Here is a 122,070-nt window from a genome sequence, read left to right on the forward strand (position 1 = left end):
CTAAATGGATATTTTTGGCAAAAAAAAAAACTTTATATTAGGCCGCACAGCGCCAAGCACAGATAGACAGCGTCACAGCAGAGCGCCGTCTTGTTAACATCTTCGCAAACAAATTTACTAAAGCGCTCGTAAATTTAATACACCCTCTGTCTCTAAATACTTTTTCTGTTTCTATTTTTTATGTTTGCCAACACACATTTTTGATCGTAAATATCTTCAATTTTGTAACAGAATTAAATATAAAAATTTCACCATATTAAAGTACTCATGAATATGAATTTAACAATATCTATATTTCGTCTTATAAATTAAATGTAGAATAGTAATTTGTCTCATGTCATGAACAGCTATGATGCGTTGAGGTTCTAATCAAACTAAAATCAAAAGGAATAGATTATTTATATAAATATGTGCTTTGTTGCCGATCCGAATGAGTATATTTTTGACTAAAACCTGGGCACTATATAGTAACCAAGTAATTCGGTCTGTAATGTCATTTTCATTGGTCATGTTATGTCTCTTGTGTAATATAAAGTATAAATATAATAGGACATCAATTCGTTTCTGCCTTCAATTTTATGTCTTTAAGTCAATATATTTCCGGTCGAGACTTTTAGAATTCGGTTCAGAAAATAATTGTAGAAATATTTTATAGTCAAATTTGTTAACTTTTTGTCCTCTTTCATGCAGTTCTGTGATGAAATCAAAGCCAAATGCAGATTTCTTTTTTTAAACAGAAACTCAACTAACGATTCCTCATAATTATAATTTTCGACTTTTAAAATAAAAAATACATGACTCTGTACAACTTACAAGCCGCTCGTGTTAGAATTCTTGTTATAATACTCTTAAATATATGAATCTACCTCTTCCCAGTAATCTGTGTTTCTCTCGGAAACCTGGCCAGTTAACTCCTAACTTTACCAGTCATTGCAAGCTGAGTAATTTTACAGTATCTATGAATGAATGTACATTGTGCCCTTCTATTCATGTAGCTTGCAATGAATATTTTTCGTCTATAAAGGAAGGACTAAAAAAGCAATGCAGAGTAGGATTTGTACAAAGGAAACGTCGGTACAATAGCCACAACCTTGTATGCCAATGCATCCTTCTCGGACAGTAACAAGCTCTTCTATTCAATGTGCAGAAAGATATCTAACCAATACTCTTTCTTAACTAAACTACACAAAAATCATAAGCTAACAGTGTCATTCCACTTATTTAGAAATCTCATCAACCTCTGAGTTGAAGACAAAACTGGGAAAAGTCATAGTGATTTCCCTGCATTTTTACCAGATATATGAGCTTAGGGAGATGCTTACGATGTAAGAAAAAAGACACGCATACAACATGATTAAGATACCTTAGATAAGGAAGTGTCATTATGTCAAGTAATGAAGGATTCTTTGTTACATAACTGAGCCATTCTTCTCTGTCGATTATCCCATCCCGTTTCACATCAACTTCTAAAAATGTCTGCTCAAAATATTAGGAAAAATGAGTGTTAGGGAACAAGAATTACGAGGACATTCTGCAAAATTACTAGTACAATAAAAATTAGCCTATGGATTTCTTAGTTGTAGCGGTTTTGAATACTCGAGGAAAACTTACAGGCCAGCCGTCTCTCTACAGAATTCATACTTAGATCAATATTTTTAATCACATTAGTTCTTTTAGTCTTACAGCATATCGAACTTAAAATCAAGCTAGTCATTTGTATGGGCAGTACTCACATATATATATTTGCACAATCAACTGCATGAAAGCAAATGTCGTTCTTGATATTTATTGCTGTAGAGTTTATTCAGTTCAGATATCAATGTGGCACGTAACTAATTTAGAGCAAAGTATTCACCTGATCCAGTATTCTCTCAATGACCTCATCAGCCAAATTTGTTTCAGACTCTAATAAAATAGCAATTACCATTTGCTTAACCTGCAAATATTACAGACTATAAGATGACTGCAAGGAGGAAAAACTTGATACATAATGAAACATGAATGTATAAATAGTGATCACTGCATTTGTACAAGAAGGGGTTCGCTGCAAGGCTTTCACCAAAGATAGTCCTGTACTAAGCTAACAAAAAATATCAGGCGATAAGTGGTTATCGGAGATTACTTTGTAGTATGCTTTTACTAAAACCCCCGAAATGAGATAGGAAGAAACATTTCATGCTGAATCACCAAATTCACGAAAAGATGATGAAACTTGTTTAAAGGAAATAAAAAAATTGTGAAGCATCTCTATTTCTTTCCACCAATCAGCGGCCAGCAAGGCTCAGAATTAACATAGGCATACCTCGACTTCACACTGGCCACACTACTCATTTTCATATCAACCAATAAGGATAACTACATAATTGACCAAAAATTGACAATTTCATGAGCACCCTGCCATTTTAACCATTTAATTTAACATGCCAGGGTGAGCCCTTTTGTAGTTAGTGGAGAAATAAAGATAAAATCATGTGTATATATATCAAATTTTCCTGTTTCAGATAACAGGTTAAGTCCATTGTTGACAGTGGAGGCGGAAGGTGGACCCTATATAGTGGATATGTGTGTCCAGGGCCATAGGATTGATATTGTAGCCATTTAATGACTTTCACATGACAATAGGAATCCTAACATTTCACTAAGCCAGGTGCACCTTCGTTAAAGTTGGAATAAGGAGTTCATAGTAGAATTCCAAAAAATAAAAACATTTCAAAATTCAATACAATTATTTACCTCCTGCCGCTCAATATATCCTGTGCCATCCATATCATAGAGGCTAAATGTAACTGCATTTCGATACCAAATCAAGAACTGATTAAAATGTTTAAAAATCAAAATTTAGGTTTCATCTCAAATTGTACAACATAAAGTAGTCAAGTATAACATACGAACTTACAATTAATCTTGTCTTCCCTTGAGGCATTTGGATGGAAGACATTAAGTGATCTAACAAAGTCGCCAAAATCAATTACCCCCTTCCTTTTAACATCAAAAAGGTCAAAAATCTGAAAGTAACATAATCATCAGGTGAAATGCAGAATAAGTGGCAATGTCTCACATATCTGAAACAGAAACACAAGTCGATCACCAACACCATTTACAGATAAAAAAAAAACCCAATATCACATGAACACAACTCTATAAACCCCAACAGGATTCCAAAGGACATGCTTCTTCATACTGTACCTTTTAAAATTATAAAATCATTTAAAAACAAATTTTAACAAGTTTTAGGGCGCAAAATATGACCCAATACCCGAAATTATCACCACTCCGGATTGCAAGTACTGTTAGAAAAATGGTTCTCATCAGGATAAAAAAAACTTAGTATATTGCTAGAGATATGCATACGCATCCCCAGCTCGTTAATGTATTTACCAGATGACCATCGTTGTTTACGGAAAGGTCCACCATCAGCTTAGTCTCACTATATGCATGTGCAAATTCATGTCTTTAGGAAGAAAAACAAAATATGCCAAGTTGCCAACTAATTAAATTGCATTCAGCATTAAGTATAGATAGGAAAACTATAAACTGCATTAAGAGTGGGGATAGTGAAAGCATCATGATAAAAAAAAACCTGGTAACCAGAACAAACTCTTGGCTCACAGAACAGAGAATATATTCACCAAACATAGATTAGTTCATATATATACCACAGCAGCTTAATTACAAAGGCGATTTGGCAATATACTGAAACTAAAGTCAGAAGCTTAACAAAATAAACATCGGAAATAAAAAATTCAAAAATAACATACCCTATTAGCAAAAAGATTGTCTCTTTTCTTGTTCTCAAATATAGCCAACTGAAACTCCTCCTGCATATACAACATGAATATCAAATATGTTGTCATAGACTCATATTAGTTGACTTGAATCAAGTGTTCTAAAAAAATATATAATTCCTCCTGCATATTCAACATGAATATCCAATATGTTGGCATACGACTCGTGTCAAGTGTTATTAACAAAAGAAGTACCTTTTTACATGTTATCAGCAACAACTATGAGAAAATCAACAATTATTCGCTACAATTTTCTTATGAATGTAGGACCGATCAATTTAGAATTTCCAAATGACATAATTCAAAAACAAAAGTACCTTGTTTATTAGGCCGTCATCAATTACAGAACTACTGATGCTCTTATAGAGCTCAAATAATGCTTCAACTTCACTTACAGTGACTGCAAAACGAATTTAGAACATCAAGCATCTGGTCACTATATAAGTGAGTTGAACACAATAGACAAGCTTAAAACATAAAAGGGTAACTCAGTAAGTGGAGTTGTTGAATTCTCCATACTATCTTTCATATTAAGAAAAATAATGAACTTACAAGCTGTTTGGGAAGCAAGCACTACCGGGTTCTCGTACCCGTTGCGCCCATGAGAAGGCTTTTTAGGTACCGACATAAAACAGCCCATTTACTTGAGGGTAAAGAAGAAGCCCACCGCTAGTCTAGCGCCTGTGCTTCACTACAATACATCACCAAAACCATCTTAAATTCTTAACCTTGCAAATACAATCAAAATTTTGGGAAAAAAGAACATGCAAACGAATCAGTTCAATGGAACTCACTACAACAAAATAACTATAAACAAAAACTACTTAACAAAACAGTTGTGCTGAAGAAACAAAATACAAAACCAATCATTTTCAAAAAACTCTTACAAAAACAAAAAGGAGGACAAGATAGCTACCTATAATCAGTACTTCAATTGCAGTTTCAAGTCCAAAAATAACAAAAACTAGGCAAGACAGCTGAAAACAACAGCAGTTGGGTTTAATTTAGAAAGGACAGAGAGGTGCTTTCTCATGACATGAAACACAGTTACTGTATCTTCCATTAGCATTCAGACAAAACCCATTATCACCCCTCCCCCTCAATAGTCAATACATCAATCGAAACATAGAACTTTCCCCACCACAAAAAAAAAACACCAACAGGGAGGGACACACACAGAGAGAGGGAGGGAGGGAGGGAGGGAGGGGGGGGGGGGGGGGGGGGGGGGGGGGGAGAGACTCTGAAATAACAGAACAAATAAATTCAAGCAATATCGAAACAACAAAAAGCCAATTAGCAATGCAGAAACACATAAATTATATCAAGAAAACACCAACCCAAGAATGCAATCAACACAACAATCAAAACCCATAATTCCAATCACCGGTTTATATCATACCAACAAAAAAAATCATCAAATCAAACTCACCCGCAACCTCTTTCAAAGATCCCCTCTCAGAGATAAAACCAAGAAAATCCAAGAGTTCTTGAGGTTTTAGCCATGGCTACACATACAAACACCTATATATATGTTAGGACAGGACCAATGTAATATGGGTTCAGACCGAGGAGAGAGAATCAAGGTTTGCAATGCCCATGACAAAAAGCCCTAGTGTCAATTATATTGAATAATATCGAAAATGAGTATTATAATATATTCCTGAAGATTTGCAACTGGGCTATTTTTCCTGAGGGGGGTGATGAAATACATATATCAATCACCCTCAAAGGATATTCCCTGTTGCCCCCAAACGACTCTTCTCCTCTGCCAGATTTTTTGTAATTAGGGTTTATATTTGTCGTTGATTATGTGAGATCTTGATCTATGTTATTTTTAGTAAAGATTATGATTACGAATTTTCTTTTATAATTGTAAATCTACGGATCAGTATATTATCTGAAAGTAATATTTTGTACGTAAATTATAAATCATCAATCAATATACTTATATAAAGGAGAAGCGAGGGGCGTGTAGGTGGCGCCTCTCACATCGCTCCGTTCTATTTTTCAAATTTTCTGGAATTTTTGGATGAAAAATATCAAAAATTAGAATTACCTTTTTTAGTTTCTGATATATTAGAAGCAAGTTTCAGAATCTGATTTTGTTTCAAATTATTTATGGGATATAATAGCTTGAAAGTTTTAATCTGATTTTGTTTCAGATTATTTAATTATGGGAAAGACAGATTGTTTATAGAATATAATAGTTTGAAAGTTTTAATCTGATTTTGTTTCAGATTATTTAATTATGGGAAAGACAGATTATTTATGGAATATAGTAGCTTGAAAGTTATAATCTGATTTTGTTTCTGATTATTTAATTATGGGAAAGAGTAGGACACAAGTCTCTCTGCACCTATAAATACTCCTATAGATTGTAGGATTTTGGATCATCCAAACACAATCTCATCTCTCTCAATACCACAAACCTACCTCTCTCTGGTGATAGTTCTTTTACTCGATTTCTAACTCAGAGGTGCCGTTCTTCTACAACGATAAGTGAAGGCTGTTTTTACAGTATCAAAAAAATGAAGGTTGTTGCAAGCAAAGGTAGTTATAGACCGTTATATTGGAGTCGACAAATCCAAACACGGGAAAAGAATATAGGCTTGACATGATAGTGATGGTTGATACCAACAAATTAACTATTAGTGATGTATGTTTGTTGGTTATTCTTTTATAATATTTGTTTTGTTCATCAGACATGTTTGTTGTTAATTTTTATATGATTTACTTTGTATACAAGGAAAAAATTATTCATGTAATATATGTTTGCTCCGTTCAAGCAACTTTTAAGAGGGTAGTTATAAACCGCTATGTCACAGATTTAAGTTAGATGTTTTTGTGCACAATCAATCTAAAAAAATTGGGAAAGTGACAATGTAAGAACATGATTACTTTTAAAAAAAACAAACAAAATTAAGATTCGTCATACTTTAAATTGTTAATTACGTGTATAAATTTATTTTCATTTTTTCACCATGAATTATAGTCCAGTTTTGCAATTTTATATTTGGTATTACATCAAGATTTTTATAATATTTTATCCTATGAATATTAATTTTGAAACATTAATATATTCTTTTATAGACAGCCACAAATTAAATTATTTTATTCTATAAATATTAATATTAAATCATTAATATAATTTTTATAGGCTGCCGCAACGCGCGGCTTCTTAACTAGTATACTTATATAAAGGAGAAGCGAGGGGCGTGTAGGTGGCGCCTCTCATATAATTCCGTTCTATTTTTCTAATTTTATGAAATTTTTGTATGAAAAATATCAAAAAAAAATTGTCTGAGATTAATTGATATGGTATATATCTTGGCATAAATTAATTTGATTCTGTTTCAAATTATTTATGGAAATAATAAATTGCAAGTATTAATCTGATTCTGTTTCAGATTATTTATGGAATATAGTAGCTTGCAAGTTTTTTAATCTGATTCTATTTCAGATTATTTAATTATAGAAAGAAGTAGCAAACAAGTCTTTCTACACCTATAAATACCCCGTTAGGTTGTAGAATTTTGGATCATCTAAACACAACCTACACTCTCTCTCAATATCACAGTTAGGGGGTGTGCATTCGGTTTGGTTAACCGAAAATCGAACCGAATAACCGAAATAATTTCGGTTCGGTTAATCAAAATTTATATTTCGGTTTGGTTTTCGGTAGCCTCAATTTTCATTTTTCGGTTATTCGGTTTTTTAACGCGGTTAACCGAAAACCGAACAGTTAAACGAAGTTTTATTTACTTTATAAAAAATATATCAGGTGCAGGTGATATTATCATATGAGGACCGGCTAATGGCTTCTGCCTTAAAACTTTTTTATTAACTTGGATTGTGAACTTAAATATTTTTAACGACTGTCTTAAAGTGACTCATTGGAGACTTGCAGTTGTAATTTTTAAGTAACAAATTATCTTAATGCTTGATGTAATGATGTTTATTTCAAATTATTTTCATAGCTTTCACTTTTCATTGGTTTTCTGAAAATTTCAGTTAATAATTTCGGTTTTTGGTATTAACCGAAATTTAAATTTCGGTTCGATTACAAAACCGAAATTAATTCGGTTCGGTATTCGGTAGAGTTTTTCATAGAATTTCAGTTTTGGTTAATCAAAATAAATTTTGGTTAACCGAATGCACACCCCTGATCACAGTGATATATGTTTGTTGGTAATTTTTAATAATATTTGTTTTGGTCGTCAAACGTATTTGTTGTTTGTAAGCTTACTGTCTGTTTTATTGGGCGATCGATGTATATGACTAGATGTCATCAATCAGTTATGTTAAAAAACCGTATGCTTTTTATATGCAGGAATTGGTGTATATGTCTAACAAGCAGTGTTTGGAAAAGTTAATGACAATGTTAGTCAAGAACATGATTACTTTTATAAAAAAAACACAATAAGAAAAGTTAATGATAATGTTAATGATAATGTTAGTCAAGAACATGATTACTTTTCAAAAAATAATAATTAAAATTAAGATTCGTCGTGCTTTAAATCGTTAATTATATGTAGAAATTTATTATCATTTTTTCACTCATGAATTATAGTCCAATTTTGCAATTTTAAATATTAATATTGGTATTGCAGCGAGATGTTTATAATATAAAATTTATTTTATTTTATAAATATTAATTTTGAATCATTAATATAATTTTTATAAATCGCCGCAAATTGATTTTATTCTACAAATATTAATTTTGAATCATCAAGATAATTTTTATAGTCCGCCGCAACGCGCGGTTCTCAACTAGTTTTTAAACTAATACTCCCTCCGTCCCGGTAGATTATATACGTTTGGTTTGGACACGGAGACCAAAAAAAAGTGTAAAAAGTGAGTAAATTGAGATGAAAAATGGGTAAAGTGGTGGGACCCATATATATTTAATGATAGATTTGAGATAGTGGGGGAAAATAGTGGGTGTAATAGTGTTTATATTATTATAGAATGGAGATAGTGAAAGAATGTAGTGGGTGTAGTAGTGTTTTATATTATAAAAAGTTACTATATTTGGAATGTATAGAAATGATGGGACGTCCCAAAAAGGAAACTGTATAGAAATGAGTGGGACGGAGGGAGTATATGTGTTTGAATGTTTTAGTTTACGTAATAAAAGAATTTCTTTTTTTATTTTTGAAGGTTTTTTAATTATTTGTTTTATTATTTAATACACGTCACCCCTTGTCATTAAGTAGACAGCTGGACAACTGATGTGATGTTTGCATTACTCACATGACACATCTAACAAACAGTGTAATGTTTCTTAGATTATACTAACACTGTACTCTATTAAACAAGACTTAGAACGAGATAATGTATGACTCTTTGGATTATACTACTGTTTTAGGGTCTAATTAAGATTCATTAGACAGTACATTAGTGGTGATTAGAATAAAAAATTCAAAGAGATCCTCAACTCTTTCCCTGATGTTTAGCCCTGCGTGACTAGTCTAAGAAAATGTATTTTTAACTTAAGAATATATAAAATATTTAGGTCAAATATAACACTACCCCCGAAAGATAAGTCAAATGGTTCGTAAACTATTTTTCATTATCTTCCACAATATTATATGTAGTGATAAAATAGGACTTCGTGATAGCCCATAAGCTAACCTCTAATAAAAGAAACATATCAAAATTCGTTCTAAACTTGCATATTTACGATGGGATGTTATATAATATTTCAATTTGTCATACATTGATATGAATATGTTACTTCATATGTCACTCTCATTTTTTACCTTATTTTTTAGCACGTTTCTTCACACTCATTTAAAGTATCATTTCATAATATTTTTTTTTAATTTTTTTTCTCTGAATAAAAATTTGATGTTTAAACTTTTATTTAAAAGAAAAATCTTTAAAAAATTATGAAATTATACTTTAGAGAAGCCTCAAAATGCGTGCAAACAGTGAACGTAAACAACCACGGGGGATGAAGGGAGTATAATATGAGTTATATTTTAAAAATTCCGGATCAATTTTAAGAAAATTTCATCAATTTATTGATAACATTCCGATTTGATTAAAAATATTTAATTTGTTAAAAAAGTTCCATAAATTTCCTATAATACTTGAATAAAAAAATCAATCGATTAGTTCCGATTCTCGATTTGTAACCGACAAACAATATAACACATAGTTCAAGTCTCATTTATTTCTTTTTAAAGAATAATGTCAACCACGTCTAATCAAATAAAAATGAGGACTTTTTAGAACAAAACCATATCTTTCCTAAAATATACAAGGATAATGTTTCCATTACAATGATCGAGTGCAAACAGAGAGTTGAACAAACTACTCAGCAGAAATTCTACGTGGATCATTATATTGTTGCGGTTTCGAGTGGTGAGAAGTGCACCCATGTAATCGTTATCCATTTCATCACTCAATATATGCTACCATTATCACTTTGATTTGGACCTTGACAGACATATATGTGTTGATAGAGGAATTTGGTAATCAACAAAGATGAGGTTCACGGCCGGAATCAAGATCCGTGACGGTGGTTTTGGTCGCCGGAGAGTGGTGGTTGTTTGTTTTAGGGGGTGGCTGAGATTAGGGTTTTGAGTTGGTCTCACGTGCTCTCAACTCATGATCCCCTAATGTGCCTACGTACCCCTATATTTATAGGGGATCAAGCCATACGTAGTTCTATTGAACCAGGAGTCCTAGTTTGATCAGGACTAGGCCTCTTGGCAATAAGGTCGGAGATAGGCCGAAGGCCCATCTTGAAGAATCCTACTCCTGTTAGAATTAGTCTTGAGTATGACTATCTCAGACTCCTAATCCAAATAGATCACGGATTCAACGATATCTCCACTACGAGAGATAGCATCTACCACGACTCTTATGGAGAATTTATCTGGGGGAGCCATGACTAACCCCTCGAGGTGCAGGGACACGTCCTCACCTCTCGGTGAGGTCTTCATCTTCAAACAAGGTAGACAAGGAGCCAAATTACACGATCGTCTCAATCCCCCGATGAGGGCTAACTCACCAGAATACAGGATCCAGACATATGATCGGCCTTCGTGTTACCCCGGAGGGCCTTCAAGAGCCATGATCACCTCAAGCCCCCACACGAGGGTTAACTCGGCAGATAGCAGGATTGAGGATTGTAGATCATGCCCGGATGAGCCCGGGAACTATCAGATGAGCCTGATAACTACCAAATGAGCTTGGTAACTAGTCTTCATATCCCTCGGAAGGGTCGTCACGGAGACTCACTCATCGTCTTTCTTTCATCATGTATTTCATAACTATGCCTCTTCTGAGTCAAAGGACGCGCCCTGATAGGGAGGACGTGTCCTTCCCAATTCCCGTCTTCATCCCTGTTTACTGGACAAGAGACCGCACCTCCCGGGCCATGTCTGGGGAGGGCGCGTCCTTCCCTTATCTTGTCTTCAATCCTCCTTACTGGACAAGAGACCGCACCTCCCGGGCCATGTCTGGGGAGGGCGCGTCCTCCCCTCCACATGATATACAAAAATGGCTACAACACCTCGGAAGAGTCGTCGTATCCCCCGGAGGGGTCGTCATATCCCCCGGAGGGGTAGGTCTTCCTATCCCCGGAGGGACGGTCTTCGTCTCCCTCGGAAAGGTTGTCTCAGCGAATGTACACTCTCCCATAAGAAGAGCCTTCTTACAACACATCAGACAGGTCCTTCTTTAACATGAGGTCGCGCCCCCGGGGAGGCGAGGACACCCCGTTAAAGGCACGCCCTTGGTCTTCATCTCATTGTCAACTTCTTACAAGGGACGCGCCCCTCGGTCACCTCCGAAGAGGGCATGCCCTCCTCCACATATTACAGGACGTGGGTGGACGGAGGTCGGTCGCGTCTCTCCATCAACACTCTCAAGAAAGGCGTCCCTCCTTGTGACTCGGAGGACGTGTCCTTTTCAAGCAACACCAAGGGTCGGTCGCGTCCTCCCTTTATAAGCAGGAGGACGCCTCCTCTTCACGCAACACCAAGGGTCGATCGCATCCTCCCCTTATAAGCAGGAGGACGCGTCCTCTTCATGGGACACGTGTGACCTGGAGGACACATCCCTCCTTCCGACGCGGAGGACGCGTCCTCTTCATTAAGATACGCAACATCGGCAGATCAGTCGCGTCACGGAGGGCTGCGCCCTTCCGTTCAGACTAGTCTCTTCAAGGGTCGGTCGCGTCCTCACTTTATAAGCAGGAGGACGCATCCTTCCTTTATATAGGACTCTTAGCCCAATTCATGTCTTACTTAGTTAAACTAAGTACATACTTGGCCAACAAGGACCTAGCCAAATTTGGCTATAACAATATGTTTAATTAATAAATGAATCCTGCCCCAGATGGGAAATATTATTGTTATAATTAATAATGCTACTTGTATAATATTTTAGCTGTTGTTAAACATGATAGCATGATAAGTTTCTTGTCCCTCTGCAACTAACTCTTCACTGGACATGGTAAGCTGAGAAGATTTTGGCCATCACCAAATGAAAACACACACATACAAGCACATCTGGTATAAACATTTGTTTTGCTTAATGTTGATAGAACAGGGAAGATAAATTGAAATGAATCAACAATTTAAAAAAAAAAAAAAAAAAATAATCCCATTCCCTTCCCACCTTCAAAAGCCTAGTCTTACCCCTGTAGGAAAAATAGTAGCAGCGAAGGCAGCAGAAAACACAAAAACATCAGAAATGTAGCAGGAATAACACATGAAACATTATACGAAAAATCCCACAAATAAAAACTACTTAGACTTTAACTCTATTAGTACTGGTGACAAAGCAAGCACGAATCTGACAACATAGGTCAAGCACAGACCGAAAATACTTAATTCTGGCAGTAAGCAAATGTGATGCTTGAACAAACACAGGAATCTTTTAAAAGAGAGCATAAAATAGATTAGAATGATAGCAGATTTAATGCTCTTGAGCACCTCAGGAGTTGTTTCGATGCTCAGGTTTCCCCCCTGGGGCCTGTGCATCGCGACGTCCACCAGCAGTGATGGAAGGGCCACTAAGCTGCGATGTGAATGGCGGGTTAGGAGCATCAACCCTATTAAAGCCTTGAGGATTGCTGTTGCCAAGTACAGTATCTGCTGCAACATTTGGAGTCGGTCCCAAAATTGTTGGTTCAAGCTTTGGCTGCTTACCTCCATCTTGATCCCTCTGCAGAGAGCTTGAGCTAAGAGATAGAGCGGACTTTGCTGGCACTTGAACAGTAGACTCTATAGTTGGTTTTCCAGCACTTATTGCAGCCTCTGATTCGTTTTCTTCTCCTTTCCTCGGGCAAGGAGTAAGAATGTCCCCATGGTTCTTAAGAACATGATCTTCGAATTCATCTTTCTTAAGATAAGACATGAGACATTGTGGAGCAGAACATATCCAGATCCCTTCAAGCAACTTAATAGGGTGGATCTTCTCAATGCGTTCCTTACAACTGCCAAAAAAACACGAAATATTAATAACAGATCATATGACAAGTCAGTATCTTCACGAAAATGATTTAACAGAAGAGAGAAGTAGTTTGCTGTGAAAAGTTGGCATGGTACCTAGTTGTTTATCAATAGATAATTAGTCATTTCTATATAACCGGAAATAAAGTGTCTTGCAATATTCCTGCCTAAGGTCCAATACAACTGAGTAGACTTCAATGCTTTTACCCCAGTCGAACAACACTAAAGAAATAAGAAAACATGCAATTTGCAAGCACATCACAGGAAATGAATCCTTACATATAGCAAGTCGGATCAGTCTTTGCACAATCCAGACAGAAAGCATGCTGGCAAGGGCTCTGCAATATCACAATACTATAAGTGCAAAAATATATGGCACTTCCTTATGTCCAATAGTCATTTGATATATAATATGCGAACTCAGAGCAAAATGTCGAAGTAGTGAGATATATAATTGCTTTTCCTAGTTCATCTTTTTCACATTTTACAGTTTAATTTATCCCATAGAGATTCCAGCTTCCCTTCATAGATGAACGGAGAATGTATTTGATACTGACTAGCGAACATAGCGAAGTGGGATTTTGAATATTGACCAAGACATGTATCATCAGATCCCAAACATGATTGGTCCTTGTTTCTGGCTTATTCATGTAAAAGAACTCTCAAGTCTGAAATAATTTTGTGTCACTTTAATGTGAGCTGGGCCTCAAGGAGGTTTACCTTTAATAGGACGGACTTAAAATAGAAAAGGATTATAAATTATAGCTAATTAATATTTGCGCGGAAAGGAAACCTTCGGCAGCCCTAGATCTGGTTAATGGTTATGGTGGGTGGCACCTGTCGGAGAATGCAATTTTCTCTTACATTTAGTTAGATATGTTTCCTAAGGAACATAAGCCACAAAAATTGCTAGGGAATGAGGAAACAGTTTAATAATTAATGATTGGTGGTGAATGGTGATCGCAACATAGTCACTTAAAAAGTCATTCAGCTGCAAAAGGTTGCCTGACTTTATATTGGCAATAACACTGATCATATTGCATAGTAAAACCAAAAATTTGTTAGGCTTCCACATGCAATATATCAAAGTTATGAATGTTATAATTTACATTACCAAATGTACCATACCATCGTATTACTAGGTTTTTGTTTTATGATGAAACAGAAAAACAGTTACAGCCTATGTTGTGTTTGGTTGGGGAGAATGGAATGGAATGGAATGAAATGAGTAGAAAATACTTGAAACTAATAGAGTTAGGAAGAAAGTTTTGAAAAAATTTGAAGGAGTGCAAAATTGCTATGATGAGATTTGAGAAGAAATTGAGGATGGAACAGAATGGAGCATTCCATCTCAAATGGAAGGGGTGATATCTAACATATGATGTAGGGAATGGAATGGAGGAAGGAATGAAATTTCTTAAAAATCATCCACAAGATAGTTCATTTTTCATTCCATTCCTTCCGGAATCATTCACCCCAACCAAACACAACATATATGTATCAAATAGAACTTACCTAATGAGTAAAAAAGAGGGCACATGAATGTTGGAAGTTAAGATTTCAGAAGAATGCAAACATAAAGATGTATCAGTATATACTACAGGTAAAATACTCCTAGTTTATACATGAACACGTTTCAGGCTTATTAAAAAAGAGAACATAAAACCCAAACATCTGATTCCTACGAAAAGGGTTTTGATAAACATGACAATTAATCAGTTGAAGTAAGAAGTCATCTTTTCTCATACCAGACGTCCATATATTGCTATTGGGAAATCACAGCGGGTGCATATGTGGACCCGTTCACCCTTTTCCCGACACATTTTACGACCTACAATTTTGACAGCGCATTTCTTCGCTGGGCCTAGGCTTTTGGCCACCGTGAGATCAGCTATCTTAAGGTGATCTGGGCATGATATCGTGCTTGGCCCAATGGCTTTAGGTGCCTTCGCCCCTGTATTGTCTGTGGACGGACCACCCTTGCTGTTCAATTTGTTCGGAAACATTACGTCTTCTGCCTCACCCTAAATACCAAGATTGTTCAATGTTGATATATCTTTCAGCTTCCGCTAGCATTTAAAGAAACTTAAATAAATGAGTGCTCGCTATGAATGAAGAAATAAAAAATAAAAATATGTGAGAAACTTCACAAAAGTTGTGCACATTTGAGGTAATGAGGCTTTTTTATGATTCAGATGTGGTTGCTCTTACATCATGAGAAACTATGCTATCGATCAACAAAGCATGGAATTGAAAGTTAAAATGCAAAAACAAATCTCAGAAGATAAAGTAACTTAATTATCTGAGGTAACCTACAGACTACAGTCAAGCCAACCATCTCTGTTGGATAAAAGAAGCGACACATACATGGAGAAGGGAGCATGGCTGTCATTTTATGCACTTATTTGCTGAGGATTAATTCCACTCAGTGTAGAACACGCAAATAACTAAAAGGGAAGACAACAAACAAAACAATATAATTAATAAGTTAATAATTTTGTTGCTTAATTCCTTTAGCGAATATCCAGCGACCCTTATTTCCTGTTTTCATTTATTGTTCCATCCATCACCCTTTTTAAGGTGGTCACTCTGTGTAGAGCTTGCTATTGCAGCCAAGCTCCCAAAATCACATAAGTAACAGTTCTCGAGACTTTTCATAATTCATCTCATTCTTAATAAAAAAATTCCAAGGAACTAGCTCCCGAAAGTTCATTTACAAGAAGAACAACATACAAATCAAACAAGCATCACTAAAATGCAGCACATATCAAACACATCAACAATTAAACATGAAACAATAATAATATGAGCCACTCAAAAATCAATGATCACTCAATTAAATATTTTCCTTTAAACTGGCTCCCAAAAGTTGATTTACAATAAAAACAACATACAAATCAACAGGCATCAGTAAAATGCAACAGAGATCAACAATTAAACATGAAACAACAAATAAAATGAGCCACTTGAATACAATTTAGTGCTCACTCTGAATAATTTTTTTTCTTGGAATTGGCTCCCGAAAGTTGCAACACACATCAACAATTAAACATGGGACAATAGATAAAATTCGATAATCGCTCGAATTAGTGAAACATATGTAATTTTTTTTTCATGTATAGATGAGCAGATTAAATAACACAGACAAGTGCATAAATTTAAGATGGAACATAGAAAGGGAATTACCTCAGAGTACAACAGCAGCAGAATGAACAGTAGAACAGATAGTTGATGTTGTTATTGCATGTTTCTACAGAAATCTAGGCACTGGGCCCATGGGTCTATGACAGTTTCTAAAAAGAAGTATATTGGGCCCAAAGAAATTACAAACCATAATGTTGTGGCCCGGGGTGCACAGGCAATTACACCCAAATCCCAATGTTCCATAAAAGCAATAAGGTATCGTGATTAATTGATAAATATTTTAGAAAATGGGGTTAAAGAATAGTGGAAGAAATTATTTTGCAGCGATCAAGTAATTTGTAGAAATTAATAAAATTTACTAATCAAAATATTAATCAAAATAATTTAATTTAATAAATATTCTCCCTCCGTCCTTTTGATTTCTATACACTTTCCTTTTCGGGATGTCCCATTCAATTCTATACATTTCAAAACTTTTCTAAAATAGTAAACTTTTATAATATAAAAATCCCACTCACCCACTAACAGAAATAATATATTATTTAATAATTATTTATATATTAACTTTTTAAAAATTTTAACTTTAACTTTAGATATACTTTAAACTGAATGGATGTTTGATCAATTTTCAACCCTTGACTTTTTTAATTTCTGCTTAACTAAAATGAATTATGTGTACCAATTACTTAGATGATCACCCACTTTGAAATATAAATTATATCCAATCTCATATTTCACTTCAAATTTAATTTGATTATTTCTAAACTAAAAAATTGAAGATTTTTCTAAATTAAATTGAATGCATTTTACATATATAATTATATATGATTTATTATTCAAATAATTAAAATCATTAAGTACTAATTTATAATGTCATTAATTTACAATATTTTTTGGGGCAATTGTCTTATTAAAAATTTTAATAAAATATAATATTATCATATGAACAATATTATTGAATTAATACTTTTAGAATGTTTTGTTTAATCTTATTGTCCACAATCCTTCATAGCATTTTTAGGGGAATCACTAAAATTTGTTAGAATATTATTATGATATAAATGATGATATATAATTGTGTTAAGAGTTATATCAAATATATTCACCTGCAACATATTGAGTTTGGTACATACCCCCTCACTTCCGGCTTTACGTTTGCATGCGTATTCAGAAAAAATTTAAAAATTATTATGAAATTATATTTTATAAAAATTTCAAAATATTGTCAAAAAATAATCCGAAGAAAAAAAGGATATAATTTTAATTATGAATCTTCTCAGTTAAAAATGTTTCTAATATTTAATAAATTTGGAAGTAGTATTCAAATATCGAATGATCAAAATAATATCATTTAAATTTAAAATCAACACTTGCACAATAAAATATGAATCAATTTTATATTTTACAATATAATAAATTAAAATATACATAATAAAGAGGAATAATATTATTTTATTTAACTCTTTATCGGTGACCGACCCATTTCTGTTGGCTTTGCATCCTAAGCCCCACAAGGGCACAAGGGAGTAGGGACCTCTTTCTAAATAACGAGAATGATAAAATAAGATTCAATGTGAAAAGGACCCAGTGTATTTCACCACCCTTAACATACAATCTTTAAAATAAACAAACGATAAGAAAATGACATGATAGTACATTTATTATTCCAATATAGATTCGTGGCAGGTGGCATGCGTAAAATAATGCACATATATTTCGTTATAAATTATGTTTTTTTAATTATTGTTAATGATTTCAAAATATATGTTACCCTCCCTATTTCTGTACATGACATTTTAACTGGTGAAATATATTTTTAAGTGTTTTGAAGGATATATTAATAATATTTTTAAAATTTTAAATAAAAATGTATAATTAATTAAAAAAATAAATTAAATACCATACTCTTTGATAACCCAACTGTGAGCTGTCTTACACAACATTTGGAGTATCCGTTTAGCTTGCATAACATCAAAGGCACCTACAGTATTTATAAATCCTGGCGTGCCTTGTAATTCAAATGAACCAATCACATTCACTCTGATATATACATTGCACACTTGTTTTGAAATATCGAAAGTTCATTTTCAAACTCACTTCAGTTAACATTTGTTTGGTGAAGTGGTCTTGTCTTGAAACAGTCTCATATCTTTCTTTATTTCTCTCTATTTTCTACACCATTATATCATCATATCATTCTTCGCTTTGTGGGTCTGTGTGTAAGAAGTTGCAATGGAGGAAAAATATGAGACATTAAAAGAACTTGGTTCTGGGAATTTCGGAGTTGCAAGATTGGTCAGAGACAAAAAGACAAAGGAGCTTTTTGCTGTTAAGTATATTGAAAGAGGAAAAAAGGTGAGAACTTTGCAAATTAAATTTAAAAGGTTCTTGTTTTTACATGTGTTAGCTACTTTCTGTATCTTTTATCTGATTGGTTGTGTTTGATTTTGTATTGGGTATGTTCTTTTTCTCTTTTTTTAATCTAAGATGAGTTTCTTGATTTTGTTTTAGTTAAGAGGAGAAGCTTGTCACTTGTGTTGTTTCAATGTTGTTATTGTTCCATGTCTAGTTTTGCTCCTGGAGTATTTCATAATTGTGTTAGTCCATAATCTATAGTGTAAAATTGGTTGGCTTTTGGAGTCAATTACAAGTTAAAGTTTGAACCTTTCTGCAATCTATGGTCTAGTGGACTTGATGTATCTAATGGTTTCATTAGAAAGATGCAGGGATGATCAAAAAAATGTATTGGTGTCCTCCGGGTGAATGGTAGTGATAATATACAAATTTTCTAGGGGTGTAACAGAGAGGCTTCATTGGATTAAGCCCCCTACCACAACCATAGGATTAGAGGGGTCCCTATTAGATCATGTCTTGTCGACAATTTGAAATTGCCCTTCAATCAATAGCACAAATTTTGGGACAATATCTATCCTCTTTGTCCAAGTTTTATTTCTAAGAGTATTCAGTACCACTATTGACTAGATCAAATATCTTTGGCGTGCATATATCAAGCGGTAGGATGTGGTTTATATGAAAAGGAAGAAGAAATATATGCAGACTGCGGAACAGTGGTTTTTATCAGCTAATGGTTAACTAACATAATATAAGTTTCTAGTATCTGTTTGTGGAAGTAATAAGTAGTGTTAAAATAATATGCCTGCATCCAGGAATCTGTTGGTGTCGTCATCAACAATTTGATGCATGTCTGATGTCTGTAGGCCTCACAAGTGTTTATGAAGCTTCAGTACTTACAAACTTTGAGATAATGTTAGCAATAGTTTTATCTGGATTGTGTTTTTAAATTCCATTATTTCTTCAGCCGCATTCTTTAATAACATTCCATATTTGGTTTGGTTTACTTGTTTCAGATTGATGAGAATGTTCAGAGGGAAATTATCAATCACAGATCATTGACACATCCAAACATTGTGAGGTTCAAGGAAGTAAGTATCTAAATACTTAAATTTGATTATTAGTTGATAATTTTGTAATCTAGAGATCATTTTTATAAGAAAGTTCTGTGTTACAAGATTCCTCCTTCGCCACACACCTACACTCACTGAAAGCACATATCTGTCGGAGTTGAGTGGAGCCGGATTTTTGCTCAAAATATATGCAATGTGCTTACCCCGGCACAGATTTATGTCCAAGCAACTTTCTTTTCCTAGTTATATAAAAGAACCTGATTAAAAATTTTATACATCGAGTCATAAAGCTTAATAAAGTATACATGTGCTTGTAGGTCATGTTGACTCCATCACAATTAGCTATAGTGATGGAATATGCAGCTGGAGGTGAGCTCTTTGCTAGGATATGCAGTGCTGGTAGATTTAGTGAAGATGAGGTAGTTGATGAGTTGATGTTTTTGTTGCGTCGGCTATGGTTGAAATTTTGTACTAACATATTTAATATGATCTATTCTACAACAGGCACGTTTTTTCTTTCAGCAGCTTATATCTGGAGTCAGCTTCTGCCACTCCATGGTATGTACACTCTAAGGCACTTGCGTAAAATACATGTTGTGGCTTCTCACAGTTTCTATTTGCTTAATTGCAGGAAATTTGTCACAGAGACTTAAAACTTGAAAACACTCTCTTAGATGGAAGTCCAACTCCACGCCTTAAGATATGCGATTTTGGTTATTCAAAGGTAAGAATTGTTTGGATGGTATATTGTTCCCAGAATATGTATTGTGCCAATCACTCGTGACCTTGGTAAATTTATAGATTTTCGTATGCTTTGCTTCTAACTTCACTGTAAGTAGTGCAGTCAGCTTTGTTGCACTCTCAACCCAAATCAACTGTGGGAACTCCAGCTTATATTGCTCCTGAGGTTCTTTCACGGAAGGAATATGATGGAAAGGTACCAGCTGACAGTAACTTTTTCTTTCCGCCAAGCTAGTTGACAGTCTTTCGTTGAATCATTTTGTTTTTTCTATTCATCGTTAAGAGACAATGTGTTATAATTAACTACTCAGTGGTTGGGTAAACTTTTACAAAGCACCATTGGCTTGGAAAAAATTAATATATATTTATTCATCAAAAGAAGACAATGTGTTATAAATTATAATTAACTAGTCAGTGCTTGCGTCAACTTTTACAAAGCACCATTGGCTTGGTCATTTCTAATTCTGGCCAAGAAAATCTTCTGCCTGTACTAGTTGTATCTGTTACACTAGTTTACTGTCAATATTAATTTCTTGTTCTGGAGTTCTGGTTATCTTCAAAGTGAACATGGTCATCGAATAATCCTCTTCTTCATTTCTTAGCTTAATATATCTCTACTTTTAGATTGCTGATGTGTGGTCCTGTGGTGTGACACTGTACGTGATGCTAGTGGGAGCCTACCCTTTTGAGGATCCTGAAGATCCTAGAAATTTCCGCAAAACCATTGGGGTAGGTTTTCATACAATTACCCTTTGCAGTTAGAAATATTAATCTCCTTTTTTAATCAATACTTTATGTCATTATACTGAATTTAATGATTTTTACTGTTAACAGAGAATAATGAGTGTGCAGTACACCATACCCGATTATGTGCGAGTATCTGCTGATTGCAGACATCTTCTCTCCCAGATCTTTGTTGCAAACCCCTCTAAGGTATTTCGTTATGATCTATGATGCATTTAGTTGTTTATCATTTATATCCTTTTGTAGTTCTATAAACAGAAAATATTAGTCCTGTAAAATTAAATTTGTCTTCCCATTTTCGCTGTCAATTAGTTCATGCAATACAAGTGATAAAGTGTATTAAAGTTTCACTGAAGACTGGAGTAACCTAAAAACTGAAATAAATTTAGCACAAAATTATAATCGAAGTTACCTTATAGAAAGTGTACTGCGAACAAAACCTTATTCTGTTCATGGTTAGGCTATAAAACATGTTAGCTACTTATAATGTAGAATGTCTGAATATTGCTTGCTAAATGCATTCCAATGCTTGTAACAGAGAATCACCATTCCTGAGATCAAGAAGCACCCTTGGTTTCTAAAAAACATGCAGAGAGAACTGGTGGAAGGAGAGAAAACAAACTATGGAGAAGCTGATCGTAATAAACAACTTCAAAGTGTTGAAGAAATAATGCAGATCATACAAGAGGCCAAGATCCCAGGGGAAGATGGGACCAAGGCAGAAGGGCAACTTGGTATTGGTAATTCACTTGATGCTGATGAAGATCTTGATTTGGAATCGGAAATTGATTACAGTGGTGATTATTCATCTCAAGTTTAAGCATGAACTCGAGCACCAAAAAAGTTCTACATGTTCTTTTTCTACAACATTTGTTTTGATTTATGAAAAAATCTGGATGCACCGAAGGAGCAATGCCCCAGCTATGCACACTCTCTCCTCTCCGGCTGAGGCAGATGTGCAGGGTCCAAATCCCTGGTTGGAACTTGGAAGGCGGGGGAGGTTTGAATCCCGGGTTAGAGTCTGTTCGAGTCAATATAGTGAAAATAACATGATGATCATAGTTTGAACCAAGTTCTGGAATCTTATTATCTGAATTCTGAAATACATGTGTGTTGGCGATGATTTGTCTCGGAAAGTATTGTAAGAGATTATGCTTCCTTTGAAAATGGCTGTTCTGCTGGATTTTAAAACTCAAAGTATTCCTTATTTGCCACTACATTTTTTAAGGAGGCTGGTGAATCGTATATGATATAGAGTGTTTTAGAAACTGATTTGCATCTTAGATTGTTTAAGTGATTAAGATTTATAATAGGCTAACTCATTTATGAGATGAAACTGTTGAACTGCAAAAAGAAAGAACTACAGATAAGTAACTAATCCACTGATCCCATAGGCCATAGACATGTCCGACATAGATTTGAAAACAAGTTTCCCGTGTACTGTGTAGTCTGTATCGCAACCTGCACTGCACCACGTGGGTAATTCGACTTCCTCTTAACTCACCTACAGCACTGCAGATGCACGATTTGAATAAATAGATAACACAAATCGACAATGCAAGATTCCGAGTAACTAAATTATTGAATGCTGTAATGAACATTTTCATAGAAAATAAAATTTGAGGTACAGCTCTGGGACCTTATGGGCACTACTAGAGTGATCATAAGTCAAAACGTCAACGTCATTAATTATTTTCTAGTTCATTCACCAAATTCGTTAGGTACTGGAGTACTATATACTCCCTCCGTCTCATCCATTTGTTGACACTTTCTTCTTTACCCACTTTTTTTCCTCTTTTCCACTATTTTATACATATTTTTTAACCTCCGTGCCCAATCCATTCGATGATAAAAAATAGGTGGGACGGAGGGAGTATGCAATATGCTAGTGGCCATGGTACGTTTTATCATTTCTGCAGACGATGTTAACATTGTGTTTGTACATATTTGATATAACTCTTAACACAATTATATATCCCCATTTATATCATAATAATATTCTAACAATATTTGATCAAAATTATCCAAATCTGATTCTGGATTTTGATCTTCATTTGTTAATCTTAAATGGGTCTCGGTGGATGGGTCGCTGTGGTTGTTTTATTGACGGGTCTTGTTTCTTGTTCTTCGGTATACATGTTTATGTTTTGGTATCATATTTTGTTATTTGTATATTTAATATAATTACAATAATTCTAATTAAAGTTGTCTAATATCGTATGTATGTGGATATAATTATTTGTAAGATAATTTCATTCAATCAGGCCAGTTGTGTATATAATTTTGATATGCCCTAGCTTACGAATTTATTCCAGCAATTTTATTCATCTAAATTTATTTTGGGTTAATATTATTATTGATTATGATTCACAAATTTTATACTTTTATAACTCATATATCTGTTATTTTAAAAAATCTCGATTTATTAAAAATCCCTAAGCAATCCCCAATAATTTTATCAAAATTTTCACCAATTTATCGATTACACTTCGATTTATTCAAAAAGATTCTATATAAACTATAAATCGATTCATCAATCGATTAGTTCTCATAAACGATTTTTATAAAGTTCATAAACATAATATTACACTAACATAAAGTTGATAATTTTCTTACAAATAAGTTTACTATATTTTTTTAAAAGAAATTATCCTGACAGCCTACAATATGTCTTAATGTCTTATCAGATCTTTCACTAAAAAATGACAAAGCACATAACTGAACGTGCAGGTCACCTAACATCGAATTCGCACGTAAAGGTCCCCTAGCTTGTTGCACCACTGCTGTCTGCTAGTGCGCTGCAAAGTCCCAAACTAGCTACTTCTCTTACTTGACTTGGGCTAACACCACTTGTCACTTGATGATGTACAATGTCCATCATCTCATCATGCCAACTTGGGTGCAAAACTGTGTACTAGCTGGATTTTCGATTAGGTCGACTTAAGTATGAACATAAGATTAGGTGATTATCAGGAATCATGACTAGTCGGTATCAGCTGGAAAAATTTGCATAATGTTTGTTAAACAATGTTCGAGAATGAAAAATCATCTCCCAATTAGTCCTTGTTTACAACAGTACTGCTCTCAGTGGAAGACTCGGAGCTTGTATTATTATCCTGTACAGAGTGATACAAGTCAAATTTGAACAACGATTGCTTTTTTACATTCCCAAAATTCAATGTAGGATCCTAGTGCAGTACACGAGCAATCATTCTTGGCCATAAGTTGATGTCCCAGTACTATATATATTCGGGGCCATAACTAAGTTTACATATTTGTAATATGGACTGCAATTCAGCATTTAGGTTTTGGGGTTTGGTGGTGCTGATGAGCTTAGTGCTTTCGGGGGGATTGGAAGTGAAAAGAGTGAGTGCAAAAATGAGTGCAGCGCAGTGCAAGGAGGAGAGAAGGATCGGGATTAATGCGTGCAAGCCTGTTATTTACGGCAAGAATCCTTCGGCTGATTGTTGCCTTCGAGTCAGGGTGAGCCATGTGGAGTGTGTTTGCCCTGTTGTCACACCAAAGTTAGCTGCACTGGTTGATCTCAATCGCGCTATACGCCTCATTCAGGGCTGTGGAAGGAGAGTTCCTCGCCACTTCAAGTGCGGAAGTAAGTATTTCGGTAAATTACGGAGAGTTAGAATTCGAGATCTCTCTTGAATATGACTCTGATATCAATGTTGGAAATATGTTTGTCTAAAATTTTAAGATATTAAAGTACCCGATTTTATGCTATATTTCAACCGCACATTTTTTTTATTGCATCCACAAAAATATGAAAATAAACTGCACATCGGCAATTGGTAATATAATACGAAAGCATATTAGTGTTGAGTCCAAAGCCAGAAATCCTTCAACTTAGAGGTCGCTAACACTGAATTTGTATTTTTCTTTGCAGGTCTCACCACTCCATGAAGTATGAATTCGCGTTTCCCTTGGCTATAAAGTTCCTAGCGTCTCTCCTCTACACTAGTGCATTGGAGTGTTCTGTATTTCACTATGATAAATGAATTGGAAATCACCTTACCTAAATTATTAAAACATGCAATATTGCAGGGATACAGGTTATTACTAAACTAACCGAATTTGGGTGTAGTTTGATACATCTTTTTTTTTTACCCCTTTAATTCTCGTTTCGTTGCAAGTTTTAATTCTCATTGACCGTAAATAGAGAGATACAATATTTTTATAGATGGTTAAGGTCGGATTCCCATCAATAATATATTAAATCTGAATTTTTAAATAATTAAGAAGTACAAGAAAAATGAAAACTAAAAGATACAAAATAGATAAACTATTTGAAATTAATTGTGAGTGTAAGTAAGCTGATAGAAGAAAGCTATATTGTTCTGGTGTTCTAAACATCTTGATTTATTGAAAAATCTCCCATAAATTTCTGGTTAATTCTTAAAAAATATTCTTTAAATTTATTAATTAAATCTTTATTTGACTAAAATTTCTCATTTATGAAAAAAAAATTAATAGATCGAAATCAAGAGTTCAACTGTTCCGAGATTTCGAGTTCCATGTCTATCGACATAATAAGAAGGGTCCACGTCCTGCAGTCGATTGCCAGAGACGCTGTTAACCAACATATGGTTTATGGGCTGTTGGATAAATATCTAGCGGCTCAGATTATAACAAAATTTTATTACATCTAGCGGTTAAAAAACGCTAGACAAACGCTGTTTAGCGATTAAAAAGCACTAGACATATAAGAAAAATTTGTTATAATTAGGGCGGCTAAATGTATCCAACACCCCATAAATCAAATGTTAGTTAAGCTGGCTCTGGCAGTCCAGGACCAGCATCCTCATAAGAATTACTCCCTCCGTCCCATTTAATTCTATACGTTTCTTTTTCACTGCTCGACACGCAATTCAATACTCTTATAAAATATAGTTTTATAACTTATTTTTGAAATTTTCTTTTTCTGAATAAAAATATAACATTAAAATTTTTATTTAGAAAAAAAAATTTAAAAATAAGTTATAGAACTATACTTTACAGAAGAGCATTAAAGTCCGTGTCGCGTCCCCATCCCCCAATGTATATAACTCAGGGGGACGGGGGAGTATATAACACGTGGAACGTCTGTTTGTAATTGACAGCTTTGGGATCTATCCTGATTGAGTTTCATTTTTGAATGAATTATTTGTTTTCCGTAAAAGAAAAAAAGAGATAATGGGCAAGCAAAGTCACTCGAACAAGATTCACATCTATTAGATGAGCCTAACAACTTGAATGACAAAGCAAGCAGCTCTAGCTCAGCTTCCGTATAAACGAATCTCTTCTTTCTTTCGTAATATAATATAAATATTATATTTTCAAGTATAAGAAATAAAGAATAAAAAATTTCAGTATCGAGGGTATTCAACTAAAATATTTTATGTATGATCTGCTTACCGATATTTGCGGACAAATACAAGAGATATTCCTATCAAAAATTATATCCTGAAAATCCAACATTAAAATATTGAACAAATCTTTTGCGCATTTATCATATCTTATTATCTTGTGTATGTATTTCTTCGCATGAAACAAATTAAAATGATGAAAAAGATAGGAAACTCTATTTGCAATAACTTTTGCGAGAAGAATAATAATACAACTGTCTATCTCTGATACTAAAAATGGTAGTATCTGGTAGTTGTTCCATGGCAACTCCAACTTGTTGTTTAAAAATTAGAAGCAAAGCCGTCTTAATTCTCTATAACCATTTAATAATATTAATATTCATTTTCATTAGTCTTGTTTTTGTATTTTTCTCAAAAATTTCACATTTTAGTTTGGTGCTCCGGTCAACCAAACAGAGTCTTCAATCCATATTATCCGAATCTGTATCTGGGTTTTGATCTTCGTTTGTTGATCTCAAATGGGTCGGAGACCAAACGACTCCGAGCCCAGTAGATGGGTCACAATGGTGCTTTTGCTCATGGGTCTTGTTTCTTGTTCTTTGGTTTACATGTTTATGTCTGTGGCTTTTAGACCCACCAGTGTTGATCAAAGATTGGATCTTGAGAGTGTGGTTAAGGAAGAGGGTGAATTGGGTGAAGAGAGTGCGGGTGGGTGTTGTAGAGGGATTGAAAATTTGGAGCTTTGGGGGTCTGCTGTGAAATGGGGGACTGATTTTAAGTTTAATACTTCAGAGGAGTGTTGTCAGGCTTGTAAGAAGCTGTGTACTGGGAATGATGGGCCTTGCTTGTGTGATTCTTGGGTGTTTTGTGGGAATCAGGAGGCTTGCGGGCCTAAATTTGGCGAGGTGAGTGTAAATTTGTTATTGTTATGCCTAATAAATTGGATCATTTGTTTGTTTATACTTGTAGGTTACAATCTAGTTACTGTTATGCTTATTGTTATTTACGTGACATGTGAGTACAAACTGGTTTTGTCGAGCGTTTTATCAATGTTACATCTTTTAGATGGATTGTGCAGTTGTTTGATAAGAACAGCTGTTTTGTTCGAAGTTTATTGTTTGCAGTGGGAACAATCAATTACAGACGTAGGCTGTTTATATAAATAGCTGGAGTAAATCCAATAAAGATTGTCGGAATTAACCTGGATACAGCAATTTAATCATACGACGTTTGTAGACAATTTTGAGTTAAAACCTTTACACATTTAATTCTAATGGAACTTACTGATCTGGCGCAGTGTTTCACTTCTCATTTTTATGTTATAAAATGTTATCCTTACAAGTCAGATTGAAAAAGTGGTGTGATCAAGAAAATAGTATGGTGTCTTTTAACATGGAGGCACTTCAAAAGATACCCCTTGTTTGATATCTCATGTCAGCAATTCTTTTAACCAATTATTTTGTATTGATGTTTGGGGGTTCAGTGCTGGTTGAAGAAACAAAAGGATACTTTGGCCCCCGAGCGACAGGAAGTAGGAGAGTCAGTCAGCTGGACGTCTGGCCTTGTTTTCGGCAAAGGAGAGGTATATAAGTAGATGCTTTTGAGCTATATCTGCAACACTTAATTCAAAACAAATGCTATATGTACCTTCCTTTCATTTCGTAAGTGATGAATAGTCGAACACCCATTAGATTCATTATTTATTATAATGATCCTTGCGTTCATATGTTTACTACCTTGCTCACTTGTTCCTTTTGCAGAGATTAGTGTCGGTTACCTTTTACATTGTTTTTTGGCTTGACCTGGTTCTATAAAAAATCTCAAAATTTTAGACCATAGTTATTAATGCATCCATATTGCAATTTTATGTCATATACTGTTAAATCATATATCCACAAAGTTTCCTTAATGTAGAAAAGACATCATATATTTATTATTTCATGGCAAGAACCTAGTAATAAATGGTTAGGTCCTTAATCTAAGAGGATCTTGGATGCTAGCTGGCAGTGCAATTCTCTAAATTTTCTGATATGCTTGGGCAGAAATTAAACTGATCATGCTGCATCTTTTCTTTAAAATGTTGTACTTTATGACAGAACTATATATATCGCCATTCTACCACAATATGCAGTACATATTGCTTCAGTGTTCAGTAATAATTTATTGCTGTGTATACTAGGGACTAGGGTTAGTCTTTATGTTTATACAGAGATATTTATGATTTTTTCTAATACTTATACATCTATATTGTAACCTTATTCTTTCCTTTAAATTTTAAGAGTTTTATTCACTAACTCATTCATTATTACCTCCCGGCAGGGAATTGTTGCGTTGGAAACGGAGCTTGGAACACTTCATATCAAAGTAGGTGGTATTGTCTTTGTGTGGTACACTATACATGCTCCATCAATTTAGTTATAACATCTATTTTCGAACTCGTACTCGGCTCGTATTACTGTTACGAGCTGTGCAGTTCGTGAACCGGCCCGCATTAGTCTGAGCTAGGCGATTAAATTTGCGAGCCGGGCTCGGTTGGTTGGTTCAAACCCGCACAACTGGCCAGCTCTACTTCAGGGCCGGTTTAATCATTTTGGGGGCCTAAAGCAGAATTTATATGGAGGCCTTTTTTTTATCATTCAACCCTTAAATATGTATACTTTTTAGACATTCTTCTAGCATCTTTTTATTCTGTATTATCACTTGATTTATAAAAAAAATAGATTTTTTTCATCAATTTATACTAAAATCATTATCATCAATAACTTTTTCAAGATACTTTAATAAAAGAAGTTACTAAATATCGGGGCCTTCTAAATTTTGGGAGCCTCAAGCGATCCGTAATTGGCTTAATGGACGGCCGCGCTCTACTTGCAGAGATATACATGGCATGCTTTTCAGTAAAGTACTTGCCAAATTGCAATAATTTGTGTAGTCACTTCTTTCTCTACATTACCCTTTCCTTTTTCTTTTTATATCGGGATGATAAACTGGCTTTGCTCAGCTTCTGCCCGACTGTGCGCCACATTCAGTAAATTACATTCTCCAGCTATTGGAGTTGCGCCACTGTGCTGGATGTCGTTTTTACCGTGCAGAAAGTCGAGGGGAGTCTTGGGATTCAGAAGGGAACCACATAAAAGACGTAAGATTTCACTATTTTAACAGCATATGTTTTACTACTTGATTGATTGATTCAAATCTGCTGTATTGTATCCATTTAGACTTCTATTCTGCATTGTACTTTAGAGTCCTAACCTCGCTGTTATTTTACAGGCATCTTTAGGTCCCCCATTTGCACTTGTCCAAGGAGTTATCGAACCTCAAGGAGTCATATTTAACAAAATTCCCAGGGAAGACTGTCCAACAATTAAAAGAGGTTCAGTTGCATGGGTTGGTTCAGGTCCAGAATTCTTTATAAGCCTAGCCAACCACGAAGAATGGAGAAAGACATACACTGTTTTTGGCACCGTACTTCCTGAAGACATGGCAATTGCAGAGAAAATCTCAGAGCTTCCAACAGAAGCAGATGTGTGGAACAACATCAACGTGTCAGTCTTGGAAAAACCTTTACCCCTAATGTTAAAAAGAATTAAAACAAATAGCGGAGATCTAAATTTAAATCAGAAAGCAAGAAGCAAGTGAATTGGTTTGTGCTCCTGCTTTACACTGAGGGTTGTAGTTGGATTCAAAGTAAATGTAGAAAGTCTTCCTAATTAAAGTTACACAGTTTACTGTCCCAGTTTTTCAACGGTGCGAGTTTTTCTTTCTATTTCAGTGTTTTCACCATCACAAGTATCCAGATCCAAACATGCCAGTGGTAGATGTGTTGAAGTGAGAAAGTGTTCAATTGTTCATGGTAGTTGAAAGTGTTCATAGTAGCTTAGTGCCACAAGATAATTTATTTGTATGGCGTGTCAGACATGATAACTTTAGCTGAAATAAGAATATAATTAGGAAAGTGTTTCATATTTATTATTTTCTAAAAATAAATAATTATTTATTAAATAAAGATTATTTATAAGTCTTTATTTAAAATAAATTTTATTCTAAAGATAATATTTCCATATATTTATAATCAGGACAAGATTATTATGTTTTTGTAAAATAAATATATAATTAGTACAAAAGATAATTTATAATATATTATTATAATAGTACTTATTATCATATATAACAAATTACTATCCATAAATTTATCAAAAAAGTAAATTAAAATTGATTTTCATGTATAATAATATTTATTTATAAAAATCAAATAACTTATTTTATTATAAAATAAACTTTCTTTATAAATATTTTTCGATTTATAAACCAAATACATGACCGCACAAATATTAGCATGGAGATGAGAGGAATATAATGTAGCAAGTAGCAATAGAGGAAAAGAGGGGTTGGTGGCAGCGATAAAGCAGTAGTGAATGGGAAACACAAATGACATGAATCTATCCATCCATCCACCCAGAGCCCAACCCCAACTCCCACTCCAACCCCAACCCCAACCCCACCACAACCACAACATAAAGGCCCATCCGAAACTCACCACTATTAACCTACAAGCCAGGCAGCCCTATTCTACTCCATTGGGTTTGGTTTGGTTGATTGTACCAAAACCATTAATAACAAGACAAAAAATAAACGAGATGAAAGAATGGGTGGTGGGGATGCGTTTATGGTGGTGTACTGGTGGACTTGGTTGTGGGGTGGGGTGCACCTCTCCACCACACTCTCTCCTATCCCCCTCCCACACGTCTCCTCTCTCTTCTTTTCTACTCTCTCCTCTATATGTCATCCCCCACTTGCCCCTACCCACCCCCACAATCAATGCCAATGCCTATGCCATCACATACTCTTCCCATTTCAACCATCTCATTGACAACTACCACAACCCTTTTCTCATTTTAACCTATCCCCCTATCTTTTCCCCTCATAGCCATCTATCTTATCTCTTTTTCTTTCTCTCAGGCATTTTGTCAAACACCTTGTGTGCAACGCTTTTTCAGATCTGGAAACTCTACCGAGATCTCGTCTTTTTGGATCTTGATTTCTGGGTTTCGTTTGTGATACAGATCTATGACGACCATTGAAGCCGCTCCGGCCAAGATCCCCCGGAAGTTTCCGCCGCCGTGTTGGACCCAAGAAGAAGCTTTGGCTTTGATTGAGGCTTATCGTGAGAGATGGTACGCTCTCCGCCGTGGGTACCTCCGCACCGCCGATTGGGACTCGGTGGCTGACGCCGTCGGTCAACGCTGCCCTGGTGCGTCTCCGGCGAAGACGTCGGCGCAGTGCCGCCACAAGATGGAGAAGCTTAGGCAACGTTATCGGGCGGAGAAACAGCGGTCTCATTCGTATCCAGGTCGGTTCTTTTCGTCATGGTTTTATTTCGATAGTATGGATGCTATGGAGAATGGAACATCACCCGGTGATGGATCCAATCAGGTTACTGTTGTTGAACATAATTCCGTGCCGCTAGGTTTTAATTTGAAGAATACTAGTAAGAAAATTGCGAATGATTTTCCGAGTCCTAATGTTGATCATGAGGGTGTTTTGTTTCGAGGGGGGTTTCGTGTTAAAGGTGTGAATGATCGGAATACGGTGCCTTTAGGATTCAGGTTAAAGAATTCAGATAAGATTGATGCGAAATTGAATCCTAATGTTGGGTATAGAGTTCCAAGTGGTTATCCGTTTTATTTGAATGGTGGTTCAGATGAAGAAAATGAGAATAATGGCAGTCAATTTGAAGGCGGGTCTTCCGATTATAGGGCAGAGAAGTTTGGTAATGGTGGGATTAGGATTAAAACTCCCAGTGATCAGATGATGCCGCCTTCTTTTAGGGCTCGAAAGGTGGGCAAGTTTGAGGGGAAGGTCGATCGTGAATATGAATGTGATGATGGTGGTGGTTATGATGGCGTTGGTGAAGATGGTGATGGCGAGTATTGGGTGAAAGTACCCCATGATAGAAATTCAGCTCCGGTGGGAACAAGGCAAAAGTTCAGTAACAAGAATGACAGGAACTCGAGTCCTAGTGTTGATCCTAGGTTCATGAATGGGTTTCCTTCCCAAGCAAGATCTGATTATGACAGAAAGAGTGGCAGTAATGGAGTTAAGAGAGGGAGAAATCCAATTGAAGATATGGTTTCGTCTATTAAATCCCTTGGGGAAGGATTCGTGAAGATGGAAAAGATGAAGATGGAGATGGCGAAAGAAATTGAGAAGACGAGAATGGATATGGAGATGAAGCGGAATGAGTTGTGGATTGAGTCACAACAACAGATTGTGGATGCTTTAGTGAAGGGTTTATTTGAAAAGAAGGTGAAATCCCCTGATTCATAGATAGACTAAACATTAACGGCTTTAAGTTTCTTCCTATAATTGTATTGTTATATATGAGATCAACTTATATATATATGATCTGTATCTGGTAATTTAGTAGTATTAATGTAACATTTTCAATTTGTATCTATCCTGCCGTGGCCTTAAATATGATAAGTTTTCCACAACCCTGCATATTTTACTTAACACTACTAAGTATGTTAGAGGAATCAAGATTTTGTGATGAAGGTTTATTGTTGTAACTGTAATCAAACATATGGAAATGTGTTTGTCATGTTCGTTAGCTTGTGTTCTTGAATCTTTGCAAGTTTATGGGTTTTACCCCTTCTTGGAAATGTGTGCAGGCCTGTGATTGTGATTGGTGGTCATCTTTGCATTTCATTGTTGAAAACAACGTATTTAAAGTTATCAATAGCCGATTTTTGGAACATTGATTGGGATCCTTGCAGCTTGCATAGTTGCGTGTCATTGTTGAAAACAATTTAGTCGGCTTTAAATTTTTTTCCCACAAACGAGTTCCTTGCACTTTATTGTTGAAACAAATTGCTTTCTTTTAAAGTTGATATTTTAATTGTAAATCAGTTTATATTTCAAATTTGTTTTGTTTTGTGTAAATTAGTCTTTTTAACTTGTTACTGAAAACAAGTAATTTGCCCTAACTATCGCCTAAATCTGATCTTCACCTAACCCTTGATTTTGACATGGCTTAATTTGCCACATACATTGATATTTTAGCCTACTAAAGTTACAAACTGTAATATAGATAATTTCTCTCTACTCGGAATTGTCCAACTTTAAATATGGATTGGATGGATCGAAAGTCATCAAATCACATCCAATAGTAATAGACAAGTATGGAACGGACATCGCAAGCAATCCAGAACTGTGTCTACAACCATGCAAGGAATACACAACACACAACAAAAGGATTCTAAACAGCACAAACAGCATTCTTCTAAATCAATCGAATCGTCTCTGGTGAAGTTGTTTGGAAATTCGCCTGCTCCTCGAGTACTAGTGTTGGCTCCTTTAGTACTAGTCTTCGCTTCTTCCCCAGCTGCTGCTGTTGGAGTCTCATCATTCTCATTGCCTCTGCTCATAGGCTTGACTACTTGATTACTCAATTTTGTTTCTGGTGGCACCGGATTACTATCCTCCTTATCTTGCTTCAAACTCTCCGGTTCGATATGTACATCATTCCAGATGATCTTTGGTTGAGATAATGCTTGATCGTCTGCAGCTTTGTTTGAAGAAACCTCCTTAGAAGACATTATCTGTATTTTATCAAGACAATTATAATTTATATAATATGAATACGATCTGCGAATAATACAATCAAATATGTGAATAACAGATCGTGTATAAAATTAAAAAACAAACATAGAATGATGCTAAAGAAGATACAAATTCTCGAGTTCAGTCAAAACTGCTTTCCGCCTCTCACCGTATGTGTTGAGTCGGAGGACAGAGTAAAGGAGTGACGGATAGGTAGTTTTGAGAAAATCCTAACAATCTATAGGTATATATATAGGGTTGGGGTTGTGGAGTAAGATTCAGAATAGGATTTGGTTGGAAATATTGGACTCCTATTAGAGTTTGATATTTTAAAGTTAAACTCATATTTTGGTTAGGCCAATTTCTTCTTATAAATACTCCCATGTAATTATAAAATCACAACAATTTGAGAGATCAATAAAATTAGTGTGGTTTGTGGAGTAGAATTTTTCGAACCACGTAAAATCTTTGTCTTGTGTGATTGTCGTTTATTTTCTTGTTCTTGTTTATTCGCTGTACTCAACAACTTGTGCGCTACTCTTTTTCATAATTAAATATCATCAATCATGGAATCGGCGTAAAACTTGCAAGTTAGTCTGCTCCATTAATAATCTGAAACATAATCAGATTAATTTATATCAAGATATACACCATATTAATTAATTTGAAACAAAATCAAATTAATTTATGTCATAATACAATCCCAGTGAAAAATAATAATTTTCATTATTTAAATAATATTTTTGAATTATCATATCTTACACATTTCTTGATCATAATTCTCAAAATATGATTTATCAAAATGAGACTTACACCAATATTTTCCAACAATTCAAACCCTAATATTTTTAGTTTTTGAAAAAATCACACGTGACTTCAAATTCAAAGCTCGATATCCAAATTTAAAGATGGTATATTCAATTGGGATTTTAATGTATTGTTTTTAATCTATGAATTTTAATGGAGTATACCTGATTTTGATTTTATGTGGATTCTTGATAAAATGTCGCAGAGTTCACATGATTCTTAATGATTTAAGGAGAATAATTTAAAATCTCATTGATTTTGATTGGATTTCAAAAAACTAAAAATACACTGAGAAATTCCACAAAATCTATCATTTTATGAAACCCAAAAAAAATCTATTAGCATTTGAATATTTTTAGATTTTAAATAATCCCAATTGAATATCATCTACGTAAATAGTTGACACTGCTAATTTGATTGTTACATCTCAAAACTTCTTCATCTTTTTTGCTGAATATTATGAAACTTCAAGAAAATGCACTCAAAAATAAGCAAAAACTGTTTAGAAGAAGTGTTTTTTTTAAATGTAGAAACCTGCAGCCGCCACCCTTCGCTGCGCAGTGGATAAAGCTATTAATACTATTTTTAAATTCATCAATTTAATCTCATTTCTCTTAGAATTCAGATGGGCGGTGTGTCTTCGTCCCATAGTAACACAAATTTTCACAAATTTTCTCCGTGTCATATTATTATTATTTTCACATTTTATAAGTATTTTAAGATTATAGAAAAGATAATGAGATTTACTCATTTTTTTGTTTAAGATAAAAATTATTATTTATTCACGAAAACTAAAAAATAAGTAGAGTCGTCAAATTTTTTATACCTTAAAACACATACGAAAAGTTAAAATAACTTCTAATTTGGAATTTATATTTTTTTAGAGATCGTTTGATTGGTAAGGTGTTATGGGGTTGGAATCACGAATCGGGTTAAGATGATATGAGATTGAGGTATCACTTTTGATATCACGTGTTTGGTTGAGCGCTGAAATGAATATGATTGTATTAAAATATTTATGAGTTGTTAATTATAATTAATATAAAATATTATAAAATTAATACTTATATATATTTTTGAGTCATTAATTTCATTTTGTGTTAATAAATTTGAATGAAATGATATAAATAGTAATGAAAACAAAAGGAAAAAAAATTGATTCTCAAACTCAAGTTTTATACTTATCTTCACTCTTGGGTATAAAAAACTCATATTTTGTGGGTTTGAGGAATGACTTTCATAAAAGAAAATTTTCAACCAAACACCAAGTATGAATTTAGAATGAACCAAATGACCCCTTAATTATTCCTTGGGAGATCACTTTTTTCCTATGTCTTGTATAAAAGGATATATTCTAATTGTTTCACCAAAGAAGGTACACCATTGAAATTTGAAACAACTGCTTTCATGAATAAGTTGTTTTTCAACAAGTTCTTAGCTAATGAACTTGGATCTCCACTTTGGTTTGGTTAGATGAGTTTAGAGTTACTCCATCAACACTAGCCTCCTCCAGATCCTCTCCTTGGTATGTTGAATGAACTCCATACAACACATAGAACAATGTTATCAGGCAAGCCCATATGCCAAACCTCTGGTATGACAGTTTTGGTAGTGTAGTCATGAGGAACACATTGAGGAAGATTGATATAGCTGCTGGCCATGGCATAAAGGGAACTGACCATTCCGATGACCTTGGTACACAGGGGACAATGTACTGGAAAATGGCGGTGACTATGATCATGGAAACGCCACACAGTACCATACTCCACCACTGTTGATTGAGTTTCCAGAGTAACGAGAGGCCAAGTGAGATGCATGAGAGTATGAAGAGGTAGAGGAGAGTGTGCAGTGGTAGATTGTTGTTACTAATCACATAACGACGATAGATAAGTGCATTTGCCACTAAGTAGAACACCAAGAGTGTGCCAATGGAGATCATTTCAATTACAATGTTTAGTTCAGTAAAAAGTGCAATTGTTGCTTGACAAACTCCTGCATATCAAATTGTGAACAACACTGTCAATTTTAGCAACATCGTGTAGTATAAAGATATGGTTTCTTAGTAGACTTACCTAAGGTGATGGTTGCATTCAGTGGGGTGCCTGTTGAAGGATGAACCTTGGCAAACCAGGATGGAACAAGTCTCGCCCTTCCAATAACGCAAAGATACCTAGCTTGGCCAAGCATGGCAACCAGAAGAGAAGCAATAATCCCGAGGCTTGCACCAGCTCCAACAACATTGCCAGCCCATTTCCAACCTTTCGTTTGGAAGGCGATTGAAAAAGATGCACTATCTGATATCTATGAATCATTTGAAGAATGCCTATTTATAAGGAAATTTCACAAACTGGACTTGATACAAGATCTTTTTTATATTTCTTCTTTTATTTCCAGAAACATTGTTAACAACATGAGTTCACTGACCTTGTCATAAGGAACCATCATACACAATGCCAATGCCATTAGACAATAAAGAACAGAAACAATGAGGACTGAACCCACAATGCCCACTGGAAGACTCTTTGAAGGGTTCTTAATCTCTTCTGCCAAGGTTGAAACAGAGTCATAGCCGATATAGCTAAAATAAACGATTGCAGCACCATCAAGAACACCTTTTACACCATAAGGAGCCAAACCTCCAGGCTTCACCAAGTTCTCAGAAGATCCATTGCAGAAACCAGCAATTATAATAAACCCGAAGAAGATCACATGGAAGACTGTCATTACAAGGTTTATCATGGAGCTCTCCTTGGTACTGCAGTTCAAATTAAAAAACATCAATGAGATCACCATTCAGCAGTTTCACAGGCCACTATAACAAACACCATATTCTGTTAAGCACAAAAAGTAATACAATAGTTATTTTAAGGGTAATAACTAATAACTCATAATAACTAAACCAATACCAGATATACCATGTGAGTCATATTTATAACTCTGAAACAACTGATACATGACTGATACTACCAAAAGTTATAAATTTGTTCATCCACTGCAGTCTGCAAATATATTATGCAAGTATCAAAACAAGCCAACCTGTGGCATAGACAAAGAGTGAGAAGTATGACTAGAGCAACAGCTGGGAAGTCCAACATGTTGTAGCCTTTCACCAGTCCGTTCACCTCAACTCGCCATGAGTTGGGATCATTTTCTCCAAATACACAGCACAAATACTCCGTAAAACTTCTTGCCACAGCAGCATTTGAGAGAACATACTCCATCAATATATTTGCCCCAGCAAAATAACCTACGAACTCTCCTGCACCAATTCAGAAGATAAAATTGATGTTAAAACACACATATCACATGTCCAGTAAGTAAAAAGCAATAACATAGTTCTATATGAGTTCAGCGTTGAGCTTCATACCAAAGGTCACCCTTAGATAACTAAAGGCACCACCAGCAACTGGAATCTGTACTGAGAACTCGGTATAGCACAAAGAAGACAGCAGAGCTGATACACCGGCAATAATATAGGATAAGAAAACAGAAGGACCAGAATTACTTCGGGCCACACGACCAGTTGTGACAAAAACTCCAGCACCAAGCATACCTCCAACTCCGAGAGCTACCAAATCATACCACATGAGTTTTCTCTTCATATTTGCACCAGACCTTAGCCTCAGCTGATTAAGTTCTTGGTCTGGTGTCCATGTAGCTAACATTCTCTTCCTAAGCCTATGAGGCGTTCTGGCGAGTGAATGAAGATAACTGAAGAAAGAAATTTCGTCAGGTCTTGTTGGTTGATTGATGTCCTCCATTTACTACAATTTCAGTACATATGACTTTGGAGTTCATCATGCTCTTTTTATATGCAGAGGGACTGGAAAGAACAATATAACTAGGTTCCTTAATTGATGTCCCTTGATGTTCTGAAATGACCAGGTTGTCCTTCAGGGCTACAAGTCCATTATGTCTTGTCACTCTCTCCCTCTTTACAAAACAAATCTTTTATTAGCACAAACCTCCAATGGGGTTCTATACGAAAGGCATGCCCTGAAAGTTTTTGGTTAGCAAAAGAAAAGATTGTTCTGAAAGGTTCCTGTCAGAGGAATCACAGGGATTATATGACTTTAATCCTTCGACGTTTCCTAGCCAAAACTTTAAGAAGATGTGACAAGCATCCTATAAGCACCATTCAAAGCTCTCAAAGATTTCTTTCAAAGGTCTTGCGAATATTTGAATTAACTGAAAAAATAAAGGTGTCATGTGGTTTATTATGCCCACGTCCCTAACTATCGCCCTGTAAACGTTCTCAGGATGTGTTAATAAGGTTGGTGAATAACTAGATATTGGTTTAGTAGTCTGTCAAAGATGATGCAGTACTTCCATGCTTCTACTGTTGTCATAGTTTTCATTAGATTCACAGATGCTTACATACATATCAAGAATATCAACAGAACTTTGATTACTATTTTGCTTCTAATTTCTGCTTGCACTATTAAATTTTGTGCATAAGTTGTGCATAAAGTTTTATTCACATCAGCATCTGCAAATTTTGCATCAGACACAATCTTTTCTTTACGGATTACTTCTCTATAAACACTGATATCTAGCTTAAGAACAAATGTTCTTCCATTACATGAGTCATTATGTCTGGAGACTCTAGGGAAGGCTTCATAATTGTTGTGAAATCATATCTTATATAGTAATTGATATATACTCTTTTTTTTATTTCCCAGAAAATATATTCCATTTTTAATGTACACAGAAGCTGCATAAGCATGATCCTATATTCTGACATAATAATTTCCCAAAGATAAGATAGTTTTATCTAGATTCCAAGTAAGCAAAGTTATTTCTCCACCATAGACAGGAGGAAAGCATGAATATGATAAAGAGTTAATTAAGTTTCTTTACCAGAGCTTGTCCAAAGAGGGTACACCAGAACTTTATCTAACAAAGCTGATCACTAATACACTGTATTTGAACAGATGGTACTAATTTAATAAGAAATGAACAATTCAAGTCATCAATCAAGATCTTATCAAGTAGCTACTCTCTACTTTAAGCAGGCTTGATCTACCAAAATGGACCTCTGTCTTGGTCTAGCAAAGCATAGTTTGGTAATTATAAGACATATACCTATTGCTCAATCTTTATAGTGCCTACAAATAATGCGTCAACTCCCGTGAAGATTTGGCTATTGTTGGTTCTTTGCTTTTAGTAGATTAGTCTTCCAAATAATTAAATCTTCATGAGGAAAAGATTTGAAGGGTAATAGAAATTAACAAAAAGATAAGAAAAAAATTGTCTGGAAAGAAAGTGGGAGAGATAGTGGCAGAACATCAGCACCAACCAAAGGCTTTGTCTACGCCACATTCAATATTTTCTTAGCTTTTGATACAAGTATAAAGTCAGAAAACCCTCTCTGGGAAGAATAAAATCCAAACACTGTGATAGCCTCTGGGAGAGAAAGAGCAAAGAGTCTTCGTTGGTTGTTAAGCTTGCTAATATTCCATGTCAGTTTCATAATCATCCATTGAGAATCATGACTTAGATATAGTTTCTTATAGATTCTTATTCTCTTCAGTGAATTGTATAAGCATCAACCAATTGCAACAGAATATATGGTTGAGACTGAGTGGTCCTTAGCCCCTTGTTCCTTTAAGTCTCTACGTGTCGAGATGGGACACTTTTATACCTTTTTATTTGAAGTGTCAATCTTTTGTCATTATAGAAATGATGCATATTTGATTAGCTTCTGCATAAAATTTCAAGGCTATATCTCCAGTACTTGAACGCCCAGAGTCAATATATTTCTCAAGCTAATCATGGTTTTAAAGTAATCATAGGGCTCTGAACAGATGTGAAATCACTAAACACAGTACTTATTTGTCTTTATATATACTTTTGAAACTATAACACACTCCCTTGGCAAACACTATCAAGTATCGTTTGCCTTTCATCACCTTTGTGTGAAATTTTCTACCTAATCAAAACATCCCCAGCCAGTTGGTTTCAGATTTTATGCCACAAGAAACTGAAATTAATTTCTATCAGAAAGCTTAAAACGTCAAAGACTTAGCAAAGGGCATCAGTGAAGCACTTAGTAGGGCTACAATGTATAAGATTATTACTCTTATATAAGGAGATTCTCTAGAAGAAATACCGGGCTGTGCTTCTGGCGGCTACATTCTATTTGGCAGTGATCGGCTCAAACCCATCTAAAAACAAGATAAGCATTATTATGCAACAACAACAACAACAACAAAAAAACAAACATACGAGCATTAGTAGGCTGTAGTTTCTGCAACTTGCCAATAAGTAATTTGTTAATACTATCAGCAAGACAACTAAATTCATATGTACGTTTACCAGTAGTTGGTTCTACAGTAAAGGTGATGGTCTTAAATTGTATAATGTATTATGATTAAGACGCGGCATACTTAGAGCCACTGAAATTGGATTAAAAAGGTATAAACACGGGCTAAGCATAATCTTTAATGAGTTTAATATAAAAAGATTAAGGGGAGAGATGTTAATTTGATCTTTCTATGTGATTAGTTGCTGAGTTGCACTCAATAGGAAAGTGAAACGCAGTTTTAGTTTTTTCACTGGATTTTCTCAACTGAGCACCCAATTTCTTTAGACCTTGTAAAAGAAATCAGTGTATACTTAGGGTGTTTGGATTTCTTCGAAATGGGAATCAGGTATGACAATGAAGGGTGTGAGAAAGGGAATGATATGAAATACCCAAGTGTAGTTAGGGAATGATCTTCCCATCTAATGAGAATGATGTTCCTCTTTATAGCTAACTAAATTGCTGTCCAAACACCCATAATGGGATAAAGACTCTGATTCTCGTTAACCGGGCTTATTAACGGTTAATCATAAACCAGACACTTCTTTAGAAAGTTAAGAGAAATTATTTAATATCTTGATAAGTATGAAGATTCTGAAATTTTTCAAGGGCAAAAATTACATTCATCAATGGCATCCAACAAAAAAACAAGGTCAGTTGATAATGGTCATTACACCAATTGAGATTTAACATCTCCAGGACCTTCCATTTGATGTAAAACAAGCCTCAATTCATGGACCCATATTTCACCCAAGCAAAACTCATAGTGGTATCCAGCCTAGGTGTGGTTTAGTTTAATAAGACACCCACATGAGTGACACTGATGGCTTCTAAACACTATATTGGTTGAAACTTGCAAAGAGGGATATTCATTTATTCTTTCAAGCAGCATATGCCATTTTGTATGGATGAGAATAACTAAAAGAATAGCTAAAAGATTAATATTAAAGACCTCACACATCAATTTGCAGTTCCTGCACCTTCAGGTTCAGAGAACTGGAAAAACCAGTCCATTTTATATGAAAGTTATTATGTAATAAGACTTATGTTTTAGTTCTGAATTTTTAAGGGACGGAAGCAAATCAAAGCAGCTATACACTCATTTTATCTTACGTCTGAAGAGAAAGTTTTAGAATGATATCGAATGTAATTTTAATTTTATTCTTTCTGTTTTCCTCCTAATTTAAAACTCCGAAGTAGAGATTCCACCTTATGAAAAAATCTGGAAGAGGGCCTTATGAAGCCAGATCAATATATCAGTGTCTGCATGACATGTAAAGAATCAAAATCTGTGATAGAAGTAGGGTTATAATTTTGATTCATGTAATTGAATCATCCTGCACTCATCTATAAGTAAGGTTGCTACATTTCTAGTATTTTGTATTTAGATCTTTAAAGAGGCACACTGGCCTAATTTGGATTCAATATTAAAAAAGTCGCAACCTTTGAGAAGTCTAAAGCAAAAACATCCAAGATAATGCAATAATTAGGCCTAAGCTTTCTAGTCATTGTTGCACATAGCCACTAACAAGCTAGGTTCAAGTTCTTGTTCCTCTGATATATACTATACCTGAATGTGCCACTGCCAATATCATCTACTTTTTTAAAACAAAATTAACATATATTAATAATTTATTAAGATAGGAACAATCAAAAGATTACACATGAGATCAAGGAAGTATGGTGTGTTCTAAATATGGAAAAAGACAAAAACAGAACTTAATGGTTAGATCAGATTTCAGGTTCTGTCTTTTTATGATTGCTTTTGATTCATCATACTACAAGAAAGATCAGAGAAAATCTAGTCACTTAAGATGGTCTGCCATAGTTGTAAAGAAACCAATCATTTGTGATATGAAAACAACACCCTTTCAATAGATAGGTTTTACTCTTTGACCTACAGGCAAGTAACTTTATTTGCAGTTAACACATAAGAAAAAAGAAGAGGATTTCTGTGTCTATGACTCAAAACTGTCCCTCGGATATGTAAAGATAAATTTCTTTCGCAGAAGTAGTCCCAGGAAGCTAAAATGTTGGAGGGCCCAAAACATCACATGCAAATACGATTTATATATGGGAAAAGAGTTTCTACAGGTCCGTGTTATGTAACAGTCCCCCCTACCATTTGGAATTACTTAGTGTATGACCTGAGCCTTTATCTCAAAGTGTGGTATATGATATCTTGGACCCGACGCTCTTTTAGAAATCATGTAATACCAGAAGCCAAATTCCAATTGAGGTTGGAGTTACAATAAGGAAAAGAACAAACCAATCAGCATCATTACAAGGGTACATCTGCCGCCATCCACCAGAACTAAAGTCACAAACTTTAAATGACAGGATGGCTTTGATTATATCCCTTGACAAAAGAACTTTATCTTTCTTAAATTTGTTATAACAGACCCAGGGGCTAGGGGAAGAAATACCAGCAAGTGTCAAGCTTTTTCATTCCCCTTCAAGTTGGGCCATGTACTCTCCACATCAATCATGAATGCTTTCAAAGCTTAGGTTGTTTATTATAAAGTTAACCTACAAGATTTTGTGCTTATGATGCCAATAATAGGAAGCCAGTAAATGGTGTACAGACCTGACTGGCCTATATGACATTTGCCGAAGTCATTGTCCACAGCTCACAGGTGGCAACTTTAAAGCGGAATTTATGCAAATCCAACATCAGTAGCAGATTATACAAGTGATAAGTGATGCATGCATTCTTACTAATCAACAGGTAGGATATATGCTCAAGCAATCAATTAGTTCAAAATGTAACTATATTACCTGGATTGTGTGTTGAACACAGATATTAATACAAGTGTCTGGTACTAAATTCAAAAATTAACAAAAACTAGTATTCTTGGATATGAATCCTGAACTGGACTCATTGGTGCGGAAATTTGACATGCAAGCTTCACCAGTGTAAAAATATATATATGACCTTAATTCAGTCAATGACAATCAACTAAATATGACAAATTAAAAGCATAAAATTAAATGGATAACTTAAAAAAAGAGGGTCATCCAATTACCTTGCTTTTTGTACACAAGTTGTCAGTGGACCTTGGATATATCTGAACCAGATTTCTGCAAGTTGAAGTGTGCAGTTTCATAAGAGATTGGACTGATATTCCACACCTGCACTCGTGTCATGTCGACAATGGTTCATGGACAATAGGAGAACTGCACATTATCATAAACGTCAGGTCTGTAAGTAATCTATTTTTCGTAAAAACTGCACAAATCTAGTTAAAACATCTTTGTGACAGTTGTTGGTGCCAGTGAACAGAAAACTTCAACTCAACTTGCCTTGTCTTTCGTATTTCACCACAAAATTTGTATGTCTAGCATCTTCTATCTGGATATGAAAATGCTGACATGACATCCATCCGGACAAGCCGAAAACATTCTGGCACATCAAAAACCTTCACCACTGAGTTTGGAAGGACAGTAATTCCAATAGATCCTGTCTTCAGGAATGTAGGAGTAGAACGCAACTACCATGATGACACTATTACATACTATACATCTCATAAATTCAGGTGCTATCCATATCTTTCTGTTGAAGCTGATTACACATCAAAAGTAGCTATAGAACAGAAGGTAAATGAATGACTGATAAAGATACTATAGTACATGAATTACGTTTCTTCATCCAGATGTGTTACCTCCATAGATATAGATGAAAGGTTCCCAGAATATTATTAGCATTCGATGAACAATTTGATGCAGCTGAATGCACAAGTATTGCCCCATAGTTTTGCCCAGAAGTGTATCATGCCCCTCACTATGGAGAGGGAGAGATATCAGCCCCTTTAAAGTACTGCAACGACTTAAGGCAATGCAATACGCTCATCTCGACCGTTGTTAGTTCAGCCATATTTTTCACTGGGTAACCCCCTCGATGGATTGAAAAATTAGAAGGTGGCGCAGTACAAACACATGTAACGATGATCGTGAAGCTAATCATCACGCTCACTTTTTTTTTTATAAAGGTCAATTACAGAAATTTAAATACTCACGCACTCTGTCTCTCATTACAGAAATTTAAATGCTCACACACGTGTGTCTAATGACGCAACCCGGACCTCTTATCCCAGGAAACAGGAATCTAGGCTAAAATGTTTCTATATCTGCCAGATGGTTTCCTCTATTAGTTGGTTAAAGGTGTTCTTAACATCAATTAAATGCTTTCGCTGAGAGGCCCGAGTCCATGAATAGGTATATAATCTGTACTTGCAAATGGTGAAAGGAAAGAACTCGATAAAAACAGAAACAAGGGGAATATACTGCATTCGACCAAGAAGTTAAGCATACAAGGGGAAGTTTATGTCAGCTTCAAGTCCACTAGTGACAACTTTATAAAAGTAGCAGTTCCAAGAAAACAACCAAGGCCATTAGATAAGCTTCGTCTACAGATATGCTATACGGTAAACAAAAGTATGACAAGAAAACAAGCATCCATCAGAAGATCAACAAATATACATTTCAGGTAAAGAGTGGTGTTAAATGGACGTGAGCTGGTCGTTACTAAAATGGCCCCAGGTAGCGAAACTAGGTAAATATGCAAAATTTGTAATAAAAATAAACTGAAACTAATTGTCTGTTGTTCTCAATGGAAAGCATTGGTTTACGTTTAAGTTTGAATGAACTAGAGGGTATGTTGAGGATTTTCTTGCATAGATCATAGATGCATACGACATAACAATATATATATGAATATAAACAGACAACTTGAACGTCTTTCATAGCTTTCATTGTCGTTCATGGTTACATTCAAGGTTTATTTAGTTTACAGACCAGGAAAGGAAGGTTCACTTTGCAGAAGCTCTTGATCTAGAATAAGATTTTTGTCATTTATCAGCTTGATCTTCATCGCATCTGATTAGAGTGGATTCCTGTTTACATCCTTGTACAGTAGATAGCGTGAACGCGTCTTGCCAAGTGCAGCATACCTGAACAAATTGAAATGGCATAAATATTGACGATGCGGAAGTAAAATAGAGTAAACATGCAGCAACCTTCTGAAGTTTTACTTACCATTGAGGCACAAATGGTGCCATCCAAATTGCATCACCAGCTTGAACTGGGTACCTATTTATAAAGAGCAATTTTTCGTTACTTGTATAATTCCCAGTTTCGCACCAACTGAGGTCAGTTTTTCAGCTCAGAATATGAGCATTGATGGAACAATATATTATGACTTCAAGGAAAGGCATGAACAACAATTTTTGCTCGTTCCTTGCAAAGACAAACTACAAGAACATACATTCACCATAAAATTACATATAAATTTCTTTACTGTCTAAAAATCTAAGATACACTAGTCCATAATGTAGTCATTGCACATACATTATCCAAAATAGAGTATTGTTTCGTAGTGTTTTACATGTTTTAGACCTTCTGTAACAAAAAAAAGCATGCCAATTAAGAACTTCTATATGAGGAATCACTTACCAATTATCACCTAGGCGATAAATGCCTTGTCCCTCTAATAGCAACAAGCCATGCTGATTGTAGTGGACCTCCTGAAGGATATAGAGCATACATTTAGATAATATCACTTACCTGATAACAGCTTCTAGCGTTAACTACATCAGATACAACAGAATCACGATAATCAGTAATTACTCCGCATAACTACTCTAAAGCAGAGAAGGAGAACTCATATACTTTAGACATTATACTACAAAAAACTTGGAGCAGTCATAAGTGTTTTCTTACATCAACTTCATTAAGGAGGCATACTAAGAAATTTATTCCATTCATATTTGCCAGACTGTTCGAGGCATAATACTCTTTCCAACATGCAAATCAATTCATGAGCGAAACAAGTAAATAATTGTAATTACTTCATTTGCTAGCTTGAATGATATATCATGACTAATTGAGATATTACATACTTTAATATCCTTACCTCAGTTAGTTAAAACCCTTGATTAACAGAATGAATGCCATATGATTATTAGTAGTTCTCCCAGGTATATTCTCTACTTACCTTAACATTGAGAAATTCTCCAGGTTGAAAATCCATGATCTGCATACAAAGAGATACAGAAGTAATGAGCAACTGTACTCTTAATTATTAACTAGGTACCACTGTGTAAAGTTATGATCATATTCTCGGACTCTTAGCTGTGCACACGGTGTCATTTGATAAATTAAATGTATTTATTAAATATGCTTGAGCAGTTATCAGTGTCTAGCTCTTGAGTTTGGAAACAGAGCATTTGATGTATTATGACTTAAGATTGAAGAGATTATTGTATCTGCAACTAAGGAACACTGCTATTATGTTGCTTAGAAAACTTGGACTAGAATATAGCTCACATGGATATTGAAGTCGTAAGGCATAGATGTGGGAAGTAGCTTCCGGAGATCAAAAATCTGATCACAAAAATTACAAATTTTAATATCAGTAAGTGTACAGAAATAAAATATTTGGAAAAACAAAAACTCTAGGTATGAGGCTGTCTTGGTATGTCCCAGGTTCAGGTGTAGCGATTATCTACTCTTAGCGAAGAATGGCATCTGAGATTATATTATGTCCAGAGAACTAATTCAGTGTACCATAGCATCTGCAAGGAAGCAAAACATTGTACCTCGCCAGGCGTTTCCAGAAGCGGCTGCTCATCCGTTGAACCAACAATTTGCTCGGTTTTATAATTTTTCAGGTTCACATACCTGCAATGAACAGAATTTCTTTAGCTCACACCTATTAACTTTATAATACTTTACTGAATAAACAATTTGCAGAAATTTTAAATAATGCAGGGGATCAAAAAAAAAAGGATAGAAGAGATGTAAAATGAAGCTCACACATCAACAGAACTGAAACCCCACTAGATACAAGAATATAATAGTAGCATCCAGCCTGTGACCATAGAGAACATACCTTCTTTCCAATACAACAAGAGTGGCTGATGCCTCGCATGTTATGGAATGTTCAAAATTCGGTGGCAGGTAAACATATGTGTCCACCTGTACTTCGAGAATAAAAGCCATAAGTAATACTTAGATTAGTACATAGAACAAGGAATCTTAATTCAGAGATAATATAATCACTAAAGGGAATACTTTCTTGTTTTGAACTAGATGAAACAAATGAGATTCTATTTTGCTCCGAAAGTCATTTACGTGTTTTTATGCAATATGTAATACTTAGCTTTACAACACACACATAACAGTATGCTTCACATACTTTGCTGCCCTTTCAACTTATTAAATAACAAAACTGCACCTCTTGTTTAGATGCATCGCCTAATTCTAAATTTCTAATCTATACTATAATATAATAAGTCAACATAGGTTTAATTTGTAGTCGTACAAAATTTTGGTTTGGTCATCTCCTTTATAACTACAAGTCGGTCACATGTAGACTTATCTTACTCTTACAATATTAAAGAGTTTTATATCGTTCAAATTACAAACACTTGTGATGTAATACAAGATAAAAAAACTCCACCTTGATTCTTTTAAATATAATTTATATATTATTTATATACTATATTATAATAAACCGATATTGGTATAATTCGTAGTCGTCCAAAAAATGTAATCAGTTGGTAAATATAATTGATAGAATATATTTTTATATATATTCTATATGATTTTATTCTCATATTTCATTATATTTTGCACTGATTTGGATTGTTATTAATAGATTTTAATGTTTTATTGTAGGAAATAAAGAATATCTAAGTTGAGAAGGATTTGAGCAAAAAGATCTATTTTTGGAGTTAAATTCTATGAAAAATCGGATTTGTTGGGCTCTACCCGGGTTTTGCACTGTTCGGGCCATATCTTGAGTTCCGGATGTCGGATTTGGATGATCTTACAGCCCACGCGAAGCTTGGGAGATTTTCTTTAATTCGGAGATAGCCCAAAAAGCAAAATCCTACTGGAAAAGCCCAGATACAGAGAGGAAAAGACAGCTGCGAATTTTGAAGACTAATCCTACTTTGCTTTGGAGTTCTATTTTAGATATTGGTTCAAAAACATTAAAAACAATTATTATTATTGTAGGAATAGAAAAAGATATTTTTTTAGTTTTTATTAGGAGTGGGGAGAAAGAGGAGATATAGAGGACTTACGTTAGTTAGGTTTGGCTTCATCTTCTTCCTCCCGTAGACACTGCAGCTTTTTGGTTTTTAGCTTGGATATTGAGTTCTTGATTAATACAAGTTTAAGGTATTTTTATATATTCTCTCTACATGTCTTTGATGATTGTTTATGCTTCTTCTATTCTTAGCATGAGTAAGTAATTCTTTTCTAGGGCGTAAGGAGAATCCATGTTTACACCATAGTATTGGCATGATGTTCACAGTAGTTTGATTGATTACAAGTAATTCTAGTCGATATGTTTTAATGCTTAATTTCTGTAATTGGCCAATATCATTGATTAAGTGTATGCGAATAAGGGTAATAAATCGAGAGATAAAATACCCATTAGAGGCACACATACGATTAGCCGAATGAATGTGAATGCGAGAGCATCATTGGAATTCTGAGAAAGTTAATACTCGAGAGAGATTAACACATGTTCTAATTACTTGATCAGTTTAATTACTAAGAGTTGTTAATTGTGTCATCATGTTTCGAGAGTGTTAGTACTCGAGAGAGACTGACATACTCTAGCTATGTGACCACTTTTATTATCTCAGTTTAGAAGCCAGTTTGGTGTAAGCATGGTGAATCCGATTGCCCTAGACCTTTAGTTAATTGATTTTCAAAACACATTTATTTGCATTGTTAGTTATATAAAAATCTTCAAAACTCATCTTTGTTATTCCGGAAGCAATTTGCAATAATTAGATTGAATTTCTTGAAACCTGTCTCCCTGTGAATACGATCCCGCATTTGCCAGTCTACACTACAACAGACACCGTGCGTTTGCGGTTAGTTATAATTTAACACATCAAGTTTTTGATTCCGGAAGCAATTTGCAATAATTAGATTGAATTTCTTGAAACCTGTCTCCCTGTGGATACGATCCCGCATTTGCCAGTCTGCACTACAACAGACACCGTGCGCTTGCGGTTAGTTATAATTTAACACATCAAGTTTTTGGCGCCGCTACCGGGGAGACGGCTAGTTTTCTATAGATTTTAGTTTGATTATTTAGATTGTTTCCATTGTCTCGTTGGAGCTTTAGTTCCAATTGAGACTGTTTTTACTATTTTCCTTGTTTAGTTGTTCATGCCCAGGTCTACAGGAGACGCGGAATCAACTCCTATTGATCCTGATTTTGACACTACTTTACAACAATACCTTGATCGACAAAAGAAGGGGAAACAGCAGTCAAAGATTAAAATGGGTGATCTTCCTGTTAAATCTTTGAAGAATTATTCGCAGCCCTCTCCGAGTGGTGTGCCTACTGGCATTGCTATGCCAAATATTCAAGCAGCAAACTTTGAGATCAAACCGGCGTTGCTCACTATGATCCAACAGAATCAGTTTGCTGGTCTTCCAACTAAAGATCCTACACTTCACTTGCAAAGGTTTCAACAGCTATGCTCTACCATCAAGTTTCAAGGAGTCACTGCAGATCAAGTGAAAGTTATGTTGTTTGGGTTTTCTCTTCATGATAAAGCTCAGAAGTGGTTAAATGATATCAATGTGACCGAGTGGGATGCAATTGCTCAAGCCTTTCTCGCTGAGTATTTCCCTCCCAACAAAACTAATGATTTGGTTGACAAGTTGACCACTTTCAAACAAGAATATGATGAAACTCTTAAGGATGCATGGGACAGATTCAAAGATATTCAACGCTCTTGTCCTCATCATGGTCTTGAGAAGTGGTTTCTTCTCAAGCGCTTCTATTATGGTCTTGACTCCGAAACGAAGAGCACAGTGGATAATGCTGCAGGTGGTGTTTTCCTAGACAAAGGAGTTGATGATGGTTATGCTTTTCTTGCAAATCTAGCTGCAAATCACTTCAATAACCCGAGAGCACCTAAGAAAGGGGGTAAACTTGAAGTTGATGCTTATTTTCTTTTATCGTCTCAACTCGCTACATTGACTCAGGAGATCCATTCATTAAAGACTTCACAATCGGCGGCTACTCCTCCTATGAGTATTAATGCATTGTCATCCATGGCTCCTATCAACAATACTTTTTGTGAAGTATGCGGAATTCATACAATCCAGGATGGAGAGATCATCCCAACTTCTCGTACAAGAATAACAATGCTTAGAATCTCCCTTCTAATCAGTCGCAGCAATATCAACAATCATATCAACAGGCTCCGCAACAGCAATACAGGCCTACTCAGGGACCTACAAATCCACCTGGATTTCAGAAACCCCCTCAGCAACAAATCCCTCAAGCTACACAGCCTGATCAAACCAATGATATGATGAAGATACTAATGCAAATGCAAAAAGGTCAAGAAGAAAGCATGAGACAAATGCAGGAGAACATGAGAGAGATTAAGGAGTTGAGGACTCATAACAAGATGATGGAGACTCAGATTGCTCAATTGGCTAGCTCTTCAAATACAAGGCAACCTGGTTCTTTACCATCTCAACCAACTCATTCCAAAGAGAACTTGAATGCTATTGCTCTTAGAAGTGGTCGCACATATGATGGTCCCCCAATGCCTACTCAAGATATTTCTACTGAGAATGAAAAGGAAAGCACTAAAGATGACAAGGTGGATGAAGTTGTTGATCAAAAAGATAATGGTGGAACTGAAGGAAGCAATAAAATTAATAAAGAGAAGATTAATAGTGCTCCTCCACCATTCGAGCCTAAGCTACCATTCCCTAGCAGGATGAACAAAACAAAGGTAGATCAGCAGTTTGGTAAGTTTATGACCCTTGTCAAAAATCTGGAGGTAACTGTTCCTTTTACTGACTTGATTTCTCAAGTTCCTTCATACGCAAAGTTTTTAAAAGGATATTCTTACAAAGAAGCGATCTTTCGGTCAGGTGGAGACAGTTGCTTTTACTGAAGAATGCAGTGCTGTTTTACAAAATAAGTCTCCACCTAAACTTAAAGATCCTGGAAGTTTTTCAATCCCATGTCATTTAGGTGCATTGTTTATTGACAAAGCTTTATGTGACCTAGGCGCTAGCGTCTCTGTCATGCCTCTCTCTATTTTTCAAAAATTAAACATGGGAGAGCTAAAATGCACACAAATGACATTACAAATGGCAGATCGCTCTATTAAATATCCCTTGGGTATTTTAGAGGATGTGCCTGTCAAGGTTGGAAAATTTTATATCCCTGTAGACTTTGTGGTATTGGATATGGAAGAGGATAGTCAAATACCTATTATCCTGGGTAGACCATTCCTTTGTACAGCAGGTGCTGTAATTGATGTTAAAAATGGGACTCTATCTTTGAGCATTGGTGATCATACAATTTCTTTTACTCTAACCTCTGCTCTTAAGTCCCCATTGTTGGAGAATACTTGCTGCAGGATTGATGTTATAGATGAAATTGTTGAAGATGAGCTACCACAGGTTTTATTGAATGATCCCTTGGAAGCAGTTCTTATGCTTGAAGCTTCAGAAGGAGAAGGACATGCCGAAATTGATTCATTAATTCTTGAGTTGGATGGTAAGGTCGATCCGAGGAATTGTGAGGTAACAAACTCTATTACTTCTTGTGATAAATCTCATGTGAAGAAACGAGAGCTAAAACCTCTACCACCTAATCTTAAGTATGTGTTTCTTGATGATGATGAGTCTTATCCTGTGATTATTAGTTCAAGACTTGATGATAATCAAATTTTCAAGCTTCTCACTGTGTTGTGTATGCATAAACAAGCTATTGGGTATAGTATTGATTAAAATCTAATTCATTAATACTAAAATACTAATAAGATGATGTTAAAATTTAAATTATAACTAATATGAATTCTATACCCGCCCGTGCTTCGCACGGGTTAAAGGCTAGTTACATTAAAAAGGAAAAGAGTTTCCAAAAGGAAGCAAGAAACATCGGTACTCACACATAACAGAAGTGTCATTAAGAAGAATACTGTACTACTCAAAATAACTTTGCATTATTTGATTATTAATGAATCTGCATTTCGCTTATAGAACACATGCAATTTTACCATGTTTGGTAACATTATTGCGCTAAAATACAATTACTCATCGGTGCCTTTTGTCCCAGTCTGCTTAGCTGGTTGAGTTTGCTATAGATACAACCCTAAAACAAAGAATGCAGAAGTTTTAACATAGAGATCCTTACCATCAGAGTCTGGCTGACGCTAGAAACATTAGTGAGTGTAATTTCACCCTGAATCACAAATATGAACCTAAAAAAAACATAAATCAGATAGTGTGAGAAAAGTCCAATAAGAATATTGAGCAGAAAAAAAAAAAAAAAAAACTAAAAGCATTCTGCCTGAGAATCCTTGATAAAAGAACATCTATATGCACCTCTCGACATCATTTGGAGGGGGAGCTGATTTTGAATTTCCTGGTCAAAAATACAAATTTATAAATTTGTGATGCAATAATAAAGCATGGTGCCTATGGGTTCTAAACAAAAGTAAAATACTTAAACCGCCGAATTACAACTTGTATCAAGTACATGCAAGACCAGATTTATTAATTAGTTTCAAGTTCCAAGATTCAAGAACACCTTGCATTTTAGCCAGGTACATAGCAAAATGCGACCCCATGGCCGGTGTAATCAAATAAGCACCGAGAGCATTACTCCTACAAAAATAAAAGTACAAATCAAATTTGGAACTTGCATACACTCAAAATTTCAAGATGTAAAGACATACCAATCTGGCAAAGGGCTGAAAACATGACTTTCAGGGGTAATCAAAGCATGATCTCGTTTATACACACTGCGAGTAAACCCAGGCAAATCTGCCAATACAAAAACACAATACTAATAGTTATAACATGTAATACAGGTAGTGAACATTATCATATGCAACTATTAAAGAGTTTCAATCTTTTCAACAAATTTCACAAGTACTGACCACTTTCACATGAATTACTTGACCCATTATTTGAATTTATCTTTTTATTAAATAAGCAAAAGGGGGGCATATTCAAACCGACCTTGCAAGTGAGAAGGAGAAAGTGTGGGGTTTGTAACTTTCCCATAAGTGGATTCAGTTATCAAGATTTCTGGTGCAGAGCAAAACCCTTCTTGGGCCACAGCAACTCTTAAAAGACCTGCAAATTGAAAATAAAATCAAGTCGAGAGAAAAAAAAATTACTAAAAGAAACAATAATCAGGGTATTTATGAAAAAGATTTACATATGGTGATTGAAAAAAGAAAGAGAGACTGCATTGAGGATGCTGGAAAAAAGCTGCTTTTCTTGAAGTCTTCTCTCTCTTTCTGTTATGAGTTCAGTAGTATGTAAGAGTTCAGTTTGAGTGGTGTCTTTCAGAGAAATTTCTTGAGGCTTGTCTCTGAGGTTTACAGTTTAGACAGCACCCACAACATTTTTTTTTATCGATTTGTTAATGTGCGGCGAGTTTGTATTTGTTTGTCTGTTGTGGAAGTCGAGTCACATTATCATGTTACTACTGTAATATAATTTTATGACCGTTGTATTTTTCTTTTTTTCTTTTTTTTGAAAAACTCGGTTGTATTTTTCTTGAAAAAATATTTTTTTAATTTGAATTATATTATTGATAATTTATCTGGCTATTTTCATTATTTTATGATTTTTTTATTTTATAAATATGCTTAATCCACGTTCTTTTTTTGTCGCGCATGTCGGGTCAAATCCGAAAATCCATCCGACCGGAGAACCCGAACCGAAACCCAAGCACGTTTCTCGATTTCTTCATCTCAGAACACACGGTCTGACAGTACACGCAAATCTCTTTGATTCTTACAGGACCGCTATGGAGGTTGCGACCATTTCTTGTTCACACTTGTTACCCCCCACGCGCCCACGCGCCGTTCTGTCTGCGAAAAGGAGCACAGCCGCAGCTTCTTTATCCACCAATTTTCTATATCCGTTCACCGGCGGCAGCGTTTCCGGCGACTTCACCGGACTCAAGATTCGACCCCCTTGTCTTAACCCACTTGCCCCCCTTTCTTCTAGTCCCAAACGAGGCGTGGTCACCATGGTATAAATCCCCCATCACCCTTATTTTGTTTTGTATGTGTTAAATTGTTATTTTTCGGTCCCGCGGGTATTCATTCATCGAGATTTAACTTTGTTATTATTAACCCAATTGAGTTTATATGAATTGGATTTTGTAGGGAACTTAATTTTAAGTGTTATATGGAGCCCTTTTTTAGGGGCTATTTTGAGACCATATACATTATAATTTATATAGAAGGAAAAACCTATAGGTTTATGTGGTAAGAACTAATTTGAAATAATTACGTTAATTTTGATGTAAATGGTGTTATGCGTACTGAATTTTATCTAGATGAAATGTTTTTGTGAAGCTTAATGCTGGTTTATATATGTGTATGAAAAGATGTGGGATGGTGAAGGAAGAGGGGAATGACATAACGTAGAAATCTTGATGCAGACGAGATGGCGAGTAGGGAGTCTTCATTGCTTGACTGTTATATTTTTGATTAAATGGTGCAACTATGTGCTCGGCGATGACAATTTTACTTCATGCTGATTAATTTTTTCAGTGAAATGGATACAAAATGGATGTAAATTCAGTAAACATACGAGACACAGTGAAATGATAAGACTTGTGTTCATCATGTCACAGTATTGCCAAGTTGAACGCGTTTAAGCTGACGCGCTTTTGCATAAACTAGTAGAAGGTTATAGATATAATCAGAATGAATGTTATCATGAAAGATGTAGTATGGGAACATAACCCAAGCATAATTTGAATTTTTAATTTTGTCAAAGGTAGCAATATGCTGTTATCTTATCAGGGTAATATAACCCGTGCCTTGCTGCTGCTAGACTTTGGGGTATTTGTATTCCAGTGCCATGCCATATTTTTTCAGAACTCATGACAAAGCTTATAAGTTATAATTTTGGCTAATTTTGTATCTTCCATGTTATTATTTATTATCCTGTACCTGGATGGTCGATACAATGGATGTTTTTGTTTGATTGCTAAAAACCCACAATCAGGTATTGTCTATATGTGGTGTATAATGTGTAATTGGTCTTTTGGTATTGGACTGTATGTATTGATTAGACATAAATATGTGAGGTGTCAACACTCATGCTCTTATTGGCTTCTCCCGGATAACCACATTAGTTCCATTTGGTTGCGATAATCACTTCTCCCGGATATAGATTTAGTTTAGACTTTATGTCCTACAAATTTTTTGTGTGTTACTGGAAAAGTTATGCGTGATTCTGCGTAGTACTGATTAAAATAAACTGCATGATATTGGTTGAAGAATTTGATGCCTCCAACAGCCATGTTTATTTTTGAAATCATTACCTTATTCTACTCGCAGGTAATTCCTTTTTCAAGAGGAAGTGCATGGGAGCAACCTCCTCCGGATCTGGCATCTTATTTGTACAAAAATCGAATTGTTTATCTGGGCATGTCTTTAGTTCCATCTGTCACTGAATTGATACTGGCAGAGTTTCTCTATCTTCAGTATGAAGATGAGGAAAAGCCAATTTATCTTTACATAAATTCCACAGGGACAACCAAGGTATAGCTTTTACTAGTATAAAATAAAAGCTCTCTCTATCTTTCTGTTAAAGGAAAATTCAGATACCAACTCATTTTGTTCAAGCTGATATGATTAATCTATAAAGTTTAGAGGCTGGTCGACTAATAAAGGGGCACAAATTAAACAATTCTTTGTGTTCATAACTTAATCATGCTTCCTGCTGCCCCTTTTGTAACAATTGATATATGCAGTTTTGGAAATCATGATGGTAATTTCTCTTATGGGGGATTAGACTGGTTACAGTTACATGCATACATGTGAATATTATCTGTTCATGATTCTGTTGGCAGAATCTACTTCGATAATGATAGTTGATTCGGTAGATCAGTCAAAGGAGCGCACTAAGAGGCCATATATTGTATCTGAATTATTAAACTTTGAATGACCTGTCGGAGATTCACGGGGGTGCAGCAAAGGGGGTGCGGGAAGGGCAGTAATCTTAATTTTGCGGTCAGCAAAAAAGTTTAACTTTCAATTATAAACTTACCATTCAGAAAGGGAAAAGAGGGAGAAAGAAAAACATTTTTAATGCTCCTCCTTTGTTTTGTTAATTAACTATATATATAATATATATTTTTAATATTTTTTGTCGTATACCCCCCCCCCACCCCCTGAATCCCCATATTATTTTTTTTGCCGAATTTCTGTATCCCCGCACCCTCACCCTCACTCTTGCAGTCATGCTTCATAGGTCCTTTCGTTTTTTTTTAATGTCTGTAATATGGATTTCAGTCCTGTTGATTGTTAGAATTAAAATTAGATTTATTTACTTTTTGCAGGGTGGCGAGAAGTTGGGATATGAAACAGAAGCTTTTGCAATTTATGATGTCATGAGGTTATACCACTTTGGTATTTAAGAATTTTTATGCCATAATATCAACCGGGCTATGTTGTCAATACCTTGAACTGCTGGATGATTAAGCACGAGTAATGGAATAATAAATCTTTGCAATTCTCTTGTTATGATAATATTTGAGACTTGGTCTCCTTCTAGAAATTCTGATCTAAACAGTGGATGCCTTTAGTTCTTACAATCAGTCGATATGGTCACACCATTTATTTTTGCTTAGTAAATTTGTAAAACTTGGAAAGGAACTCTTGTATAAACTTGAAGTTCTTGGAAATTATACCCGACAAAGGTCTAGCAGTGTGAACCAAGGAAGTTCAGGCATAGTATCGTATATGTATTTTTTGGCAACAAAAAGGTGGCTATTACATGCCAACTCACAGAGAGCCTATAGAGTTCTTTTCTTAGAACATTCTGTTTTTTGGTAATATTGTTAACAAACTAAATATAAACACAAAGTTATTATTCCATTTTGTTAATTTTCAAAATGTGGAATTACAATGCTTATGAAGCATAGAGCAGTCTCTGAACTTTATTATTTTATCCGGAAAGCTCCTGTTAAAGTACTTGAGCTTGATTTGTTTTACCTTAATAATATTTTAAAAATCTGATTTCATTGCAGTTATGTCAAGCCTCCTATTTTTACACTGTGTGTGGGAAATGCTTGGGGTGAAGCTGCCTTACTATTAGCTTCTGGTGCCAAAGGGAATCGTTCGGCCTTGCCCTCATCGACAATAATGATAAAGCAGGTGAAGTTTGTGATATTATAATGATTGTATTTGCTGTTTCACATCTCATGCATCATTGCAAAAAATATGCAAGTTTCTCATGTGTGCTAGTAAATTAGTTCTTCTAACTTTGCCACCATGCCTTTCTCTAGCCAATTGGAAGGTTTCAAGGCCAAGCGACCGATGTCAACCTTATGAGAAAAGAAGTCAAGAATGTGAAGACAGAATTGGTAATGTGAAAATTGTTCAAGTTAATTCCTGTTTGCTATTATATTCTGGAATATGAATTCAAATGCATTACAGGAGGGTGAAAACAGAATTGGTAATAAGGATAATAATCAAATTTGCTAATTGCGTGTGATCTCAGGCTTATATATGTTTGCTAGCACTAAAACAGTATAAGCATTCTTTATTTATCTAAATTATTTCGTATCTATTAAATTTGAAGGTAAATCTCTATGCAAAGCATATCGGAAAATCACCAGAGCAAATTGAAGAGGACATTCGACGTCCAAAGTATTTTAGTCCTAGTGAAGCACTTGAATATGGCATCATCGATAAGGTACCTGCAGTTGATCTTGTATGGACAAAAGTCAAGATCATCATATTGTTAAAAAGTATGTATGGCTCTTGGGTGTCTGGTACTTTACTTTTGTCCTGTTAACTTGCAGGTTCTTTACAATGAGAGAGGCAGCGAGGACAGAGGGGTTTTGTCAGACCTAAAAAAGGCACAACTTATATAATTTTGTGAAAAGTGGGACTAGTTCTTTAGCGAAGTTGAGGTATAATCATGATTCTTGCATGTCGTGAGGCTTGTTACATATTTGAAGCTGAACTGCTATGATTAATGAACGTAACTTTAATTTTGTAGGTACGATAAGCACTCTGTTTTACCAGCAATCACTTGAAGTCATAGTTTCCTCATCTTTTGCTGCAGCGACCGCCAATCGTTATACTCTAGTGATGTTGAGTAAATGATAGAAATTGTACTTATTTTCTATAATGTCTCGGCGTCCCTGCAACACAAAGTTCTTTTGATACCTTTAGGACAGTAATAGCAGATTTGTTGCTTGAAGATAGAAAGGTTTTAGCCACCTGATTCCTGTTGATGTTTGAGCTACCTCATTGTTTATGTTGATGCATTGTCCTTGTTGTGACAGCATTGCTAACTAAATGCTCATATTTTCTTCGGTTTAATGATGTGAAGGCACATGTGGAGTTGTACTACAAGAGCAAGTGGCTGTTAGATTGAGAAACTTGAGGCTACCTTTCAGACCTCCCATGGTGCTCTATCAATTTGTTCTTTTCTCCATTCTCTAAAAACTTAATAATTGGTCACTTACGCGTAAAATGATGCAATTCCGAGTACTCTGATGAGACGTGGATGCTAGATTGTTATTTCTGGTTCTTTGTGGCATTCCATTACTTGCTTGACGGCAGATAATTTTTGCCAGCTGATTTGACTCTAGAATTGAGCTAGTTTTTTTTTTTTTTTTTTTTTTGCTAAATAGAATTGAGCTAGCTTTGTGGTTTACACATTTACACAAATAATTTGATTGTTCTGGTTGTGGTGGACATGAAGATTCGTAGGCAAAAGCGTACTAGTGTTGGTGGGTTGGTTATAACTGCTGTCGCTTTCTTTGTATATAGCGCACATTCCACTAATGCATTATTTCCCCCAGAACACTCATATTGGCTCTTTTGATTATACAAGTGTCGGAAGGGGATGTTTCCAAGTACAGATTAGCTCAAAGAGACGAGCCTGCTTGTGTTTAGTTACTCCCTCCGTCCCAGCCATTTGTATACAAATGGTTGGGACACGGAAACTAAGAAATTGTGTAAGAATTGAGTAAAGTTGGATGAAAAATGGGTATAGTGGTGGGATCCATTTATATTTAATACTCATATCTATACTATACTATTAAAGCCGAAAGATTAAAAGTTTGGTCGGTCGGTACTTGGGCCAAAATACGGGCCTATCTATATAACTAATTATTCTTTTTAATTTGGGCCAAATTACGGGCCTATCTATATAACCAATTAATAATTCTTTTAAAATCGTCGGTACTTGGGTCAAAATACGGGCCTATCTATATAACTAATTATTCTTTTTAATTTGGGCCAAATTACGGGCCTATCTATATAACCAATTAATAATTCTTTTAAAATCGAAACAATAAAAGTTTGGTAGGTCAGTACTTGGGCCAAAATACGGGCCTATCTATATAACCAATTATTCTGGACCTATCTATATAACCAATTATCTTTTTTAATTTGGGCTAAAGTACGGGCCTATCGATATAACCAATTAATCCTTTTAATTGAAATATATTACCTTTTTTATATTTCTGACTAAAAAACTTAATCTTCTAAAATAACATTAAGAAACATGGTAATTACTTTTTTTAACTAAAATATATTATCTTTTCATAAATTTTCTAACTAAAAAATTAATCTTTTACAATTAATACGGACATGGGCGACATATTTATACGTAAAGATGTGAGCCAAAAGTCTAAACGTCAAATAATAAAAAATAGAGAGAGTATTATTATATTGGTCGGGCGGTCGGTACTTGCACCGAAGTACGGGCCTATCTATATATAAAACCAATTATTCTTTTTAACTAAAATAAATTATCTTTATATATTTATTAGCTAAAAGAACTCAATCTTCTAAAATAATATCGAGCAACATAGTAATTGTCTTTTTAATCAAAACGGGTTATCATTTTTAGATTTTCTAACTAAAAAATCGAGTTTTTACAATTAACACGGACGTCATATATATTAAAAATATAATATCATTAAATATAATTATTAATAAATAACATGTGATATTATTAAACCAAAAATACATTAATAACATTATTTTTAAATACTCTAATGATCTCACATTAAAAAAAATTTACAAATCTATCATATACTATATATTATTACAATATTAATAAAGCCGAAATAAAAAGTTCACTTGGTCGGTCAGTTAGTAAAGTTGGTGAATGGGTTGGTATTCGAACCACGGAGCTCTTGAATTTATAACATGTTATACTATTTTTTTTTTATCATTTATTAAACCAAAACATTAAATTCAAATTAGTATGATGGGTCAGTATTTGGTTTCATGCGTCTCTTTAAACTATAATATGTTTTATACCATATTATGAATTATTAATAACGAAATATTAAAAAGGTTGATTGGTTAGTTTATATATGAGTTTATAGACCTTCTTAAATTATAACATGCAAAAAAAAATATTTTAACATTCTCATTAAAATATATATGTTCGACCTAATATTTAATTAGCCATTTGACGGACTTAACTATGAAGAATTTATCCAACTGCTAAATAAAATATTTATTTAACCACATTATTCTATCATAATTTTATTTTTACAATAAAATTAGATAAATTTAAGATATATAAAATAAAATAACAAATATGTTAACCTCTCGTGCATTGCACGGGTTATAAGCTAGTGATTATATAATGGAGATAGGGGAAGAAAGTAATTTGTGTAATGATGTTTTATATTATAAAAGTTTACAAATTTTGGAATGTATACGATTGGTGGGACGTCCCAAAAAAGAAATGGTATACAATTAATTGGGACGGTTGGAATACTACCTTTGGACTGTATTCATCATTTTCTTCGAGAACCGAGGTACTTTTGTAGGGTAGATACCATGTCCCGGGTCCGTATCCACTGAATCCAGCACTGCTAAGTTTGTTTATCTCGGTCCCTAAGCTGAAAAATATCTGATTATGTAATATGTTAGGGCATTTCCAACCATCACTCTAAACTTTATATTTCTTCACTTTTAACTTTATAAATAGAGTAATTCATCTCCAATCATCCATTACTTTATCTTTATATATAAAGTCATGCACTATCCTACTCTATATATGAAGTTGAACTTGAAGATAAAGCACAAATTGCTTTATTTATAAAATGAAGTAATGGTTGGAGATGGAATAAAGATATAAAGTGAAAAAGGTGAAAATGAAGATGAAGTTGCTTTATTTATAAAATTATGATTGGAGATGGTCTTAGAAACCGATTTTAAAGTCAGAAATTAATTTAAAACTAAAAGTTTTTGAATTACTTTTTTCATTGACTCTTTTTATAAAAGTATTCATAAGTTATTCTAAACCACTTTATTTTATTATTATATTCTTAATTATCTATAAATCATTAATAAATCATATTTATCCGAACAAATATGTTAAGTATTTAACACGATAAGTAATAAGTCATAATTTTAAATTCAGTTAAACGAGTTCCGGCAAGCAGGACTGCTTTTTACGGTGTGAGATGCATTTTTAGCATCCAGAAGCACACTGATAGTTTATTACCAGAAATTGTAAAAGACTAAAAACAACTCGACTCATGAAAGGTGTGTCTATATTATCAAATCAGAATAAATAATTTTCGTCGCGATTAAAATAGGTAAATCTAATCTTCACCTAACCCTTGATTTTGACAGGGCTTAATTTGCTTCCGTGTTTAGCTTAGCCGATAATTAGCGATAATTAGCATTATAGTTATTTTTCTCTGCCTTTTTGTACGCGTTTTATGAGCTCAGCTCCCCCTCCAGTTCACGTACCTTGATATTTTAGCCCACAAGAGTTACAAACTCTAAATATTGATAATTTCTCTCTAATCGGATTTGTCTAACTATATGCGCTTTATTTGTCCACTAATCAACGAGTTTACTTTCTTAATTACGTGTTTAATGAGGGTTCCTCTCTTTATTGAAAGCTTTTTTCCTACAATAATAATATTTAAAACATTCCCTTAAGACCACTATTAAAAACTGCAAATAAGCGATTTGGCCTTCCAAACATGTGGAGCACACACATCATTACAAATCCTTCTTCTCTCATCAGCATGACTACCGGAACACTAGGATACTCGAATACGAGATACATTGTTACTGCGAGAACAATAAATTTCTCGATATAACGCGAACAAAAAAAAATAATCTAAGAAAAGCACACACGAACTAACAAGGATAACAACAAAAAAATATCTAAGAGCCAGCTCCAAGGACTTCAATTGTATATTTGTAGATATGGTGATAAAGGGATTAGGCAAAAAGAATAGTACAATAAACACGAGTGACAAGTCTATTATAATTGACTCTGCAGTGGCAAGAATTACGGTGGATCGATACCAAACTTGGCTACTTGTACTTGGTGGGTTGATAATAATCCGGTTGTTAATATCAACAGGCTATATATTTGAATACATCGCATATAACTATTAGGCGTTTTTATTTTTCCAAAAACCATGTTAAATCAAACTACATATCTCCAACTAAAGGTAGACAACTCACATTTTACAACTCACATTTTACAACCAATAGGCTAAATTATTCAATTACAACTTTAGTTTGCTTCGACCATACGAGCTTTCTTTGACTACATTAATTAAGCTGCACATGGACTCATATATTTATTTTTGGTATGTACCTCATTTATACTTTTAACTTATCAAATAAAATTTTTTTAGTTAAATTAGTCAACATATGCAATCACATTAAAAATATAATTTTTGATCTAAAAAAAGTGGGAAAACAGATTTTTTTATCACTAAATTATTTTCTTTTTTAGAAATTTGTTACCGAACAATTATTTTACTCAATATTATCACTTATGTTATGAACGTTTGTGATTTTAGTCGCTCTTTTAAATTTTATAATGAAAAACTAATTTTTTTTGTCACTCAACTATTTATATTTTAGCAACTTACCACTAAATTACATAGTAATTTTTTTTCAAGACATTAATGCTACGTTCGTATCTGAAATGTTAACTTATTTTCTTTCCCAAATCATAATAATTTAAAGATATATGTCCGTTACCGAGCATATAATAGTCAAATTATTTATATTTACTATGTCATATGTACCCATTAGCAAAAGAATCTATGATCATATTTTTTAAAGGTTACTTATAAAATTTAACAAAAATACCGAAAATAAGAAATGTATGTCACGTTAGTGGTTATATTAATTAAGTTTATTGTTTAACGGTAAGTTCTTGAAAGAGTCAATTGTTTTGTGATAAAAAAAAATCCTTTTCTTCTAAATATTAACGGAACAATTAACGAATTGTTTAAATTATAATATTAAGATTATATCAATGATAAAAACAAAAAGCTTTATAGTTCAGTGGTAGGTTTCTAGATATATATACATTAGGTGATAAAAAATTTATTTTTCAAAAGAAAATAAGTTATAATTTAAAGTTGTAAGTTATTTATTTTTAAATTTTTAAATAGGTAATAAGAAGCAATTATATACATTTGCTTTGGAAAAACCACCTCACACTTCTCTATTTCAAGAGAAAAATTCGAAAACATCAAATCTGACCCAAAAGTTTAAAAAATCATAAAAAACATATCTACGAGTGTCATCCTCCATCAAAACTCTCACTAAAAAAGGTTTAGGATTTGCCGCTTCAATTGAGTTTATCATTGATTATTCTCATTCTCCAACAATTGGTGACCCGAAATAATAAGATGAAGTCTGCGCATAATCATAAAAATCATTATCAATAAAAGTATTATAATATTCATACTTGGCCACTATACAAGCAGCTATCTTCACGTGTCAAGTCACGGCAGAGACTAACCAACCTAATCTTTCCTCGATAAACAAACTCATCACCGCAGAGACTAACCAACCTAATCTTCTCTCGATAAACAAACTCATCACATATTTCTCCTATTTCTTCAAGTGTCCTAACTCATGCTAATATAGACTCAACAATATATTCACGCGAATAGCATTATAAGACACAATCGGTAAAAAACTTCAACATAGCAATGAAATGTGAACGAGTCTAAAACATGAATAACCATCTGTCTATCATCAACATCATCAAAAAATATTATTTTCCATCTTGATCAAACCTATAAAACAAAAACTCAATAAAAAACTTTACTCGACCACAACTAAACCAACATAATCAAACTCGTCATTATCGTATTAACACAAATCAAACAAAAAACCAAAACCTCAAATATATTGTGAAACGGTAAATATTTTTGCTGAAAAATACGTTTGTTTGTTGGCCGTAGGTACTCAAAAAAATAAATTTACTCAACCACAAGTAAACCAACGTAATAAAATTCGTCATTATTGTATTAACACAAATTAAACAAAACACCAAAACACTGAATATTGTTGTTACACGTTAAACAAGGCGTATAAACTATTACAATCTATGTTTTAGCAACTTGCAATTTATGCCAGTAAGGCAGTAACATTCAGTACACGACAACATCAATATACTCATAATATATAAGCATTAACTAATATGGCAGTGCACTAATCTCGGTAAAACATTACTTTCGTTCCAAAACAAGGTCTAAATTAGAACCAATTTGAGCAACCTGTCTGTTAGAAGCAACTGTTAGAAGCAACTCAGATTGACGACATAGAAATCACTGTTCCTCCAGTGATTCTTTTTATAACAGATTGACGACATAGAAATCACTGTTCCTCCAGTGATTCTTTTTATAGACACTTCCGTAAACAATCTTCTAAAATTACTTTTTTAATTAAAACACATTATCCTTTTAAGATTTTTTAAAATTATTCTTTTTAATTAAAATATCTTATCTTTTTATATTTCCTATCTAAAAAAAATTTCGATCTTCTAAAATAATATCGAGCAACATAGTAATTACATTTTTAACTAAAACACATATCTTTTTTAGATTTTCTTACTAAAAAATATCGGTCTTCTACAATTAACACGGATGACATATTTATAAAAATATATATAATTATTAATGAATTTATCAAAAATACTGCTTTTTCTAAGTTTTTTTTTTGCGATTTCACTATCTTTTGAAAAAATTGCAAAAATACTAACTTTTTATAAAATATTTGCAAAAAACACATTATCCTTTTAAGATTTTCTAAAATTATTCTTTTTAACTAAAATATCTTATCTTTTTATATTTTCTAATTAAAAAAAACTCGATCTTCTAAAATAATATCGAGCAACATAGTAATTACATTTTTAACCAAAAACACATATCTTTTTTAGATTTTCTAATTAAAAAATATTGGCCTTCTACAATTAACACGGATGACATATTTATAAAAATATAATATTATTATATATAATTATTAATGAATTTATCAAAAATACCGCTTTTTCTAAGTTTTTTTGCGATTTTACTATCTTTTGAAAAAAATTGCAAAAATACTAACTTTTTATAAAATATTTGCAAAAATACGGTCTGCAACTAGATGCAAACAGTGCAACTTCAGTTAATTGGTCCCGCAGGGGTTGCAAATATGGTTGCATCTGATTGCAAGTCTGGTTGCATGTAGTTGCAACAGGTTGCATACAGTATTTTTGTAATATTTTCAAAAGTTTAGTATTTTTGAAAAATTTTTAGAAAAGATGTAGAATTTTTGCAAAAATAATTTTGAACTCGTATATTTATGAGGAAACCCCTTATTAATAAATGACATGTGATATTTTTCAACAAAAATACATTAATATTATTTTTAAATACTCTAATGGTCTCACTTTAAAAGTACTATTATAAATCTATACTATACCATAAGTTATTATCATATTATCAAAATGGAAACATGAAAAGTTTAGTTGGTCGGTTGGTGAGTCGCGTTTGGTGAGCCGGTTGGTATTCGACCCACGAACCTCCTTAATTTATAACATATTATAATATATATTTTGTTATCTATTAAACCAAAACATTATAAATTAGATTAGTATGATCGATCGGTATTTAACTTATAATATGTTCCTATACTATATTATTAATTATTAATTATTAATCATGAAATATTAAAAGGTTGATTGATTGATTTATATTTGGGTTTATAGGTATCCTTAAATTTTAACATGTAGAAAAACATATTTACATATTTTTATTAAAATATATATGTTTCAATTAATTTTTAATTAACAATTTGGCGGACTTAACTATTAAGAATTCATGTGCGAGTTAAGAGCTAGTATATATGAATACTTGATCCTTAGATTTTCTGCTATATAAGCTCTATATAGGGTCATTCTAGTACTCGTTATGAAAAGGATTAGTATACGCAAACTCTATCAATGCAACATACTCGTCGCACGATTCTTTGAATTCCAATAAGCATATTCTTAATAGTTAAGTCCATGCATACTGCTATGAGTAGTGAACGTAACTTTGATTTTGTAGGTTCGATAAGCACTCTGTTTTACCAGCAATCATTTGAAGTTCTAGTTTCCTCATCTTTTGCTGCAGCGACCGCCAATCGTTATACTCCAGTGATGTTGAGTAAATGATGGAAATTGTACTTATTTTCTATAATGTCTCGGCGTCCCTGCAACACAAAGTTCTTTTGATACCTTTAGGACAGTAATGGCGGATTTGTTGCTTGAAGATAGAAAGGTCTTAGCCACCTGATTACTGTTAATGTTTGAGCTACCTCATTGTTTATGTTGATGTATTGTCCTTGTTGTGACAGCATTGCTAACTAAATGCTCGTATTTTCTTTGGTTTAATGATGTAAAGGCACATGTGGAGTTGTACTAGAATAGCAAGTGGCTGTTAGATTGAGAAACTTGAGGCTACCTTTTAGACCTCCCATGGTGCTCTATCAATTTGTTCTTTTCTCCATTCTCCTCAAAGTTTAATAATGGTCATTTCCTACTCTGATGAAACGTGGATGCTAGATTGTTATTTCTGGTTCTCTCTGGCATTCCATTACTTGCTTGACGGGAGATGATTTTTGCTAGCTGATTTGACTCTAGAATTGAGCTAGCTTTGTGGTTTACACATTTACACATATAATTTGATTGTCCTAGTTGTGGTGGACATGAAGAAGATTCACAGGCAAAAGCGTACTAACGTTGGTGGGTTGGTTATGACTGTTGTCGCTTTCTTTGTTCATAGCGCACATTCCACTAATGCATTATTTCCCCCAGAACACTCATATTGGCTCTTTTGATTATACAAGTGTCGGAAGGGGATGTTTCCAAGTACAGATCAGCTCAAAGAGACGAGCCTGCTTGTGTTTAGTTACTATCTTTGGACTGTTCATCATTTTCTTCACGAATCGAAAATCCAGGCGTTCGGGAATAACAGAAGATTGGACTCAGATAATTTATTATAGGAAATTGTGAAAAAGATTTGACTGATGAAAGATGTGTACTATATTATGAAATCAAAATACAGTAAACAATTTTCGTCATGATTAGAATAGGTAAATCTATCCTTCACCTAACCCTTGATTTTGACATGGCTTAATTTGCTTCCTCGTTTAGCTTAGCCGATAATTATCATTATAGCCTTTTTGTACGCGTTTTATGAACTCCCCCTCCACTTCACAGACCTTGATATTTTAGCCCTCTAAAGTTACAAATTGTAATATAGTGTAATATAGATAATTTATCTTTAATAGGATTCGTCTAACTATATGCACTTTATTTGTCCACTAATCAGCAAGTTTCCTTTCTTAATTACGTGTTTAACGAGGATTCCTCTCTTTATTAAAAGCTTTTTCCCTACAACAATATTTAAAACATGCCCTTAAGACTATTATATTAAAAACTGCAAATATGGAATTTGGCCTTCCAAAGATGTGGAGCACACATCATTATAGATCCTTTTTAGTTCATTTCAGATTCACAAGGTGCCCAGTTCCCGTCTGCATCCTCCTACTCTCATCACCATGACTACTAACACTGGGAGGTACTCAAATACTAGATACATTGTTACTGCAAGAATAATAAATTTCTACATAAAGCGGGAATGAAGGGATAAAAATAAAAATAAATAAATTCTAAGAGAAGCACACGAACGAACAGGAATAAGATAACCAAAAATATCTAAGAGAAGCACACAGGAACTAACAGAACCTCAACGAGGTCTAAGTAACTAAGACAGCTCCAAGGACTTCAATTGTATATTTGTAAGATATGATGATAAGGCGACTAGGCAAAAAGAATACAATAAACATGAGTGACAAGTCTATTATAATTGACTCTGCAGTTACAAGAATTGCCGTGGATCGATACCAAACTTGGCTAGTTGGCTACTTGTACTTGGTGGGTTGATAATAGTCCGGTTTTTAATATCGACCAGCTATATAGGTTATTTTTCAAAAACCATGTCATATCAAACTACCCATCTGCAACTAAAGGTAGACAATTCACAATTTACAATCAACCCAGAATACATTTTTGACAAAATTTTAGAAAAACATTACCCACTACTTCCTCAAATACGTTGAGTGTACAAACACAATCATCAAAATATATACAATGCAGGGCCTTCAAATTTATGCAAATGCCAACTAATCTCTAATTATCATGTGAACTGTAAAACATGAAACTTAAACATTTACTAAGCATGAATTACTAATAAAGATTGTATATCATCATCCTCCTGAAGTACAAGAAAAATACATGGACATCTGCTTACAAATTTTAATTTATACAAAAGCGGAAAATTAATGTAGTCAATTAAAGTGTCCATTTGTATTTTTACATATGTAATATAATCCCTGCATCCACTTGGCTCTCAAGTTGCTAGTGGAAAAATGAAGGTGGCATTGCCCCAATATGATAATAGCCGCCTCCCAACTTCAACTATAAATACTACTGGACTTCATTACTAAACTTCACATCCCACAGATATCTTCTACTTATTTATCTTCTCGTTATCCTTTTGTTTCAAAAACTAGAACCCAAAAGTTATTACCAACCTTGACTTACACATGGGTTACCAAGTTCCTCATAGTTTTCTACTCACTCTAATGGTTTTCTTGCCAGCACTTTGTTACAGCCAAGACACCTATATCGCCTCTCGGGCAACTTATTATGGCAGCCCTGATTGCTTAGGGACTCCAAGTATGGACAAGTTCTATCTTACTTTATCTCTGCATCTTCCCACATGCATGCTAGCAGTGTTTCCACTTTCCATAGTTAATTTAGACAATTACATGCCAAGTCTTTTAAAGCACTCCATAATTCTCTAAACAAATATTCATGCATGCACACTTATATATCATATACACACATGCAAAAAATGCAATCATAAACTTTAAAAGAGAATGAAGTAATGTTGTAAATGTCTCTCAGCTGGAGCTTGTGGGTTTGCTGGATATGGAAGGACTGTCAATGGTGGTGAAGTAACGGGAGTCTCTAGACTTTACAGGAATGGCACTGGCTGTGGGGCATGCTATCAGGTAGAGACTATCTTTTATTGCAGCATTGGTAAAATTGTCATATACTAGCAAATAAAGTAGTTGTGCTAATAGAACAAGTACAAAACAGTGAGCTCACAAGGAGTTCTCTATTAAATAGAATTGAAATTGACCACCAGCAGGTATGTTACTTGAAATTTTCCACGAAAAATGATGGTGCAAAGTTAATAGTTCACCATCACTTGCTACAAAATTATTCATATATGTATATATATAGCTAAACACCAATCATCAAGTTCAACATATATTGCGAAAATATTCACTATCCACTTATGGTAAAATCTTTATCAAATATCTCAGGTAAGATGCAAGTCTCCAAAACATTGCACAGATGAAGGGGTGAAGCTAGTGATCACAGACTATGGTGAAGGAGACCACACAGACTTTATTCTCAGTGTACGAGCCTACTCAAAACTGGCTCTTCCAAACATGGCTATAGAACTTTTTGCATATGGGGTAGTTGACATAGAATACAAGAGAATTTCTTGCCAACATCCAGGTTACAATCTTATGTTCAAAGTCCATGAGCATAGTAGGAACCCAGAGTACCTAGCCATAGTACCAATATACCAGGCAGGCATAAATGACATCACATGTGTAGAATTGTGGCAGGTACTTCCACTCAACAGATATCTTACAATCTATAATGTTTTTTTATATATAACTAAATGATACGTGTCTTGTCATTAACTTTTATCAATGGATGCAGGAGGATTGCCAGGAATGGAGGACCATGCGTCATGCTTACGGCGCTGTATGGGACATGCCCAATCCACCAAAGGGCCCTCTGAACCTAAGGTTCCAAGTGAGTGGGAGTTATGGGGAAAAGTTGGTGCAACTGAGGGGTGCAATTCCTGCTGATTGGAAGGCTGGAGTCGCTTACGACACTGCCATTCAGCTTAACTAATAAAGTTAATATAGATATCCCCACATGTCGCTAGGATACATATATTACAAGTTGCTCATCTTGTCCACATACATGTACTTTCCTATATTTTCTAGTTCCTTATGTTTCTAAAGAGTGTTTTCGAGTTATTGGTGTTAGGCTGTGTCAAATAAATATGTAACCTATTTGGTGAGCATAAATATGTATGTTGTGCAAAAGTATTTCATGTCAGATCTTTCAGCTATTGGATATCAGTACATCAGAATCAAAAGAATAAAATGTTCAGATTTTTAATCCAATGTTGACATACTTTGGTTTTAAAGCAGTTAACTGCATAGCTAGCTTTAAGCAAGTTTAGGGAATAATTCTCTAATTAGAAGTACCTTACAGTTGTGAAAGCAGGGGTCAGGCGTTACAATGTATGTCCTTATTCCATCATAGTATTTACCAGAAAAATAATGCCTATAGCTAGAAACCAGCAAACTGTTTGTATGCATACATTGAATTTATTAAAATTATCATACAAGTAACATCATACTTAGCAATACTGTTTTGCTTAATAGTGGTTTATATTAGTTGATTTTTGAGCAACACGTACAAAGACGTAGGACACCACCATGAGGTGAAATGAGTTTCACAAACTGGCACAAGAGCACATGGTAATTTATCTTGTATTAGGAATAGAGACAAGGTATGCATACAACGTAACAACCCCAGGCCCTCTGATCTACAAGAAGTATACACTAGGTCGTGGTAGATAAATCCAATCATGATAATTAATATATTCAAGAGTTGTATTTCTTTCTTGTTTTAAGTATTTAGAGCTTAAGGCAAGTAGTTTCCCACTCCAATTTCTTCATCATATCCACATTTTCACATCCATTAACACTCTTCACTTTCAAAGGATATAAAGTAAGACAACGTTAGCATTACAGTCAAACCAAAATGAGAAGAGCCAAGGATACCATACTTCAAAGTTCAAACTAGCTATTATCCACAGAGAGACGGTTAATTACAGCAGTAGGCGAACTATATAACAAAAGATTGAGTACCAGACTGCAGCTACTTGATGATTCGTTCCTAGATCCACTCTTTCTGCAGCAAAAAGTTATAAGCCATCGAGACGAGACACCTTAAGAAAGTCAAACAGTTGAGCTATGCGGTTGATGTTCCTGAAAACAATAATCAGATAATACATGTCAATATAAGAAAATTATGAATAAGAATAGAAAAGCTTTTAACGATTACAGGAGTCACAAACAACTAGTAATTTCGAAACAACTAAGCTTACCTGCTGCAAGTAGCTACCATTCTCTATGACGGCTTATATCACAAAAGAAGTCAATCCATGACTTAATTACCAAACCCCTCTATTGGCCACCACCTAGGCCGATAAAATACCAGGCCATTCTCCCTGGCAGCCTTCATGTAATCCGTATCAGTACCACCACTGAAAACTATCCCCGCAGAAGCCAGAAGAATCTCAAACATCTCACAATTAAAAGGCTTGTTACTACTTTCTCTCTCAGCACGATCCCTAACAGAACTCCTCGGAACCCATAATCCTTCATTCTCTTTTTGCTCCTTAAACGAATTTGGCAATGTACGCCTCCCAGAAACACCACGTGATGTACCAACACCTCCCCTAGACACATCCCTAACCGCATCTAAATCCTCAGCATTCTTACGACCAAAGCGCCCTCGAGAACTCTCACATTTTGCATTATCAACCACGTTATCACAGTTCTCCTCATCTGACAAGATAACTACCTCAGTGTCCACCATTTCAGTGTCAATCACATTTTTCCCATTAAATTTCGAGTCAACCTTTTTTCCCTTCAAGTCAACCTCATCTCCACTCTCATCATCATCACACACAACACCTTCAACAAAAACATCACCAACACATTTCCGACCCGACTGAGGAGTTCCGGGTCGGATCTCGGGTCCTGGAGCATCACAGCTAGAAACAGACCGAGACTGATGCTGCTCCGGAGGCGTATGAAAGATCTCTTCATCCATATGCTCCGACTCACTCCCCGGCAGCGACACCATCGTTATTCCGGTGACTCGAACCGGTTCTTCCGGCTCCGGTTCTTCTTCCACAGGTTCGAACGCAAAACCAGATCTCCCAAGCTTTTCCTCCTGGAGAATGCTGATTCGGCACTCATTCGTGATTGATTGATACGGATCTTCGTTCATGCTTCAAGAAAATCGAGGAATATTTGATCAATTTGAAGCTGCGAGCTCAATCTGATTTTCTAGGGTTTTTAATAGTGTGATTTGGGGCTTTTTATTCCCGCGCGTTTCTTTATTATTATTTATTTAATATAACTGTCAAATCACGTTCCCGCCCTTTTTGTATCAACGGTCAAGATTAAGGTGCTGCAGTAGTTGTAGTACTACACTTGTACGAGGGCAGTAATAATTTGTGGTACCCATTTTTACGATTGATTATCATAACAAATATTTTGCTATTATTTTCTCATAAAAAATTTAATATTTAAATTGTTATATAACAAATTAAAAATATAAAATAATATAATATAATGAGATGGACAGAGGGAAATAATACCTAACATCTGCATGATAAACAAAAAATTAATTGTTGATTAATTTATGTTAAAATTACTTTCCTAGTTGAAATTGAACAATAGAAATGAAGGTATGCACTTGATTACTTTCTCCCACTTGCTTGTATGAATTTGATTTAGAGTATATCAGGGTATATATTAGTATAGCATTAGTCTGGCAAGCAAAGCAACAATGTTAATAACTTATAATTTTAAGAGGTTCAGCTGCTAAAAATACAAAAGGGCATCTCATAGTATTTGCAAGGCAGCTATAAAGCTGCATACAAAAACTCAGAAGATTCACACCTCCTCTGTATGTCAAGATATATATTACAGTCTTGTGTCACCTATACAAAAACAGAACCAGCCATATTCAACCCTTAGCTTACCAAGCATAGTATAGGTCAAAAGTTTTAAAATGATAAACGGCGATTAACACAGCTTTGCTTGCAGGCTTCTGTATTTTTTAAGCAATAAATTACAAGCCAACCAAAAAGTTTAGCAGTGGCGCGTGCATAATAACAATGGTCCTCAGAGAAGTGGTGTTTATACTTTATAGGTGGTGTCAGGGCCGGACATGATTTTGGTATATTGAGCTACTACTAGTGCTAGCCTGAGCATTAAAACTTGAAGCTGGCATCAGGAGTTCTGCCTGCGGGAAAGAACTGTGAGATGGAACATTTAGTAAAAGTTCTTGATCAGAATGGTCATCGAACCGAAAAGAATCCAGCATTAGGGATGAATTATCAGTAGGCAAGGCAAATAGGCTTTTTGGACTGAAGCAAGTGGCATCATTATCAATGAGTTCCTTGTTATCATAGTTGGCCTTCGTTGATACTCTTTTTGGGCTCTTCATTGTAGTCTTCCCTCCTGAGATTCCAAATAAACAACTTCAGTAAGCCCAAATTTATACCTATATCAGACAAGCTGATTACAGCAGGCAAATATCAACCGTGCATCACTAGGATGTTATGCTGGTGCAAGTATTTTAACTGCAAATAATAATAAAACTTATGGTTACTGGTCTAGAATAAGATGAATCATATACTTCACCCCATAGTAAGTTCTATATCCCCCCATTTCTCCTTTCCACCATTCACTGTCGTGTCTATTCTCCTTACTAAATCCAAAAGATAAAACATAGGTTGCCGTTTGTGAATGTCAATTATCCTTCATTTCAAAGTACAACATCCTTAACAACATATTGTGTCATTGTTTGAAATAGGTAATAGTGCTCTTTGGAACGGGTGATAATGGACGGAGACAGAGAAAGAGAGAGATGACCTGGATAATTTTGAAATTGGATGTCACGTGATCTCTTCACTTTCATTGATTGAGCAGAAGCAACAGCAGCAGGTCCTGCTGCTACAAAAGCACTTCCAGGACTATTATCACACTTTACATCCTACAACCAAAAACAAATTGGGTTATAATCATCAATATCTGCACTTAGCCATTTTATAAAACAATCCACTATAGTCACAGCAAGGAAATTGTGGGGTTGAACCTTCAGTAAGTTATAATGTTCCACCCAAGTGGATCTCGTCAAATTACACAGTACCAGCCTCTTCAAGTTTCCACTGCCTTCACTTTTAGTTTTACCCGATGGAGAGAAATCAAAAACTCCTTCTGCTAGTAGTTTTTGGAACATGGATAAATCTTCTATGAACTGAGGGCTATCAAACATGCTTTTAAGGCTATATGTGACAACAAAGAATTATATGTTACTACATTAGCTTCTCAAAAAAATATTAGAAAAACATGACGGCAGTTGAGTATGATGGTACTAGTATTTACAAGTGATACAAACCTATCTGGGATGGCAACAGTGTCGACAGAAGGTAGATACTTCAGCAATTGCTGCTGCTCATCATATGTCATAAGCCTTTCAAACTCCTCAAAATTGAGAACATCCTGCAAATTGTAAGAATAACAGTCATTACAAATCTATATCCACCACTCCAGCTGTTCAAGATCACGTCGACGCAAACGAGAACCCTAAGTAACAAGCAATAGTTAAGCAATAGGTCAAAATCCTAATATTTTCAGGGATGTGAATTTGTTTCTACAAATATAGTGAGAAATTCATAATCATCTAAGTTCAGGATTTGCAATCTAATCGTGACAGGCTTTGGAAAACCATTCAGGTACATGGACTTGAGAAGTGTTCTAGCTCTACAAATCAAAGACAAAACTGTACTATTCATATTTAAGCACCATTACACAGAAGTTCTGCCATAATAACACTCTCTTGACACAAACCAAAAACAAGAGCAACTGTTATCTACTGAAAAGAATGAAAAGGACATCAGTACTCTTATATATGTATGTGTTTTGCAAATATAAACCTCACAATCTTCTAGAGTTGGATAGCATGATTTTCAAACTCGGTGTATAGGCTACAGCCTACTACATTTTCTCTTTTTTAAGTTTCCACAACACAAAAAAATTATTTTATGTAATATGTGCTTCATCTCAGTCAGGCGTCAGCAAATACTGTAAAAAGATCTAGAAGGTACTTTTAGTTCTATGTCGCACAGCGGTGAACCATGATTGGCAAGAAGCTGCATTTTTTCTTCCTGGACCTTCTCTCTGCAAATTAAAAAGAAGTTAACAGGCAAAAAATGGATGAAAACATGTAAAACAAACCATTTTAATCTCTTCATGATCAAAGAATAAGCATATCAGCATCATTGCCACAAAATAAGGCATCTCTTCTTGCATGTTCTAAAGAATTTAATCATAGTACCTTATCAGTAGGTCTTGTTTCATTCCTGGACCAAGTTTATTGGCTCTCTCAACTCCAGGACTTGAAAAATTGACACCTTTGCTAGATGTCTGTACAGGAAGGGAGGAAAACTGAGAGTAAGCCTCACTGATAGAGTGATGCTTGTTATCAACTGAAAGGGAGCTAGCTTCAGACTCCTCTTCACGAGCTATTGTACTTGGATGCCTAATAAGCACACTTCCATGCCCTATCTCAACAGACACCATCGGAGTATCACTATCAATTAGCAAATCTTCCTCAGAGGATCCAGACAAGTATGACTGTTGTTCATGTAAAATGGTATACAAATCTTTAGTAAGCTTCTCAACTGAAGATTGTTTTGGGTGATTTACACAGGTCCTTTTCCTCGAGGGTACCATTGTATCCCAAATGATAGATTGAGCTGGGCCTGCATGCATGAACAATGAAAAATCACTTCATAGGACTAGCACAATCACTGCATTGGATTTGATGGTGTCTTCAATCTATATAATCAGCAAGAACAAGGAACTACAAAAAAGATAGAGCTTCTAATGCGATAATGTAGCACTTGCAAACTATTTTCCTGACATTAACATAAACTATATATTGCGCATTAGTACTGGAGATAACGTTCCTTTTTAACATTAGATAAAATTTGACTTGCAACAAGGTAACAGAAAAAAAAAAATGGAGCAAGGAGATTATTCCATATTCATCAAAATGCAAAAGGATTTAAGTTGAAGTTGACAACACACTAATATTGTATATAATTATGCAGATAAGCAGTTAATCTACCTGTCAAATCACTCGCATCTGCATTTGCAAGCTGCAAACAACTCTCCGAGTTAGATATTGCGGAGCCAGAACTTGATCTATTACTTGTGTCTTCATCTAGGACCTTTCGAAAAGTTCGACTATAATCAAGGGCAACTCCAGAAGGGCCACCACCTTTCAGAAACCCTTGATTATATTCATAGGCAGCCCCTCCACCTACTTGACTGGTATGGTTCTGTTTTCTTTTTAGCACCTTTGCCTCTTTGTTTTTTAAGGATATGGTCTTTACTCTTCGAATTCTGTACTCCTCAAGATCATCTGGCTCTGCCCTAGCATGTAGAGGTGTGTAGTTTACAAGTGAACCTTTTGTTCTCCATCGGGATCCACAGGCATTGCATAGTACAGGCTTCTCTGGAGGCCCATTACGCCAAAGAGGAGTGCCTATAATACAACTTCAGTATTAGCAAACAATTACGAAATTGTCAGCATGATGGCAGAAGGCAAAATGCAAATAGAGGCCAAATGAACGATATATCTCCAAAAATGTCACACGGACAAAAGTTTAGCGGAAGTTCTATTGTATCTGAGGATATACAAGTGATCACAGTACAATTTCTTCATTTCATGGGGGCTTAATTAAGGAATAAATCATAAATTCAAGTGTCAACCACAATGGCATTGACCAATGATCTAACTGAAGGTAAGTGATTGAAGAAGACATAGTCTCCTTGCTCTACACTATGTTGACAGTGAACAAACACATGATAGCAGCCACTCCAGGTGCAGCAATTGCTTATCCACTTTGATCAAACTCAACTAGCTATATAGGTCAAACCAATGGGACTTCGGACATTCTTGAAGCTAGAGGAGGCTTGAAGCTAGAGAAGGCTCGAGTGTAGGAATGTACCAACTGAAAAGCATTTACAAGACGTTTTGAAAGCTGATAGCAACAATTGAAGTCCTGAAGGTATCTTTTATGATAAGTCATTACTAAATTAGCAATGAGTAAAGCTCCAGAAAACACTTAGGTAACAGTAGAAAAAGGGCAATGCTTATAAGTAAATGAATACTTTGAGTGAACTAGGACATGGTTACTTGAACGCTTTCCAAACTTCCTAAGCATTGGTATGAATGAGTAGCGTGAACAATTCTATGTCAGCAGCCAGAACAATACCCAATGACAAAAATTGGATAATAACTCAAACATACATCAGAGTTCGATTCAAATGAAGTGGGGATGAATACTAAACCAGCACATTTCTCAAATTGTGTTGTGAATTCAAGAGTGAGCCAGAATCACTATAACCAGGACTCGAAACCAAGGTTTGACTCGAAAAAGTACTCTATGAAGTGAACTTTGGACAAAGAAGTACACAGACTCAGTCTAATTTCCTAGTACTGTAATAGCTAAAGCCAAGTTCCCATTAGTCCTGTACTAGAGAGTCAAAGGGGCATTTTACAGCAATGTCAAGAACACAAAAATTCCGGGTATGTTAACATATTCAATGATTCAACACCTCAACAACACAAATCAGATTCTGGGTATGTTCTTTACACACATGAACACACATAAAAAGTTGTGAAAATTGCAGAAAAACTCATTTTCCCCAAAAAAATTCAAACTTTAGAGGTAAAATGAGAGTTCAACAACAAAAAACTCACTTGTAACACCACAGTGACAGCAAGGTCCTTGCTTGCCCATGTCTCTATGTATTTTCTTGATTTGAAACAAAAGAAATTTCGACAAATGGGGAAGAACACAAGTTCTTGAGAAAAAAAGGATTTTTTTTGAAAATTATAAATTATAAAATTATATATTAAGCTCTTCAAAAGGCCTAAATTATACTAGTAAACACAAGGCCTCTTCTTCTTGGCTGCAACAAAGTTTTTGCAGAAACAAGAAAACACCCAACAAGAATCAAGAACAGTTTGGACCTTAAAGACTCAAAAATCACTGAAGAAAGCAAAATAAATCAAAGAAAAACAGGAGAAAAATAAATCTCAAAGTGGGCAATCTGTAAAACTGAAAAAGAGAAGACTCATGGGAGGAATCTAATAAATGGTTGAGAAAGGAAGGTGAAATGGGAAAAAGGGAGGGGATGTTGGGGTTGTGTATGACCTCTTCTTCTTGTATTGTATATGAAGTAAATGTTTCAGCTTTCTTTCACCTTTATTAATTTTGATGTTATACATTGTCATTTTACTATCCCTCCTCTCCCATTTTCAATATTAATATTAATACTCTTATTTGTTATTCTATAATAACTTAATAAAAGTTTAATTTTATATTTTTATTAAAAAATTATACATTATATATGTAATTAGTGAAAGGAAAGTAAAGAGATTATTTTCGTAAAATATCGAACATTTCATATGTCAAATTTATTCTTTGACCAATAAATAATTGTTTCACTATTAATTATAAGTTTTTTCCTCTCTTTACTAAATCATAGAGTTCTTTAATAAATGCTCATGAAAGATGTTTATTTAATCAAATAATATTATTATCCCATGTAATGGCTAGGTTTCAAGAGGTTAGAGGTTTGGTTTCCACAAGGGTGTAAATTTGAGAATATTTGAATGTGTATTATTATATTTTAAAATGGTAACGTTTTCAGGGGAGGAAGAGAAAGTTGAAGGTAAGAGGAAAGTGATGGAGAGATAATTGAGAATTGAGAACAAGAAAAAGGGAGTAAGAAACAAGAGGGTTTGTTTGGCCCTTCTTTACTTACCATCTCTCTCAAAATAATTATTTTTGTTCAGCTATGAAATATTAGTTAAAAATGAGCACATATTCTTTTGTGTCTATGGTGGTGACTTGATGTTGATAAATATATTTATCCACTGTGTTTTTATATATATGTTAGTCATGTTTTCTTTTCAAAGCTTGTTCTAGTATAACATGGGAAGCTGGTATTGGTTGTAAAAGGCACATCCCTAACTAGTGATGTGGCAATTGTGGCCCAATCAGAGCACTGTCCTTGGGGCCCACATGATGTGTTATGCACTAATCCTTGAATTAGTAGTTGGTTTTTAAATAGAAAAATGCTACGGACCCCAAATATTTATCCCAAAATTTTTTCCCAAATGATGTGGCGAAATTTCATTGGTTGCATTCATTCCCATAATAATGAGGCCCCCCTGCAGATTCATCAATCACCCAATCAAATTTCGCCACTTGTTATCCACGTCATTTGGTAACAAATTTTGGGGAAAAAATTTGGGGTCTCTAGCATTGCTCTTTTAAATAACGTGGTGAGTGACCATGTTAGGAACTTTACCCTATGCACTCAAGATAATTACCATGCTATCGGTATACGTTGGAGCAGTATTCTGTTACAAAATTTAAATGATTTATGATTTATGCTTTTTGACATTAATTTCGCTTCAGCTATCTCCTTTTTATACTTTAAAAATTAATAAATCTCATTATTTTTTTTCTCAATATTCTATATATATATATTTTTAACCTATACATAAATAATTGGTCGAAATGGAGAAAATAATTAATACCCAACTACTTGTACTGTAATATGCTAAATTTGGTTTTAACGCGGTTATACAAGTATAACGACATTCATTGTTTTAACTTCGATCTTATTACCTAGTGATCTAATCAATCGTATCATATCTTAAAAGATGTGAAAATTAAAAACGGTCCCCGACTCATCTCGAGAATATCTTAGAACAGATACTCATTTGTAAGGCTATAAGCCATATTTGTCAAAAAAAAAAAAAAAAAACGGTAAACTATATGCAAATGGAAAGGGGAACTCATCCGGCCAAAAATGAAATGGCTGGGGCTTATAATTAAAATAATAATTTTTAATTAATAATTCGAGATTTAGAGATGAGACTCAAATAAAAATTATATTATTTTGAAAAATCAAGTATCACTAAAAACAAAAAATATTTATTAACTTTTTTAACTACCAGAATTTTAATCTGAACTAGTCTCCGATTCAGAAATTTATTATGGAGGACTTCATCTATACAAATATGTATAATTTTCATTTAATAACAAATTAATATGACTGAAAATAAAATTTTAGGAAAAGAGTTAAATATAAAATATTTTAATTATAATATAAATAATTAAAGCTGCGAGGTGTCCAAAAACTGGAAATTTGAACCTCATCGTGAATGATTGGTCCGTTAGATTGTCATCTTGATGAGGTTTTTTTTTCAGTAATTACATTTACCCGTGACATGTTCCAACTATTATCCAGGTCAGAAATAAATATCGTAAAGGATAATAGAATGCAACAATAAAGAAGTAGATATTCTAAACTTTTTCAAACTGGACGGCTAAGCACCAGATTACAACATTTTCTCAGTGACTCATCCAATATTTTATGAGAAATATTGTACCAGAGTAGATGAGCTTGGCTTGATTTGTATTTATGTCGACTTTACTAACCACTAAATGTGGCAAGTAAATCGCACTGATTTATAATGGAGCTAAGTTGTTTGTAGGAATATCGACATAAATCATACAGTATACCTCTGATCGTCTGTCTCCGTGATATCCCCACATTTTCGAACATGTTTGTTTAAAATAATCATTTATATATTATTCCTCCCGTTTTAATTTACATGTTCATTTTCAATAAAAAAAATTTGTTTTAAATTTTCATGTTCATTTTCAATAAAAAAAATTGTTTCAAATTAGTTGTCAATTTCAACTTTTAATACAAAATCATATTCTCAAAGTCAATTTTACTTCATATATTTTTTATTTTAAAATTATGTACATAACTAAAATTGAACCGTCTTCAAATTAAATATTAATAATGTACAATCTTGAGAAAAATTTAAGTTCAAGTATGAAAAACATGTGAATATAATAATCCCCTGCGTCAATAAATAAAACTCAGCATTCCCTCCGTCTCTTAATACTTTTCTTATTTGCCTTTATCACGTTTGCTAACAAGCACTTCTGATCGTTAACATCTTTAATTTCGTATTAGTATTAAATATAAAAACTTCCCCTATTAAGGTACTCATGAATACGAATCCAATAAGATCACTCATGTCTATATTTTTTTTTTTTTTTGTAAGGTCTACATTCGTAGATGAATTGTATAGAAATACAATAAACCGCATCCGGGATTCCTTTCTTTCAAGAAAGTTTATCATCTAACCGAAAGTCATGCAAGCATAACTCCGGACGCTTAGACAATAAAGCTTAAATGAATTAGAAATGAAAAACCCATAAGTCCCGTAAAACAGCTCGCTTCCAAAGTATCCTGAAAAAAACAAATCAAACAAAACATAAATCAATATACAAGAGAATCACGCATATATATATAAACAAAAGATTATATATAACAAAAATAGATAGAAAATAAAATAATATAAAAATATTAATTAATTTCTAACCAAAGGATAATCCTTTGGTTAGACACATGAAAATTAAAATCTATGTGAGGAATAAAAACAAAGTTTAAAATGTAATTAAATATATTAAATATAATGATCTACAAAAATGGTAAACAAAGCCATAAAAATGGCATCCACTCATGTCTATATTTAGTCTTATAGATTAAGCGTAAATTAGTAATTTGTCTCAGGTTATGAACAATCCCGATATTTCAAACGGGAAAAGTAAATAGAAACAGAGGGAGTAACATTTATCTTCGGGAAAATAGTCTGCGTGTCTGTTTGGGGTTGCAGTTGGCAACCACAACAGCCTTGCTTTTTGTTTAAAAGATGCTTTTACAGAAAGCTGGTATACCTGCTTTTCACAAAAGTGGCTGTTGCGCCCAGCTGTTACTGGTCTTGCCATCGAACCCTCGCACATGCAATTTTTTTTATAACTATACCTTGGTTGTTACACTTTAAACAAAACAACAAAACAATACAATATGTATAAAATATTTTTTTTAATTATAACTTGGATTATTGGTAAGTGGAATTTTTTTAATAAATTTAAAAGCAAGCCTCAAAATGAATTATTAAAATAAATTTGGTTGTTTAAAATTTTAAGGTTATATTTTTGGTTTTAATAAAATTGTTGTTTAAAAAAATAAATTATAATATAAGGGTAAAAATTAAATATGGTGAGTAATATACATTAAACGAAGAAGAAAATTATACCAGTTTATAAAAAACAAGTTTAAGTAGTATATTTTGGTAAATATAAATTATATAATTTTATTTATATTTATAGTTGAATATAAAATATAAATGATGCGTTTCTGTTGAAAATATTTTACAAAATTTATATAATTTTGCAAATATATAATTACAAATTATATATATTTATTATTACAAATTATACATATATTAATAACATATTTTTCTAAAAGAGCTCATACATAAAATAAAATAATGAAATTAAATTTTAAACAAAACTTTGCATCTGTAACTCTTTGAATTGAAGAAAACTTGCAGTACACACACGTAAAAAATACTTTATCATAATAACGTATTATGGTAAATAGCAATGACTTACCTTTTTATTAAGATAAGATCAAGCCATCCTACAGGCTCCAGGATTCAGTCGAGATGAACATTATCCACAATCAAATAGCTATGATGTAAAGATGATTTAATTATTTTTTTATTTTCTAATTTTACACAATTATATTTGTTGTTTAACAGTAGCTGTCTATGAAATAATGAATAAGAGATTATTTTATTTATACTATAACTCTAAACAGCATTTTAACAAAAAATTTACCAAACAGTTTGTTTTCAGCTTTTACTCGAACAACACATTTGAAATCAAGTTAATCAAACAGTCTCAGCTTTTACAAACAACATTTTTTTTAACAGTATTTTTACTCAAAGCAACAGCAATTTGTAACAGCACTACCAAATAGAGATTGCATAATGACAACAGTGCTCCAAATTCCAAGCGCACTTGTAGTTGTACGGCTCCGAAGTTGAGTACATGTAGGGTGCATCACTAGATTCATGTGCTGGCACGCATCTGATTGGAACTTTGTGATTAAATAAAGTAAATCACGGTATTAAAGTAATAAAATGTCTCTGTTAATTGTTAGGGGAAGACAGACCTAATCTCTGTACCAATAAAAACAATGCCAATTATATATTAGTAGCATACATGTCTCCTTGGATAATTATTTGTTTATATCGGACGTAGTCCAGTAAATCAGCATAAATTAAAGAGAAACTTATCCTGTTCGAATATTATTATTTTAATTCATATTAACCAGATTATAATCTAAAGAATCATTATTAAGATTTTATGACAAATTGTGTACTTTAAGAGTAGCAAATATGATCCAGTCCACTAAACAAGGTGGGGAGATAGTGGCATCACAATATGCACAGACCAATTTTTCCTACGCATAAGGTGACACCACATGTGACATTTAACCCCTTCTATTATTAAAGTCCCATTTATTAAAATGTGCAATCACTGATTTATCTTCAGTCATTACCTGAAAACGGATGATAACTAGCCTCTTTATTATTTATCATTAAACTTTATCAAATTAAAAGTACTCTTCCGAAGAAGGGCTTTTACCCACATTTTAAAACTCTTACACTGTAGTTTTATATATTTTGCGTTGCATTGGCACATCGAACATTAGCAAATTTCTCTGCTTCTTCTTTCTCAATCATAGCATGTCTTTGCACTGTCTTCACCATCTCTTTGATTGGCTTCTCCTCACCCTCGAGTTGCGTTTTCACTATCATCTCAGCTTCCTTATCGAGTGGGCTAAAATAATCATCAATGGCATTTTCCTGCAGACAGAGCCAAGTGTATTTTAAACCATGTTACCCGGACTGAAATTTTGTCTCGAGAACCCGTGTCGGATACTCGACACTCGGACATGGGTATGGACACTCCAACACTTACTTTAGGCCAAAAACATGTAAAATTCTCAAATTATTGCCGAGTCCGACACTCAGACACGTATCCATGTTGGACACTTTTAGCCGAGTCCGGGTAACATAGATTTTAAATGCTAAATCTTGAAGTCTCAAAAGAGACAAAAATCCTGGAGACAGAGCAAAGGATATTGAGGCAACAAAAGAAATACCCCCTCTGTCTTGGTTCATTTGGAATATCACTAAATACAATTATCAAGGGAAGATAACCCCTGTAATGAAAATGCCAGTCTGCCTACAAAATGAGTGGATTGAATAGTTCTAGAAAGAAAAAAATAAGTATGCGAGTAGAATGAGTAAGAATAGATGGGCTAGAAATTTAAGTCTAGGAGAGCTTGGAAGTGAAAGAAATTATGAAGAGATTAAATGTAAAAGCTTCACTTAACAGATAATTAATAGACAAAAAGGAAATTTTTGCATACTAGTATCTTCCAAACCTTTGTTGACATTCTGTTGTGCCATACGGCCATACCTCATGACACAAAAAAAAGTATAAACAGAACCATCACCAATTTTTGGTCCCACCAACATGGAAATAGCACCAGTTTTCTACAAAGTACAAACTCCCCACAAGTTCCTCTTATTTCTCTAAAAGGGACTAGACATCTAAACGTCTACCACAAGAACATTCATTCTTTTAGTTAGCAGTCATCATGCAATTCAAGAACGACATTACCGTGACCAATGTAGAGAACTGAACATAGCCAGCTATTAGAAACAGGTTTGTTAGATCAATAGAATAACAAATAGTTTAAAGTTGGTGATAAAGACAAGGTGTCAATTAAAAGAGGAATAGTTTATACAGAAGTGAATAAATTGTAGGTGCTGTAGTAGAACTTTCAAATACATAGTGTAATTATGAAAGTGAGAGGGGAAGCTCCATAAACGAGAGAAATATGAAAGATCTTCAGAAATATCAGTAAAAAGATCAAACACATCCTATTGTACTGGATTCCTTCAAGATAAACCCCAAAAGTATCCTCCTCTTTAAGTTCTTCAAATTTACAATTTAGTCTCCTCTTATTTGTTTATGATCATGGTGGGAAAGCGCTGTTAAACAATTTTTATGACTTCAACATCAACTTTTAGAAACTGACACAGCCAAACATAGGAGTCATTGTTAAGTTGCTTTAACCCCATCTACTATTTAATTAGAAATCTTGCATTGGCACACATAATTCACCAACCCTATTACCCGAATGATTAGAGATAATGTGTCAGTTATATCAGATTTCACATTTAGCCAAAAGGGCTGCTTCTTTTCTAGTATCACCATAGTGTGCAGTACAGTAAAAATAAAGAGAAAAAATATAATGTATATGATAAAAGAAAGCCAAAGCTTAAAGATTGTCGGAGAAGTTTTAATTTGTTAGTTAATTATGTTGAAGGGACATTAAATGGCAAAGCTCCTGAAGAACCACCACAAGACCGGTGTTGCTATTTGGATACTTTTGCCAAATTCAACTATGAATAGTTACACACAGTAACAGATAATATAAGAAGCAAGTGAAACTCACTGTTTCTTCCAGCTTCTTATTCAAGGATTGCATCTCTTCTACCATACGCCGCACCTCTGATAATATAACCTGCTCAGGGATCTTTTTTAAGGCTAACTTACTTTCTTCCGCCTTGCACCAAATACAAAAGGCAAAAATTTTAAAAACCACGCTCTGAAGCCTGAAGGAGGAGATAGCTGAAAAAGTCCATGTTGTAGGTATTTATGCAATGATAAGACAACAAAAACTATCTACTCCCTCTGTCCCTCTGATTTCTATACATTTTCCTTTTCGGGATGTCCCATTCAATTCTATACATTTCAAAACTTTCCCAAAATAGTAAATTTTTATAATATAAAAATCCCACCCACCCACTACTTCCATCTATTTTTTCAAATCTATCAATTAAATATTCATGGGTCCCACCACTTTACCTACTTTTCTTTCTCTTTCTTATTACTTTACACTATTTTATACACTTTTCTTAGTCTCCGTGCACAATCCAAATGTATACATCCCAGAGGGACGGAGGGAGTGTCATATTTTTCCATACATATATTAGAACTTGATATTTCAATTGAAACTGGAATGAATTTCGAAATATTTATATTCGAAGAAGAATTACTGCAATTTAACAAATTTCTAACCAAATGGATCTTTTACGTGTACTCGTGTAGTAACCTAACTCCCGCAAGTTAACAAATTAAAGTTCAGCATATATGTCTCTTTCCGTTGTCTTAATTTACTGCAAATGTATCATCCTCTAACTTAATCATTCTCTAATTTGTTTTTCCTCGCCAAGAGGAATACAAGTATGCAACACACAAACTGAGGTAAAGTGAGTGTTTAAGGGAGAATATAGACCTTGGCGAGATGCTGCTGTATCTGGAGTCTGTAAGATCTGATTCGACGCTCTTCATATCCGGAAAGGACTCTAGCATAAAACATTGCTCTCCTTCCAAATTCTATAAGTTTCTCCATTCAGTTTCTCTTATGTAGTACAGCATATATCTTCAACTGGAAAATGCTCCTGCAGAAACTGAATGAATTAGCTAATCGTAAATCAATATAGGCTAATAGTCATTTCGAAAGGAAATCATTACATTAGAGGTTGTCAATATATACCTAGCAATGGTTGAATCAGAGTATGTTGAACTTTAAGTTTCAACATTCTATCCAGTAGAAAATCTGGGAGCTGAATTGCACAAGTAATTTGGGCAAATTAAATATAATGATTTTCTAGGAACCAAATTATACCTACAATCAACTTTTTTCAGTGATCAATTATAGAATTTTGAAACTGATGTCTACAATGTGTTTACACTGGCAACACAACATATAAACAAACACGTTGGTGTTAGAATGACTATAAAAGGTCGAAATCACCTGGAAAACTTGAAAATAGTGGGGAATACATGTCGTGATTTCTGTCTTAGGAATCGCGAATCGGAAAGCGGGAAGTATGGGAACGAAATTGGAGTTTCCTCGCCGCGTCGATTTTAGTTCTGAGACTGCAGTTCTGAGTAGGGGTGATCACGGTCTGGTTTAAACCGCAAAATCCGCATAAACCAATCTGATATTAATCCGATCCAAACCGAAATGAGGTTTACGGTTTCGGTTCGACTAATTTAAAAAACCGTGGTTTGTGGGTTGGTTTCGGTTTTATATTAAACCAACCTGTTATAAAACCGAACCGCATGTGTATATATATAATATAAATATTTAATATTATATATATACAAAATATTAGTTTTACATAAATATATTAATTTTTTAGTTTATACTTGCTAGGTTGTTTAGTTGATTACCTTATCAATACCAACTACAAGTCATATCAATTCGGTAATCCACGACTTCGGTTCAACTTTATGCATTTTATTAGACTAAAATTTGTATTTTAATTTAACTATGTGAAATTATGTAAATTGAGACAAAATGATCCTCTATTTTCTAGTATTATTCATGAATTCTCATTTCTGATTATAAGCCTTAGTCATAAACCGATCAATCCGCTTAACCGAACCATTAAAAACCGCACCGCTTGATCCGGGTTAATTGGTTTGCGGGTCGCGGGTTGGTTTGAGATTATAAAAAACCGCTAATATATGGTTTGGTTCTGGTTCTACCTCCAACCCGAACCAAACCGGACCGCGATCACCCCTAGTTCTGAGCAGAATATAATTTGATAAATAGTTATCTTTTATAATTAAATAATCCATCTCATTTCTTTACTATTCTTTTATATTACTTATATATATAAAATATAATTTTATAATTTTTTATTTTTAAATTATTTAAATAAATTATTATTAAAAACAAAAAATTGGGAAAAATAATCAATTATATTTTAAAATAGGCTTACAATTAAATTTTTTCCTAGAATTTTACTATTTAAATATAAAAATCAAACTTCTTTAACGTGAGAGACCTCATTTTCTAATTTAAATATAAAAATCAAATTTTTTTTAACCTGAGAGACCTCATTTTCAGGGAAGGAAGATTCAAATCCACAGTAAATGAGAATTCAACCAATTCCCAATTTCTAAACACAAAAAAGCTAAGTAACAAAATTCCGTTTTCAAATCGTTTGAATAATTTTCTTTCCTAGAGGTTCACTAATTTAAATATTAAAAATCAAACTTCCCTTTCTGATAGACCTAATTTTGATACATAAACAAAACAGAAAGTTTTTCGAAGTTACAGATTAACACCAGTATAGATGTAACAAATTGCCACACTACATTACACAGCAGCAACAGTGCTTGTTTTTCTGTTTTGAAAGTTACAGACTAATACGATTGTGGATTAACAAACTGCCACACTACATTATATAATGCAGCAACAGTAATTGTTTTCTGTTAAAAGAACAAAAACAGGAAAAGAAGAGGGGGAGACGTATGAACATCAAGAGAACATATCACTGCCATTACAAAAGCTTTGAGCTACAACAGCCATATCAGTTTCTTCTCTTCTTCTTCTTCTCTTCTTTGTCAGATGCATTCCTCAACTGCAACAGAATTGAAGAGACAAACAGAACGTCAGACAATGACATGAACAAGCTAAGATGAACAAAATACATGTACTATGGCCGAGGGGAACAATTGAACTGCACAAAACTTATCATGCGGAACAATTGAACTGCACAAAACTCACCATGATAATAAGGATGCGAACAAAGACAGCAACAAAATCAGTAAATAGAGTTAGTGCGTGCTTCACATAGTCCAAATCTCCAAAATGAGCCTTCTCTATTATATCCTGGGTATCAACTACCATGTAGCCCACAAAGATAAGCAGACCAAAGTACAACTGCCAAAGCAAATCGAACAAAAAATAAAATCAGTTTCAGTCCTCTCTCTGCAAACATTTATTTAATTTGTGTTCCTAGAAGCTTATCATAAAAAGACTCATTTTTAAAAGCAACAGAACTTGCAAGATGGCTAATTTGCCAAGTACTCGGTTTCTATTTTACTTGCCATTTGCTGAGTTGCCAGATGACTCATACTAGTAATAATTATACTTTTGTTTGGAGAGAAGAGTTGACAATAAAAAAGTTTCCAGAGTATATAACTATATATAACAAGAGGCCTAAAATACATTCTGAACATACCTCAAATTTAAACATTGCCAGGGATCCTCCAAAAATGGATGATGCAAAATGCAACCAGAAAAGGATGGATACACCAGAAGAAAGCAGGCCACCTAAGTAGAGGTATTCTCGGCGCCTAGCTAACATGGCTGCAGCCGAGAAACAAGCAAAAGCCACAGCAGTTCCGACAAATGCACCAACAAGGATGCTGCAATATAAAATAAATTATCAACAAGTGCAAAATCACACTGCAGAGCAATAGAGTATACAATACACACACGCACACACACATATATATCACACTGGGAAATTCCCAATTTAACAATTATCCTGAAATCTTACCTGGGATCAAAGTCAATAGCCAGGTCAATCAGTGGACCAATAGAGGCCCCTTCAAGTAATCCAGCTGCCATCAGAAGCGAAACCCTCTTTTGCTGCACATCATAAACAACAAAGGTCAATCTCTGTGAAAAATTCTCTACTATCCTAGAAAACAAACAAGTGATAAGGAAAAATAAATTACCTCTTCATGAGGAGGTGTTGAAAGCAACCAAACCATGGCGGCCATGCATCCAACTGTTGTAAGAAGACCTCCAATATTCCAAAGAACGTGGAGATAAGCCCCAGCTGCTGATGCAATCAGAGCACAACATAGTGAAAGATAAACCTGAGACAGTAAAGCCACAACATAAGAATCACAATCATGAGGCAAAAACAAAACTCTATTTCACATTAACCAAGCATATAACAAGATTAAAAACAAAAATGATTGAAAAGTATACAAGCAAAATGGTAACTATCCTTCAGCTTAACAGTATATTATCTATTAAGATCAAGACTTATGCAAGTCATTAAGAATTTAAGATCAAGAAATAAACCATTTCTTCACAGGTAATATATAAAAATTGGGGAAAATCGAATTTCCCTCCTGAAAGGTTGCGGATTACAGCCAGTGAACCTCATCAAACCGAAACAGCTAGTTCAATAATCTACCACACAAATTAATTATTCAACACCAGACCTAAACTTAGAGGGGTGTATTGGATTAAGATTTTAAAGCATTTTTTTACATTCATGAAATCCGAGTGTATTCGATTGGGATTGTTTGAAATCCATTAAAATCTTGAGGTATTCAATTGGGATTTTAAATTATGCTACAAAATCTAGTGGTATTCAATTGAGATTTTAAATTATGCTTTAAAATCCGATGGTATTCAATTGGGATTGTTTAAAATCCATTAAAATCTGATGGTATGCAAATACTGATGGATTTTTTTCATTTCATAAAATGATGGATTTTGTGGCATTCTTCAGTGTATTTTAAGTTTTTTGAAATCCCACCAAATTCAATGAGATTTTGAAGCATTGTACCTAAATCCTATCAACTCTGCGACATTTCATCAAGAATCCGCAAAAAATCAAAATCCCATACAATCCATTAAAATCCATAGACTAAAAACAATGCATTAAAATCTCAATCGAATACACCCCCGTTATTGTGCAGGTCAAGGCAGTTTTGAACCCAAAGTCACATAATTTCAACAACCCATCTTTATCAAACACAAGTATCAAATCTAATACCTTAATCAGCACCATCTCAGATCTTAACCGAAAATGAGCGGACGCACAAATATAAATCCATATAGAACGGCTACGATCATTATAAATCACAAAACCTAGATTAATTATATATAAAATTGACAAAATATCAACAAGCAAATCTGTAATATTACACATAAAGTCATAAACAGGGTGCCAGACAAATTAATCTAATTCATTAAGCAAGGAGAGGGGGAGAGAGAGAGAGAGATTTAACCTGTTTGAGATGATTTTGAACGGTGGGAGAGATTTGACGGAAATTCTTGAGAGAATCGTAACTCCAACTGTTACGAGATGATGATTGCGATTCGAAAAACGATCCAAACGCGTCCATAGTCAAAATATAGAAAGCTCGTGATTATGATTTCCTTCGTTTATAGATGATGAGTAGTTGGTTTGAAATTGATAGAAATATCTTGCGTGTATTGTATGTATTGTTTGTTGGTGTGTATGTATGTATTTATATATAGGATAATAGGAGCCGGGTGGGGCTGGTGTTTCAGAAGATAGGATACATCGCGAAGTTACCAGAGATGCCTGCGAAACTTGCTGGAAATTCTTGCCTATAATTAAATTACAATATTTAGCAAAAAAATATAGCAAATTATTCATCCAAATTATTTCATAAATTTCAACAATTTATTTATTAATTAATATTATATATAGTATCTAAATACATATCACGAAACTAAGATGTTTCAGTTCAGATTGTTATGTTTTTTCTGCCCACGATCATGTCACAATTTGAAATATTGGCTCATTCAAGGAAAAAAATTAGCTTGAATTTAGTTCATGTTACAACCTCCTACTCCCTCTGTCCCATTTAATTGTATACGTTTCTTTTCAACTGCTCGACACGCATTTCAATGCTCTTATAAAATATAGTTCCATAACTTATTTTTGAAATTTTCTTTTTCTGAATAAAAATATAACATCCAAACTTTAATTTAGAAAATGAAAATTTTAAAAATAAATTACACAGCTACACTTTACAGGAGCATTAAAGTCCGTGCCGCGTCCCCGTCCCCCAATGTATACAACTCAGGGGGACGGAGGGAGTATGATTTACCATTACATAATACATATGTATTAAAATATAAGTAGAATGTATTCTTTGATTTTAAAATTAAGTCTTATTATTATATTTTAGGATTAAAATAAACATGGGTTCGAGAACTTTCCTTTATCCTCTAGATAAAGACAAAATCCTATAGTTACCAAATTTTCAACTATAATTATATAATGATAAATTTCATTTTCCAGATTAGCGTGCTCCTTGTTGCGGTCTGAACCTTCGATAACATAAAAACACGTATTCTGTCCAATGGACTCATGACACGTCACCCACATATATTACAAACTCTCTGTTTCAGTTTGGGTTAATTATCTATCTGATCATAGTGGGCTTGATGTATCAAGTTGGTCACTGAACTCAAAACGGTATCAAGATGGTCACTGAAGTGGCCATAAATATCAAACAGAACCTTTGAAATATAAGTTTAAGCAGTAAAAATATTATTAATAAAGTTTCACACATTATTTTTGTATGTTATCAAAACCAAGTAAAAAGTTATGAATTCTAATATTTAAGATAATATATTTATATTTTATCAAGTTTATTTATTATTTATTTTTAATTAAAACAAAAAAAACTATATAATAAAATATAAATAATAAATAAACTTGATAAAATATAAATATATTATTTTAATTACTAGAAGTCATAAATTTTTAGTTGGTTGTGATAACATTTAAAAATAATGTGTAAAACTTTATAAATAATATTTTTACTACTTGGACTCATATTTCAAGGTACCTGTTTGATATTTTTGGAGACTTTAGTGACCATCTTGATACCGTTTTGAGTTAAGTGACCAACTTGATACATTAAGCCCACTTCAGTGACCAACTTGATAATTAACCGGTTTCAGTTTCGATTTTCATGTTAGTACCCGTTTCAGTTTCGATTTTCATGTTAGTACCAGGCAGCCTACCAGGCTACCAGCACTTCCTCACAACATATGTTTCCGGTTTCCATATCTGCCGCATACTCTCTCCGTCTTGGTCTGATTTCCTTTTTCCGTTTAATTTGACAATTTGAGATGTTATTTTATTTTTTGTGTATAATTTTTAATTATTTTTTCTGAATATAAATTTAAAAAATATTTTTTTTCAGGAAAAAAGTTTTAAAAATAATATAAAATATATTTTTCCATCATATATTACATGAACGAATTCTATTCAACTATCCACCTGCTTTATGAACAAGCTGCACTTCCTATCACAAAATAACAGAAATCAACAATATGCCTCATGAACAAGCTGCACTTTTCTATGATCCACCGCGTGCAATAACAGATATCAACAACAAAAATATGATATCAACAATAATATTTCTAACATGATCCATGTTATACACAGTACACACAATTAATGACTTGTGGGAATATTTGAGGACCGTTAGAAAGACCAAATCAGGAATCAACAATTTCCTACTCTTACCTTAAGAAGCAGTAAAGCCATATTACAACACAAGTTTGATTTTTGGATCGGCCAAGTAATATTATCAAAAAGCTGTCTTGTACAATATAAATACAACAAAACGCTACTCAGCCTACGCTGAAGGTATTTCACTACTTGAAAGTAGAAAGTCTTGGAAGCTTGTCTCTCAAATAGTACAACCTAGCCCTTCTGACTTTCCTGTGCTTCACTACTTTGATCTCTTTGACATTTGGTGAATATCTGTGAGAATACGAGGAAAAAGATGAATAAACTAATCAGATCCCTAAATTAAGAAGCAGCTTTTGCTTTCTTCAATTTCACCAGGATATAGTATTATGCAACTACATAACACAGAAATGACAAATGCTAATATTGTTCACATCAATAACATCCAGATATGAAGTCTGCTGTGTTCCATATTTTTGGAAAAATATCGCAGACCTTACAAATTCTATCTAATTTAGTTCTAAAAAGCCAGCCAGTTCACATAAAGTTGATATTTGAGAAAACCAATTTGAATGCAGCATGTAATACAGGCATGGAGCCACATATATGAAATGTATCCAAATTGGTTTGAAAATGTTAAAATAAAGGTAAAATCAATAGAATATACCAGTTAACGAATGCGCCAAAGTCATTTGATATAATTAAGAAAACATAAATTTATTTAAAGCCCTCTGGAACGTAAAGTATAAATTAAGATCACACAGCAGAACATGCTTACGAAGGTATAACATATTTTGAAGTTATTGACTTATCTTCCATTGATGGAGGAAACTTCACATTTAGCAAACCCGATTAAGAGGAAAGATTGACTAGGGATCAGTACGTTTCTAGACTAACTATAAAAGCAATCAACTAAGGAATACAAACTGTCACAAGTCCCTACACACCCTATGATGAATGCAACCATATACAGAGACTAAATAATCTGCTACTTAATATCTTTTAAATATCATAAAATGCTAGAAAGGAGAATAATATAATGTACACCAGTCCAAAACACCCAAGAATCGGTCTTAATTAAATATAATGACAGTCTGCCAGTAAATGGCAATCACAGATGACAGACCTCATTCTAAACTTAGAATGTTAGTGTTTGCCTACTCTAATCAATAATGAATGTGGTATGAGTGCAATTTAATTTTATGAAAAAACAGAACTGAAGCACCCCAGAACCTGAAGATATAGATGGTTTAGGTATGAATTATAATAGTCAAGTGAACTTTCAGTGGTTATACTTTATTAACACACAAAAAGCATGGTGTATATGTATTATAAATAAATAAATAATAACAAGTAATTGTTGGACATATGTCGCACATTAATACTATCTGACTGACTAATATAGGTAAAATATCTGTTGGTAGATATATGGGCAATATAAGCAGGTCAAGGATAGCAACTCTTATCTCTCCAATCTGTACTACGATTATTCATCAAATTGCTTACTCAAACAGAAAGGAAAAAACAGTTCACATTCGATTACTGAAATTTGATTATAGTAATACTTTTTCAGTGAGATTTATCTATAAGCTAGACCAAACATCTAACATAACAGAAAGCAAACTTCGACAGCACATAATAATTCATATGTTATATGTTATCTAATAAAAATACAAGAGCATATCAACAAATTACTCCCTATAATAAAAATGACATAAATTAGTAACCAGTAACAACAAAAATGTAGCACTTACATAGGAAACACAATTTCCACTCCAATCCCCGCAATAATTCTTCGAATCCTGATTGTGGTGTGAATACCAGCATTTTGCTTCGAGATCACAATTCCTTTATAAATAGACAGCCTTCTCCTATTTTCCGGAACTTCCTGTAAACCAAATACAAGCTCACAAACTTCACACACCCAATAATACAAGGACCAGACGAGAGTGACCTCAAATCAAAAGGGTAAAAAACACATTACCAATTTGATTTCCACAATATCCCCGCTTCTTAGGTCAGGAATAGGCCTCACACTCACTGACGCATCAATAGCTTGCTTGTTCAAAATCTAATCAATCAAACAACTAATAAATTACCATTATCCATAATGCATTAACAACGGCATCATAAGCACTTGACTAATCAATTTCAAAATCAAATTCTACTAATATTCAATATTAGGCATACTTGATAGTGATAGTGAATTGAATATCGTAAAAATGAAACAATTAAGGCAACAGAGTGAGGTAAAATACCCCCATTATATCACCAAGCTTCACAATAGGCTTCCTTTTCTCGATTTCAGGCTCGGGTTCAACAACAGCCTCCTCCTCCTCACCATCCTCATTCTCCGCAACCGCCACACTTTCAGTACCTTCTGATTCAGCTCTAACTAACAAAGACCGGTTCCGCAACTTGGGAGAGCTAAACAAAACACCAGAACTCGAAAACGAAGCGCGAAACGAGACAGAAGAAGTACAAAACCCTAGTTTTTGGGGGAGACATTGTGTAGGGTTTCTTGAAATCAAACATAAAGCCTGCAATTCACAATCCAATAATAACAAGAAAAAACTTTAATTTTATATATTCTGTACTGAATTGAACATGTAATTACGGAATTAAACGTGAATTAGATGTGTGTAAGAGAATGAAGGGTAAGAACCTGGGGAAGAAGAGTCGATCCCATCTGGAGAGAAATGGAGGGTGGTGATGCGGATTGAATTGATTTTGGAACCCAGAAGGAAAAGCCTTATCCTTTTTGTCCCATAAAAGGAATTAAACTATTTTATGATTTATTTGTTGTATCGATATTTTGTTACCGTTAGAGCATCTCCAACGGCGTTGGCTATAATCGTTGGCTAAATTGGACCTGTAAGACATTATGTAAAATTTGATGAACCTGTAAGACATTTTGCTTCAATGGTACTGTCTATAGTGGTTGGCTATAATTTAAAAATAGTATGTTATTAATATTTTAAATTGTTAAAATAGAATATATCAGTTCAATATGGTGATAAATGATGTACAATCTTCCTACAGATTTTCTTACAGACATGTAGAGGTTCGACAAATTTAGCCATCCATAAGAGGTTGGCTAAATTTATAGACAACAGGTGAGCATGGTTGGAGTTGAGTTTTTGGAGCTGTTGGCTAAATTTTTTTATTTTAGGTATGCCAACTCAACTTTTAGCCAAGGGTTTTAGATGGTTGGAGATGCTCTTACGATATCAAAACTGGATCGATGTTATTGATTCGATTATATTTTATGGGGTAGGATATATGTTATTTAGTGGTTAAATCATGATCACAGGAATTGGATATTGAATTATTAGGTTAACTAATTTAGGAATTAATAAAAATTTATGAGAGATATATTTTGATAAATTAAAATTTTTTAGTTAAATCGGAATGCAATCAATGAATTAATCAGATATTTCTCAAAAATAAAAAGTAATTTTTTTTCTGTAAATGGATAAATTATTTTAATTAAGTAACAAATATGACTCACACGCTTAATATTTATTGCTAATGATAATATATAAATATTTAATTTTAAATATTATAACAAAAACAAGTCTTCACGAAGGAACTCTTAAAAACTTCTTCTTTAGGAATACTGATTATGAAAAACATGAATATTTACACAAATTTTGCTTTGCTAATATTTTTCAGTCTGTGTCTTATTCACAGCCCCTTGTCACTCCGAGAGCAGTCAGTTGAAGATGATGTTCTACTATTCGAGCAGCTACCTTGTAGTTTGCTTGGTGAAATTTTCAGATCTTCCACCATAATCTCCCTAAGTTTCGTATTTTCCTCTAGCAGTTCCTCGATGACTTGTTGATGCTTCAGGACCTATAGATAAATATCATAAGAATGACCCTCAGATAAAATGTTACAAAGCATTATAGCCTTGTAAACACATCTCTATACTCTCTGGAACAATAATTCGATGGTTCGATGAATTTACCATATTAAGCAGCTTCTCTGACTCCAAGCGCTCAGCCTAACAAAAACAATCCAATAACTAATTATTTACAATGCCGATAGGATAAAGGAGTTAACATAAGCCTTTTGCATCAAGATAAACATACATTTTGCTGTGGTTTGTCATTTGGCACTTTGTTTTCTTCACCGCTGAAAGCTGGATTGTTTCGGAAACTATCAATAACCTTCTGTGCACGGCTGCCATATGGTCCCTCTAATGGAAGGCCCTTTAAAGCTGAAGTTTTTGAAGGAACTGTCTGTGATTTCCCATTTTGTGACAAGCTTAGCTGAGATATGCTTTCAGGTACACTCTTTGTCATTTCTGTGATAGTTCCGATTGAAAATTTATCTTTTGGATCATTTAAAATATTGATGCCACTTTTTAGTGATGCTGGGAGGATGCTGTGAACACCTGATATTTTTTGTGCTATGGCAAACTTCATCATCAATTCCTGCCAGAGAAACGGTGACACGTTTTCAGATTGATGATCATCAGTATGTAACGCACTGACTGGCATAGGTTGTCACTAAAGAAAGTTAACATACTGAGAAACAGGATTGAATTTTATGCACAACCCCGGGCTTTGCAGAACTGCCTGCAAACATATCCATCCACATTTTTCTTAAATTAATTACAAGGATCAGATAATATGCCATATTTACAAGTCATCTAAGAAAATATGGTGTACTGCAATTCATTATCAACACACACACCTCGGGCTCCTGAATTGTTGCGAAAATTTGATCCAAAGTCATGACCAAAAGGTCCAAAACTCAAGTCAGGTCTCTTACCTGCTTCAAAGTTACTTTCTCCGAATTTTCTTATCTGAAGAAATGGTATTAAAATGATAAAATGCAGTTAGTTAAGAGTACATATATATATCATATGACATAAATTATATAGCAATTATATCATTTATGCGACATTGACATACAGATTGAACTAAAGGATCCGTTACTCCTTTAGCAGCAACTATAACTTGGGTGACGGCTGGTACTTCCCCTGAGAAAACACATCTCATAACTAATTAGGAACACAGTACGCATAATTACATAGCACAAGTAGTAATAAGTAATAACTGGCAAATAAAGACTAAAGAGGTGACAGGAAACAAATTATACATGGATTGTTGGTAATTTTATCCCCAGGTTCTCCTCCATTATTCATCTTTCCGACGTTGAATAAACAAGAAATGACTAACTGATACAGAAATGCGGAGAAGTATGGTAAACTAGATTTAAAGAGCAAAAAAGTGACAGGTCTGATACCATTACCACTGCAAGCGCCAATGTGAAAAATTCTTGACTTGCTTTTGTAGTGAAGGCATTGTATATTCGATCCTCTTATCTGATTCATTCTACTATCATCCTTCCCTTGTATATTTTGTTTGCAAGTACTCAATAAAAATACTGCCAGAATAAATATCCAATATCGCTCATTGTAAATTTGTAATCACTGTTACCCTAATTTCGTCCACTGTGTTAATTGTCATGCCCAATTCTTTAGATCACGAACACAAAACAACTTACCAGAGGAGATTGCGACGTTCTAGTTCCTGCAGGTGATTCATATGCCATTTTGCAGGCACAGAAATTCAAAAACTAGTATCCACCAAGTTAAATTATACAATGGCCATGTTGTTCACTTATCTTTTGTTACTCTTCATATGCTTCAGGTCCTTGAGTTTGTATTGAAATTGAACTGATATCTTTTCTTCACATGTCAAGAATCAAACTGCTGGTTCTTGTTCTGTACTCCATCAGATTAGAATACAAAAATGTATATTAAAAATAAGGAATTATGTCTTCCTTTGCAAGTAACTTAGTTTGGAGCATGTGTGGCCGTGTGGGGCCATGGCCGACTTGCCATGAGAACGTAGCCGACGGCTTCTTGAAGTAATAACACGGCGTGTTTAATTATATATTAACAATTTCTTCTTTTTTTTATAAACAAAGGTGTTAATCTAATAATAGAAAGCCATAAAACATCTACACCAATGATCGAGTCGAACAAACTGGAAATTGCAATCGCCTGTTCTCATGAAGAGACAGTTAAACGATATTTTGAAGATGAAATATATACAAATACAAATACCCGTTTCATGCATCCTCGTTGAATCACCGGTACCCTCTTCATCATGCCCTAATAGAGTTATCGTTTGAGCTATCGACCAGAACTGCGATTCCATGCAAACTTTCATCATCAAATCAAAACACCCGCTTACAATGAAGAAGCGAAAACAAAACTCTCACGAGGGAGAGAAAACAATCTTAGATCTGGAGCGGAACCACAAAAACAAGAGAAATCAGACTGAAAATCCACCCGATTGATACAGAGAGGAAAGACAGCGAAAGCTACGATGGTTTTAGATCTAAGAATCTTCCTGAATATAGATTTGGAACAGAACCACAAAAACAAGAGAAATCGGACTGAAAACCCACCCACTTGGAAGAGTAACAGCGAAATCTCTGATGGTTCTTCGATCTAATTTTTCAGAGAAGAAGTATTATTCGAAAACTATAAGAAAAACAAAGTAATTAACTGATTTGGGGTTTTTCACCGGTGAAAACCGATGGAAGCCCCGTGCGGCTACGACAAGAGAGAGGCTAGACTCTAGAGAGAATTAGGGTTAAGGGAGGGGTGTATATTAACAATTTCTTAAAATATATATTAGTAAAAATATTATACAGACGGCCATTTTACTAAGATTTGAACGTGTGCATATTAGCAATTATGCAGACGGTTTTTGAACTAATAATTTAAAATATTTGTTTCATAATTAACGAGTTTGATTAAAAAGAATTAAAAATATATAAAATATATTTTTTAATCATTTCCTTAAGTCATAAATCTATCTTTATGGACCTGCAGCATGTTCCGATTTGGCTTTTGTACCAGCCCAAGTAAAAGTTTAAAATCAATTTGACTGAATAGCACGAATAATAACAATCTCCTCTCTCTTGTTGTAGCCGCCTGGGGTCCATCGGTTTTCACCGATGGAAAGCCCCGAATCAGTTAACTACTTTGTTTTATTTTTAGTTTTTGAATAATACTTCTTCTCGGGAAACTTAGATCCAGAGCCATCGGAGATTTCGTTGTCTCTCTTCCAAGCGGGTGAGTTGCAGTCCGATTTTTCTTGTTTTTGTGGTTCTGCTCCAAATCTATTCTCGAGGGATTCTTAGATCTAAATCATCGGAGATTTAACTGTCTTTCTCCTTTATTTCAAGTGGGTGGACTTTCAGTCGGATTCCTCTTGTTTTTGTGGTTCCATCTAAGGTTGTTTTCACTCCCTGGTGAGAGTTTTGTTTTTCGCTTCTTAATTGTAAGCGGGATTTGATTTGGTGATGAAAGTTTGTATGGAATCGCAGTTCTAGTCGATAGCTCAAACGATAGCTCTATCGGGGCATGATGAAGAGGGTACCAGTAATTCAACGAGAATGCATGAAGCGAGTACTTGTATTTGTACATACATTTTCTTCAATATCGTTTAACTGTCTCTTTGTGAGAACAGGCGATTGCAAATTACTCCCTCAATTTCTTTTTTCTTTTCTTGTTTGTGATGTCGGTACTGTTCATAACATGAGACAAATTACTAATTTACATCTTATATATAAAACTAAATATAGTTGTGGCAAAAAAAAAAAAAAATAGTTATGAGTGATCTTGTTAGATTCGTGTTCACAAGTACTGTAATACAGTGAAGTTTTAATATTTAATGCTACTACGAAATGAAAGATATTAACGATCAAAAGTGTGTATTGGCAAACGTGAAAAGTACAAACATGAAAAGTATTTAGAGACCGAGGGAGTACTGTTTGTTCGACTCGATCAATGGTGTAGATGCCGTATGGCCTTTTATTATTAGATTAACACATTTGTTTTAAAAAAAAAACGAGTTTGATTAAAAAGAATTAAAAAAATATAAAATATATTTTTTAATCATTTCCTTAAGTCATAAATCTATCTTTTTGGACCTGCAGCATGTTCCGATTTGGCTTTTGTACCAGCCCAAGTAAAAGTTTTGAAATTCCAGGTACGCTGATAATCTGGTCAGATTTGGTTTGCTATTCATAACTCACATGTTTTTCTGACAGAAATATCCTTCTACGTCATTTGAAGTACTTTCCAGAAGAGTCAATTATCCTTAAAAATTTATATTGAAATTTTCGTATACAGATACATTTATCCTTGTATCATTTTAAATCTAAAATGAAACCCTCTAGTCCTCTACTTGATAAATATAAATTCAAATACATCGAAAACTTTACATATCATATTTAAAAGACAGCTAATTCTAACAATTATCTGTGACCAATTTTCCATAATTTTTTTATCATCACAAGATACAGAATAGAAAAATATATAAGAAGTGCTAAATTATATAATCAACTTCTATTAATGTAAAATTTTAAATTTTAATTATTATTATTTTTTCAATTTTAAATTTCAATTATTTTAAAAAAACTAGAACTATACTTTATTTTTTGTGAGTGTTAATCCGGAGTGAACGCACTAAATATAAAGATTTTCAAGCAAACAGTGATCGTAAAGTTAAGATGGAAAGGGTAGTATCGTAAGTACAGAAACAACGGTGATAAACACGTGGCCAGCAAATTACTAATCAGCTAAGTCATCTCTTTATATTTATAGTACTTGTTCCGAACTAATTGGCCCTCTCTCTAATAACATCTGTGTCTTCTACCTCTGCATCTCTCTCTCTCTCGTTTCTATCTCTCTCTGTATCACATCACCGACGATTACTCTCACCGAATTCCGGTTAAACTCTCGCCGTCGATACATATCCGACTATCCGCGGCGCTTCCTACGGTCAATTGATCTGTTTGATCATGAATCCAGAATAGTATGCTCCTATAATCCTTGTTTATCATAACTCAATTATGTGTATGCGAAATTGTGATGTAATTTGTTTGGATCTGTTATCTTTTCCGTAAAATTCGAATTGGAGGTGCTTGATAAGTTAATATTTCTCGTTTGATCGGCTTAATTGATTTAATACAATTTAATTTGTACCCTAAGTTTTACTTAACAATGATATAGATCTGTTATTTGTTGTTTTCTCTGTCTTCTATTACATCTTTCTGATGGTGATTTATTGACCGTTATTTTTGTTTGAGTGTGTGTTTCTGGTTGCGGTTATTATTCTATTCATTACTTTTCGATAAGTTGATATTATGTTGCTGGAATATAAAAATTTTCGCTTAAGCAGCTGAAGTTTGATCTGACTTTAGAGTACAGGAATCTTTTGAATGCTCCAAAGTGAAAACAAAATTTGTTGAAAATGTTTTAAAAAGAAAAAAAATTCTAAAAGTTAGCTTTCTGATTTGAATTCTCTGTCACAAAGTTAGTTGAGGTGATTAAAGTCTCTGCAAGGACTGCAGAACGCTTTTAAGTTTGTCCACTTTTAAATTATAAAAGGTAAAATAGAAAATAAAAACATATGACTTTCAGTTTTGATTATGTTACGAGGATAAGTATGAAGTAGCAAGTAATTGAGGATTCATTAATGGCCGGTTTTGGTTAAAGTGAAGTGCTCTAATTGGTTGCTCTGTCTTATTTTTATATATAAATGTGATAAAACAAATTATCAAATTGGAAAAAGTATTATTCTAAGTTGTGATTATCACGTATGTGTAGTTTAGTTTCCATCCAATCGACATTGAGTTCAAGAATGATGCTACATGTCGTAGTGCACTTAATCAGGCATTTACACATTTGTAACATGTTTGGTTCACAGTTTTGCACAATTTAGCACTTAGTATGAAATAAATAAAAGTATCAATGTTGCTACATAAGTGCCTTCTTTAAAAATAGGGTTAACTTAACAGCCTCTAGAACGGATTCTATGTTGGGCATAATTATTGCCTATCGAGTTAACATCTGAAATCATATTATGTGTTTGAATGTGAGTGAGAAAATGTGACAAGTGATGACATCATTAGGTAACAGAAGAGGGCAAATGTCATACAATTTCCCTTCCGAGATTAAAGTTTATATATTTTCTAGATATTGTTTAAGTTTTTATATTTTTATGGAGTATAATATTTGTGTAGAATATAATATAATCACGGGTAGTGATGTCTTCATTTATATGCTCCTTTGCAGTGACTACCTGTTTAAGCTTTTGCTAATTGGAGATTCAGGTGTGGGAAAGTCATGTCTCCTCTTGAGGTTTGCTGTAAGTATAATCCCCCAGTTTCTTTTCTAGCAATAGAAAATTCAGTAACTACTTATTTCATGGACAAAGTTGACATAATATGCCCCTGTTTTGATATTATCTTTTCTCAGGATGACTCATATCTGGATAGTTACATTAGCACCATCGGCGTAGACTTTGTAAGTGGCTTTTGTCTTTTGTGGAGATATTTATTTCTATTATTTGGTAGATATTATTTATTTATTATTACTAACCTATCTATTTATCTTATGTAGAAAATTCGAACAGTGGAGCAGGATAGCAAAACTATCAAGCTTCAGATTGTGAGTTAATTGTTGTCTTTATATATTTGTTTATATCAAGGTTCTTTATTCATTTTGTCTGAAATATTACGTAATGACATCTATAATATCTTAGTTTTCATATCAATTATCAAGTACAATGTTACTGCTAAGTTATATCTTTAGATTATTTAATTAGAACAGAAAGAGTACATCTTCATTGAAAAATTTTTATCCCCTCTTCCTTTGGAAATTCTGTGTTGCCTGTAATATATGTATATGGTCTCTGCTCATAGTTCTAATTCTTTTTACGAAAAATTTAATGCTCATGCAGTGGGATACTGCTGGACAAGAACGTTTTAGGACAATTACTAGCAGCTACTATCGTGGAGCACATGGAATCATTGTAAATAATTTCTTCTTTGCTTTAATAGCATCATTCTTATCCCGAATGCAAGTAAAAATACTGTCATGGCCCATGTTCTAATTGCAAATTTGTTTTCCCTGGCAGGTAGTGTATGATGTGACAGATCAAGAAAGCTTTAACAATGTCAAGCAATGGTTGAATGAAATTGATCGTTATGCCAGTGAGAGTGTAAACAAGCTTTTAGTGGGAAATAAGTGCGATCTTACATCACAGAAGGTTGTCTCCACTGAAACAGCTCAGGTACGATTATAGTCTGCCTTTTCAGAATTCATTTGAAACTGAAAAAAGAAAATTCTGCATGCACTCTTGCTCTAGCATGTAAACCCTGAATCTTTATGGGAGGTTCAAGTCCCAGCGAAGACACATTGGTTGCACTTACAAGTCTGTTGTAAACTTGTACCAATTAGCACATCTGCTCTTGTTTTGTTCTTCTTTAACACTGTGCAGGGTCATCTCATTAATTTGTTTGAGCTGCATTTGTTCTTTAGGCATTTGCAGATGAAATTGGGATTCCTTTCATGGAAACTAGTGCCAAAAGTGCTACCAACGTTGAACAGGCTTTCATGGCCATGACTGCTGATATTAAAAGCAGGTAAGCTAATTAAATTGAAACACTACAGTTTTGGCACAATTAGCAGTTATGTTTACTAATTCTATGGTTGCTATTGATGTTGACCCCTACAATTGTGCTGCAGGATGGCTAGTCAACCAGCAAGCAGTGCTAAGCCTCCTACTGTACAGATACGAGGACAACCTGTCAACCAAAAGGCCGGATGTTGTTCATCTTGAATGAGAAAATGGGCTGAGCCTAACTACCCCTCGTGTGGTTCTACTGGATGTAAAATTGGATATTGAATCTTCAACTCCAAGAAGACTGGACAGCACCATTTGCTTTCTTTATATATTGCTTCACCTCTTTATTTAGAACCTCAATTCTTTATATGCACATCTCATCCTGCAAAGATAAGTAGAACAAATTAGAATACTGTTTTTATTGTGATCCCTATATTTCCATATACCAGTTTCCATTTCCATTTATTAATGGTGAGAATAGTCCCAATCAAGGAGAATCTTGAATTATATAAACCTATCCACCTTCAAACACCTTTTTAATGATTTTAATATCGAAGGAGAATGCTCTACACAGCGAAAGACACTTACTTTTACGCATCTACGAAGAGATACATCATTGCTTGCCTCCGTCACGAGGTAGGGGAACCTTCTTGTTGGGATAAAAATTTGACATCCAACAGCTACAGAAGATAAAGAAAGATGTAAATCCTTCCACCAAATATAGTGGGTGTTTGGCCCCTTTTTTAAGCCGGGCTTCTCGACTTATAAGTTATAAGCACTTATTTCGTACCGTTTGTGTAAGAAGTCAAGAAGCACTTAAAAAAAGTTAGTAATGCTAGCTTTTATTTCAGAGCTTCTACTTATTTCTCAAACACTTTAATCACTTATAAGTATTATCTTGCTTCTAACTTCCACTCCACTTATTTATTTTAAGCAATAAACACTTATTTTAAGCTCACCCAAACTCTAAGCACTTATTTTAAGCACTTATTCATAGGGGTGAGCATAAAAATCCGAAATCCGGATTATCCGATTTTCCGGTCCGGTATCCGATTAAAAAAATCCGGAAATACGGATATCCGATCCGAATAATCCGGACCGGATATCCGATCCGATTTTTTTTCTATGAATTCGGATACGGATCCGGATCACTTATATATAAAAAACCGGATATCCGGATCCGATCCGGTTTTATTATTTTCGATAAAATATGTTTTTATAAATAATAAATAATATATTAATAATTCTTAATTTTGTAAAAGGATCCTGATCTTGTAAATTTCATGTCTTTTAAGCATTCATCAAGAGTATGTGATTTGTTTCGAAGCAGCCAGTATAATATAACACATCAGTACACGTATTTTAGCTAATTAATACCGAACTCCAATCCTTGCTTGTTTTCTGTTTCAGTCTCATTGCCAAAAAAATATGGAATACACATTTTATATATATATTTTTGTCATAAGACTTACACACTTTATATTATTAAGTCCGTTACATGTGTTTTATAATTTCGCGTGGACTTTCATATTCAGTCATCAGGTACACATTTAATGTTCATGTTCTACTAGCTTATTATTATTATTATTATTATTATTATTATTATTATTATTATTATTATTATTATTATTATTATTATTATTATTATTATTATTATTATTATTATTATTATATCCGGGCTTTAGCATGATGTATTCACTTAGACCAGAAAATAGTTATTGTATTTTGTTATCATTGCATAATATTGTATCACTTATCAAATATTGAGATGAATCTATTTACCATTTCGTTAAAAGTATCATATAACAGGTTATAAAAGTATTTTTAATATTAGTTACAAAAAAATGGGTATCAATTGGATCCGGATAATCCGTTTTCCGATCCGGTTCAAGAGTATATCCGAATATCCGGATATCCGGTTAAACCGGAACCGAAACCGGAACCGGAATAGATTTCTAGTGATCTGAAAAACCGGATATCCGGTTTATAATTTATAACCGGACCGGATATCCGGTTATGCTCACCCCTGCTTATTCATACATCTGGACCGCGATTAAGGTGAGTGTCTGACTGATAATGAAGCTCGATTCGAGGTATGGATCACAGTGAAAAAAGAAGTTCGAATCCCCGCATGTCAAACAGATAATAAAATTTATATGCTTAGATTTTGTATTTGCATCAGAGCGAGTCCGAGTCGGAGCATACAAGATCCAAAAACCAAATTTGTTAGAGTTTTACAGTGATAACTGGATAAAAATCTTGTTCATCTTTTCACAATGATCGAGAGAGAGAGAAATACAATTGTCATAATTTGGATCAAATCACAAAAACGAATTACAGCAGTTCCAAATAACTTAAAACCAAAACTAAAGAGGTCATTAAAATATCAAGTTGAAGAAGTGAGTTATCTTCTTCGTTCCAGGGAATCTTGTAAGAAGGCAATGAGAAAAGAAGTGGGTGTTTGGCAACCCATTATAAGCCGGACTTCTCGGCTTATAAGTTAGAAGCACTTATTCGTACCGTTTGTGTAAAAAGTCAAGAAGCACTTATAAAAAGCTAGGAATGCTAGCTTTTGTTTCAGGACTTCTACTTATTTCCCAAACACTTTGATCTATAAGTCTTATCTTGCTTCTAACTTCTACTCCGCTTATTTATTTTAAGCAATAAGCACTTATTTTAAGCTCACCCAAACGGCCCCGAAGAGTTCAAGTAAAACGACTACAAGTCCTCAACTGACCAGAAATTTGTCAAAGATAGTTCGATCAATTCTTTTACGTAAATCAAATGTACGAAGTACTGACACAAGTAAGCAGATAAGCAGAGGTTGCTTGTGTAAGAAACAGACGGTTGGTTTTTAAAACCCTACAGCAATTTAAGCCCAAATTTCCGGCCCGTTGTGCATTAACTGCTGGACTAATTATCCTTTAGCCCCTTTAAGTAAATCCCGGTCAGGCCCGTTTTGGATTCGGGCCCATACTTTGCAAAGGTTATTCGATATCTTTCAGCCATAACCCATGACATTTGAATTTTGGCATATACTTTTTTTTTAAAATTAGTTTGTTATTAGTTGAATAACGAGCATAAATGAACAAAACTCAGAAAATTTTGTATACTAAATAACAAAAATAATTTAATTAGAATGAGAAAATTTTGTCAGCTTAAAATAAAGTATAATTATAGACAATTTATATATTACAAATTAAAATTTTTAATAATATATATATTAAAGAATTTAATGTAAATTAGTTTCACTCAATATATATTGGGAAGATCCTATTTACAATATAGATGATTATAAAAATCAGAATTAGTTAGTGAGAGAATTACGTCTTCAAAAATTGCATGGTTGTCTATCCAAGCATAAAAGATACGAATATGATTATGTGTTTATTCAATTTTATTATATGTGTATAATTTATTATTATTAAATTATTTTTTTAAAAAGAAAAGAACAATGGATGAGTCAAATAATTAACTTGTAATATTAATTTATTTCTTAGAGAGTAAATCTCATATACGACCCGGTCCATTTCAAATTAAATAAACTCACTGATTTTGAACACGCAATTCAAAATATATTAGTTTAAGATGTATTGATTGTATATTTACATTTATTTTAAATTTTTCTTTGTAAATAAAAATTTCAAGAACATTGTTAAAAACTAAGATAAATTGTCAATATATTTTAAATTACATACCTAATTTGAACCGGAGGGAGTACATACGAGAACATTATTAGATTTATTAAATTTATAACTTTAATTTCAGTAATTATTTTATTCTTTAACACTATTATCATCGCCTAATCCTGCTTAATTGTGCCATCCATTAGTATTAATTAACTACTTAAAGTCGTTAAAAATACATCATTCGAAATCAGAAACTAATAAAATATGAGGTAATGGAGTACATAAGAGCATTTGTCGCGACAGAGTGGCCAATTTATACCTAGAATTTTGGTTTTCTACATTCTTCACGACGTGGGAATGGTTTTAAAGTGGCTAGTCATTGAAGTGATTCATATCTGCATGTCCACCATGCTTGTTGGACACTTCATCTCACAGTTTGAACTTTGAACGCTGAAGTCTCGTCATCACCAATAACTTTCCTCCTCTGGACGGTCTCCCTTGTTTTATACGTGGCCGCACAATTCTAATTATTTTTTATTATTATGTAATAATAATTATTTTTAGGAAACAAATTATATAAAAAATTATCCAATAATTATCATAATTTACAAAAAGATAATTATAAAAAATATTTAAAAATTTTGTAAATTTGAAATTCTAGTATTTGTATAGAGTGTTTCGTGCTGCTTGACCTGGCTCTAGCTTCCAATCTTTCCAGCTCTTCCATAGTAGTATTTATTTAGTTAATGTACCGTTTATTTGACTAGAGCTAGATATCATGAAAGTACTTTCCCAGTACTTGCTCAGGTGATCGAGTCCACTGTCCACAACAAATACAAATACATACTATATGATGGTGTGCTCTATTTGTATTTATATGAAGTTTTTAATGTGCCGTATTATCGAATCTGTTGTGAGTTGATCAAACTAGTTTTTCTGAATAAATTGTCTGAGTCACACCTCAACAACAATATGTTGAAGTTTTTCATGCATGCAGCTTGAGTGCTTGACCTCACCACTCCTCAGTTCTAATCTTTTTGTCAGATCTTCTACTTTTATCTATATATTTACTTGCTGTTCGTATAATTTGACTAGCCAGATCTTATGAATACAAAGAGGAAAGTCAGCTATGAAAGCTTGGATTTTCACTCGTACATGTTCACCGGTAGAAGTCATACGGCTCACATGAGGCTCGTCAATTCGGTTAAATTCTTTATTGTTAAACGTGAAGCACAAATGCGTTAATGAACACTTCACATTAAAACTATTCTCCATGTATAACGCGGGCATGCAACACAAGTGCCAAGAGTCAAGTAAATTTAACAAATTAATATAATTTACATTTCTAATTAAGACTTGAAAGCTATTTCCCAGTACTTGCTCGTGTGATCAAGTCCACACACAAATGCATACTCTGTGGTAAATATATTTGTATACATATGTTGAATTTCTTTGCCGAATATGTTGTGTGATGATCAAACAAGTTTTTTGGATAAATTGTCCAAGTCATGCACATATGAATAACTAGAGTATGTCTTTTAAGCCAAGCAACCTAGCTAAAAACAAAACACTATAAGATCTGATACGGTCAAATTTCTATAATAGACTTTTGTGACAGCAATTCGATGCCATTGTATTATTCTTTCGTTTGCTTCTATGTGTTCTTTTTATCTTTAAGGGAGTAGACTGGAGTTGATCAGTTTTATTTTCATTCACAAATCAAGTTAATTAGTAGCTAGTTCTATTCTTTGTGTTCGATTTTCTATATCAAGCAGACGATTGATCAATTGAGCTAAATACATGTGCATGAATAATTTTAAATTGTTGCCGGAAATTTTACCCCTTCATTTGCTCTTACTCAAGTTAATATTATACTTTTTACTATGAAAGTTCAAATTTTAGTAAAAACATTATGATTTATACGAATATTGATTGTCTGACTTGATCCAATGTTTATAAATATTTGACTATCCAATGAAGATATCAGTCAAGATTTTGCATGTTCTGAGACCTTAATATAAATAAAAAATTTCTGCAAACCGAAAAATTCCTTGTCAAATCTTGATACAAAGTGGATAGTGAGCTATTAAAGCTGTTAAGTTGACTCCAATATTATATTCATCGGTAGAAGGCTCATCTCAAGCTCATTCAATTCTGTAAACAAGTGAAGGATGGTCTCATTATACCACAGATTAACCGTTCCTCAATATCTTTGATGGGTTTTGATGGGTTCCTCAATATCATATATTTAGTAGTTTTCTTTTAATAAACAGTATAAATTAAAATTATTATTTTTTTAATTTTTTAAATAAAAATTAATATTTATATTTTATTAAGAAATATTAAATTATAATATTAAATTAAATATTTTTAAAATTTAAAATACATGCCAAGTCCTGACGGAGGGAGACACTTTCTTCTGTTAGATAAATCATATATCCACTGAGTCTACTGAGTAAAATTTAATTATGTAAAGTAAGAAAAATGTTTAAATTATTATAGAGTAACGCCTAAAGATTAATATTTGAAAATTAAAACAAAAATATAATTCTAAAAAGCTGAAAATTAAATATTAATAAAAGAACTATATCTTACCATGCTGATGAAGACTTGCGAGCTCTCTCCCGTACTTGCTCGTGTGATCAAGTCTACAAACAAATCCCACAAAATATATTAAGTGAAGTAAGTTTATTTCTATATACACATATATTTTGAAGTTTTATGCTGCCGTATTACCGAATCTGTTGGGCGTTGATCAAACAAGTATATCTTTTTGAATAAATTGTCTTTAAGTCACAAATGAACAACAATTTTACGAAGCTAAGCAACTCCGAAACAAAAAGACCATAAAATTTGACACTGTCAAATTCCAAAATGGACTATGCCCGAAAGACATTAATCCGATCCTCTTTTTTGCGACAGTAGTGCAATTCCTTTGTGACTTTTTATTTTCCTTTTTATTTTCTATTTATCTTCTTTGTAATCAACCGGCTGTAAGTTGAAGTTTATACTCTTTTTTTTTTACAGGTAGTTGAAGTTTATACTTTTATTTGCAAATAATCAAGTACTGGAGGCTACGTGTCGAAATGTTCCTTCGATATCTTTTGCACAACACATTCGCTTAACTAAATTACTCTGACGTGGTTTTGTATTCAAAAAATTTACGGAGATACATGTTCTTTTATTAAAATAAGTTCCAACAGGTCAAAATCAATAATCTTTGAAAACTATGGGGCCGTTAGGGTTATCTTAAAAAAACTGACTTCTTGCTTATAATAAAGAAGTGGAGTAGAAGTAAAAAATAAATAAATTAATAAAGTGTTTGGAAAAGAAGCAGAAGTTGTGAGAGAGAAGCTGGCATTCTCAGCTTCTTAAAAGTGCTTCTAGTTCTTTACACAAACGGATAAAAAAAACAGAAGTCAGAAGCAGCTTCTGCTTTTATCAGTCAAAAAGACCCTATGTTTGTTTGTTGGAGTGCTCTCGACATGAAGAATAAGCACAGTTCATACTATATTTTTTGTTTTTCGATTCAAGTTTTCCGGCACGTGAGAACTTGTTGAGCGCTTGATTTATAATGATATCTTATTCGTTTTACAGAAATATTTGTTTTCATAAAAATTTAATAATACAATTTAGAATGATAAAATATAAATAGTTCTGACAATTTTCGATGAAGTTAGTGGACTGGCAAGCAACTTGGCACTTGCAGAATCTCCTTTTGGTTTGAACCGTCAAAGCCTCGGCTTTGTTTGAATGCAACTTTTTCACATTATAATTTCTCATCTAACAACTTCACCGAGCTTCCCTTGGCATTAGATCTGAATTGGCAACTTGATGACGAGAAAGCCATCTGCTATGTACAAGCTGCTATGACACCAACTGTACTGTTATGTTTTGTGGGGGATAATGAATGAAATTATATAGAAGAAGTAAAATAAAAAAATAATTAAATTAGAAGAAAAGATAAGTGACAAAGATAAATTAGAGTAAGATTATTATGATAAAAATTGACAAGAAAATGAGAATCGGAGAAAGCATATTAAATCGGCAAATTTGAAATAGAGATGCATGCATGTAAAGGTCAAAACTTTGAGGCAATTCACTTCGTCAGAACGGTAAATTTACTAACTTGAACCGGACGAAGAGGCTGAATGCAGCTTTAGCCGGCTGAGTAGCAGCTTGAACCGGTATTTCTTAGCCGGCTGAGGCAGCTTTGCTTTTTAACTTTTAGAACCGAGTCAAATGGTGCGATTAAGTTTTGACCCAATGTATACAAATTTGTTTTTTCTACAAGGCCCGATGAGTCTATATTATTACCTAATCCTAGTTTTTTTTGACAGATATTACCTAATCCTAGTTAATAATGCAATTCTTAGTATTAATTGACTGCTTAAAGTCGTTAAAATTACATCACTCAGATAACAGTAATAAGATACTACTCCCTCCGTCTCAATTTATAGGTCCATTTTGGAATAAACACACATATTAAGAAAAAAGTTGGTTAGATGGAATCTTATCCCATGTATCATTAATTAGTGCATTGATAATTGAGAATATAATTGAGTTTCAAAAAAATCACAATAAATATAGGGATTTAGTGCATTGAGAAATGAGAATAATGTTGAGTTTCAAAAAATTCACAATTAATATGTAGATAAATTTGTATTAAAAGAAGAGAGGGACAAGTATTTTGGGACAATTTTTTTTTCCAAACTGGACCTATAAATTGAGACGGAGGGAGTATATGAGGTAATGGAGTACATAAGACCATTTGTCAAGACAGCATGTCATACCGGTCTAATATATACCTGAAATTTTTGTTTTCTAAATTCAGGTTTCTTCAAGACGTGGGAATGGCTTTGAAGTGGGCATGATTTTATTCTCTAAATAAGTAAATATTCAATAGCTTGTGGGACTATTCATCTTTCAGTTTGAACGCTCGCGTCCCCCCTTCATTTTTTGTTCATTTCTTCAGGTTCTTTGTGCAGCTTGACCTTTCACATTTTATTTAATATTAATTTATTTTATTACCCAAATATTACAAAATTTTATTTCGGAAAGGATTAAATTGAGTTGGATACACATGAATGTCTTCAGTTTTTATCTGTGCTCAATTTTTTAGGCATTTATTGGTTCATATAGTTTTCGAGTTATTATATATTACTTTTCACTATGATTCAATTGTAGTTAAGTAAGGCATTCTAATTTATATGAATTTTGGTGGTTTACATGATTCAAATTTTATTATGAAAATTAAATTCAAATATGTGTGTCAAGATTTTGTACCGAAAATCTTAACGTATAGCGAAAGTCAGCTCTTAAAGGTTTGAAATTGACTCGAACAACTTCATTGCTCAGCGGTAAAAGTCATGCTGCTCTATCAAATTCGTTCAATTCGGTAAACCAGTGCAGGATAGACCCCATTATACCAAAGATTGGGGCTGTTTGGTTGAGAGAAGCAGAAGCTGCTTCTGGCTTCTGCTTCTCTTGACCCGTTTGTGTAAAGAAGTAGAAGCACTTTTAAGAAGCTGAGAATGCTAGCTTCTCTTTCACAGCTTCTGCTTCTTTTCCAAACACTTTATTAACTTATTTACTTCTCACTTCTACTCCACTTCTTTACTATAAGCAAGAAGTCACTTCTTTTAAGTTAACCCAAACAGCCCCATTGATTGTTCCTCGATTTATTTTATTTTTTGATGAACCTTGTTCCTCGATATGTTTAATGTTTTGATCTTCGGTCAAAAAGATTAGTAGTTACTCCCTCTGTTTTTTTTATATGACGCTTTGACTTTTGGCACACACTTTTAAATGCTTTGACCGGGTAGTTAAAAATATTATTTTTTAAAATTTCTTTTTCTGAATAATAATATATAATCAAAATTTTTATTCAGAAAAAGAAAATTCAAAAAATAATATTTTTAACTACCCGGTCAAAGCACTTAAAAATGTGTGCCAAAAGTCAAAGCGTCATATAAAAAAAAAAAGAGGGAGTATCAGATAAGTCCATTAATTCTACTATTCTAGTTACCTTAATAAATTCTGAGCCAATCTTAAAGAGTAAAAAAAAAGATCATTCCCAAATTTTTAATATGAACACTAATTAAAACCGAAGGCATCGCTTTTTATATGGTTATTTAAGTACAGTAATGTGTCAATGTGATTCTTGAACATTTTTTTTCCCTAAATGCTTAAACAACTTTTAACTCCCCATGTTTTCGTCACTCAAGAAAAAAGATGTGAAAAGAGAAGAAGATAAGAGCCGCAAGCATACGTAAACATGAAGCTTAATTAAGCTTGCTTGACAACGTGTATAACGAGGGCATGCAACATACTCCCTCCGTCCCCTTTTACTTGTCCCTTTTGAAAAAATAACGCATCTTAAGAAAATGTTAGGTGGATATCTTGTTTTCATACATATCCCTAATAAATGTAATGAATTAGATAGAGTTGTGTGTATATATATGCTAGTCAAACATTGGAAATTGTTACATTTTTGAAAAAACATACAAAAAATTGCTTTGAAAAGAGAAGTGGACAAGTAATTTGTGACAAATTTTTTTTTCAAAAGGGACATGTAAAAAGAGACAGAGGGAGTAAGAGCTAAGAGTCAAGTAAATTTAACAAATTAATATAATTAAATCGCTAATTAAGACTCGAGGAGCACTTTCCCAGTACTTGCTCATGTGATCAAGTCCACAAACAAATATACCCAGTATAGTAAATAAATTCTTTTGTGTATATATGTTGAAGATTTATGCAGCCGTATTACCGAATCTGTTGTGTGTTGATCAAACAAGTTTTATTGAATAAATTGTCCAACTCACGTATGAACAACTATGTTACCGAGCTAAGCAACTCAAAACATAAAGACTAAAAAGATTTGATACGGTCAAATTCTAAGATAGACTATGGCCGAAAGACATTCAGTGGTGCCATGCCTTTATGTCCCTTTTCTTTTCCTGGTTTTTTTCATGTTTACCGACCAGCAGCAAGTTGAGTTCTCTTTTAGTTCAATCGAATACAGGAACCTACGTGTCAAAATAGTCGTTTGATTTCTTTCTGTAAGAGCAAGTCATCTTGCTAGCTCTGTGAGTCTGTGCCAGACAACTATACTACCCGATCTGGTCTTGTTCTTCAACTTGCTGTTTAGCTAAGACAACGTTAACCGGACTCTATCATGATCTTACGAAACTAAAGGTCTAAAAATGGAAGAACGCGAAAATTAAAAGATGCGTCCTTAAAATTATGTTAATTAGGTGTCTTGTAAAATACAGCTTGTCTAAAATCAGTGGTCTTTAACAAGTACAGATACAGATTTCTTGGTGGCAGTGCAGTCGACAGGAAGAATAAGCACAGTTCATCGTATAGTGCATTTGTTTCTCCAATTCAAGTTTCCCATCACGTGACAACTTGTCCAGTGTTCTAGTTCTTGTAATAAAAATGAGGCATCTGCAGATGTCTCCCTGGAAAATATTCCTTGTAACAACTAACACCATCCTGCTGGTTAGAATTTTTTATTTTTTTTATATATGATTCGCAAACATCGTTCGAGTTCCGTTTCACGGATATGGTAATAGCCAATTTTTTTTAAACTAAAATAATTATTTTCATAAAAATTTAACAAATCTAAGAATGATACAGATGGTTTAACAATTTTCTATTAAGTTGATGGACTGGGCAAGCAACTTGGCATCTGCAGAATCTCCCTTTGGGGATTCAGTTTCAGTGTCAAAGCCTTTGCTTTGTTTGTATATAACTTTTTTACATTAGAGTTCTGCTCATTTAACAGCTTCACCAAGCTTCTTTTGGCATTAGATCTGAAGGGGCAGTTTGATGCCAAAAAGCCATCCACCAGGTGCAAATATGCCTCCAAGTCATGACAACATGCAACATCAGCATTCGGCTTCAAAAACGGCGACATCTTCGTATCGACCCGTAACTCCGTCCCGACATGAGAATACGCCCACGGCATGTTGTTGTCGAGCACATTAAGCACGTTCGCGCCCACACTTGAATCTCTAATTTTTTTGTCTAATTCTTCGCTAACAAACATTCCAGGCACTCGGGTGATCACGTCTTGTGAGTTCACAATTCGTAACACCTTAACATTTTTCTTATTTAAACGATTGGCGAATCCTTTGTTGCCTACACGAGGACCACCAAAGGAGAAAAGCGCGACAGGAGGCATATTGGGAGCCGACGAACTAAGTTCATCGGCCACTAATAAAGCCAAAGCTGCCCCGAGACTATGACCGGTGACAGTAATACTTAAAGTTTCGCCTTTGTACATTTCCATGAGTCTATGAATTTCGCTCACTACGGATTCGGATAGACTTGGCATTTGAGCTCCGCCAGTTTTGAAAAGGCTCAAAAATCCGCATTCGACTTTAGAAATAGATTGCACTTCATTAGCTTCACCTGTGTTATGTTGATCAGGCATCTCAACGAGCAAGTCCCTCATATTTTCAGCCCATTCAAGACACGTGGAAGTGCCACGTAGCGCGATAACAATATCCCTCCTTCCCATCCTCGCAATCTCCCTTTGATCTTCGCAAACCGCCACGTAACCAACACAGCTGGATCTCTGGGTCATCCACCCGAGATCCGGTGCCACATTATCAACCCACTTAGGCAAACCGACCGATGACGTGGCATAAAGATTCTTCGTCACCCGGTACGCCCTATCAGGTACCGCCACATGGCGGTCCACATTAGCATGACCCTCTGACGTGGCCGGGTCCGAATGAAAACAATGATACGCAGCTTGAATAAACTCCCCGTACCTAACCATCTCCCTCCTCAGATTCTCGTCCAACGGGTCAAGTAAACCTTCCCAATTATTACACCCGTGATATTCTCGCCATTTGCTGGCGAGAATATTACGAGGAGAATATTGGTTCGATATCGATAACATCCGCTTCAAGCGGACAAGATGCCGAGGAGAAACCTCCTCGGCAGCTTTCGATTCGGGCCAAACTCTAGACAAGTTCAGATTCTCCAAAAACCCTCTCCCTTTATTTTCCTTCTCTGGTGATTTTTGAGTCACCTTATTTACATCTTCAACTTGAACATCTTCTGGCGGGCTAGGCTCGGATTCTTTCTGGAGCAGTTTCTCAAGACTTGATAAATGCTTGCGGGTCATCTTGGTAGTTGAAACAGCCTTCATTGTTGCACACCTTGCATTAACATTTCTTGACCAAGCTTTCAATGGGGAAGCAGATCCATTACAATTAAACCCTCCACTCCGGGCCGGAAAAAAGTTCATATTCTGAACCGGAAGTGTCAACCCGATCTGCATCTTTCTAGTTAGAGGGAAAATATATTACAGATAAAGAGAGGAATAAAAAGAAAAAATGTTAATAGAAATGAGGCCAGATCAAGTTGGTTTGAAACGGAAGTGTCAGGGGTATATATAGAGCTTTCTTGACGAAAATGCCCTTGAAAATAAAATATCGTAATTAGTGGAGTATAGTCCAAGTATGTAACGGAGGGGGCAGTTATTGGAATTCAACAGGTTCGTCTTGACCAATTAAAATATGGTTATACCAAGCCATTGCTGTCAGAATGGCATTTACCAATACGCGATTTATTTGAATGAAATAAAAAGGAGCAGCGTCCCTAACAATAAGTTCACGATGTTTCCCGACAATTACTTACACAGATGTGTGCATCATATGTGTACTTATCATAAAATAATTCTTAGTTTGAATGTTTTAAAATTTTTTGATTCGATCCTATCCATGCTTGTTATACCGAAATTTTAAGCTATCAGATGTATTTCTTTTTATTCCGGGAGCGTTAGATCATGTTGAGGGGATTGTGGTTTACATATAAAATTTAAAAATGCGTAATAATTTAAGAAAAGTGTTGGTTATTGTTAAAATTATCCCAGGAGAATTTTCAAATATATATGTACCATAGTTTGATTTTCTATTTAAAATGATGAATACGCTCAAAAACAATACAAATTAAATTATTTCACTTCATATTAAAAATGAATTCGAAAATCATTTAGGGATAGCAAACATTCATAATAAGGTAGGTAGTATCTAGAAAAAGAATTTATAAAAGATAAAATTTAGGTGGTGTATTCAATTGAGATTTAAGAGATTTTTTTCATTTATAAAATTCGGAGGTATTTAACTCGGTTTTGAAAAAATGTAACAAATATTGGGGTGTTCAATTAAGATTTTAAATTATTTTAAAAATCTGGTGATATCTAATCATGATTTTAAATTATTCAAATTACGATGGATCTTTGACTTCATAAAATTATGAATTTTGTGAGATTGTTCGGTTCATTTTAAGATATTCGAAATCTCACCAAAATTCAAATTTTTGAAATATTGTGCTCAAATTCCAAAGACTCTCACAAACTCTGCAAATAATATTATCTACCATCCGCATATGATCAAAATCATATACAATTTATTAAAATTCATAAATTATATAAAATCAATTAAAACCTCAGTTAAATAAACCCCTCTTAATATTCGAAATATTAAAAAATAGTCCATTTAAGTGATGAACTTCTTAAATCAAAAAAAATTTCAAAAAATTAATCTATTCTACATAAATTACATTTAAACATTTGACTTTAAATATATCACTTTGCTTAACGAAATAAAAATATCGCTTTTATCAAAAATCGTCTGCTATCATATGGACTACACATGCCTGTTATATTTAGTTTCAGAATATTTGATACAGATTATTTCTTCTTTTTTTTTGCCAGATTATTTATTTATTTGATACAGATTATTTCTAAAAATACGAGTTATTAGTATTCAATAAGTAATTTTGCACCGATAGCTAAATTGCCCATCGATGGATGATTGCAATCATTACATTTGAAATTTATTGAATTCTAATTATTCATAAGAATGTTAATAATTAATTAATTATGTTCATTAACACAAATATTTTGTATTCTAAATGCAATAGCATATTTGTGAGAGCGAGAGGTTTTGAACTGATCAAGCATGCCAACATTAGTCGTACAAATGAAGTGAAAGAAGTCGCTTTAGACTCTAATTCCAACTGCTCCCATTTATGCACCTAATTATCTGTAGTGATAGGCCTATTTCTTTTTACTGCATTATTTAATTAAATTACATGATACTTCGCCCAGTAGCTGATGAACGCAAATCAACAATTTTCACCGCGTAAATACTAATGCGTTTTGTTTGTCTACTACGTAATGTATTTATTTTAAAAATTCCGGTGAATCCAAACTGACCTTTTCCTCAGATATTCATATAAATATAAAGAAGTGTAATTAGTGAGTTAAAGTCATTTGTCACCTACCAGTTAACATCATATATTAGTACTTCCTCGTTACGTAGACAAGTTGTTAATTTTGATTTATATAACTTTATAGATATTGAAGATTATAGATAAATTGGGGTGGACTGTTCATCTGCCAATAGAATGAAGTCGTGGATTGGTTTGGTGGGAAATGCAACATAACTCACCGACCATAAACTATTCATATCTTAAACTATTTCAACTATTTGGTGTGTTTAAATTACAGAATTAGCGTGGATGTGCATAATTTTAATTATTTGTTCGGATAGTTTTAAAATTATAAATAATTCTGAGTTACTAAAATTAAAATAACAAAAATAAATTTTATAGGTCATTTATTTTAGTGAGATAATTATTTTTATTATAAATATTATAAAACTAAATTATCTTATTTATAAAAACATATTCGACCAACTTCTAAGTTTAAATTAGTTCATGATTTTTTTTAAAAATTTAAATCAACTTTTGACTTATTATAATGACATTATTACACTAATATACATGTTTTCTTCAAAAAAAATAACTTGAAATTTTTAAACCTCCGAAATAGGCTCATCATAATCTGATGATATTTCTCATGACTCAGAATCATTCTTTGTTGCATTATTAACTATTGGTTTATTCTCCAACCAAACGACTGCAAAGTAAACGGTTGAGGATAAAGTTCTATAAGTTATTAAGTTTATATGAATGAGTAGATTATTTCAAACTTTAATTTTTCGTGTAATTAGTTTTAAGTTTATACTAACACGATTGAATAGCTAGATTTATCATTCTGTGTAGGATCCTTTTAGGCCAACTCCAACCATAGATCCAAATTGGATCATCAAATGATCCAAATTTAGGGCGAGATCCAAATCTTATTCCAACCATGTGATCCAAATATAGATCCAAATTCACTCATCCTTATA

The 122,070-nt window shown here is 33.9% G+C and overlaps 18 protein-coding genes across 23 annotated transcripts; 7 read left to right on the top strand and 11 right to left on the bottom strand.

Moving 5' to 3' along the window:
• Window positions 1–823: 823 nt before the first annotated feature.
• On the bottom strand, window positions 824–5,593 carry LOC108206370 (calcineurin B-like protein 1). 2 transcript variants are annotated; one of them, XM_017376645.2, is made up of 9 exons: window positions 5,215–5,593; window positions 4,338–4,476; window positions 4,103–4,185; window positions 3,759–3,818; window positions 2,897–3,005; window positions 2,734–2,786; window positions 1,856–1,936; window positions 1,364–1,476; window positions 824–1,281 (listed from the first exon to the last, which is right to left on the bottom strand). In XM_017376645.2, the coding sequence occupies exons 2-9, from the start codon at window positions 4,423–4,425 to the stop codon at window positions 1,218–1,220; spliced, it is 651 nt and encodes a 216-aa protein (XP_017232134.1). In that variant the 5' UTR covers window positions 4,426–4,476; window positions 5,215–5,593; the 3' UTR covers window positions 824–1,217. The 2 variants fall into 2 exon arrangements, with proteins under 2 accessions (XP_017232134.1, XP_063944455.1); XM_064088385.1 differs by lacking the exon at window positions 5,215–5,593 and adding an exon at window positions 4,702–4,723 and having other exon boundaries at window positions 958–1,281.
• Window positions 5,594–12,609: 7,016 nt separating this feature from the next.
• Window positions 12,610–15,320, bottom strand: LOC108208516 (E3 ubiquitin-protein ligase HAKAI homolog). The gene is made up of 3 exons (XM_017379050.2): window positions 15,004–15,320; window positions 13,535–13,593; window positions 12,610–13,239 (listed from the first exon to the last, which is right to left on the bottom strand). The coding sequence occupies exons 1-3, from the start codon at window positions 15,259–15,261 to the stop codon at window positions 12,738–12,740; spliced, it is 819 nt and encodes a 272-aa protein (XP_017234539.1). The 5' UTR covers window positions 15,262–15,320; the 3' UTR covers window positions 12,610–12,737.
• Window positions 15,321–18,427: 3,107 nt separating this feature from the next.
• Window positions 18,428–22,506, top strand: LOC108205808 (serine/threonine-protein kinase SAPK3). Its single transcript, XM_017375889.2, has 9 exons — window positions 18,428–18,754; window positions 19,768–19,842; window positions 20,142–20,243; window positions 20,329–20,382; window positions 20,456–20,548; window positions 20,669–20,761; window positions 21,190–21,294; window positions 21,400–21,498; window positions 21,848–22,506. Exons 1-9 carry the CDS (start codon window positions 18,632–18,634, stop codon window positions 22,127–22,129), a joined length of 1,026 nt encoding a protein of 341 aa, XP_017231378.1. The 5' UTR covers window positions 18,428–18,631; the 3' UTR covers window positions 22,130–22,506.
• Window positions 22,507–24,591: 2,085 nt separating this feature from the next.
• LOC108208108 (uncharacterized) lies at window positions 24,592–25,224 on the top strand. The gene is made up of 2 exons (XM_017378593.2): window positions 24,592–24,919; window positions 25,208–25,224. The coding sequence occupies exons 1-2, from the start codon at window positions 24,592–24,594 to the stop codon at window positions 25,222–25,224; spliced, it is 345 nt and encodes a 114-aa protein (XP_017234082.1).
• A 1,797-nt stretch (window positions 25,225–27,021) lies between these two features.
• On the top strand, window positions 27,022–30,432 carry LOC108210188 (uncharacterized). Its single transcript, XM_017381470.2, has 5 exons — window positions 27,022–27,571; window positions 28,150–28,248; window positions 28,986–29,030; window positions 29,668–29,805; window positions 29,937–30,432. Exons 1-5 carry the CDS (start codon window positions 27,185–27,187, stop codon window positions 30,303–30,305), a joined length of 1,038 nt encoding a protein of 345 aa, XP_017236959.1. The 5' UTR covers window positions 27,022–27,184; the 3' UTR covers window positions 30,306–30,432.
• Window positions 30,433–30,991: 559 nt separating this feature from the next.
• LOC108209730 (uncharacterized) lies at window positions 30,992–33,121 on the top strand. Its single transcript, XM_017380796.2, has one exon. The coding sequence runs from the start codon at window positions 31,734–31,736 to the stop codon at window positions 32,991–32,993; it is 1,260 nt and encodes a 419-aa protein (XP_017236285.1). The 5' UTR covers window positions 30,992–31,733; the 3' UTR covers window positions 32,994–33,121.
• A 3,238-nt stretch (window positions 33,122–36,359) lies between these two features.
• Window positions 36,360–38,951, bottom strand: LOC108206859 (cationic amino acid transporter 6, chloroplastic). The gene is made up of 5 exons (XM_017377281.2): window positions 38,443–38,951; window positions 38,112–38,334; window positions 37,500–37,830; window positions 37,148–37,376; window positions 36,360–37,067 (listed from the first exon to the last, which is right to left on the bottom strand). The coding sequence occupies exons 1-5, from the start codon at window positions 38,834–38,836 to the stop codon at window positions 36,514–36,516; spliced, it is 1,731 nt and encodes a 576-aa protein (XP_017232770.1). The 5' UTR covers window positions 38,837–38,951; the 3' UTR covers window positions 36,360–36,513.
• Window positions 38,952–46,089: 7,138 nt separating this feature from the next.
• Window positions 46,090–54,866, bottom strand: LOC108209423 ((S)-ureidoglycine aminohydrolase). Its single transcript, XM_017380323.2, has 13 exons — window positions 54,611–54,866; window positions 54,409–54,525; window positions 54,123–54,210; window positions 53,975–54,051; window positions 53,770–53,809; window positions 53,579–53,645; window positions 48,269–48,354; window positions 47,976–48,057; window positions 47,704–47,760; window positions 47,372–47,410; window positions 46,831–46,901; window positions 46,414–46,467; window positions 46,090–46,328 (listed from the first exon to the last, which is right to left on the bottom strand). Exons 1-13 carry the CDS (start codon window positions 54,642–54,644, stop codon window positions 46,259–46,261), a joined length of 882 nt encoding a protein of 293 aa, XP_017235812.1. The 5' UTR covers window positions 54,645–54,866; the 3' UTR covers window positions 46,090–46,258.
• A 194-nt stretch (window positions 54,867–55,060) lies between these two features.
• Window positions 55,061–60,131, top strand: LOC108209422 (ATP-dependent Clp protease proteolytic subunit-related protein 4, chloroplastic). 2 transcript variants are annotated; one of them, XM_064088386.1, is made up of 8 exons: window positions 55,061–55,435; window positions 56,757–56,960; window positions 57,761–57,816; window positions 58,451–58,577; window positions 58,709–58,786; window positions 59,005–59,118; window positions 59,228–59,338; window positions 59,764–60,131. In XM_064088386.1, exons 1-7 carry the CDS (start codon window positions 55,208–55,210, stop codon window positions 59,297–59,299), a joined length of 879 nt encoding a protein of 292 aa, XP_063944456.1. In that variant the 5' UTR covers window positions 55,061–55,207; the 3' UTR covers window positions 59,300–59,338; window positions 59,764–60,131. The 2 variants fall into 2 exon arrangements, with proteins under 2 accessions (XP_063944456.1, XP_017235811.1); XM_017380322.2 differs by having other exon boundaries at window positions 55,062–55,435; window positions 59,428–59,868.
• Window positions 60,132–70,204: 10,073 nt separating this feature from the next.
• On the top strand, window positions 70,205–71,984 carry LOC108206602 (expansin-like B1). The gene is made up of 4 exons (XM_017376956.2): window positions 70,205–70,443; window positions 70,675–70,781; window positions 71,100–71,411; window positions 71,509–71,984. Exons 1-4 carry the CDS (start codon window positions 70,311–70,313, stop codon window positions 71,704–71,706), a joined length of 750 nt encoding a protein of 249 aa, XP_017232445.1. The 5' UTR covers window positions 70,205–70,310; the 3' UTR covers window positions 71,707–71,984.
• A 579-nt stretch (window positions 71,985–72,563) lies between these two features.
• Window positions 72,564–73,978, bottom strand: LOC108206622 (uncharacterized). Its single transcript, XM_017376983.2, has 2 exons — window positions 72,977–73,978; window positions 72,564–72,857 (listed from the first exon to the last, which is right to left on the bottom strand). Exon 1 carries the CDS (start codon window positions 73,885–73,887, stop codon window positions 73,039–73,041), a length of 849 nt encoding a protein of 282 aa, XP_017232472.1. The 5' UTR covers window positions 73,888–73,978; the 3' UTR covers window positions 72,564–72,857; window positions 72,977–73,038.
• Window positions 73,979–74,484: 506 nt separating this feature from the next.
• On the bottom strand, window positions 74,485–79,920 carry LOC108210176 (GATA transcription factor 26). The gene is made up of 8 exons (XM_017381453.2): window positions 79,444–79,920; window positions 77,803–78,222; window positions 77,008–77,434; window positions 76,778–76,850; window positions 76,069–76,172; window positions 75,766–75,955; window positions 75,543–75,663; window positions 74,485–75,128 (listed from the first exon to the last, which is right to left on the bottom strand). The coding sequence occupies exons 1-8, from the start codon at window positions 79,481–79,483 to the stop codon at window positions 74,824–74,826; spliced, it is 1,680 nt and encodes a 559-aa protein (XP_017236942.1). The 5' UTR covers window positions 79,484–79,920; the 3' UTR covers window positions 74,485–74,823.
• Window positions 79,921–85,202: 5,282 nt separating this feature from the next.
• LOC108206872 (uncharacterized) lies at window positions 85,203–88,691 on the bottom strand. 3 transcript variants are annotated; one of them, XM_064088387.1, is made up of 5 exons: window positions 88,530–88,690; window positions 88,269–88,338; window positions 88,008–88,173; window positions 87,165–87,275; window positions 85,203–85,500 (listed from the first exon to the last, which is right to left on the bottom strand). In XM_064088387.1, the coding sequence occupies exons 3-5, from the start codon at window positions 88,122–88,124 to the stop codon at window positions 85,309–85,311; spliced, it is 420 nt and encodes a 139-aa protein (XP_063944457.1). In that variant the 5' UTR covers window positions 88,125–88,173; window positions 88,269–88,338; window positions 88,530–88,690; the 3' UTR covers window positions 85,203–85,308. The 3 variants fall into 3 exon arrangements, with proteins under 3 accessions (XP_063944457.1, XP_063944458.1, XP_017232788.2); XM_064088388.1 differs by lacking the exon at window positions 88,269–88,338 and having other exon boundaries at window positions 88,530–88,691; XM_017377299.2 differs by having other exon boundaries at window positions 88,269–88,691.
• A 1,168-nt stretch (window positions 88,692–89,859) lies between these two features.
• On the bottom strand, window positions 89,860–92,896 carry LOC108192425 (bax inhibitor 1). The gene is made up of 6 exons (XM_064088389.1): window positions 92,549–92,896; window positions 91,256–91,399; window positions 91,075–91,166; window positions 90,754–90,940; window positions 90,297–90,452; window positions 89,860–90,150 (listed from the first exon to the last, which is right to left on the bottom strand). Exons 1-6 carry the CDS (start codon window positions 92,663–92,665, stop codon window positions 90,100–90,102), a joined length of 747 nt encoding a protein of 248 aa, XP_063944459.1. The 5' UTR covers window positions 92,666–92,896; the 3' UTR covers window positions 89,860–90,099.
• A 1,794-nt stretch (window positions 92,897–94,690) lies between these two features.
• On the bottom strand, window positions 94,691–97,603 carry LOC108206037 (large ribosomal subunit protein bL19cz-like). The gene is made up of 5 exons (XM_017376204.2): window positions 97,445–97,603; window positions 97,038–97,319; window positions 96,764–96,850; window positions 96,534–96,667; window positions 94,691–95,073 (listed from the first exon to the last, which is right to left on the bottom strand). The coding sequence occupies exons 1-5, from the start codon at window positions 97,466–97,468 to the stop codon at window positions 94,965–94,967; spliced, it is 636 nt and encodes a 211-aa protein (XP_017231693.1). The 5' UTR covers window positions 97,469–97,603; the 3' UTR covers window positions 94,691–94,964.
• A 756-nt stretch (window positions 97,604–98,359) lies between these two features.
• Window positions 98,360–100,554, bottom strand: LOC108208284 (uncharacterized). Of its 2 annotated transcripts, XM_064088390.1 has the most exons (8): window positions 100,297–100,554; window positions 100,036–100,176; window positions 99,702–99,769; window positions 99,481–99,592; window positions 99,313–99,362; window positions 98,874–99,218; window positions 98,750–98,785; window positions 98,360–98,634 (listed from the first exon to the last, which is right to left on the bottom strand). In XM_064088390.1, exons 2-8 carry the CDS (start codon window positions 100,121–100,123, stop codon window positions 98,467–98,469), a joined length of 867 nt encoding a protein of 288 aa, XP_063944460.1. In that variant the 5' UTR covers window positions 100,124–100,176; window positions 100,297–100,554; the 3' UTR covers window positions 98,360–98,466. The 2 variants fall into 2 exon arrangements, with proteins under 2 accessions (XP_063944460.1, XP_017234291.2); XM_017378802.2 differs by lacking the exons at window positions 100,036–100,176; window positions 100,297–100,554 and adding an exon at window positions 99,889–100,027.
• Window positions 100,555–103,432: 2,878 nt separating this feature from the next.
• LOC108205770 (ras-related protein RABD2c) lies at window positions 103,433–106,688 on the top strand. Its single transcript, XM_017375834.2, has 8 exons — window positions 103,433–103,628; window positions 104,891–104,963; window positions 105,074–105,121; window positions 105,218–105,265; window positions 105,558–105,629; window positions 105,735–105,890; window positions 106,139–106,242; window positions 106,346–106,688. The coding sequence occupies exons 1-8, from the start codon at window positions 103,615–103,617 to the stop codon at window positions 106,437–106,439; spliced, it is 609 nt and encodes a 202-aa protein (XP_017231323.1). The 5' UTR covers window positions 103,433–103,614; the 3' UTR covers window positions 106,440–106,688.
• A 10,808-nt stretch (window positions 106,689–117,496) lies between these two features.
• On the bottom strand, window positions 117,497–119,244 carry LOC108207019 (phospholipase A1-Ibeta2, chloroplastic). Its single transcript, XM_017377484.2, has one exon. The coding sequence runs from the start codon at window positions 119,148–119,150 to the stop codon at window positions 117,513–117,515; it is 1,638 nt and encodes a 545-aa protein (XP_017232973.1). The 5' UTR covers window positions 119,151–119,244; the 3' UTR covers window positions 117,497–117,512.
• Window positions 119,245–122,070: the final 2,826 nt, after the last annotated feature.

The sequence above is a fragment of the Daucus carota genome, chromosome 2, assembly GCF_001625215.2.
Source record: "Daucus carota subsp. sativus chromosome 2, DH1 v3.0, whole genome shotgun sequence".
NCBI classification, from domain to species: Eukaryota; Viridiplantae; Streptophyta; class Magnoliopsida; order Apiales; family Apiaceae; genus Daucus; species Daucus carota.

Bases quoted from the DNA above. Each gene is read 5' to 3' on its own strand.
- LOC108208108 (XM_017378593.2), top strand. From the start codon at position 24,592: ATGGACTGCAATTCAGCATTTAGGTTTTGGGGTTTGGTGGTGCTGATG.
- LOC108209730 (XM_017380796.2), top strand. From the start codon at position 31,734: ATGACGACCATTGAAGCCGCTCCGGCCAAGATCCCCCGGAAGTTTCCG.
- LOC108210188 (XM_017381470.2), top strand. From the start codon at position 27,185: ATGGGTCGGAGACCAAACGACTCCGAGCCCAGTAGATGGGTCACAATG. The intron at 27,572-28,149 runs GTGAGTGTAAAT...TTGGGGGTTCAG, and splicing joins GCGGGCCTAAATTTGGCGAG to TGCTGGTTGAAGAAACAAAA. The intron at 28,249-28,985 runs GTATATAAGTAG...ACCTCCCGGCAG, and splicing joins TTGTTTTCGGCAAAGGAGAG to GGAATTGTTGCGTTGGAAAC.
- LOC108209423 (XM_017380323.2), bottom strand. From the start codon at position 54,644: ATGCAGTCTCTCTTTCTTTTTTCAATCACCATAT. The intron at 54,052-54,122 runs GTATGTCTTTAC...TTATTTTTGTAG, and splicing joins TTCAGCCCTTTGCCAGATTG to GAGTAATGCTCTCGGTGCTT. The intron at 53,646-53,769 runs GTGCATATAGAT...TGTTTTTTTTAG, and splicing joins CCTCCAAATGATGTCGAGAG to GTTCATATTTGTGATTCAGG.
- LOC108206622 (XM_017376983.2), bottom strand. From the start codon at position 73,887: ATGAACGAAGATCCGTATCAATCAATCACGAATGAGTGCCGAATCAGC.
- LOC108206872 (XM_064088388.1), bottom strand. From the start codon at position 88,124: ATGGAGAAACTTATAGAATTTGGAAGGAGAGCAATGTTTTATGCTAGA. The intron at 87,276-88,007 runs GTCTATATTCTC...ATTTGGTGCAAG, and splicing joins TACAGCAGCATCTCGCCAAG to GCGGAAGAAAGTAAGTTAGC. The intron at 85,501-87,164 runs GTGAGTTTCACT...CTCTGTCTGCAG, and splicing joins ATAAGAAGCTGGAAGAAACA to GAAAATGCCATTGATGATTA.
- LOC108206037 (XM_017376204.2), bottom strand. From the start codon at position 97,468: ATGGGATCGACTCTTCTTCCCCAG. The intron at 97,320-97,444 runs GTTCTTACCCTT...TGTGAATTGCAG, and splicing joins GATCGACTCTTCTTCCCCAG to GCTTTATGTTTGATTTCAAG. The intron at 96,668-96,763 runs GTAATGTGTTTT...TTTGGTTTACAG, and splicing joins ATATTGTGGAAATCAAATTG to GAAGTTCCGGAAAATAGGAG.
- LOC108208284 (XM_064088390.1), bottom strand. From the start codon at position 100,123: ATGAATCAGATAAGAGGATCGAATATACAATGCCTTCACTACAAAAGC. The intron at 99,593-99,701 runs GTATGTCAATGT...CCATTTCTTCAG, and splicing joins CGGATCCTTTAGTTCAATCT to ATAAGAAAATTCGGAGAAAG. The intron at 99,219-99,312 runs GTATGTTAACTT...TTTCTCTGGCAG, and splicing joins AAATTCAATCCTGTTTCTCA to GAATTGATGATGAAGTTTGC.
- LOC108206602 (XM_017376956.2), top strand. From the start codon at position 70,311: ATGGGTTACCAAGTTCCTCATAGTTTTCTACTCACTCTAATGGTTTTC. The intron at 70,444-70,674 runs GTATGGACAAGT...AATGTCTCTCAG, and splicing joins TGATTGCTTAGGGACTCCAA to CTGGAGCTTGTGGGTTTGCT. The intron at 70,782-71,099 runs GTAGAGACTATC...CAAATATCTCAG, and splicing joins GCTGTGGGGCATGCTATCAG to GTAAGATGCAAGTCTCCAAA.
- LOC108206370 (XM_017376645.2), bottom strand. From the start codon at position 4,425: ATGGGCTGTTTTATGTCGGTACCTAAAAAGCCTTCTCATGGGCGCAAC. The intron at 4,186-4,337 runs GTAAGTTCATTA...TTCGTTTTGCAG, and splicing joins GCTTGCTTCCCAAACAGCTT to TCACTGTAAGTGAAGTTGAA. The intron at 1,282-1,363 runs GTATCTTAATCA...GTAAAAATGCAG, and splicing joins ATGACACTTCCTTATCTAAG to GGAAATCACTATGACTTTTC.
- LOC108208516 (XM_017379050.2), bottom strand. From the start codon at position 15,261: ATGTTTCCGAACAAATTGAACAGCAAGGGTGGTCCGTCCACAGACAAT. The intron at 13,594-15,003 runs GTATGAGAAAAG...GTGATATTGCAG, and splicing joins TAGCAATATATGGACGTCTG to AGCCCTTGCCAGCATGCTTT. The intron at 13,240-13,534 runs GTAAGGATTCAT...TTTTTTTGGCAG, and splicing joins ACTGATCCGACTTGCTATAT to TTGTAAGGAACGCATTGAGA.
- LOC108205770 (XM_017375834.2), top strand. The intron at 105,266-105,557 runs GTGAGTTAATTG...ATGCTCATGCAG, and splicing joins AAACTATCAAGCTTCAGATT to TGGGATACTGCTGGACAAGA. The intron at 105,630-105,734 runs GTAAATAATTTC...TTTCCCTGGCAG, and splicing joins GTGGAGCACATGGAATCATT to GTAGTGTATGATGTGACAGA.
- LOC108207019 (XM_017377484.2), bottom strand. From the start codon at position 119,150: ATGCAGATCGGGTTGACACTTCCGGTTCAGAATATGAACTTTTTTCCG.
- LOC108192425 (XM_064088389.1), bottom strand. From the start codon at position 92,665: ATGGACGCGTTTGGATCGTTTTTCGAATCGCAATCATCATCTCGTAAC. The intron at 91,167-91,255 runs GTAATTTATTTT...TATGATGTGCAG, and splicing joins CAACACCTCCTCATGAAGAG to CAAAAGAGGGTTTCGCTTCT. The intron at 90,151-90,296 runs GTGAGTTTTGTG...ATTCTGTTGCAG, and splicing joins TTCGCATCCTTATTATCATG to TTGAGGAATGCATCTGACAA.
- LOC108206859 (XM_017377281.2), bottom strand. From the start codon at position 38,836: ATGGAGGACATCAATCAACCAACAAGACCTGACGAAATTTCTTTCTTC. The intron at 37,831-38,111 runs GTTGGCTTGTTT...TTTGAACTGCAG, and splicing joins ACTCTTTGTCTATGCCACAG to TACCAAGGAGAGCTCCATGA. The intron at 37,377-37,499 runs GTCAGTGAACTC...AATGATTCATAG, and splicing joins TGATGGTTCCTTATGACAAG to ATATCAGATAGTGCATCTTT.
- LOC108209422 (XM_064088386.1), top strand. From the start codon at position 55,208: ATGGAGGTTGCGACCATTTCTTGTTCACACTTGTTACCCCCCACGCGC. The intron at 55,436-56,756 runs GTATAAATCCCC...TTCTACTCGCAG, and splicing joins AACGAGGCGTGGTCACCATG to GTAATTCCTTTTTCAAGAGG. The intron at 57,817-58,450 runs GTTATACCACTT...ATTTCATTGCAG, and splicing joins GCAATTTATGATGTCATGAG to TTATGTCAAGCCTCCTATTT.
- LOC108210176 (XM_017381453.2), bottom strand. From the start codon at position 79,483: ATGGGCAAGCAAGGACCTTGCTGTCACTGTGGTGTTACAA. The intron at 76,851-77,007 runs GTACTATGATTA...TTTAATTTGCAG, and splicing joins AAACAAGACCTACTGATAAG to AGAGAAGGTCCAGGAAGAAA. The intron at 76,173-76,777 runs GTACCTTCTAGA...TACAATTTGCAG, and splicing joins TGTGCGACATAGAACTAAAA to GATGTTCTCAATTTTGAGGA.
- LOC108205808 (XM_017375889.2), top strand. From the start codon at position 18,632: ATGGAGGAAAAATATGAGACATTAAAAGAACTTGGTTCTGGGAATTTC. The intron at 19,843-20,141 runs GTAAGTATCTAA...ATGTGCTTGTAG, and splicing joins ACATTGTGAGGTTCAAGGAA to GTCATGTTGACTCCATCACA. The intron at 20,549-20,668 runs GTAAGAATTGTT...TAAGTAGTGCAG, and splicing joins GCGATTTTGGTTATTCAAAG to TCAGCTTTGTTGCACTCTCA.